Source organism: Megalops cyprinoides, chromosome 23 (genome assembly GCF_013368585.1).
Source record: "Megalops cyprinoides isolate fMegCyp1 chromosome 23, fMegCyp1.pri, whole genome shotgun sequence".
Classification (NCBI taxonomy): domain Eukaryota; kingdom Metazoa; phylum Chordata; class Actinopteri; order Elopiformes; family Megalopidae; genus Megalops; species Megalops cyprinoides.
This window is the reverse complement of record NC_050605.1, coordinates 18961533-19105711: the sequence shown is the minus strand read 5'-3', so window position 1 is coordinate 19105711 and position 144179 is coordinate 18961533. Positions and strand designations below refer to the sequence as shown.

At 46.3% G+C, this 144179-nt stretch overlaps 3 protein-coding genes across 3 annotated transcripts in view; all 3 read left to right on the top strand.

The window, feature by feature from the left end:
• ipo8 (importin 8) overlaps window positions 1-13056 on the top strand; it is a 21609-nt gene extending 8553 nt beyond the window's left edge. Inside the window, exons 15-25 of the mRNA XM_036518220.1 lie at window positions 225-385; window positions 2723-2848; window positions 3321-3387; window positions 4269-4394; window positions 5541-5638; window positions 5724-5819; window positions 6427-6647; window positions 8800-9005; window positions 10675-10896; window positions 11766-11895; window positions 12824-13056. Coding sequence (XP_036374113.1) covers window positions 225-385; window positions 2723-2848; window positions 3321-3387; window positions 4269-4394; window positions 5541-5638; window positions 5724-5819; window positions 6427-6647; window positions 8800-9005; window positions 10675-10896; window positions 11766-11895; window position 12824 — 1454 coding nt within the window. The 3' untranslated portion in view covers window positions 12825-13056. The remainder of the gene's footprint in view (window positions 1-224; window positions 386-2722; window positions 2849-3320; window positions 3388-4268; window positions 4395-5540; window positions 5639-5723; window positions 5820-6426; window positions 6648-8799; window positions 9006-10674; window positions 10897-11765; window positions 11896-12823) is intronic.
• Window positions 13057-25684: 12628 nt separating this feature from the next.
• Window positions 25685-120586, top strand: LOC118770503 (protein O-mannosyl-transferase TMTC1-like). The gene is made up of 19 exons (XM_036518221.1): window positions 25685-25988; window positions 32912-33089; window positions 38676-38749; window positions 39285-39461; window positions 69570-69651; window positions 71648-71751; window positions 78380-78569; window positions 85472-85593; window positions 103028-103195; window positions 105328-105441; window positions 110604-110747; window positions 112805-112913; window positions 114527-114629; window positions 115244-115379; window positions 115777-115921; window positions 116692-116829; window positions 118503-118625; window positions 119936-120013; window positions 120269-120586. The coding sequence occupies exons 1-19, from the start codon at window positions 25696-25698 to the stop codon at window positions 120389-120391; spliced, it is 2601 nt and encodes an 866-aa protein (XP_036374114.1). The 5' UTR covers window positions 25685-25695; the 3' UTR covers window positions 120392-120586.
• A 3026-nt stretch (window positions 120587-123612) lies between these two features.
• LOC118770732 (antigen WC1.1-like) overlaps window positions 123613-144179 on the top strand; it is a 21964-nt gene continuing 1397 nt past the window's right edge. The window contains exons 1-15 of the mRNA XM_036518497.1: window positions 123613-123798; window positions 124321-124426; window positions 124646-124744; window positions 125395-125466; window positions 125864-125941; window positions 136474-136788; window positions 137548-137555; window positions 137844-138147; window positions 139015-139329; window positions 140154-140468; window positions 141363-141641; window positions 141979-142290; window positions 142558-142644; window positions 142864-142962; window positions 143884-143955. Of these exons, the coding sequence (XP_036374390.1) occupies window positions 123613-123798; window positions 124321-124426; window positions 124646-124744; window positions 125395-125466; window positions 125864-125941; window positions 136474-136788; window positions 137548-137555; window positions 137844-138147; window positions 139015-139329; window positions 140154-140468; window positions 141363-141641; window positions 141979-142290; window positions 142558-142644; window positions 142864-142962; window positions 143884-143955 (2647 nt within the window). The remainder of the gene's footprint in view (window positions 123799-124320; window positions 124427-124645; window positions 124745-125394; window positions 125467-125863; window positions 125942-136473; window positions 136789-137547; window positions 137556-137843; window positions 138148-139014; window positions 139330-140153; window positions 140469-141362; window positions 141642-141978; window positions 142291-142557; window positions 142645-142863; window positions 142963-143883; window positions 143956-144179) is intronic.

Here is a 144179-nt window from a genome sequence, read left to right as displayed (position 1 = left end):
CAGCTACATAGAACTACACCTGCTTACAACCACACCTGAACCTGCACCTAAAATTATACCTATGTGCCTGTCAGTCGTACACATGCACGCATATACACACACGCACACACACTGCACCTCACTGGGATTCAGTGAGAAGATGCAGAGGTCTCTGTGCTTTGTCCCACTCTGAGACGAGCGCATGGGTAACCTGCCTGCCTGTGTCTGTCTGCGTGTGCCTCCAGCCAAGGGCTACATCAGGCCCCACATTCGCCCCGTGATGCAGGAGCTGCTCCACGTCGTCAAGGAGACCGAGAACGACGACCTCACCAGCGTCATTCAGAAGATGATCTGCGAGTACAACGAGGAGGTGGCCGTCATCGCCATCGACATGACGAGGAACCTGGTATGACTCAGTGGCCTCAGACGGCCCTCTCCTTCTCCCCTAAGAGACCTGAGCGCAGTATAGGATGTGTCTGCAATGCGCAGTGCCATTGACACTTATGACAGTGACTTCATTATAGTCTCAAGGTTGCCCTGTACGAGCAGGTGGCAGGAGTGCACCAGACAGCCGACCTGAAAATGTCAGCATTAAGCTTTGTACCAGCTTACGTTACAAACATCTGGAATGTAACACAATTATTTTATTAATAATATAATAATGTGTAGTAATTTAATAACTATTAATTAGGGCTTCTACTCTATTTCAGCAGAAAGGTTCTGATCGTGATAGCAGCTCACATACCCCATTATCTGATTGAGTATTACTGTGTCATATTGTGTGTATCTTTAGTGTCTGTTCAGGAGAGGTGTTAGTGATGCCAGAGCATGCTGTGGAGGTTGGACACCTGTTGCTGTGTCCTCCTGTGCCTCCCTAGCCGCCCGTGAGATTGGACACAGTAGGGAGTAATCATTTAACACAGGGGGGAAGGGGGGAGAGGAAGCCAGCTGGAATCCAGCCCGAGAAATAGTGATACTCTTTGCTGGAATGTAGCATTTACTTTGAACAGTGTGCTGAGCCCAAGGGACCAATTTGTACTGTATGTAGCTGTAACAGCAGTGTGGCTAACGGCCCCCCCCACGCCCCTCCCTTCCCCCCGCCTCAGGCTTCAGTCCCAGTGATTGGAGTTGCTGTGCTGCTTGTTATGTGCCCAGGGTAATCGGGATGAATTGCTCGCTCTGTCGGTGAACCCCTGATTGGTTTAAATGTGTCTCCACTCTGTGATCTACTGCTCGCTCAATTGATGAAGACTTCACAAACCCAGCACTTAATTACAGTCTTTTTGTTTAATGCCCAGGTTAGTTTGGGCTTGGATCATGAATGTGTGTGTGTGTGTGTGTGTGTGTGTGTGTGTGTGTGTGTGTGTGTGTGTGGCTATCTCCACTGAGACAGGGGTACACCTTCTCTAGGGGGATGAGGACTTGGGTCTGTTAAGAGGTCAAAGGTCAGTCCTTTCCCCTGCCCAACCTCTCTCATGCTGGTAAACAGCTTGCAGCAGTAATCTGTTGATTTTGCCATGGATAGTGGCAACAAGAATGGAGTTTGGAAAAATTTATGAATAGAGTTTATTGTGAGCAAACATATGTAGTGAAATTAAAAGAGTTTAAATTATCCAAGCAAAGTCAGTCACTGCAAAGGCCGTGAACTCGTCTCTAGCTGGCTGGAAGTTTTCATTGTTTGCCTGTTCACTGTTTCACTGTTTGAATTCCAGGCTACTTCTTCCTTCCTCATCTGACTGGGACACAGTAATGGCAGTGTAGCCGTTAGAGATAATGGCAAAGAGGGTAAAGGGACTATGTGACTGGTTTGGTCTGACAGATGGGCTTTATAGCGGTCAAAACAGTGCCCTTGCGACTGTCGTGAAAAACTTCTCCTTCAAAGCAGAGATCTGAGTTCTGTGTATGTTTCTTGTGTTTTTTCAGAGAATTAATTTTTATGCAGTTTCTGGGGAAACGCAGAATTTCGCCTTTGAAAATAATGGGAACAGATGCCAAAGCTGATTTGTGATTAAAAGAATAGAGTCACTTTTCATGAGTAAATATATTCAGTTTCATCTGTGGATTAGAATGGGACAGATCTAATGAAAATAAGCCTTTCTTGTCTAGTCTTCCTCTCAAGGCTATTTACATATAAACATTTTTTTCATGTTGTAGATATGAAAGTTTCAGAACGAAAGATCAGAAGAAGAGTGATTAATGTCCATTTCATCCTTTGAGAACAAAGAAACTGTTTTGCTTTTGAGATTGAGAATAGACAGCACGGGTGTTTCAGATCAGCAATTGATTTGTCATGTAGACTGAGGAGGTGTCCTGATACAGTTAGAGTTAATGGCGAAGTACACTGCAAAGTTAGGGTTAATGGACACGGTTGACCTTTCAGTCAGGGTCAATGGGTGGAGCTTGCATTACAGTCAGGGTTAATGGGTGGCATTCACCCCCCCCACAGTAAGGGTTAATGGGTACTCTGAAGTGAGGGTCTGGGGGGGACCTTCTCTTCTAGGCGTTTCTACTATGAAGCTTCAAAGCCTCTTCTCTGATGGCAGAGCGTTCCACCCTGCTGAAGCCTTCTGAGACTCAAGATCATGCTTGTCATCCCAATGTCAATTGGTCACGAAGTCAAATAATTTATACTGGAGCTAGACAGTAAAAACATGACCCTGGGAGTTAACTGGAAGTGTGTCAGCCTGTGTTGTGTAGAGTGTAACAGGCAGTGTGAAACCCTGTGGGCCCTTCCTCCCTGCAGGCGGAGATCTTCAGTAAGGTCCTGCAGAGCGAGGAGTACGAGGAGAGCGAGGACAAAACCGTGATGGCTCTGGGCATCCTCAGCACCATCGACACCATCCTCACCGTCATGGAGGACCACAAAGAGGTGTGGCGTCCGCATGGCTCTCCCTGACCTCACACACACACACACACACACGCTCCGGAGTTCAGTCCTCCTCAGCCCCACAACTCTCTCCTCCTCACTGATGACATCATCATCGTGTGTCTGTACCTGTGCTGTGTCTGTGCTGTGTCGGCAGTGTAGCATAGTGGTAATGAGCAAGGCTCATAACCAAAAGGTTGCCCGTTCGATTCCCAGCTGGGCACTGCTGTTATACACAGAACTGCCTCAGTGAATATCCAGCTGTGTAAATGGATAACATGTAGAACTTGTGACCTTTGAAAGTCACTCTGGATAAGAGCGTTTGCTAAATGTCAGTAATGTAATGCAATGTCTGTGTGTATGTACTTTGTGTGTGTGTGTGTATGCGTGTGTGTGTGTGTTTGCAGTGTTGATGTGCTCGCTGTGCTCTGTGTGTTTGGGTGGGTCATATGATTCTCCTCTCTCTTGTCCTCAGATTACTCAGCAGCTGGAGGGAATCTGTCTCCAGGTGATTGGCTTGGTTCTGCAAAAACCTATCACAGGTACTGGTGCTGTGTGTGCGTGCGTGTGTGTGTGCGTGCCTGCGTGTGTGTGCATGCAGTGTTTAATGGCCAGGTTCAGCCACGGTAGCGACAGCCGTGCTGACAGCACAGAGATGTGCTCACTGACAGTCTGTGAGCAGCTCCTTTTACCCCCCATGAGCAGTGGATTCAGTGCTCCCGGGGTGTGGTGCAGAAGCACGTTTTTAATGAACGCTGCGCGTCAGTCCATCCCCAACGCTCTGCTCACACGTGAACGGAGATGTGTGAAGTGCCGCCTATAACATGACCCTTTCCCTGCAGATGCTCTTTCTGGTTTTCAGAACTTTGCCCCTGCGAAACAGTGAATTTTCCATCCTAGTCTCCTGATTTTTAGAGGTGTGAAAGCTTATGTGTGTGTGCACTTGTCTGTGTGTTAAGATGTGCTTTTTGTTGAGTCTCTGTATAATGATTTTTTAAAAAACCCTTCTCTTTCACTTGTATACATCAGTAGAATTTTTGTTCATTCTGTTCTTAGAACATAAGAACATAAGAACATATTATGACAAGAACAGGCCATTCGGCCCAACTAAGCTCGCCATTTCTTAATTAAAGAGTATCCAAAACTTCTTGTCCAGACGAAGTTAATCTTTGCATTAAATAAAGGATTAGTGTGATGATTTACATGCTGGGTTTAGCAGCTTTATCAGGTTGAGAAGAAGGAATCAGAGTTTCAGTTCATGAGGGGAAAATTCGGGCACCCTTTCCAGTGGCCCCAGCTGATGCTCCCAGAGCTGTCCCAGAGCCCACTTCAGCATGGCTCTGTCTGTAACGGGTGTCTTCGGCCACGTGGATGGCTCGGGTCAGGCGGAGGGCTGTTCTCACCTGTCTGTCTCTGTCCCCAGAGTTCTACGAGGAGATCCTGTCCCTGGCCTTTGGACTCACCTGCCAGACCATATCTCCCCAGATGTGGCAGCTCCTGGGGGTTCTGTATGACGTCTTCCAGCACGACTGCTTTGATTACTTCACAGGTGCTTGAGAGTCGCACCTGTAACAGGTTACAATAGTACTGCCTTATGGGTATCCAGGTTTTACACATGTGTACAGGCTACAGTGAAATTACCTCATGGGTATCCAGATTGTACACACCTGTAGAGGCTACAGTAAAAATACCTCATGGGTGTTGGATTTTGTTCTAATTTTAAAAGTAAACGAACCGGACCAAAAGCGCGCTTGGAGAAAAAGCTTTATTCGGCGATGGAATCCGGCAGCATCTCTGCCTGCGAAGCTTTAACTCAGAGAACTGTTACCGTGATCGGCCTTTTATACCATGAGACAAATGGCAACAAACAATAGGTTTTACACTGTTGCAGCATCAACCTGTGTTCCCAATGCAAAGCGGGATCCTTTGATGCTGACCGCGTCTTTGTGTGGTGATGGTTGCCAATTGCCCACTCCCGGTTGTATGCTAGACTTGATGGCTGCTGCCTGCCTTAATCGATTGCTCTTGGCTCCAACTGTAGCATGGCACCAAGGTGTGGAGCTTCCTTTGTAACTATGATAATAAGGCCATCAGGTTAACAGTTCTCTGATTCTGAACCACGTCTGGTCAGAAGTTAGAAGCACTATAATCTTACATGGGTATCCAGGTTGTACACACCTAGGCAGTGTATAGTGCAATTACCTCACAGGTGTGCTGGTTTTGCACACCTGTACGGACCACAGTAGTATTAACTTATAGGTATATCGGTTTTACACAATTGTACAGGGTTATGAGGCATGTGAAAGAAGAAGAAATGTGTGTAATTGTAGTCTAGCAACAGGCAGTTTGCATTGTGTGAAACATTCCTACTGACACAAAGCTGCTGCAGTATTCAAAGAGCTGTAGCCAATGGCTGACATTTACTTCAAAGGAATGCAGTCACAAGGAGGAGGAAAAAAGTGTTTGATTAGAATATGGAGCAGCCCAGAATCCAAAGGAGAAGAAAACAAAACCAATCAAAAAAATAAATAAAATGCAAATTTTGCTTTTCATCTTTATTTAGCAACATGGTAACAAGTTCCCATGGCTGCACAAACGATCAATGAAATATCATTCTGGGCCTTTTTGGTGAAGCGGCAGAGGAGTTTCAGAATGTAAGAGATGATGACAGCGGTGGTCATCTTCCTCCTTGCAGACATGATGCCTCTTTTGCACAACTACGTGACGGTGGACACAGACACCCTGCTCTCCAACCCCAAGCACCTGGAGGTCATTTACACCATGTGTAAGAAGGTGAGTCATCGTGGCGATCGGCGTAATGACTCGGTCGCCTGCCCCTTGACCCCTGACCCCTGACCTCGGTGCCCGGACCCTGCAGGTCCTGACCAGTGACGCGGGTGAGGACGCGGAGTGCCACGCTGCCAAGCTGCTGGAGGTGATCATCCTTCAGTGCAGAGGGCGGGGCATTGACCAGGTATGAGCAGAGGATGCTGGGAAGTGTTGGTGCAGTGATGCTTGTTGCAGTTTAATAACTCCAGTTATTAAGTCCGTTGCTTCTTCCGACCACTGTTTTCTTACTAGCCTTAGCCTTCTCCTCCTGTAGTATGAACTTATTTTGAAGGCAGCCTTAGAAAGATGCATACTTTGCACTGCAGAATGCAGTAGAGGTAAAGAGATTGTACCTCTAGTATCTTGTGAAATGATCACTTTTTTCCAGTCAGAGTGGTTGCAGTTCTCCCAGACTGACTGTTTGCTTTATCTTTGTAGTGGTCAGTGAATCAGTGACATCAGTAAGGATAGAAAGGATGAGCATGGTTCTCCCTTACAGGCAGTGTGCTCTTCCCTTGTTTGTCTCAGTAAGGGTGATCACGGTTCTCTCTCTTTGCTGGGGTCAGTGATCTCAGTAAGGGTGATCACGGTTCTCTCTCTTTGTTGGGGTCAGTAGTCTCAGTAAGGGTGATCACGGTTCTCTCTTTGTTGCGGTCAGTGATCTCAGTAAGGGTGATCACGGTTCTCTCTCTTTGTTGTGGTCAGTGATCTCAGTAAGGGTGATCACGGTTCTCTCTCTCTGTTGCGGTCAGTGCATCCCGCTGTTTGTGGAGGCGGTTCTGGAGCGGTTGACGCGGGGCGTGAAGTCGAGCGAGCTGAGGACCATGTGCCTGCAGGTGGCCATCGCCGCCCTGTACTACAGCCCCTCCCTGCTGCTCCACACCCTGGAGAGCATCCGTTTCCCCCAGAGCCCTGAGCCAATCACAGCGCAGTTCATCAACCAGTGGATGAACGACACCGAGTTCTTCCTGGGGTAGGTCACTGTCGGCACTTCGCTTTCCTGCTCCTGTATTCCATCCCCTGCACCAAACACTTTGCTACCCAGCTCATCTGGTTTGGATCACACAGAGTTCTTTCAGGGGTAGGTCGTCCTCTTCGGGCCTTCTCACAAATGACATTCAGTAGAGCCAAATCCAGAGGCATATCCAGTTAACAGCTGTATAAACCCAAAGGAACTGAGAGCTGAGCTCTCGTAAAAACCAGCATGCGAAGTCAATCCCCAGGACTGATGTCCCATGGGGTGGCAGTGTAGCACAGTGGTTAAGGAACAGAACTCGTACTCGAAAGGTGGCTGATTTGATTACCCACTGGAGCACTGCTGCTGTACCCTTGGGCAAGGTCCTTAACTCACAATTGCCTCAGTAAATATCCAGCTATATAAATGGATAACATTGTAAAAAACTGTAATTGTAATTGATGCATTGATGCCCTGGATAAGTGCATCTGCTAAGTGGCAATAAATTAGTAATGTAATAATGGTAAACAACTCGCCAGGATTTACACGTACAGGCCCCCATACAGGGAGTTGCAGTGAGAGAGTGGCAGGGACCCTGACGTACAGGAAATGAGGCCCTTCAGTGTGTTATGAGCAGTGAGCAGACAGTACTGACTACTGCCCCTCTGAGGGACACCCGTTGGAGGTTTTCTCTATTGGGGATGCTGGTACAGCTTTATACAGATTGTAAAAAGGGCCATGTGTGCAACTGTGGTTCTTACTCATTTAATGCACTTATTTACTGTTTCCAATTATTTATGATTTGTATATGTCAAAGTTCATTATTGAGCCTGTGTTGGATAAATATTGAAGAAATACTCATTGTATCATGGGAAATGAAAGCTGCAGCAGTAATATACTAATTGGACTGATTAAACAGGGGGAATTGGCTGGTATAAGAACTAGCATGCGTACAAGCCTCTGGGACTGGAGTCTGATAACACGGTTTAAGCACATCAGTCTTCAGTAACAGTTCGCTATTTATTCACAGTCACTGCTGAGTTTCAAATGTCATATCACTTACTACCTGCGGCGGCCAATTAAAGGAAGCACTTGTATCGTGCCAGTGTTTTATGCCAACTAATTAGACTCACCCCAAGCACCGTGGCAGTCCAGCACTCACTGTCTTCAGCAGAGTAGAGGTAAAAAAAAAAAAAACCCGCTCTTAGACATAGATTTTATCAGACCTGTTTTTGGTGCAACAAATTCTTCTGGTTTAATTGGTCTGATCACTTTCCTTGTACACATGTACATCTATACATTTCCTAAATGCATTTCCCATGTCCTGTCAGAAGATGTCGTACAGGGTACGGGGCATAAAAATTAGCCTAAAAATGAACATGCGCTCTTTACCAAAACCGAAAATTGATTGGGCTTGTAAAGCGATCATGCACACAGCTGCCCTACAGTGAGATGACCTGAAATAGAAAGCAGAGAGTAATGAGAGAGGCAGCAAATATTGGTCATTACAGATACGGAAAGATCCCATCCAGACTCGGAGGTCCATTGAGACACGCATCCAGCAGCACCACAAGCTCAGCCAAGTGCAGTAAGCCTCCTAATGGCACTGCCTACCAGCAGCACTCAGGAGATCTTGTTAGGAGCTCCAGTGTTTCCCTCGTTCTTCTCCGTCTCCCTGACGAAGGCTGCGGTCCACGGCCCCTCTGTGTTTTCAGTCAATAAAAAGCTTCCGAGCCTTCCTAACAATGTCCCCTGGGAGCCGCTGGACTTACTTGGTAGGCGGCATTTGGGGGGGTGGGGGGTGGGGTCAGCTCTCCAAACGCAAGTGACATGTTCAGTGGCATGCCCGCTTTTGCAGCTAGGGGGAGCTGTAGCTCAGAGACAATAGGGCCAAATGTGAGGGTTGAGAAGGGGAGATGAGATCTCTCACCCAATGTGAGAATATTTACGCACGGTACCATAAATGATTAACTCAGCCCACTGAATGAGATCTGTCCTGAGGACAGACTGAAGACCTGTCTTAATGTGTCAGGAATTTTCTTGTGACAGTGCTGTGCTCTGTTAACCTGTGACCTCTGAGTGCTGCTCTCTCTCCATCAGTCTTGTGCTGTGATTGGGTCTCTCTGTCAATGATGACCTTCCGTGTGAACGCTCTTCTCTCTCCCTGCAGGCTTCATGACCGGAAGATGTGCATCATTGGGCTGAGCGTGCTGATGGAGCTGCCCAGCCGGCCGGCTGCTGTGGAGGGCGTGGCGGCCCAGATCGTGCCCTCCATCCTGCTCCTTTTCCTGGGCCTCAAGCACGTCTATGCCTGCCGGGTCCTGAACAAGCCGGACATCCTGGCCAAGAGGCCCGTCTCTGAGGAGGAGGAGAATGGTGAGGGGGACTGTGTCACTTCGCTTTTCCTCAAACTGAGAATAAAGTCTGAGAATGAAGTGCGCGCAGGCATTGATAATCAAGGGTGAAACAACCCCCCCCCAACCACCCACCCCGGGTGGTCCCTGCAAAGGTTGAAGTAGGATATTTTGCAGTTACAGAAAATGTTCTAACCCATAACACCACTAAGCTGTTCTGTGCCCCACACCCCAGTCACTCCATAAACATGGACAGAGGAGCCTCACATCTGAGTTTCGGTTATTCTCATGTGTAGCTTCCTGCTGGGAGACACTCTCCATGTGGAAATTGAAGGGGATTTAGTCTTCAGTTATAGGGTCAATCAGCAGCGATTAACCGTGCAAAACCCACTATATTTCAATGGCAAGTAATTACTAAAATTCAAACTGTCAGGAGGGAATTGAATGTGACGCACAGCCTGTAGCGTGAGATGCATTATTTCGCTCAACTCTGGCCTACATTTCGGGAGTGATGTGGGAGGAAACCGAACGCATCACTGAACCGAGAACCTATACAAAGATGTGTTTTTAATCTCCGTCTTTCCTCTACTGACTTTGACTGTTTCGGGGGAAAACCTATTGCAGGTAAAGGGAATTTAATTCGATCACACGCTAGACTGGGCTTCGCTGGAAGCCGCAGAACCGGGCTGCGGAGGAGCATGAACGCTGTGTCTTCTGCCGTAAAGAAAGCGTCGTCTCGTCTGCAGTGAATCGATTCCGGGACGTCACTCTGGCTCAGGGGGGTGCGGGAGGCTCCGATCGCCCCTCACGAGGGAAGCCTTCGGACCACGCCTCCCGCTGCTGGAATTAGCGCTTGGTTTCCTCTCTGGCATGCGGGAAGCACTGAGGCTTGAGAGAGCGATTTCCCTAGCGGCATGGCGTGCCGGTGGTCAGGAAGTGAAGGCCGGGTTATTTTGGTCCGTGGCGCGCGCCCATCCGGGTTCTGGTGTGTCTGAACTGACCTCCAGATGGCTCCAAGCTTTAAGAGTGAGGCTTTCTGTATCCGCAGCAACCTGACAATTGGCGGAGTGTCTGAGTTTCTTAATGGATGGAAACCGAGGGTATAAACGGAGCTTTAAAGAAGGCTTGATCTGTCTGTAATGTGCAGCAACCGCACACACTGGAGAAGCACTTAAGGCTGGCACTGTTGTAACAGAAAGTGTTTCGGTGGTGTGATCTTGATGCTGAAGCCTAGGTTTGCTGAGGGGCCTCCGCTGAGTTCTTCTAGCCTCGTAAAACCAGAGCTTCCTAAAACCACAGCCAGTGAATGAGCAACAGTGTCAGATTAGTCTGACAGCAGTTCCAGACCAGTGAGTGTGAGCATAACACTGTTCAAGCCCTACCACAGGTTAACCTGTGCAACCTCACCAGACAAGGGAAGCCAAGTATACTACCATACCATATAGTCACTCGATCACAGAATCCAAAACACATTGTGGTACTACATGTAACCCCCATTTATCGCAGCAGATGTGGATGAGGAAAGCATAAACCAGTGGAAATAAACTTTCTTCAGATACGAGCTCCAAAAGTGGCCATAATGTGGTTTGAGGTGGTCGCTGTAGGCCCTTAGTAAGGATGGAAGAAGTGGCCTTATGTAACGGAAAGTGACAGCTGTTTGAGTGTGAGCCTGCCGTGTCTCTCCCCCACAGAGGAGATCCCCAGCGAGGAAGACGAGGTGAACGAGAACCAGCATGCCATGCAGGAGACGCCCAGCGTGCCGGGGGGGCAGGACGAGGAGGGCGACGACGAGGACGACGAAGACTACTGGGACGAGGAAGGTCTGGAGGGGACCCCGCTGGAGGAGTACAGCACCCCACTGGACTATGACAATGGGGAGGACGAGTACCAGTTCTTCACTTCTGCCCTGCTGAGTATGTTTCACTCTCAGTCCATTCGCTTCGCAGGCCAGCCCAGACCCGAACACACCGGAACCGACCAGAATTTAACTGCAGCAGTGCTTAGGGTGGCTCACTGCTACACTCACAAATCCACCTTTCAGTGGAAGAAAAAAGTGGAAACATTACATTATTGTCATTTAGTAGACACTTTTATTCAGAGAGACTGACATAGGTTACAGTTTTTACATGTTTTCCATTTATACAACTGGAAATTTACAGAGACAATTCTGGGTTAAATACCTTGTCCAAAGCACAATCAGCAGTGCCCCAGCGGGGAATTGAACCAGCAGCCTTCTGGTTACGAGCCCTGCTCTTCACCTCTGTGTTACACTGCTGCCCTGAGGATGTGATTACTGGAGCACCCGAATCAGTGTTTTGATTGGCTCTAGTCATAATGCCTCAGGCTATGTATTTGTTGGTAATTTCTTCATACTCTTTGATTGGATTTTTAAAAAATTTTGTTTGTTGGTAGTCTCTGGTTGTTCTCTACACATGCAGTGTGCTGTGGAGGGGTGGGGAGACGGTGGCTGCTTGTTAGGGTTGTAGCAGAGGCTCCGCAGAGAGACATCAGGTGGTGTTGGATTAAGCCTGCATTAACACACCCCAAATCACAGTGTTTAGGCTGAGAGGTGTCTGTCCCCCTGCCCTGAGGGGCCCACAGCTCTCTCACTGAGCGGATGTGCTTCTGTGGCGGGGGGGCGCAACCTTTCGGTCACAAGACCTGCTCCTTACCACTACATCATGCTGCTGCCCTGCATGTGAGCATGTAGACTGCAGTGTAGTGCAGGCTGATTGGTTGAGTGAGAGGTTCTGATTGACGTTTAGTGCTGTCGTATCTTCAGGGGTCCAGAACACAGACATGGCGTGGTACCAGACGCTCACCGCGCCCCTCAGCGAAGACCAGAAGAAACAGCTGCAGGAGATCTACAACCTGGCCCAGCAGAGGAGGAGCACGGGGGTCAAAGGTCAATGGTGAGCAGATGGCGACAGCAAAGATACTCTATATCATGACCCCGATATTCAGCCCCCGCGTTCCCTCTGTCCTCCAGACCTCCTCCTCTAGTAGGTTGCAGATGGTAACAGGAGTTTTCTAGTGCTGTTTGCGTCGCTCTGCTAGCTGCTGGGTGTTCTGGTTTAGCCCTCGGCTGTTCCAGAACCTTCTTATCGAGCGAGTGGGTCAGAATGCTCACAGCCTTAGCGACGGCAGACGGAGCTGTCAGTGTGAAGCACTGGGGAGGCGAATAGCGGGTGCGTGTGCAGAATATCCGTGCTGATGCAGAGGGTGAAACGTGAGAGGGGTCAAAGGGCAAAGGTGAGTGGACTGTCAGGGAGATGGTGGGGTGTGAGAGGGGTCAAAGGGCAAAGGTGAGTGGACTGTCAGGAGATGGTGGGGTGTGAGAGGGGTCAAAGGGAAAATGTGAGTGGGCTCTCATCGAGATGGTGGGGTATGAGAGGGGTCAAAGGGCAAAGATGAGTGGACTGTCAGGGAAATGGTGGGCTGTGAGGGGGGTCAAAGGTGGAGTGGGTAATCGAATGGAGGGGATGCCACTGAAAACATCATCATGTCAAATATCACGTGGACAGCTGTGGCTGTGGTGTGGTGTGTGTCAGGTGCTGGGCTGATGTATGGGGCGGAGATCAGGACTCCTGGCTTGTGGCCTCACGGTTGAAGTGAGGCTATGCGTTGGCGGGAGGTATTTTGCAATATTCCCCAGATAAAATACGCTGTTCATGTTTTTTTCATAACCTGCTTTGGAGAAAAGCACCTCCCCAGGTTACACTGTCATCTTTAAAAATACCCCACAAAGAAAAAAAAAAAAAAAACACAAGTTTCAATATGAAAATCGGGCTGGTGTGCTGAACGAAGTGAACCGACCCATTTTTCCCCTTTTCGTTTCAGAACGGCGGCGGGCCAGAGCGGCACCGGCAAGCTGGCCTGGAACTGTAGCACGAGTCCCGCTGAAATGTGAGCGGATTTAATCCTGGGACTGACCACCTGTAGGAAGCCATCGCGGACTGGTCCTCCATGACACTCCGTACAAGTCTAGAGCCGCTGCCCCCTGGTGGGGGGCAGGGGTTGTTCTGTGTCTCTTGATCAATGACCAGCTGATAAATCTACCTGTGCGTGTGTGTGTGGGTACGTGTGTGTGTGTATGTTGGGTGTGTTTGTGCTGGGTGTGTTTGTGCTGTGTGTGTGTGTGTGTGTGTGTGTGTGTGTGTGTGTGTGTGTGTGTGTGTGTGTGTGTGGGTGTGTGGGTGTGTGTGTGTGTGTGTGTGTGTGTGTGTGTGTTCTCTGTTCTCCCTCTTCATTTTTCCTTTGTAAGAACTAACATATCGTACAGACTGATTCAGTGTCCTGTGGCTCACAGCGCCATGCAGAAGTAGCTGTCTGTCTGTCTGTCAGGGATCTGTCCTGCTGTATGCGGGGCCCTTTAGAGCGGTGTGGGAGAGCACCCTCAACTCCCTCCCCTGACTTCAAAATGAGAAGCGAGCAGGACAGTGCTGGAGGATTTGTGTTTTTTTGGTAACTGGTTCCAAGATTAACTGCAGAAACAGAGAAACTGTCACTAAACATCCCGCTGTTAATTCCAGTAGATCTAGCATTGTTCAAGTCTGTGTGTGTGTGTGTGTGTGTGGGGATGTGTGAAGTATGTATGTATGTCCAAGTGCTTTTTTTGTTTTGTTTTGTTTCATTCACATCTTACTTGATAATGGAAAATGTGATTTCTCTGCTGGAGACGTCTGTTGAAAATGGATCTGGAGGGAGGGAGACGCAGTTATGGCAGATGCTGAAATTGTGTGTATTTTATGAGCAGAGACAACTACTACCGTTTTCATAACACCCACTGAGCAACTGTTCATTCATGTCAGTTCCCATGGAAACCCATTCGCCCGACCTGAGCTCCAAAAGCTCTTTTATGAATGAAATGCACGGTACGCAGTGTCGTATCTTTTACGGGAACCTGACTGCTCGGGCAGAGGTGGATGCTTTGGAAAGTCATTTCAGGGGAGGTTTCATTAAGGTAAATGCAGCGAATGTTCGGCCCGTGGAATTCCTGTGGGATGCTATGTCTTACCAACAAGCTAATGCTAGCACTAACGCTGTGATTGACAGTGTCTCTGAGGGGCTAGCCTCAAGCATTGAGCTTTATGGAGAGTCAGGAGGTTGTACTGCCACTGACCCCATGTCCCACAGTCAGAGAAATGGCAGAGGGCGTTTTTTTTTTTTTTTGCTCTGATGGTAGGTGAACTCTGTAAAAGTAAGGGGGAAGATAATGCTGAATATCAGACAGTTGGATAAGAACAACATCTTCCTTCGCTGGCTCTACTCTTCCCCTCACCGAGAGCCAGATGGAGCTGTTCTTGGAGGCTTACGCAGTGCGCGAGGAGAGGATCCCCACGGCACATGTGCACGCAGTGCACTCCAAGTCATTATGTGTTAGCTCTCATTGTGCTAAACTGTACTGCTTGGTTAATTGCTCCTGTAATGTAGATCATGAGGCTAAACTGCCATGATGGATAATGTGCTGTCTGTATTTGCTGGTGTTTCATTTAAGCTGCCTCCCCCCCCTCCTCTGAACACACTAATAACAGCCCTGATCTGTGGGGTCAAGGCAGAGCCCTGTGAGATTATGACTATAGCTTTCCCCCCCCCCCATCACAATCACAACCTTGGTAGGAAATCTTGATACGCCTCAACATGCCTTCATTCATCGTTTGGTCTGGTCTGAAGTGACACGTGACCTCCTGAGTGGCGGACCCTCTGATTGGCCTTGTCTGAAGCGTGTGATTGGCTGGACTGTCTCTCAGCAGTGGTAGGGTGTGGCGCCCCCCCCCCACCCCCACCCAAAATAGGCATGCGCTGCGGAGCACCCACACCCTGTTACCAAGGCCTCCGAGGGGACGTAACTGTTCTGTTACTTTGTATGAAAATGTCATCGAGGGGTGTGCAGTATCATCCAGGTGTCCTCTCTGCAAAGTTTCCTCAAGAAGCGCTTCACCATGGTAAAATCAAAGGTACCAATGTTGTTGTTGTTGTTTTTTTTTTCTTTTTCTTTTCAAGGCCTACTGTGGTCACTTAGAGCAAAGAGCAAGTTACCAACTTTGTGGCCCTATAGTGTTTGGTATTGTTGCTTATGGGAATTTTTAATATTAAACTCAAAATCCCACAAAATGGATTATAGTGGGAAGGTAACATCTGATGTTTGCTTGAAAGAGCTGCAGTAGCCCTTGTGGAGTTATTCTTGCTTATCTCTAATGGTATCTGAGTTCTTTTTTTGACTTTTACAACTGTTTTAGTTCAGGTTTGATGTGTGAATAAATTGCTGAAGTTGGCAGTTTCAAACTTTAATCTCACTACCTCATTCAGTGAATCACTTCCAGGTCTAAGTTCATACTTACTGTGTTCTGTCTGTGTGGTTGAAACAAACAAACAAAAAAAAACCTACCACGGTCTACATCACGAGGTGGATTGGAATCACATTGCAGTTCTGTGCTTTAAAAGCATTAGAGTTTTTTTGTTGTTTCCCTCTCCTGAGAACAGTTCTGTGGCAGAGTTTGTCTTCTTTTGGCTGGCTGAAGAGTATGAACACCAGAATGGTTCTTCAAGATCAACTGACAATCACCTGGATGAAGGAAAGAGAACACACATATATTACATTCCATTACGTTACATTATTGTCGCTTAGTAGATGCTCTTATCCAGAGCGACCTACATACATACAGCAGGTTACGATTTCATCCATTTATAGAGCTGGATATTTTCTGAGGTATTTCTGTGTTAAGTACCTTGTCCAAGGGTACAACAGCAGCGCTCTAGTGGGGAAAGGACGCAGCAGTTTTGATTACGAGCCCTGCTGCTTACCACTACACCACTGCTGTCCCAAGCAGGCTGGCTTACACATACACATTCACTCACTCGCTGGATGGAGGGATGGATGGATGGATGGATGGATGGATGGATGGGTGAATGAATCCCGGACCTTGCCTCGGTATCCATACGCTGGCACTCCATTACAGACTGCTGAATAATGCACGAAAGTGTGAACACAACCACATCATCCATGCATCTGCTAACCTAACAGACCCCGAAGTCTATTGGTGCAAGTCAAACCAAGGCTGATGCAAGACAAGGGCGTCAGTGAAATCCACTCACGTGTTTGCAGTGAGATTAGAAAATTGCACATTTGGCTCAAACCTCATCTGTTCTTCCTTCTGTGTCCATGGGAGCACACTAAATTGGGTTCTTATTTTTCACTAAGAACTTTGTATCTTTGTGTGTTACTTTGTAAATTAAGTTCTTAGTTCTCTAAAATATGGGTTTTACAATATGCGTTGTATGATAAATTACGTGCTGCAATTCCACAGAAAGCAGTTCAGTTCAGAGTGTTGATGGAAAGATCACATCTAGCTTTGTAGAGCTCTGTAACAGAAAGGAACATCAGCTCTTGGTTGGCACCAGTGACTTAGCAATGGGGGTTGGTTGACTTTTAACTAGTCTCACAGCTGTCTCCAAAGTTAGCTGGTCTGTGTTCCCCTGATGTCTCTCCTTCTGAAAAATCCAAATGTTTGTGGCATAGGACCCAGAGGGCTCAGATCCTCAGGGGCTTTTCTGTGTGCTTGACTTAACACTCATAACGAAGAAGGTTATTTTGACAGGCTTCCTATTTAATTGCCCGATGAAAATCGCTCAAGTCCTCAGACGGTTTCCTCTTGTTTGAGAAAAAAAAGAGGAGCATTTCAAATAACAAACATTTAAAGAGAAAACCTGTCCTCTGTCGCAAAGTGCAGCATTCTGTCTAATGGTTCCTGACAGATCCAGGCCATGTGACAGTCTCGATCTAATGATCTGTAATGCCAGGCATGTAAAGGGATGTGGGGAGAGGGAGGGAGGAACAGAAAGATCTCAAACCCACCAAGTCCTCAGCGGTCCTCAGTATCGCACTGGCCCCTCTCTCTCCCTGCCTGCGCTTACCTCCACATGTCACATCGTCACCCGCCAACCACAGCCTGCGTGCGTGCAAACATAACTGCTGATACAATGTGTCAGCAATGTTAATTCTTAAGCAGGAGCTGTGGAAATTTGCGTTCCCTGGTACCTGCGCCTTCTGATTTTTCCCAACAGCAGTCATCATAAATGAGGATAGTAAACAGAATCAGTGACAGAATAAATTATGGGGTACGAAAACTTTAATTAGGTTTCAGATAAAATGATGCTTATGGTCTATTTTTCCTGCTTACAGCTGAGCTGATTCCAACACTCAGGAGTTTCTGTGTTAAAATGTGTAAATGTGTCTGGGGAAAGACCTTTTGCATTTTGAAAATGGTGTCAATCCCCTGTATTCTCACATTTAACATCAGCCTGGACATGCACAACCAATACAATACATCTGTGCCGTGTACTTAATAACCACAGTATTCAGGATGCTTAACCCTTTCGCACATGACTTATTTTATGCTACATAGTGCCTGTGTTATGTTACATGGTTCATTATGTTTTCATTAGCGTTATTAAGCTTCTCATAGTTTTCACCAACGCATTTGCTATACTTTGTAACGTTAAATCACTGTTTCCTCCAAGCTAACGTTAGCTAGAATTTTTCCAATCTAGCATTCTACTCACACTGGTTTGGCCGTACGTGTGAAATGGCTAATCACACTACACTGGTTTGCATGAAAGGGTCAATTATCATTTTAAAGACCGAAAGATTCTGCTAATGCAGACTTCAGTTTCCTAGCAGAGCAACTGAAGTACATTTTATCCCCATCCAGGGGCTACTTTGTGCAGACTCTCTGACCTGTTTCCACAGCTGTATTCGTGCCAGAGTTTCAGTTCAAAAACAGCACTTTCCTTGCTCCAGGGCACAGCCGCACAGCGACCCACCTAGGATTTGAGACTGCAACCCCTCTGGCCATTCCGGGCTCCTGAGTATTACTGCTGCTTCCCCGGGTTCACAATGCATGACTGATCTGTGAGTCACTGTTGCCGCACCAGTGCCGTTTTGGCCAATCAGAGTGCTTATTTTTACATTGCTGACTGATTTCACAGCCTGATCTAAATTTGCAGCAATTTCCTCTAGCCAGCAAACAATTGCATGCTTTTTTAAAATAACTCTTAGTTGATTTTTTTTTTTTTGTTTATTTAGATTCCATGAAATTGTGATGGATTAGACTGTTAGCATGGCTGTGGTATAGTATATGTCAGGAGAAAATCTTAGATGTTCTGTCTTCTGTAATGTTAATTGGGGGGGGGGGGGGGGGGGCTTTTTTGGACCTGCAAGTGAGGAGCTGAAAACAGAGAGGACCTACATATGAGTGATACCTGAACATAGCGGAGAAGAGGCAGGTCCATGTAATCAACAGTACGATGTTTCACACTTTTTCTGAAGATTGTGTTTACTCCAGTATGCACAGCGAGTCCGTCTTTGCGTGTCGTGATTTAATTATGGGACTGTTCGTGTGAACAAGTCCTGTCCTTGAGGGGATGGTGATCCTGTGAGCAGGAAATGAAGTCTGAAGTGTGCTGCTGAGTGGCTTATCCTTAGAGGGACAGAAACATCTCCCCACACTCTCTATAGCCCCCACCCCCAAGTTTTTGTGTGTGTGTGGGCGGAGGCTGGGGCTGTGTTCTGTGACAGTGCCTCACCAGCTCGTTGGTCTGTTCTTCCTCCCTCCCCACACTGCTGAGTGCTGACCTCAGTACAGTCGCACCGGCCCTCTCCCCCTGTGATCGGCCCTGCTTCAGTGAAACCGGCTGACACCAGGACAGGTGCTGCTGTGCGCAGTGAGGGCCCTGCCTGCATCTCAAGCAGTTCCACACACCCCTGCCCCCCCCCTCCCCCCCCCCCCCCCCCCCCCCGTGGGGGGCGGGGGTGGATCACGGATCACAGCCTGCGGGCCGGAAAGCGCAGAGAGACGGCCATGTTTAGCCTCACCGCCTGCATCTGCGGCCTGTGTGTGTGTGTCCTTCCACATGTCTGTCTGTCTGTCTGTCTGTTTGTTGTGGTGCAGCTCATGGCCACTGGGTTCTCCTCTCCTGTAAGCTGAAGACATGTTCTTGAGTGTTTCTCCCAAACCTGGCCCCCCCTGGCCCCCCTCCAACCCACTCGTGCCTTGCCATTCTTGAGGAAAGCTCGGGTTAAAGGTCTTCATTTAAGCTGATTGGCCTCTCATTCAATGCTGCATGTGAAATTCAATATTCTATTCTTACTGTGGCGGTCGCAGTGGTCTTTACGGGCCAGAAATTTATGCCAGTCACTTATTATGTAGCTGTAATTAATTCAATCGAGGCTATTCTGGAAAGCCCACGTTTGCTCGGAAAGGGCCCGTGTCACGGGCGGGGGCGGTGGCAGCTTGTCAGTTTGGGTAGAATCGGGGACCGGGGGATGAAAGTGACGCGTTCGCTCGGATTGTAATCGGCAGACAAAAGATGAAGCTGACATGTCAGCCCCCTCTGACTCGGGTTCTCTTTAAACCCCGGACTTAAATACGCACGCACACTCCCCAGCGCCCGACCAGCGCACCAAGTTAATTAAAGCATTTACACATCGTACGTGAACTGTAAGCGGTATTCGTGGTGCTTGCAACAAACTTCTCCTCTGAATTTAATAAGATGGAAAGTGAGATTAATATGCATAGAAACTGTGGTTTTGATCTATATTTAATGAATGTATATGAGAGACAGATAGGTGAAGAATACTTTCTTATGGTTGGAACACAGTATGCGTTGAATGCCACAGCCGGACCCTGTGGCGTTGGGGGGGGGGGGGGGGGGGGGGGCGTGTGTGTGTGTGGGGTACTCATTTGTGTGTGCGTACCATGTCAACCTCAGCCCCCAGTCTCAGCCTTAAAAATGACTCATGTGACAGATGCTGTCGGCGCCTGAGTGCCGGAGATGCATCATGAAGTGAGGCTGTGTAACATCATTGGCTGGTGCCTCACCCTCACGCTCACACAGGCCTGTGGCGTGAGGCCTGGGGCATCTGTGACTAACCCGGCACCTGGGTTTCCAAGGGGCAGCGCTGTGGCCGGGGTGATGTCATCCGAGGGGACGGCGGGTGAGGGCAGTGCGCTCCGGCTCTGAGAAAAGCACTTCCTGTTGAAACGTGAGGGACCTGTGCTGCGGGTGGCCAAACAGGAATGAGCACTGAGGGGTGAAGGTCCAGGCGGGGTGACGAACATGTCAGTGACCGCTCTGCGTGGAAGGAGCACTGGTCTGCAGCTCAGGGCTACCCCCCCCAGAGAGTGGTAGGGGAAGTCTCAGGATCTGGTTAGAAAAGAGAAGAGGGTATGGTGGAGGTGCCTTTTTTGGGGCAAGATTACTTTAAAAGCAGTTGTGACCAGAGGAAGTTTGTTAGCAGGTAGTTCAAAGGCATTTGTAGCTTCAAGGCTGAATGCGAAATGCAGTAGTTATTCAGCTTAACACTAATGTAGTCCCAAAATTATAACAATCTGTAGTTGGTCTGCCCCCAGGACCTCTGTATACCAGCGGCAGATGTGAATCTCATTTCGAACGTTTGTGTTTCTCCGCTTGTTGTGTTCAGTAGTGCCATCCCCACTACGCGTTGTGCTGTTTCAGGGAAGGAAAGTCAAAGAGCGGCCAAGGACTGCATTCTGTCTCTGAGAGACCAAACCCAAAGGGCAGACAGAGCCGTAATGCACGCTCCATTCCATGCCATCGCCAAATGGCAGCAATGCGTCTTAGTCTACCAGCAGCAGCAGAGACCACCTCACCCCCCTTCCTCATGTGCCATTAATTGGGCTAGTCCTTGAGAGGGATGGCGGAGGTGGGTCTGGAGCTACATTAGAGTGCTGATGCTGTCTGGGGGTAGGCCGTGGCCATCAATCACTGCCTGCATTTGCCTGCGTTCATCCCCTGCTGCGATGTGAAACAGGCCTTACCTCCGCAAACGCACCGCTGAATGAAATGGGGGAAAAAAACTGCACTAAGACATCTGCCTTGGTCTCGGTGAAAGATGAAGAGGCTAAACCAGGAAAATAGCATCCGTGTGGTTTTTTTTCCTCTCCTTGTGATAAATACAGTGCAATTGCCTTTTGTCAGCCGGTGATACATTCGTAATGGCCTGGCATCCCGGACAAGGCTAGGCGGGGGAGCAGCAGGTGTGAAATCTGGACTATTCCCACCTGTAGCCATTCCTCTGCATCGTACATTGCGAGGGGTCCATATGGATGTGTTTTTCTGCGTGACCCATTAAATGTAGAAATGGCAGAATTCATTACCACGGGGCCTCGCAGCAGGGTGTTTCTGAAACAGTGCTGGAATTAGATCGCTCTATCAGAAACTGAGATGCATTTCTTTCGGTGTGCATTCATGATTTGGTGTTTGGGGTTTTGCGCCTACACCTGTGTCGGAGACCTTGGTTTATTTTATAGCTGAATTGGGTGGAAAAAGCCTGCTGTCAAGGTCATTGCAAGTGTGCTAACATTGCAGAGGTCAGTCTGCAATGACTTCAGTGAGTCTGAGTTTGAGATTATTGTATAAAAGTTCAGTGCAGTCTCATAGTTCAACCATTGTGCGCACACAAATTGAGTTAAAACTTTGGGCTCTTTTCAACGGAAAGTGGCGAGAGCGGACGACTTTGCGCTCGTCTGACCTCCCTCAGTACCGGGACACGCCCGGGGGCTTCCTGGGGGAAGCAGCGGGGTGAACAGAGGGCAGGATCACAGCATCGCCCCCTCTAGCAGCACACACCCCGACACACACTTTCTCTGCTCTGAGAAGGAAATGGAGCAGAAAGCAGCCTGTTATCAGAGCCTGAGAACTCTACACTGGCTCGCCTGCCTGCATTACTGATCACTGGTGTCGGATGGATACACATGCAAGTCTAATGGTGAGAGCCATGGATTTTTTTTTTGCTTATGCATGTACCCTTATATGTTTACCACTTCATAGTGATGAAGTTTACAGGAGCGTAAAACACAGTGATTTGCAACGAATTTCTTTCTTTGTCTTTCCAAGTCTCTGCAATGAACTCAAGTGCACTTACCTGTCCCTGGGCTCGGTGTTGCATTTGGTGAAAAATAATTCCAACCTTGGCGCTGTTTGTCAAGGTTATGGAACTAAACTCAGGCACTCAGGGGAAAAGAGACCTGATTCTTTACCCTTCATTTTGGGCGTCAGGAGGAATCCGTCTGAAGACAAACTAAATTTAGTTGTCAGACCTCTGCTGATGGACTCACTGATAAAGGTATGCAGGATATTCAGGCTAACAGAATCCCTGTTATCTTACTCTGTTCTTAACCCTTCATGTAATGTACATACCTCCATGTAAGGTATTTGATCATTTACCTGTTATGTGGAATATCTTTACATGAGACATAGTCAGTAGTGTCTGTAATAATAACAACTCTGAGGTGGTTGTTGTTCTGAGAGAAGCCTGCTAACACATGATGTCACAATGCTAATCTGACTCATCTGTTGTTGCAGTTTCACGGTGGCATTGAAAAGGTGTATGTGTGCATTATGGGTAGGAGAGTAGCTGTGCCTGTATGAAGTGCTATCAGATATCACCTTGAGGAAATGAGATCAGTTGCTCTAGGCTTCACAGTCAGACCTGGGGCTGGAGCCGACCCTTGCCAGGTGTAAGCAATAAACCTTACCAGTGTAGGCTTCTCTCTCCACGGATGTGGCTCTGATGCTACAGGGTTTGGATCTGTTTCAGCATGGCAGGTGGGTCAAACGTAGCCATCAGCAAGTAGGAGAGGGGAAAAGGGGTGCAGATACATCTATCGGGAACTGGCCTGCAAGAGGGCGAGGAAAAGGCAGGCGTGTCGCAGCAGGACTGGACCCAAACACCAATGTGGAGCTGTGGTGACACAGACAGAGGGGGCGGATCTGCTTTCTTACAAAATTTCATCAACTTGTTGAGCACTGACAGCCTGGGAGAATGGGAGGAGTTTAGCATATGACCACTGCACGGTCAATTACATGATTTAACACTCAAGTCATCAAACATTAAAGAAGGCCGATTGTGATGGAAACCATGGCAACACGCTCTCTCTCCGGTTTGCATTCGGCTGCCTGGGGAGACGGGGCGTGTCTGTAAGATGTGAGAACCCCCGAGTCGGAATCGAAAGCACTGAGGAGTATGAGATGTGAGTCAATCGTATCAAACCCTTCCCAGTCTCTGTACAGAAGGTAATGAGAGCTGTGGGGAGGCAACCCTGGAAAAGCTTTCATTTTCTGCAGAAGCAGGAGTCAGAAACAAATCTGACCGTTCTTTTCCAAATTTAATCATACTGCGTGTGCTCCCCAAAAAAGCAGCTTCTTCGGACCTGGGTCAGGATTTAATGCCATTGCTCAGTCTCAGGCAATGTGACTGGGCCAGAAGGAGCATGCTGAGTGTAATTTGCCATTATTCCTTAATTTAGAAATGATCCTGGCATGGCCTGCAGGTGGTACTGTTGAAATAATCAGGGTTCATACTGAAAGGTAAGCCTGCGTTCGACAGCACAGATGGGGTCTGTACTTGCTATGTGTTTTTGTGACCACAAGGGGGGCACAAAAATTTTGACATGTTTGGAGTGAGGCTTTCCATGTTAAAATGATGACATGCCCAACACTAATGCACACTGTTATGTCTTTTTATGAAGAAGGCAGCAGTGTCGCATAGTGGTTAAGGAGTAGGTCTCATAACCGAAAGGTTGCCGGTTCAATCCCCACTGGGACACTGCTGCTGTACCCTTGGGCAAGGTACTTAACCCACAATTGCCTCAGTAAATATCCAGCTGTACAAATAGATAACATTGTAAAGAACTGTAACCTATGTAAGTCGCTTTGGATAAAAAGCATCTGCTAAACGAAAAAAGCGTCTGCTAAATGAATAAATGTAAATATGTTTACTTTTATATTTAATATATTACCACCATAGCACAAAGTAGATAAAGTCTTATATCTTATATAAGACTTTATCTTATATCTTATATATCTATATATCTTATATAAGATATACGACTTTATCTACTTTGTGCTATGGTGGTAATGCAGTGACTGGATCTATGAAGCCTGTAGAGAGTTTGTTCTGCTCCATATCTAGACCTGCACAGGCTGTTCTCGCTGTCATCTTCAGGTGGCGTGAACTGGTGCTATCTGAACCTATGTGAGCAGATTGGAGTTGAGGACCCAGCCTCCCTTTGCATCTCTGTAAGTGTTTTTTTTTTTTTTTTTTTTTTTGCAACATCAAGACAAATTTTTGTTATAGAGTCAGTGAGTCTGTTTGGGAGCTGAGAACGTAGAACAGCAGCAAAGACGTCAACTAAAAGGGTTTTAAAACTGCGTTTTGGGCTTGTTTTGTAGAAGGGTCTGTTTGGGGGCATTGATCAGGGCCAAGATGTTTGTACCCCTACCTGTTTATGTGCTTGAATTCATATAGAGCGAGCCATTTTGTGTGGACCCAGTTGGATATCTGTGCTCTTAACTAATGCAGTAAATTAATACGACATAATACCTCGCCTGCGCAGGGCCGTGTCCGTTTGCTTTGCTATTGGTTGGCTCCAGCAACCTTGAAAAGCGTAATTGCCCTGTACCAATTATAATCAGAGAAACAGCGCCCGTTGGCCGCCCTCCTGCCATCAATATAAATATGAATAATGAATAACCATAATGATGATAAATGCTTAGTAGATAAATGCCGCACCACGCTAAAAACGATTAAAATTTCAATATAGTAGATTGCTGCTTGAAAAGCAAAGATATCCGTTGGACATCGTAGATTGTCGCGAAACATTAGAGGACTGTAGTCATTACTCATTTGATTCAGCGGTCGTAACCTTTTAAACGCGAGGAATTTCGTATTCTTGCTTTTATCTAGGCTATGTTACGTTTCTCAGGGCAAACTGTGTAGCTTTTATTGATAATCGTCTGTTTTATTGTTCTATCATGTACAAAAATATAAAGTTGCCTAGCAATCGAGTATGGATATGTCATCTTCATTGATTATCATTATTACTTCCTAAAATCCGAATCTAAATAGTATAACATTTATCATTTAAAGCTTTAATCTGTTCCTCTGTTGATGCTTGACAGTGTTTCATACACGCTGTCGTCATTTAGTGATGTTTGGAATGAGTCAAGAAACCGCCTAACCTACAGCTTTTCTTGCAGTACCATCAGACCCATTTTACCATTGACATTGCATAAATGTATGTCAACTGTAACTGTAAGTATTGTTGATGGCTTTTGAGAAAACACTTGGTTCTCTTGTAATTTTATTCATAATGATAATTAATTATTGCCATACATTCGCCTACTGTTGGCATGTTAGTAACTGATTAATGCAAGCCCGTTCGTTTTCGTATTTCTTCTCCCCACGCCTCTCATTTGCTGGGGATTATCATACTGAACTGTCACTCAGGAGGTCAATCAAAATCCAGTTCCCCTCCCTTCATTCACTATACCAATTACTTCACAATTTCGCTAACTACAGCGCGACTTCTGTGTCCGTGTGCAACTATAATAACTCTTGATTAGGTGCGTTTATTGTTTGTTCCGTCTTAAAATAAACATCCGCGCCACTACAGCTGAACATCTGCTCAATTAACCTTCGGGTTTATTAGTTTTTCTAGTTCAGGTGGAGGTGATGAAAATATCGCTGCAGCCAAGGCGCATGCGCAGGGAGGCGGTTGCATGGCTAGTTCTGTTGCTGCTTTGCTGTGTTTCTCGTAGTCGCCTGCCTGCGAGTCTGGTGGAGACATGGTATTCCACGCATCTGGGATTTTTAATAAATGCAACCAGCATGCGAGCCAAGGGGCAACATGACAGCGCACAGTCGAGAGAAGATATCCTCGCCGTTGTGTCTCTCCGTCCTCGTCGGTCCGGGGAGAAGAGTTTTTTGCTACGTTGTCTTGGTTCTGGTCTGCACGCTGTGCTACAGTAACTCTCTACGTGGGGAGTTCGTGCACGATGATGTGTGGGCTATCCTTAACAACCCAGATGTCAGACCAGGCTCCAGCTTGCAAAACATCTTTTTCAATGATTTCTGGGGGAAAAGGATGGCGGATAACACAAGCCATAAGTCCTACAGACCGCTTTGCATCCTCACGTTCAAGTAAGTCCGCTCGGTTTTTTAACTAACTGCTTGCGAGACGCAGAGTTGCCTAGCGCTGTTCTCTAGTATCTGCAATTTAATCGTGCGCATCTGGATTGCTGCGAACGAGATGAGCGGTGTGGTGAAGTGCTGTGAATATCTAGATGCTGTAGTTCCCTGTCGACTCCAGATAATTATGTATTCTATTTAATCATATACATCTAACGTTAGACTAACTGCGCTGCTGGCGAATAGACTTTCCATGAGACGTGAAATCAGAAAAGTTAACTCGATACCTTCACCTGTAACTTGTAAAAACATAGGAAAAGAATGGCTCGCGGTATATTCGAGTATTGCAGTTGAGAAAAATGGAAAATTACATAGAAGATGGATGAGAATAGCCGTGAAAAGGGTTTGGAAAAGCCTTCGCTTATTTAGCGCTTGCTTGTTTTCAGTTTGGAAAGCGCTGATTGATGTGGACTAGATGGAGTTCTTTTGGAGTTTTCTTTACCTTTCCCAGGTGAAGAATCTGCTTTGAAGGCAAATGAAAGATGTTTACATGCATATCAATGATTTTACGATGATCATATTACAACCATTAGGTATCGGAAAAGCGTTTATTTGCAAGTGTGAGGCGAGCGCTGCCTTACCAGTATGCGCGATTCATCGATCCGACGGCTTTCTCTCAATGAATAAAACTTTCACATTTGAAGTAACAGCTACTAAAAATATAAAACAAGTTTCATCCAAAGGTCAAGTGCTTACAGCTCATATGACCCAAATGATTTATCGATTTTGTATGCGAATTATTCCTAATTTAAAAAATTTTAACAGCGTCTGCTCCTGCCAAGGAAGTTTATATACCTGTACACAGTACACCTCCTTGCTTTTATAGATAGTCGAAATTTGTCAGGGGAATATTAGTTCTTGCGATGTCAAACGAGTAATTGCAAAAATACATGGTTGTTGATTCTGAAATGGTGATAATTACTGTGAAGTCTCAGACGTAATGGACGTTGCAATTCTGCATGACAGTCGATTTCAGGGGATGACAGTAGACCGGTTTGGAGTATTGTGCGACGTTCGTGTGTCCGGCTTGGGTCCATTATTATTACACGCACATTATTATTACTTTTGATACGCCTTCGACACTCGGTGGTGCGCGCCTGCTGTGCCGCGCGCACGGAGCGGTAGTTCTGAGCGCTATGTACACTGTATATGTTTGTGATATAGCCTACAGTAGCTTACATTTATAACTGTGACCATTTTCAAAGCAAGTACTGCTCTAGCACGGGTAGAGGTTAAAAAAAAGATTTAAAAGCGCAATTAACAGTCAATTTGTGTAGAGCTCCACTGGTTGACAAGTGCTATGAGTCATGCCCTTAGACATAATGTAATGACGTGCTCAGTGTAGAAAACCTTGAGTTTTTTTATGCAATAATCAGCTGAGAACTACTGTCTCATTGTGGAACTGTACACATCCTGTCCCCGTAGTGTCGCTATACTTACTGTATGCACTTTTGTACGTTGCTTTGGATAAAAGCGTCTGCTAAATAAATGAATGTAAATGTAAATATAAATGTAAATGCAACAATATGTACAGAGAGTGTTGGCGAACCGAGGCAGCTGTTCCGTAAGGCAGTATTTTACAAAGAGATTGCGGACGCATCTCTGTGAGCACGTGGGTCAGGTGTCCTTGCTCGGTCAAGCTCAATCGTTAACTGTTAGGCTCCTCTTCCACCCGTCTAATTAAGAAATTGGTCGGTGACTGATGTGGTAAAAACACTTTGAGCCCCGTGGCAAGATTTATCGGTGCTTTCATTCTGGACGTATTAAAACGGTTTGGCTGTCGCTCCGAAAACTAGACGGAGAGACTGAGAGATGCAGTCCGTTCCAGAGCAGGCAGAGGAGGAATTCTAACGAAATGCCGTTACATTTTTTCATCGCCGAGATGAAGAGCGATGTCTGTGTTGTGTAGGTCTGTGTCCAGACATTGACATTAAGAAACATGACAAGCCGGCTATGTCAAGGTAGGGCTTGTCAGCTGCAGAAGAAAATGATTTTGAACCGTATCAAGGAAGAAAGTAAGAACTTGTACCGTTTTCTTCTCCCGTGTCAGTGTTGGCACACCTCATACATGTAGTTCCCATATCTGTAAATGTCATGTTGTTGAAATGGCCTCGAAGAAGATGATAGGTATTCCACTAGATCCTTCTCTTCTCTCGCTTTCTTTCACTGTCTTTTTTCCTATTATACACACACACACACACACACACACACACACGCACACACACAACTCTCTCTGTTTCTCTTGCTGACAGACACACACTCCCCCTCTATCCCTTTTCCTTGCATACACTTGTCCTTATGCACACACACACTTCCCCTCTATTTATGATTCACACACACACACACACACACACACACCTCTTCCTCGAGCAGAGGCAAGCGAACTGCTGCCATTAGCCCAGATCAGTCAGCTGGAGAGTGAGTCACTGAGGTGTGACTGACACGTCTCACCTCGGTAGACTATAAATGGTTTTTTACCGACACGCTCTAATATTGCACATCACATTATACATAGTTGGTACAGGAAGCTAACACAGGGCCAGCTGGTATTTGAATGCACATTTTCCTCTGTAAGTTATTCACATAAAAGTGCCCTTTGACCTCTAGCAAGTCAGTCTATGCTCCACTGCAGTTTTTTTTTTTTTTTTTGAATTTTTAAAAAAAATTAAAAAATTACAAAATTATTTTGAAACAATATTCCCAGACAAATAATGCTGATAGGAAAACAAAACATAATATGATTTAACAAGTTTTCTTATTATTTTTTTTATCAAACCCTTCGCCATGGCAATCTTCATGATGTACTATGAGTTTGAGTGTCATATCTATTTCATAAGAAGAGAGACTGATATTAACAAGTTGTATTGATTACATGAAACCACCAATGAAAGTAATGCCTACTGCCTAGCTTGTTGGGATACTTATAATAACTGTCCTAACATCATCTAAATGGTGCTGCAGGATTTGCTAGCTGGCCAATGAACGAGCTAGCTAACAAGCTGGGTTTTGAGGCTATTGACATCACACAGTAGAGTTTGGTTGCTGGCTTTCTGTAAAAACAACTTACTTCTTGAAAGTGATGGTAAACGTTTCCATCTTTGGTGCTTTAATGTTGCTCTTAGCGGAATGGATTATTCACAACGTTTATTTTCTTCACTGCTCAATGGTATTAAAACCATGTACAAAAACTCCATTTACCGTGGTATATTGTTGAAAACTGTCACAACTGTCAACTTTGTCACGCAAGCTGATCAATAGGAACAATACATTGGAACAATACATTGGAACTAACTGTTGCTCGTGAAGCTCTGTGTGAGAAGTCAGGGTTGGTGTGCAGAGAGGATCATGACACAGCTAGGCATTCCCAGCCAGATTCAGACCCGCTGTTCTTCAGAGGCACAGGCAGGACAGTCAGTCCTGGAGCAAAAAGGCCAGTATGGGGGAGCCTATTACAGTGGCTTGAGTGTGGGACTCCTGTAAGGGGCCGAGCAGGAGACCTGCCCCTCTCTTGAGCTGGTCCACAGAAGGTGGAATTAGTGGCTACCTGATTAAATAATGTCCCTGTTTGGCTGGACACAAGAGTGAAACAGCAGTGAAACGGCAGTTTCGGCAAAGTTGTTTTTTGTACAGTTCTCCAACTTGTTCAACCAGTTTGTAGCATCAGCTTGATGGATTACTTTAAAAGTAGTTTATGTTAAAATGTTGACTCTCATCTGTGCTCAGGAGTCTTTCCCTGTTGCATTGCTGTGGTTGAGATTGTCTGTCTGTTAGTGGCAGTTGATATTGGAGTCACTGGTGCTAACCTTGGTGTGTCTCTGACTGAAACTCCCTCAGGGTGAGAGGACACACGCAGCCCCTGCAGTGCTGTACCCTCCACAGCAGCGCTGAGGAGATTTACAGCAGAGCAGAGAAACTGACATTACTGAGAGAGAGGAGGAAAGGAAGAAAGAGAGAGAGAATGAGAGGCGAGAAAGCGGCGTGGTGGGGCTTTGTGAAGAGAAAGAGAATGAGTGAGAGAGAGAGAGAAGCACAGCATATTGCCACTTGATACAATCTATGAGGTAATTAGTGATACAAGACATTAACAATGAATGCCTATTTTATTAATGGGCTGTGGGTACTTCATTTTATCATTATTATTTATTAAATATTCATTTATTTTAATTTAATAGTCCACTTTCACCACGTGCTTTCGCAATACAGCCTAGTTGTATACTCGTCTTGCCAATAAAGCCAATTGAATTAAATAGTGAGAAAGACAGAGAGATAGAGAAAGAGAGAGAGAGAGAGATCACTTCATCAGGTCGAAAGGGCTTATCGCTGAAGTAGACAATCAGAGAAAACACCAGGACACTGCGTTGCCATCACTGCACATTCCTGTGACATCGTCCCCTTAACCCACATCTTAAAAAAGGCCACCCACCGAGCAGGTTGGCTCGCTGTGTATGGGAACACGGGCCCTGCACCCCTACACAAGAGGGACACACAGTGGGAGGGGCTAACCTTGGACCCTGTGTTAGATGGAGATGTATATTCCTGGTGGGAATAGATGCATGGCCCCTAATCTCCAGATCTCACAAGCACACATTTCCTGTGGTTAATATCCTTTCAGAGGGAGCGCTCTGAACCATCACTCATAGAAATATGTTGGTTGGGAACCATTGACCTTGAATTTAAAACTGGACTCGGGGATTTCTTCCGGTGCAGTTCATGGACTGAATTCCAGTGTGAAAGTGATCAATGCGTATAAAAGGCCTCTGTGTGTATCGTTCTTGTATGCCTCTGAAAAAAGACTGCTCATTACCTGTCATAATTAATATTGCATTGCAAAATTTCTCAATATCAGGCGGATCAATTCTCATGCCTGGCAGCTGGTTTGGGAAAAGGAAAAAAAAACATGCCCCTTTGAAATAGACTCTTTAATTAAATGCATCATTAAAATATGTTCAATATTTCATGATAGTGAAAAACACTAGGTCATTACAGAATCTGTTTATGCGGCCAGGCATTTCTTCCAAACTCAGCTGTGATTCAGAGCCTCAGGGCCTGTTTGAGTTCACCCTTCGTATCCATTTGAGCAGCACCTTATCTGAAAAGACCCCCAAATTGCAGAAGCCAGATGTAAAATGCTTTAATTCTGTCTCAGGCATTAAGCATTCGGGAGAAACACGCTGACACACTAGGCGGTTTGGACTTAGTTAGGCCCAATTTTCCGCGTGTTTGCGCTTCTCCTTACTCGAGCGTTGCTCTGTTTGCTCGTTCTGTGTTTTTCCAGCTCTCGCCGGGCTAAGGGAACCCTGTGATGTAACGACCGTTAGCGAGAGAATCAGCTTAGCTGGCCAACGCTGAAGGCTTCAGAATCGAGTGCTGCAGCTGTAGGCTGCGGTCCCGTCCAGCCACACTGTGGGTCTGGGTCATAAATAAGTGAGTTATTCTGGTCCTCCCCGCCGGTGCTGTTTACTCCCGTTATAAACTCTAAAGTGCGTCTGAGCGCCTGCCGCTTCCTCTCTGCCTTGCCCCCCTCCCTGCTGTTCTACTGCGGGCGCCCATACGTCGGGAGAGACGGGGTGAGGACACATTAGACATGGTGCTGTAACTTGGTGTGGAGACCTGGAAAGGAACAGGAGTGGGAGGGTGGGGGGGGGGGGGGGGGTGGTATGAGAGTGGAGGGAGCAGACGTTACGTCGCGGTGAGCTCGTCTGAGAAAAGCCCATGGAAGGGCCTCCACCCAGCTCTGGTGAGTTCCGGAGCCCAGCCAAACAGGCATTTCCTGCCAGGCACTCAGAGGCTCCTGCAATCTGAACAGTGTCTGTCTATTCAGTTGTATGGTGTTGGGAGCTGAGAGTGTCAGTCAGTAATGATTTTGTTACCCTTACCCTGTTAGCCAATCAAAGTGATCTGAATGTAATTCGGCAGTGTGGCATAGTGGTAAGGAGCAGGGCTCATAACTGAGAGGCACAACCCTCGGGCAAGATACTTAACTTACAATTACCTCAGTAAATATCCAGCTGTATAAATGTGTAACATGGTTAAAAAAACTGTAACCTGTGTGAGTCACTCTGGGTGAGAGCATCTGCTAAATGCCAATAATGTAATGTGATTCATCTTGGAGCAATAGCATCTGTGTACTGAAGCCCCCTGGAATTTCAAATGTTAAATTGATATGTGAAATAACATGCGAAGATTGCAAGCCCAGATACTGTATGTTCCAGGTAAATGTATGTGATTGCATTCTCCACCATCACTTGAACTCAAAGCATTTTACTCTTCTCAGCCTAAGTGGTGCTTTGTTCTTTTTGTAATATCCTTAACAGAAGGTATCAGAATGAACCGTCCTACCCCTGTAATAAGTTCCCTTTCAGCCTCAATCTCTTTAATGAGGTCCCTCTGCTCAGCATATTGGCTCATGTGACCAGTCGAATAGAACAGCGCTTCTAACGGTAATGTTAATAACGACACATTCAGTGACCGTAGATGATTAAAACAGGTTCCTTCTGTTTCTTTCTTCCCAATCTCTCTCCCCTGTTATCTTCTATCTCTTCCCTCTCTCCCTCTTTTTCTCTTTTTCCTCTGTCTCTGTCTCTCCCTCTGTACTTTTCTCCCCCTCTCTCCCTCTCTCTCTCCCCTTCCCTCTCTCTTTCTCCCTCTCTCTCCCTTTCCCTCTCTCCCTCTTCATCCCCCTCTCTCTCTCTCTTTCCCTCTATCCTTCTCTCTCTCCCTTTCCCTCTTTCTCTCTCTCTCTCCTTCCCTCTCTCTTCTTCCCTCTCTCTCTCCCTTTCCCTCTCTCCCTCTTCATCTCCCTCTCTCTCTCCCTTTCCCTCTCTCTCTCTCTCTCTCCTTCCCTCTCTCCTCTCTCCCCCCCTCTCTCCCATCAGGTTGAACATTTTGCTGGGTGGGATGACGCCGCTGTACTTCCACATGGTGAACGTGTGCCTGCACTGTGCTGTGACGTCCCTGCTCATGTACACCTGTGAGAGGGCCGTGTTCGAGGACAGCCGGCTGGCCTTCCTCTCGGCGCTGCTCTTCGCCGTCCACCCCATCCACACAGAGGCGGTGAGTTCAGAGTGCAGCAGTCGGGCGTGGCTCGCAACCGAAAGGTTGCTGCTTCGATTCCCTGCTAGGGTGCTGCAGCTGCACCCTTGGGCAAGGTTTGTAACCCACAGTTGCCTCGGTAGATATCCAGCTCTTGATGAGAGCATCTGCTAAATGACAGTAATGTAAAATGCATATGTCAGGCTACATTACTGCAGATAACCTCTACCAGGGAAGCTCCAAACGCACACAGTACATTGTATACATTAAGAAACATCCATTTATTTAATTATTTGTTTACCTTAAATCAATTAGTGGCTAAATGGAGGCTTATTTATCAGAATCATGATTATTTCAGAACACCATACACACTGATGTAAGCAATATAGATATATATATATATACACACTGGTATAAGCCAGTGTGTTTACCCCTGGCTCATTTGTGTTCTTAATGAAGTAATTCCCCCCCAACACACACACACACACACGCACACACACACACACACACACACACACACACCTCAGAACTGCTGCCTGGCTATGGCCTATGACCCTGGCCCTACCCTAATGGAAACACAGTTTGGGGAGAGAGAGGGAAGGAACATCAGTTTACACAGACAGCCCATCCTCCCACCATCTGACTCACTCCTGCCCTCAGGCTAACTGTGTTAGTTGTGCGCTTCTATAGCGTCAGGAGTAAGCAATGAATGCCCCCCCCCCCCCCCCACCATCTGCACAGCGCACAGTTAGGCTGTGAGGAAAGGTGGCACCTGAGCTGTCTCTGTTCTGTCCCCGTGCCAGCATGTGACACCTCAGAGTGAGCAGGTGACATCATCACCATGCCACCAGAGTGCGGAACCAGCTGGCCAGGTGGCCGGGTTAGAGACACTTAGAGCAGGCATCTCTCCCAGGCTCCTACTGACACACTGCCAGACGCACCAGGACAGGGGTCTGTGGTACCGTCTGTGTGCAGCTTTTCAGAGGGTTTCAGTCATTTCTTACATTAAGCTTTTCAGCTTTACTTTCTGCTCTTTCACAGTGTGTGTCTGTGTGCGTTTGTATCTGTGTGTATGTGTACTCAAGTGTGTGTACATTTGTGTGTGTGTGTGTTTTTATGTTGTTATGCATATGTGTGTCTGTGTCCTTGTCCATATATGTGTGTTTATGTTGTATGTGTGTTTTTGCAGTGGCGTGTTTGTGTATGTACATTCTTGCATTGGAGTGTGTGTGTATGTGTGTTTTTGTAGTGGTGCGTGTATGCATTGGTGTTTGTTTGTGTGTGTGTGTGTGTGTGTGTGTGGCTATAATTAGCCCCCAGGGTTTGTGTAAGACGTCTGACAGCAGTCTGAAGTGGAGTAGAGTGTGACAGCAGGCTGTGCAGTGGGAGATTTACTGATTATCAGATTTAACCGAAAACACTGCAATTACGGAGCGCGTCTCCACGGCAGGCAGGCCTGTTTACAGATGTTCCTGAAGCTGGCTTTGAGACCGTATGCAGAATGAGGTGCTCATGGATGGGATGATGTGTAACACTCTGTGCGGGTTTGAATGCGTCCTCCATCAGCGTTTCGGCACGTACCTCACGCCCCAGGAGAGGGGACAGGGCATCGGGTTTGGGGTATCGGTGGCCAAATGAGTGACATCAGAGGATAGGCGGGCAGAGAGATCGAGCTCGTAGACTCTGACAGGTCTGCCGCTCCTTTCCTGCCTCTGCGGGGTTTTAGGGGTTGCCAGGGGAGGCTGTAGCTGTCTGCTGGTGACGGAGAGCGCTCAGCATTGTAGGCCACGTCGCCTTGGCTGCTCCTTCGGGAGTCTGCTTCCCCTGACGGGGACAGGCTGTTCGACCTGGTGATGTGACGGAATGTGACGCCGTCCCTTTTGTCCAAGTGATGGACGGTGTCACGGGTTCCTCTGTCCCAGGTAATTGCATCATTACAGGAAATTGGAAACGCATCAGTGGCACAGAGCTGTAATTCAAAGAGACAGGGCTCCAGTGGAGGCCATGCAATCGGTATTGTGTTGGTTGCTGGTTTGATTCCCCCCAGAGCACTGCTGTTGAACAGTCAGGCAAGGTACTTAACCCACAATTGCCAGTTGCTCTGGATAAGAGTGTCTACTAAATGTCAGTAATGTAAAGTAATGGATAATGAGCACTAGCAAGGCAGGGCAGGTTTTGGATCTGAATTGACGTATATACAGCTTTCACCATCCGCCCCTCCCCCTGTCTGGGTGTGAGGAGTGTCCTGTGCTTATTAACTGTGTGCCAGCCAGATGGAGAGCAGTGTCACCTGACCATTCCTATGAGGGTGAGAGACTGCTTGCATCAGAGCAGTTCCCTCGCTATTATGGCAGCACAGTCAGCGCTGCGGGCAGAATTTGGGGGTGGTGCTGTGGGCAGCGTTGTCCCCTTAGCTTCACATGGACTCAGTTCTGTTGCTGGTGCCCTGGAAACTGTCTGTTTCCGTCGCCTTAATGAAGGGCCGTGTTGATGTCAGTCTGACAGCATTTACATTTACATTACATTCATTTATTTGGCGGAGCACTTTTATCCAATGCGACTTGCACCACTTTTTTTTTTACGGTGAGCGGTTTGGGCTCGGAGTGTTAGAGAGGTTAGGGTGACTGAGATCACATCCTTCCAGTGCTGGGGGAGCCCTCTGATTGGATGGCAGAAATGGGCGTGCCGTCTGTGTGTGGTCTCCACGCTCTGCTGTTTGCTGAGCTCTGCTGTATTTATTTCTGACAGTTTGGCCTCTGCGCCCCGGGGCACGGGGAATGGCCGTGATGTCTCCGGGATTCCTGGAGGATGATGTCATGGCATTCCCAAAAGAGAGAACCCTCTGCATCCCTTTCGTTTGAACAGTACAGTATGTTAGAGTGGAGGAGCCCCGGGGGGTGGGGGGGGGGGGGGGCTTAATGTATAATAATTGGGCAGCAGTGTAGCACAGTGGTTAAGGAGCAGGACTTGTAACCGAGAGCTGGTTCGATTCCCCACTGGGGTGCTGCTGCTGTACCCTTGAGCAAGGTACTTAACCCACAATTGCCTCAGTAAATATCCAGCTGTATAAATGGATAACATTGTAAAAAACTGTAACCGATGTAAGCCGCTCTGGGTAAGAGCGTCTGCTAAATAACAATAATGTAAAATAGTGTAATTACACTGCTGGCAGAGAACAAAACCAGTCTGCGTAATATTCAGCACACATCGGAGCCAGGGGGTTCCAGAGTGCGTCCGATCCTGAGCAGCGTTGCTGTGGAAGACCTGGAGCAGGCGGTGCTCAGAACGTGGGGGAGGGGGGGGGGGTGTGTCCCCCTAAGGGAGAGGCAGGAGGTGAGGCGAGGAGTTCCCGAAATCTCCAGAGAGAGGTGCAGCGCTCCACCCTGCCGCCCCTGTCCCCCTCTGTGCCCCCTCCACAAACAGCCCACAGCAGGCTGGAATGTCAGTAATGACAAAGCGGCGCAGGGGTGAAAGAGATGTAGAAAGTGGGGCGTGTTTTCAGGCACCTTCTATTAGAAGCAGCTGCCCTGCCGAGCCCCTGGAGGGGGAACCGAGAGGGCTGGGGGAGGGGAGGAAGGAGGGCCGGGGGGTGTTCGGCTGGGTGTAACCCTTTCAGCACCTCTGTGTGTATGTGTGTGTGCGCGCGTGTGTGTGCATATATATGTGTTCTTACAGCCCCTTGTGTATTGTATTGCAGTATCAGGTGTCAAGAGTTGGAGATTGCTGACATCTGTGTGCACATGCGTGTGTGTATGTGTATGTATGTGTGTGTCTACACGTGTGTATCCATATGTATGTGCACATGTGTGTGTGTGTGTTTGTGTGCATATGTGTGTTCCTTCTGCTCCTTGTGTATTATGTGTAGTGTCAGGCATTAAGAGTTTGGGATCTGACATCTGTCTATGTTTGTATCCGTGTGTGTGTGTGTGAGGAGAGAAGGAAAGAGGTGATGTAGTGAAGGAGAGAAGTAGGGATGAAGTGGAGAGAGTGGAAGAGGAGAGGAGAGGGGGAAAGGAGAGATGAAAGGATGGGAGAATGAGAGTGAAGAGAAGAGAGGAGAGAAGAGAGGGAGAGGAAATAAAGGAGAGGACGCGATGAAGGATCTTTTCCACTGCCTCATGAATAAAATATCCCCCTGAACTGCTCTCGCTTACTGTGGCAGCACCCTGCACGGCTGACAAATTACTTTTCTCACCATCCTTTCTCTGCGGAAAAACAAAGGCTGAGATGCTAAAGTTGTGATGGCTTTTCATCGCACACACTTTCCTTTAGGATTATTAATAATTCCTTTGAATCTTACAGCGCATCAGCCTGACTTACAGGATGCTATGGTAACAGATGTAGAGGTGGAGGAGCTGCGTTGTGGGAACCTCTCTCTTATGTAGACAGACCAGCTGAAAGGCACTCTGCTGTCTTCCCTCTCATAAGGAAGGTGTGCCACATTGACCCAGGCCGCTCACTCCGCCTGGCTCCAGCCTCACTGCCTGACCGAGGACACTCACTCAGCCTGGCTCCTCCTCACTGCCTGAAGAAGGGCACTCACTCAAGCTGACTTGACCTCACTGCCTTGTAAATGGCGGGTCTCACGGGGTTGTCCGTTTTACCACTTTCATAGAGAACCAGAAAGTAGAAATAGAGAGGTCATCGAGTCGAGGTCAGCTGCTCTAATGGAGTGCTGATAATAACCAGGACAGCTCTGCCCGTCAGAGACTGACTCTCCCTACCCCCCCCACATTACATTATTGTCATTCATCAAACGATCTTACACAGATTTCAGTTTTTACATGATACCCATTTATGCAGCTTGATATTTACTGAGGCAATTGTGGGTTACGCACCTTGCCCAAGGGTGCAGCAGCAGTGCCCCAATGGGGAATCAAACCGGCAACCTTTTGTTTACGAGCCCTGCTCCTTACCACTTCAGCACACTGCCTCCCCACACATACTGAGGGACAGCGTGGACGTCAGAGCCACCTTTGTCACAAGCCTCTCGGGTCCAGGGGCATGAGGATGATGACTGTCATCACCGCCCGGGATTTATGGCCTGGAGGAGCGACAGAGATCTCAAATTTATACCGGCCCTGTGGCCCAGACTCTCATTCCCTCACTCTCCCGTTGCAGTATATCCCCGCCTCTGTCAGGGAAGTGACATGTTTACCACCCTGCTGTCAGTCTAAGTCCCCTTGCTGAATTACTGCCCACGTCCTGCACATCCTGAGTCTCCTGCCCCCAACACAGTCCCTTCCAGACAGACCCGTAACAGCCCTGAGACTTCCGGAACTTTCTGTCTCCACCTATGGGGTGGCAGCGTAGCATAGTGGTTAAGGAGCAGGGCTTGTAACCAAGAGGTTGCCGTTTCGATTCTCCACTGGGGCACTGCTGCTGTACCCTTGGGCAAGGTACTTTACCCACAATTGCTTCAGTAAATATCCAGCTGTGTAAATGGACAACATGTAGAAATTTTCTCATATGTAAGTCACTCTGGATATGACCGTCTGCTAAAGGACAGTAATGTAATGTAATGCACCTGAAGCACAGTGCCCTCCGAGCTGTACGCACTGCTGTGAACGCGTGTCCGAGGCTGTCGTGTGCTCTTGTGTTCGACAGGTGTCGGGGATCGTGGGCCGAGCAGACGTCCTGGCCTGCATGTTGTTCCTCCTGACGTTTCTCTCCTATATTAGGTAAGTGCTCGCCCGTTCCCCTGTCCCCCCCGGCTCCGCTGCGTGGGACGTGATGTCCCCTCTGAACGGTCACATCGCTGCTCGCCTGGATGAGTCTCCACCGCTCTGCCTCTACTGCCTTTGTGTAACAGGATTACAGAGAACATTTTCATGCGGATACACTGTATATAAACAGAGACACAAGTAGGATAATAATGGCACTCTGTCCGTTTGTTAAATGCGGGAGGCAGTTATAGCGGTGGTGCTGGTGCGTTCAGAACAAAAGCAGAATGAGAGGTTGACTTTGCTCTGTCTCTGAGCCAGTGTTATTTCCTTATTTCCCGCTGCAGCACTTGGCACGGTGAACAACCACACTGGACTGTTTTACTCTGCTGTGTGTGTGTGCGTGTGTGTGTATGTGTGTGTTGGGGGGTTGATTTTATGTTAGTGTTTGTTTAGTTTGGCTCTCTCCAGTTTAATACAAGGGTGTATATGGGAGTTTGTTACAGAAGTGTAATTGAGAAAGTGTGTTACTCTGATGCCCTCTGTGTTACAGGAGTGTAGACAGGAGCTGCTCAGGGGACAGCGCCCCCCCCACAGGGTCACCCTGCTCCCTGCTGCTCAGCCTCTCCCTGGGGACCTGTGCCATGCTGGTGAAGGAGACCGGAGTCACCGTCTTCGGGGTCTGCGTGGTGTACGATGGCCTGGTGCTGTGCCACAAGCCGCTTACCTCGTAAGTGATGTGTGTCTGTGTGTGTGTGTGTGTCTGTGGGTGAGTGTGCTGGTGTAGAACAGCCCATCTCTCACCCAAGCCTTTTCATTCTCTTTGTAAGATAATATTTCTGGTCATAGTCATGCAGAAGAGTGCTTTGTAAACCTGAAATAATTTCAAAATATCAGCCTATTTAAGATCTTCAAAGCCTCAAGGACACGTGGACATCAAAGATACAGTACATTTTCACTACACTGTCTTTCCCGAGATGTGTTTGCTTTGGTGCTGTAAGAGGCAGATTAGAGACAGGTGAGAGCACAGCCCTGTGCAGGGACACAGGATTGTACTGGCAGTTCACAGGGAAGGGGCATCTCCAGCAGGAACAGCTCTGTGTGTGTGTGTGTGTGTGTGTGTGTATGTGTGTCTGTATGTGTATGTGTGTGTGTGAGTCTGTGTGTGTGTGTGTCTGTGAGAGAGAGAGAGAGAGAGAGAGAGAGAGAGAGAGAGAGAGAGAGAGAGAGAGAGAGAGATCTGCACATACGGTTCTCTCTGATTCCCCTCTACCAGGGACATAGTCTTTGAAGAAGCTGTTAGTGTACATTTGAATGGTGTGAAAATAAGTCTTCAAAGCCTTCAACCTGCTTTGATTACACTGGATCTCAGACAGCATCAAAGTGTAACCTTTATACTGTAAATTACATACTGAATAAGCACAGGATATTAGCAGCACAGGAAGGCCTAGCTGACAGCATTTAAAACTAGGACGTTTTAGGCAAAAAGGCTGTTGTTTATGGTCTGTTGTCTTGTTTTAGTATTGGAACCAACCTTTTCCTGCATCAGACTAGATGAGAATCAGATTTTCCACAGTTGATTGTGGTCTGGGAAGTGATCTGGGAGCAGCCTTTGGCCAGTTTCTGCTTTGGGCAGGCTGCCTGCATGTTCAGAGACAAAATGGGGGACTGATGTCTTCTGAGCTTTTAAAATGCACAAAAAACACCTTCTGTTAATGGTGACCCCCTCCCCCACACACACTGCTTCCTCGGTGACTTTCGCAACTAAGTTATTTTTGGAGTAAATCTTTGCTGTCTTCTACCAAAAAAAGCAATTGTGCATTTTAATATTGGCTTTTTCTTTGAGCCTTGTTTGGTTATTTACTCCCCCAGTCCCTGGAAGGGCATGCCGCTCAGACAGGAGACGATCACCCTGGAAAGTTCCTTCATTCATTGTGTTTTCACGGTGGAGTTTTCTCACTCAGGAAGGGTTCAGCTGTCTGTGTGTGTATGTCATTGTGTCTGTGTGTCTGTGTGTGCATATGAGTGTGTGTGTGTCTATGAGTGTGTTTTCATGGTGGAGTTTTCTCACACAGAAAGGGTTCAGCTGTTCCCTGCACTCTGTCTCTGTAACTTCAGCCCGCTTCCAAATGCCAAAGATGCTGCATTCCGTTCACAGCTGAAATGTCTTCTGTACTTATGTAAAAAAAAAACCCACAACAACAGCTTTATCCCCCAACAGGAAAGCGGTGGTATTGTGTTATTGTGCTGACTCATATGTAACAGTAGCCTTGCGTTGGAGGGCGCTGGTAGATTCCTGCAATTACGGTGGACGGTGTGTGCGCATGCCGTGGCTCTGTGAGGAAGTCGGAGCTGTCGGCCTTTCTGTGTCTGAGAGGATAACAGCATCCAGCTTGCGGATTGCAGCGCGGTTCGGGGGTCGATAGAGGTTGTTTGCTGAAGCGTGTGTTTTGTATGTTAGTGCTAAAACGTTCCCATGTGGGATGGGTGTAGCGTGTTCCCCTCTGAGTGGGATGGAGGGAAAACTCGAGAAACCCAGTTAATCTGAGCTGAACTGATGTGAAAATAGCCAAGCTTGTCTCAATCGGGGCATTGCGTTACCTTGGTAATTGACCGCAGACCTCCCCCCCTTATCTAGATGTGGGGGCAGTGAAGGAAATACCTAAATGTTATAAAAGTGGAACAAATTGGATAATCAGGGAAAACAGTTTCTTAAAGAATCTGGTCCTGTCCAGGGGACTTTCTTGGTATGCCAGCTATTTCTTGAAACTAGGTGCTCTATGAACTCAAAGCCTCTGCCGTCTTTTTGAAGGCCAGCTCCCGTGTGAAAGGGTCACTGAAGTCTGTGCTGTAGCACTGCGCTTCCGTTGAGCTGCTGTGTGGGAGTCACACGCCCTGTGTGGTCCTCAGCAACTCATACGGGTCAGCCTCAGTGCTACGCTCAGTTTTAGCGGTGGATCGGATACAGTGTTGCCCTCAGCCTCAGTGCTACGCTCAGTTTTAGCGGTGGATCGGATACAGTGTTGCCCTCAGCCTCAGTGCTACGCTCAGTTTTAGCGGTGGATCGGATACAGTGTTGCCCTCAGCCTCAGTGCTACGCTCAGTTTTAGCGGTGGATCGGATACAGTGTTGCCCTCAGCCTCAGCACTACGCTCAGTTTTAGTGGTGGATCGGATACAGTGTTGCCCTCAGCCTCAGTGCTACGCTCAGTTTTAGCGGTGGATCAGTTGCAGTGTTGCCCTCAGCCTCAGTGCTACGCTCAGTTTTAGCGGTGGATCGGATACAGTGTTGCCCTCAGCCTCAGTGCTACGCTCAGTTTTAGCGGTGGATCAGTTGCAGTGTTGCCCTCAGCCTCAGTGCTACGCTCAGTTTTAGCGGTGGATCGGATACAGTGTTGCCCTCAGCCTCAGTGCTACGCTCAGTTTTAGCGGTGGATCAGTTACAGTTGTTTGCCCTCAGTTTCAGCAGTGGGTCAGATTCACTGGCAGGTCAGTTTCAGCAGTGGGTCAGATTCACTGGCAGGTCAGTTTCAGCAGTGGGCTATTTACAGTGTTGCCTTCGGTTTCAGTGCTGTTACTGCTTCCCAGTGGGTCGCTTCCTTCAGTCCGGTTGTCTCCATGGCCGGTTGGTATGAGGTCACTCCAGTTCGTGGCAGCACGGGGGCCCAGATGTTGGCTTGGATTTTGACACAGCAGGCCTGAGGGCCTGCAGCCATGTGGGCCAGGCTGGCATTTTCTGTAAGGCGGCTCTTTGCGGGAAAGGCTCTTTTGATCATTGATTTTAGAAGAGTAATAAAGCAGGGATTTGTCTTAGGTAATTGCCTGTGCAGTCTGCCATGGCATAAGGCGTTGGATCATTTTACAGTATTATTTAAAGCTTTGGGGGGGGGTTATGGGGGTGTTCTGTACCCTCCCACGCCCACCCCGGGGTTTGATGGCTGGAATGTAGAATGCTACAAAATCTTGAGCCTAACAGTGTTTGAGGTTGAGTGTGTGTGCGTATGTGTACATGCATTAGCTTGTGTGTTTGTTTGTGTACACATGCTTTCAAATTTGTGTGGAGGTGTGTGTGAGTGTGTGTGAGTCTTTATGTGTGTGCATATGCATGTCCATCTGTCTTTCAGGTGCTTTGGGGTATCCGTGTGTCTTTGAGGTGCTTTGGGTTGTCCATGTGTCTATGAGGTGTTTTGGGGTGTCTGTGTGGCTGTGAGGTGTTTTGGGGTGTCTGTGTGGCTGTGAGGTGTTTTGGGGTGTCTGTGAGGTGTTTTGGGGTGTCTGTGTGGCTGTGAGGCGTTTTGGGGTGTCTGTGAGGTGTTTTGGGGTGTCTGTGTGGCTGTGAGGCGTTTTGGGGTGTCTGTGTGGCTGTGAGTTGTTTTTGGGGTGTCTGTGTGGCTGTGAGGTGTTTTGGGGAGTCTGTGTGTTTGTGAGGTGTTTTGGGGTGTCTGTGTGGCTGTGAGTTGTTTTTGGGGTGTCTGTGTGGCTGTGAGGTGTTTTGAGGAGTCTGTGTGTTTGTGAGGTGTTTTTGGGGTGTCTGTGTGGCTGTGAGTTGTTTTTGGGGTGTCTGTGTGTTTGTGAGGTGTTTTTGGGTGTTTGTGAGGTGTTTTTGGGGTGTTTGTGAGGTGTTTTTGGGTGTTTGTGAGGTGTTTTTGGGGTGCCTCGGAGTGGTATGAGAACTGGCTGCTCCTCAGCACCATTCATTCCACTTCATTTGAGCAGAAACCTGGAGTCAGACTTTCCCTTCTGCCCTTCCTGTGCTGTGTACAGCAAGTCAAGAGGAAAGATTGGATTGATCTGTATGCACAAGTGTGTGTGTGTGTGTGTGTGTGTGTGTGTGTGTGTGTGTGTGTGTGTGTGTGTGTGTGCATGTGTGTGTGTATGTGTGTGTGTGTATGTGTGCGTGCTCGAAAAAGTGATATCCAGGAGTGTTTGGGGGTGGCATTCCACCTGAGCCGAGTGTGTGATCACCTGCAGTTGTCAGGCCACAGTTATAAGCCCATTCGCTAGGCCCTAGCCTCGGCTCCCTGGCGTAAGGCTGTTGGTGTGGTAACCGTGGCGATGCTGGGCTCACCCCTCGCCGTGCGCCTCCCTCCCCCGGCGTGCCGCTCCGCACAGCTGTGCGGGCCGAGTTCCAGCGCTCTCTGCTTGTTTACAGGCCACTGCAACACGTCCCAACCTCGTCAGCAATAAAACACCCATCGCCCGAGCAACTGCACAGATGACGGAAATTTACACAGCGCTGAGGGTCCTAAATTACACCCTGGCACGTTGCTCGTGCTGCACGGGCCCGCCCTGTCCCCTCTCATCCATGGGGCTCCTAAGCAGGATGGCCATCTGTCACACACAGAGCGGGTACCTGCTTTTCCTCCCTCACTAACATACGGTAATGACATTCCAGCATGCCTGTGACGGTGTCTGAGAGAGAGAGAGACAGAGAGAGAGACAGAGAAAGAGAGAGACAGAGAAAGAGAGAGACAGAGAGAGAGAGAAAGAGAGAGAGAGTGAGAGAGAGAGAGAGAGAGAAAGAGAGAGAGAGAGTGAGAGACAGAGAAAGAGAGGGAGAGAGAGGGAGAGACAGACAGAGACAGACAGAGAGAGAGTGAGAGAAAGAGAAAGAAAGAGAGATGGCAAGAGAGAAGACAGTGGGAGAGAGAGGCATAGTTAGTGAGAGAGGGAGAGAAAGTGAGAAAGAGAGTGAGCAAGCGATCTTCACTGATGGGGGTACCATGAGGTAGAGTGCAGAGTGGTGACACAGTGACAGATTCTCACAGGTACACAGGGGGGAAAGAGGGAGACAGAGAAGGTTTTCCAAACTCTGTACCCCTGAGGGAGAGAGGAGGTGAGAGAGGGAGAAGGTTTACCAAACTCTGTACCCCAGAGGGAGAGACGGGGTGAGAGAGGGAGAAGGTTTTCCAAACTCTGTACCCCTGAGGGAGAGAGGAGGCGAGAGAGGGAGAAGGTTTTCCAAACTCTGTACCCCTGAGGGAGAGAGGAGGTGAGAGAGGGAGAAGGAAGTTTACTGCAGCATGAATGCAGAGAGGAGCTGTGTGTTGTTGAGGGTGTTTAGGCAGGACTAGCCTAGAGCACCATTTTGGGCTTGAAGTTTGATGACAGTTCCCTAAAGTGAATATGCTGATCACTGTGGGACTGCTTGGGTCACGTGACCAACACGTGGTGGTGAGGATTCACGCTTCGTCAAATCCAGCAGAAAAACTCCCACAGTGCTTTAGTGCGGATCGGGGGGTTGTCCGTTCTCCCAGCTCTGGGAGGCCTGGAGGTAGAGTGGGTTTACACTCTCAGCTTTATTTTGGCTGGGAAAAGCGGGCAGAAAGAATCCTCTTTACGGCAGCTCAGTGGTGCTGCGTAATGCGATTACAGTTATTAACTTCATGGAGGTTTCGCCGCTGCGGTTTTCGGTGGAGGCTTGGGGCTGGAAGCGCGTGGCGTCTCGTAGTGTTGATGTAGAATGGTCAAGCTGTGCCTCTGTACATTCAGGTGGAACCTCCTGGGTGCCAGTGTCCCTCTGAGTCCCAGCACTGTCTGCAATAAGCTCCTACACTGAACTTTACAGTGTAAAGCACACAGCTTGGGAGGCAAGTACCACATGTATTAAGAGATAAACTGTTGGTATCTGTGTGGTTGTGGCCTGAGGGAGATTTAAAGACTCTAAAACCAGACTCATTGGAGTGTGGACTGGTGGGACTGTTCGATTGAGCTGTGGATTCTGATATAAGACCGCTGTAAACCTGAGCAGAGAGCTGGGTCTGAACTAGCCCAGAGATTAAATCAGGAAGCATAAAATGTGTAGGATCTGAAAATGTAAGCACTACGAGTTGTTCAGAATAAAAACATCTGGCTGGGCCCTCCTAACCCTCTGTGGTCTGCTGGTGTGTGTGGGTCGGCCTGGTTCCCAGGCCCGGTCTTGGCAGCCTGTGCTTTGTGACTTCATCACTGGCGGAAGCCTATGAGCTGTATTACTGTTGTCAGGAGCCCGCAGCATTGTAACTGAACTGCTCCCTGAGCTCCACTTCTCCGCGTTACAGCTGCGGGCTACAGAGCTCTCTGATTCTCTGCAGGAAGGCGGACAGTCTCCACAGAGAGGAGAGGTGCTGGTGTCTGCTCCTCTGCAAGGAGGTGGTAATGCTGCTCCACTACAGGGAGATGCTGATATCTCTGCTCCTCCCCAGGCAGATTGGAGACACTAGTATCTCTACTCCTCAGCTGGGGAGTGCTGGTATCTCTGCTCCCCTGCAGGGACATGCTGATACCTTTGCCCCCCACAGGGAGGTGCTGGTATCTCTATTCTTCTATAAGGAGATACTAATACTGTTCCTCTAGAGGGAGGTACTAATATCTCTGCTCCTTCCCAAGCAGGTACTAATATCTTCTACTCGATATGGAGGTGCTGGTATTTCTGCTCCTCTACAAGGAAGTGCTGATATCTCTGCTCCTGTATAGGGAGGTGCTGGTATCTCTGCTACTCTGTAGGTGTGGGTGCTGATATCTCTGCTCTGCTACAAGAAGGTGGTAATATCTCAGTTCCTGCATGGGGAGCAACTGTTGTCTCTTGTCCTCTACAAGGAGTGGTTTATATTTTTGCTTCCCCACAAGGAGGGTATTTGTTTATAGATGATTTCATCACAGCGGCCTGTTTTCTTAGCAGAAGGAATCCCTGATATGAGTTCAGTGTAGAATGCATTTCCCTACTGGAGACCTGAAATTTGAAGTTGCCAGGTTGAAGGTTGCCAAAGTTAAGACCTTCTGAACAAATAAAAACCGGAACAGAAGCGAGCAGGACGTTGCTAAGCTGGCAGCGCCTGTGTGGGTGGTTACTGCTGCTGTGGCTATCGTCTGTGACCCCTGATGGCTTTGCCTGTGTGTGCAGGCCATCTGGGGGAAAGTGGGTGTTGGAATATAGCACACACTAGAGTGCAGAATGTCTGCTATTCTGGCCTCTTAACCCCCCCCCCCTCCCCCCACACACACACACACACACTCCATCTAGTTGCGCTGATCACAGTCAGAGTCCTGCAGTTGTGTGTTCAGGACCTTTCATTTCATTTTTAATAGACCTGGGTTTTCCCTTTTTGTTTGGTTTCTCTTTCTTTCTTTCTTTTTTTCCCCCTCTCCTGATCAATCATCCCTGTATCCCTAACCGGTTGGACAGACATCTCCTGAGCCTCATGCTTCTGGCTCTTTGATGGAAGGAGAACATGTAATTGTTGCTGATTTAATTCAGGTGTAAATGAAATACCTACATCTGGCGGGCGTTCAGAAGCTTTGGCTTGGATCCTGGCGGGGTCGGGACGATTGTTTGCAAACAGACCCCAGCTTGGCTGCGGCGGAGAGGGGGTCCTGTGCTGGGATCCGTCCCCTGATTCGCCCCACAGGTCCCCCTCCCTGGGTAATCAGACTTCATACGCGCCAATTGTGGAAAGCGTGTCTGAGTCGGCCTGTCTGGTAGAGCAATTAAGCAATTGAGCCGGACAAAAGCGAGGGGCTGTCCCTCATCCAGAGGTCACTCCACCCGCCAGCATGGAATCTCACTCGTTTAGAGTGCCTGAATGACTTTCAATGCCATGTTAGCGTTATTGTCACTCACACACACACACACACACACACACACACACACACACACATTTTCACTTTTTTTCCTCACGTGCTGCATTATTGTCACACAACAAGAAGAAGTCCCTTGAACAGAGCTGGAACGCAACAGGAAGCTGACTGGCGGAGTCGCAGCAAAGGCTAATGCTGGGAACGATTTACATTTAAATGCATTCATTTGGCAGATGCTTTTATCCAAAGTGGCTCACAAGTGAGGTAGAGTACAACACAAGCCCAAAACCATAAGGATCAGATCCTGGGAGGTTTCGGTGTGGTGTACATGCTCATGCACAGTTCGACCACTTGAGGGCTCATAGTCCATTTGCCCTGCTATGGTCCAAGGAGCAATTGATATCTATTTCCAGTGGTGCTGCCGTTGTATCAGAGTCTGCGCGGTCTGTGCTGTCTGCGTAGTGGTCAGGGTGAAGGGTAGCAGCCGTGCTCATTTCGCTGCGCATTCACTGTGTGTATGTGCAGGTGGGTGCAGTCGAACCCTTGAGAGCGCAGCTTAGAGCCGGGGGACACAGGTAGGGGTCCACCGGGGGAATGGAGAGGAAGACCACCCTCTCCCTTCCACTCCACTGGCTCTCTCACACGCCCTCTGCGTAGTCCTGAGGGGAGGGGTGTGGCCTCAGGGGTCCTGTAAGCCCTCTCTGGAAGAGTGACCCGCTCTGAGCACGAACCGCGGCCCGGTCAAGCTGTTTTCTTCGGGCCGCTGGGAGCTCTTTCGGTCCCTGAGTCAGGGCAGGTAGAGCGGGGGCCTTTGCAGTCTCTTTCAAGCAGCTTGAGAACTCACATTCCCGCTCCTACTGATGCCTACTTCTGATGGCTGTTTGCGAACGAAGACCCCCGGAGGCCGGTGTGAATAATTCCTGCTGTGGAGTGATAACCCTTCAGATTTGCCCTGAGTGGTTGGTATTAGCGGCGGGGGAGAGTGCTGTACTGCGGCAGGCTGCCGGGGCTCGGCTCTCTTTGTGGGTTTTAATGACAGCGCCGTGCCTCTGGGGGAGGCGGGTCTGAGCCATGCTTGGCGGAGCAGTGGCAGATGCATTGGTGGCAGCAGTGGGGATTAACTCCCCTGCTGAGATGAGGAATTCAGCGCTATCTCCCCTCCACCCCTCCAAGCAAGCCCCGAACGCCGTTCCTGGACACGTTTCATTAAACAGCGCGACTCCCAGAGTAACTCTCCTGTTCTGATTCTCTGGATCACACCCTGCCCCCTAATGCCTGCTACTTGCACTACTTGCTGTTTCTTTTATGTGTACTATTGTGATGCGTTTTGGATTCTGTGATCTAGTGACTGATGTATGGTAGTACACTTAGTTTCCCTTGTCTCATCAGGTTGCACAAGTTAAGTTGTGGTAGGGCTTGACTATTGTTATGCTCACACTCACTGGTCTGTGAGTGCTGTTAGCCTGGTCTGACAGTATTGCTCATTCACCTTGAATGGATATACTTCCGTTCTCTTGTGCTGGAAGCTGCTCTGGATAAAAGCATATGCCAAATGAATGTAATGCAATGTAAATGTAATGCCATCATCATTTGAATGCAATGTAATGACTCCTTGGTTTATTTTTACACACTGACTGTGTGGGTGACTCGTACTGTCCGTGACTCCCTCGGGTGGAATTAAAACTGAGACAGTCTGGGTTTACCTTTTTGTGTAGCTCCAGTGGGGTTCAGAGTCCTTGTATAGTCAAGCTTCACCTAACCACAGACTAAAAATGCACTGGTTGAGGGCAGAAACAAATGGGATGATTGATACCAGGAGTCGTTTTTCTTTATTCACCTGTAGTGCCTGCCAGTCCGATGGATTTATCCCTGTGTTTTTAATGGCCGTCAATTATTTCATCTGGTGGAAGTGTATTGATTTGTGGGGATGACATTTTTCAATTCACTCCCTTCAATTCAGGAGAGGATTGAAAGCATATGTGTGACCTCTGGTTCTGACCCTGGGTACATTTTAAAGCCTCTGCTTCTGTGCACAACAGGCCTCTGTGGTGGTAACTGAGGCTGAAGCAGTAGGGATATTACATTAGGAGTGGGAAGGCTAAGGGAATGGGAGGTGGTTGGGTGGTGAAAAGTATGTGTTGAGTTCCTAGTGAATTATACATAGTAATTCATTGGATTGCCTTCTGTTTCGTACATGTTATTGTGGCGTAAATCGTCCGACTGTTAAGACCGTCGTACTTGTTTGCTTTAATCTATCGCCTTTGAATTTAAAGGAGGTCTGTTGTCTGACATCATAAGGAAAGCCGTTTATCAACAACTCAGTTCAGACTTTAGAAACATAACTTGCCCCAGTCAGGAGTTATTGGGCTAAATTTCTTTATTGAGTTTGGGATTTCTAATAGAGGCCCGGCTTGTTTCTCGGTTTGAGCAGAAGCAGAGGCCTCGTCCCCTGGGCTTGTATGGGAGGGACACGGTTGCTCTTTTGTAAGCGAAAGCCTGATCTGCCAGCTCTCTGAGAGTGGCTTAACAAGCGATGCCATCGTTCTGCCTTCATTTCCAATTAGACAAGCGCGCTCATTGACAGCAAAGCCCGCAAAGCACTGTTATGTCACTGCTGCTGGCCCGCTCTCAGGCGCCCAGGCTTCCGATCCAACTTTGAAGTCTGTACGCAGCTTGTTTACCTCCAGGGCGGTTGTCTGTGTCCCCATGGGAATGCCGTGATTAGACAGAACGCTGCAAGCGCAGCGAAGGTTCTGTTTCCCCAAGCGGAACGCTGTGAAGATTGGCCATAATGAAACAGAATGCTCAACATTCTATGTGTTGAGATGCAACTGTGAAGGTTTTTTTTTTTTTTTTTTTTTTTTTACTGTGTAGAAATGGAACATAAACAGGGTAATACCTGTTGAAAAGGAACATTGCAGAGAGCTGCTCTAATGTTTTCTCTTCTAGTTTGCTGGGAGATGCAGGCAGTGTGATTAAAACAGTCAGGTGTTCCCATAAGGCAGGAGCTCAGGGAAAAAACTAGGGTTCGTCCTTATATTTCAATATCTGTGCCTCTTTGGCAGAGTCTAAAATAAAGCGACACCTTTCCCTGCCCTCGGTGAGTGTAGGAACTGCTTTTCCTATCTGTACCCATGGGCAAGGTACTTAACCCACAATTGCCTCAATAAATGTTAGGCTGTGTAAAAATGTTTAATGTAAAAATTGTAATCTATGTAACTCGCTCTGGATAAGAGTGTCTGCTAAATGACAGTAATGTAATGTCTGTCATCCAGTTCTGCCTCCAGTCCTGATCTAAGGATAAAAGTCCGCTGAGCTCTGTTGAAATCAGATTTCTGTATTAACCTAAGTTTTTCAAATGGAGCTGGTTTGATGACATTAAGTCTCATAGGCAGGGGAGGCCGCTGTGCTGTGAGTGAAACGAAGCGGAACAGGGCTCTCGGTGGGACAGCGTGAGTGTCCTGCGATTTCCATCCTCTCTGCAGGACAGCGAGGGCATCTGGTGCCTCACACCGCTCCTGTTGGAAATATGCACGGGTGACTTTCCTGGCTAAATATAGGCAGAGGACAGCCAGAGTGTCTCTCTCTCCCTGTGTGTGTGTGTGTGTGTGAGAGAAGATATACCACTTCAACAGAGGAATTTCAGACAGCTCCCTCGCCATCTCTCAGAACACACAAACGTCCCTCAGGTCGGGTCCTTCAGCACATCAGATCAGTGTGTTTGCTGGCATCAACATCACGTTGTGTGGTCATTGTAAAGGACTTGTTTAGTATTTTAGTACACGATAAGTATATTTTTCTCTGTTGTTACACAAACGAATTGACTTTCGGACTGCCCTGTCGTCTTAATCCAGCAGGGTATCCTGATGTGAAGGCATAATAAGTGAGGTATTTTCTGTTCCTTACGAAGGCAGCTTTGGCTGATCCCTTTAATGCTTTTACAAATGGAACCGAAGAGCTGACCCAGTCGCATCAGAAACAAAGACTGACAGCTGAAGAGCACAGCGGTAGTTTAATCCTCATCGTTCTGGTGGTATGGAATTACACTGATTGCTTTATGCCAGCTGTATTTACCTCTACCCTTTGTGTGTGGGGTGCGTCAGTTGCTTTCTCAGGCTGGTGAGATTTTGATGGGTCTTATGTTGGTTGGAATGAAGCGTGTTGATTTTGTGGATTGAGGAGGGCAGGGCTGAGTAGTGTGTAGAATGAGAGCAGGGTGTAGAATGTGAGTGTAGGCAGCAGGGTGTAGAGTGTGGATTGTAGTATGTCGTGTATCGTACTAGTTGCCCTTTAGGCTGTAATTGTACAAATCTGATAGTACTGCGTCCTCAAACAGACCTTGCTCTCAGCTGAGAACTGTCTCATTGTGGAACTGTACACATCCTGTCCCCGTACTGTCGCTGTACCTACTGTATGCACTTTTGTAAGTCGCTTTGGATAAAAGCGTCTGCTAAATAAATAAATGTAAATGTAAATGTAGGCAGCAGTGTGTGGACTGTAACACGTTCTGTGGAGGACTGGGAATAATAATAATCAGCGCTGCCATACCATTGCCATCATTCCAGGCATACACACTTCCTCACTGAAAGCCTGTCTCATTTTCACGCCAGTGTCTGTTGGTTGAGAGCACCGCTCACGCCGGCTCATTCCCGGACCGAGAATGCAGATGCCTGCAGAGAGCCCATCTGCAGGTGACTGTGCAATGTGCTCACGCCACGCTGTTTTCCCGGACTGCCTGTCAGAGGTCGGTGAGCCGCACAGGGAGACGTTTTGAGTGACACTTTGCTGAGTTGTTTAGGGGAGACATTTTGACTCGGTAATAAATATTAAGCTCTGTTACACGGTAACCTGCTGCACGCTGCTGTCTGTGTCACACGATGATGGTGCGCAGTTCGGTAGTGACAACAGCAGGCTGCAGGCTCCCTGGAGGCTTCCCGTGTGAGGGGTATTGATACGACGTCAGTGCAGGATAGCCCCTCTCCCTTCCCTGTCTGTCTGCAATGAAAAGACACTTCAGTTCAGTCCCCCCCCCCCCCACCCCTCCCCCGGTGACAGACATCTCTGTCCTTCCAAAAAGGAGGCTCGCCCGGCTGTCAGCGTGCAGTGTGCTGGAGAGTGACTGTGAGGATAACGAGCTTTGAACACGTTTCGATTTTTGCAAAGCGTTCATTAGCGGGAGCACAATGACCCTGTCCTCTCCGCGCCTGTCCGCATTTTGGTTCTGAGCGGGAGAGCGTGAGCGGGGTGATGTGCAGAGCCATTGTGCCAAGTGGCTCACTCCCTCTCTCCCAGACATGAGCGGGGCGATTGTGATCTAATGACTGGGATGCATGGTAGTATACTTGGTTTCCCTTGTCTAGTCAGGTTGCACAAGTGGTAGGACTTGAATTGTGTTATGCTCACGCTCACCGGTCTGGGAGTGTTGTTAGCCTGGTCTGACACTGTTGCTCATTCAGCCTTCTGCTCTTTTGTGATGGAAGTCATTCTGGATAAGTGTGTCTGCTAAATGTTATGTAATATAATGTAATGTGGCATTCCCACAATGCACTGCAGTACTGGGAGGAAGCAGGAAGCTGCCGGGCTGTGCCAAGTGGGCAGGCCCTATGGCCTCCTCCCATCTGGAAGGCTGGCTGTGGTGGCTGTGGTGGCTGTGGTGGATGGCTGTGGTTAGAGAGTGGCGATTCCTGTCTGTGTGCTCAGAGCAGGGAGAGCAGTGATGTAACTGCATGGAGCGGCTCTCCTGGGAAATAAAGTGTGTTTTTCAAGGGCCATTTAAACAACGAGATCATTCTCTCTGGGGGGGTGAGCCTGTTTTTGAGTGTGTGTAAATGTCTGTGCTGTGTGTGTGCGTGCGCACGCCTGCACTGTCTGTGTGTGTGTGCACTGTGTTCTGTGTCTGCTGTGTGTGTGTGTGTGTGTGTGTGTGTGTGTGTGTGAGAGAGATAGAGAGAGATAGACAGAGTGAGCGAGAGAGAGAGAGAAAAGCAAGAGAATGAGAGAGTGAGAGAGAGAATGAGAGGGAGAGAGCGAGTGTCTGTGGCCTGTATGTTGCTCTGTAACATGGAGCGCTCAGTGAAAATGCATTCATTTCCATGTGTGCTATCTGTCCACTCTGCCTCTGGTTCACAGTACCCTGACCCTGTGTAATTAATGGGAATAAGGCATTAATGAATAAAGCTAATGATAAATTAATGAAGGCTGATAAGTCATTCTGAGAGAAGCAGTAGTGTGCTGTAGTATCCTTTAGACTGCATTAATATTGGATGTCTCTTCTGGTGGTCTCACAGTCCAGGTCTGTTCATACCTAGCACAGTTTTAACAGCTTTAAATGTTAGTTTAAATGTTTAAATGTTAAACGGGCAGGTGGGTGACTCAGACGCCCGAAATGCTCTGCATAAGAATGTAATTTTGGACTGTGTAGTTTCTGTCTTGCCAGGTGCAGTTTGTTCAGGATCTTAATAAATTCATGTTATTACCTTGATAACACATTGATAATGCCTAATTAGAGATTTCGTATTCCCTCAGTTGATTGTTCTGCTCAGGATTTTGTCTTTGTAATCAGTAGCTGCATCTGAAGATCCTTTCCTTTATAACCAAAACTTGATTTCATTTAGCTCTTATCTCAGTTTTTCTTTTTTTCCCACACATTTCCTTCCACACACGCCCTTTCTGAGGGCAAACAGCTCAGACTCTGGGTGCTCCTGACCTGGAGTTAAGAGGAAGGGTGAGTTTATGGATCTTTATCCAGGACCTTCACACGGGGATTGTGTCTGTGGTTATTAATGACCACAAACCTGTGGGTCTGAAAGAGTCGTCGGCATTGAACATCTGGCCATGTGTCAGCAGTGTTGACTTCCCTGCGCTGTAGTCTTGAGTCTGCTGTGTTAAGGCTCCTGCAGTGTTGAGTCTTCTACTGTGTTGAGTTATTACACTGCTGAGTCTGCAACGTCGGTGTCCATTATTGTCTGCTGCAGTGCTGGGTCTGTCCTGTATGAGTGACTAACCAGCTATCCTAGAAGTCGGTTTCCTGTGTGTGTGTGTGTGTGTGTCTGTGTGTAAGGTTGAGACTGGCTTAGTGTGGCAGAGGTGCTTTCTGTACTCCCCTGCACTGGAAGTCTTTCCTGGGCTCTTAGAGCATCTGCTTCATAAATCTCAGAGACACATCTAATTAGCAGCCAGGGAGTGGATGTGTGCACACCGCTGGAGGACGTATAAATCTCTTCTCTGTCCTTGTGCCCAGTCATCATCGTTCCTCAGCTATTACACATCCTGTTTGACTGTTTGACTGGTCTTTAGGATAGACCAGCTCTTATTGGGCCCAATGCAGCCCTGCATTGAAAATTCAATCCGGCCCTGTAAAATCTCTATAAAAACCTGTTGTGTTTGCATGGCGGTGGGTGTTTATTGATTTTTGATGGAGGCTAATTGTTCTGTGAGGAAGGCAATAATAACATCATAATGTTGCTGTTGATTTAGGCTGACTGAATGTCTGAACCTGTTGAAGCAAACTGAGTGCTTTATAAGTAGAGCAGTATTGATAGAGACTTACACTGAGAGTAAAGGTTAATGTTTATTGATTAGCATATGTGTACTGCATTGGAGGTGTACTGTTTATTGCCAGTGACATATAAAATCAAGGTGTAAAGTTTTAGATGGGGGAGACAGCTGCCAGATGGACAGTCCCAGAAGGAAACACCTCTGACAGAATACCTCACGTCTGACAGTGTACCTTTCGATTCAGAACGCGGGTTTCTTTTCAGTTGGTAAGTGGAATAAGTTGCAGCCAGTGTGAGCAAGGCAGCTCACTGTAGGAGCAGGTCACATTCCATCAGTCTGAGCTGTTTGCCCTCAGAATGGGTTTGTGTGTGTGTGTGTGTGTGTGTGTGTGTGTGTGTGTATTTTGAGAGCATGTAACCCTTCTGAGTGTATGTTTGAGACTGAGAGATATTTGGCAGGGCATGCTGGCTGTGTGCAAGTGTGTAAGCGTGTTTGCATGTACTGCACATGGGTGTGTGCATATTTGTGTGCATGTGTGTGGTGGATTCTGGCTGTGTGTTAATGTGTGGTGGTTTCTTTGTGTGCTGTTGCTTGCTGGTACGCTCCCAGATATGGGATGCAGCTGCTGTCTTTGCAGGCTGACAGGACTTGTCTCAGGACGCATTTTGGGAGGTTTGTTCCCTGGCATCTCTCTGCCTCTTTCATATCAAATCTGCTGAAGAACTGGCTGAAAATACTAGTCGGAGACCCAGGACTTACAGGGAGCCCCTCTCTGGCTCGCACACCCCAGCTCTCCAGTGCAAAGCTGGGGTAGTGTTGACCTGTAGGCAGCTTTCAGCTGTGTCTCTTCAATCTCTCACACTGTGGGCAGTGAGTGGGTGTACCTGTGAGAATCTGTCACTGTGTCCCCACTCTGCACTCTACCTCATGGTACCCCCATCAGTGAAGATCGCTTGCTCACTCTCTGTCTCTCTCTGTCTCTCTGTCTCTCTGTCTCTCTCTCTCTCTCTCCCTATGTCTCTCTCTCTCTCTCTCTGTATCTCTGTCTCTCTCTCTCCATCTCTCTCTCTCTCTCTCTCTCCCTATGTCTCTCTCTCTCTGTGCCCATGTCTCTGTATTGCTTTCTCTCTCCCTATTTTCTGTCTATTTCTCTCTGCCCTTTTCTCTCTGCCTCTTTGATCATTGCTGTCATTGCGGTGCACTTTCCAGCTGTGATCTGGATCCCGTATCTCTGCGCTGTAACAGGTCATTTAAGGAAGGCATCTTTGTGTGTTCGCAGTGCGTGGGAGGGGCAGATGTCCCCTGTGGGGCTTAGTCCTAGAATCAACGTCGGAAAAATCTAAAACAAATGCTTTTGCTTTTTAATTCGTTTTCTCAGGCTTTTTTTAATTTTCTGCTGCAGCTGTAGCCAGAGAGAGGTGTTTGATGGGCTCGCTGTTGAGCGTTAGCTGGTCCTTAGGGGATTGAGTGCTGCTAATGGCCTGATGTTCTAGCGGTAGAGAAGACTGAGAATTGCTCATCAGGACCAGAAATAGCCTGTTTATCTTTCCACATCTATCATCATTTAATGTAGATCCTGACCGTTCCGAAAAGCTCCTTTACTGTTATGATCATGACTGTAATAATGGTAGACCGTGGCCTGTCCAACAATGGCTGGATGAGAGAAGATTCCCCCAAGGAAGGGGGATAATCTGTGTGTGTTCCTGCAGTGAGCAGCGGGGTGAGAGTATCCATGTGATCTCGGCCTCCAGCTCAATAAGATGTGGAGGGGGAAGGGAGGACTTCTCAGAGGTCAAAGGTCAGTATACAGCTGTGTGAATGGATGACGAGACCATGCGATTTCCCTTGGATAGTTGCGAGCGTTTGGCAACTAGCGTAACAATATGAATAATGTACTGTAATGAGAGGCGCTCCCCAGGCTGATCAGACCGGACCTCTGCAGACAGCAGCGGTCAGCTTAGGAGTGCCTCATTTCGGGAATTACACCCTGCGAGAGAGGAAAGAGCCATACCTCTTTCACTGCCACAAGTTTTCTCCTTTCGGTTCATACACAGTGCTAAACATGTACTGGCAGTCTCTATAACCGGCTTTCTGTGTCTGATTCCTTTTTTAAAGGAAGATCTGTTAAAAGATCTGTTCTTTGCTTTCCCTGCCAGAACAAGGTGTTTAAAGAAGAGGAGGAAAGTAAGGCCATTTCACCCACACATCTACATACTGTTTTAAATCCCAGAATGCCGTGGGCTGTGTGGGTAAACTATGACTACACTTAATCCCTTCCACTCCCTGTGTGCCGTCAGTGCTGTATCTGGAGATGTCTTGACATTACGCTTGCGTTGCCATTGTGGTGTCATCAGTGTGATGTCATAGGTTAATTGGAACTTTGCTACGATAGGAGGGTTTCCGGGTGATAGTCTCAAAATTCCTCAAGCTGTCCATGTTGGGCAGAAAAAGAACCCTGCTTAGACTCTGTGCAACCTCACAGGATATAAATATTTACCCCTGGGCTTAGCCAGAAGCTAATAAAATCACTAGGACTCAGAACCGAAGGGTGAAACACATGCTCAGAACCTAAAAAAAAACAACCCTCTAATAACAACATCAACATGCGTCTTCCTGAAGCTTTAAAGTGAAGGATTTCTCTGTCGTCTTGGCAGCGATTTGAAATGAGCTTCTTTGTCGAGTGACAGGCTGTAACTGGAGTTAATTTCAGTTAATCAGGACAGGCTTGAATGTGTTCTGATTACTCATAACAGAGAGGATTAGCCCGAGAGCTCTGCTGTGCGCAGCGGAATTGGGCGTATCAGAGGTAATTTTCTATGAAATCTCAGTATTCATTTCTCACCCTGCATTGCACACAATTGCATCTGTGAAACAAAAAAAAAAAAAAACATGTCCTTATCAACAAACAAACGCCAGTCCCCCCCCCCTCCCTTTGAAGTGGTGTTGTTTTAATCAGGGTGAGGAATACCAGCTCCCTCTCCGGGGCTGCTGGGAGATAACGGGGGCTAACGGGCTTTGAGTTCGCTCATTATTTATCTGGAGGACAGGAGAGGCTGGAAAAACACTGATTGGGGGGGGGGGGGGGGTGGGTAAGCCCGTTAGCATGCAGACGTGTCCTCTGGGTTTCTCGCACAGGCAGAGGCGCCCTCCTCTCCTCTCCTCTCCTCTCCTCTCTGCGGAGGAGCTAAATTCAAACAGATACGGGCGGCGTGGAAAGAGAGCGGGCAAATTAATCTGGATCTGCTCCTCACAAAAAGGCCCTTCATGTCTCAGTACCATCTGCGCGGTGACTACCACACTGCTTCATCGCTCGCCTCCGTCCTCTCTCTCACATGCCAATGATGGCCGCGTGCTGGGTCAGGGGCCTTGGCACAGTATGGGGATGGGGGGGCTGTGAGAGGTCAAAGTGCACGTGACCTTAGAAGATCACAGTGAGGAGGGTAGAGCTGTCAGGGGCGGGGTAGGACGAAGAGGTACCGCACTTCTCCAAAGGGGCCAGGTTTACTAGCCAACAGGAGCATGGGGTGAAAATTGCCCCCCATCCCATGCCTGTCTCTGATTGGCCGAAGACAACACGGTCTTCACAGGTGTCGGTCCTGCCATTTTTATGTCCTGTTGGTTTGATGAGTGTCTCCCATAGGAAGGAGCTAGGGGGTGGTTTCAGCATGGAGGGGATGTGATCAAATTAGCCAGACTGTGGAATACCTGCAGTACCTACAGGAGGTGACATCACAGAGTGCCATATACTTCAAGCAAGGCAGTGTATAAATGTCATGTAATTCTTATGATTACTGATGTTGTTGTTGTTGTAAGTGCATTTGACCAACATTTGTTTATTGCAGCTAATTCCTTTCCAAAAGCAGAAAAAACTGAATCCCCTTCACTACCTGTGAGCTGTCAGTGTTGTCTCTGCTAGTTTATGGACGACATACTGCTACATCCTGCAAACAAATGACATCCTCGCAGTGTTGCTTTGGAAATATGAATTCTCCAGACATTTACACAGTGACATTTACAAGTGATTCATTTAAGATTAAATGAGCTCAATTGTTTGTGAAATACATTGATACGAGGAAACTCTCACTCCATGTTGGTTCAAACTGCTTTGGTTGTGCCGGAGACCGTTGGCACTGTGCCAGTGCTATAAAAATGCAGTTTCTCTCCGGTCCCTGTAGATGGCTGGACCTCCATGTCCACCCTGCTGTAAGTGCCCATCCTCCTCTCACACCCAGCAGCTCAGTTGAAGAGATCGGGCACACATGTGTAATGAGAAACAGAAGCCAGTCTGAACCTTCCTCTCCATCTCAGCAAAGCGTGTAATTGAAATTTCTCTGTATGCGCAGGGGGTGGAAGGGGGTTGGTGTTCACCCCGGGAAGGGGTCAGATGTCCTGGATTGGAATTGATAAGTTGCTCCTGAAACTCAGCTTGCCAGAGAGAGAGTGTGTGTTTATGTGTGTGTGTGTGTGTGTGTGTGTGTGTGTGAGAGAAAGTGGATTTTGAATTGGAGTGTGAGCAAGAGTTGAGTGAAGTGACTGTTTGAATGGAGATTAAGATAAGCATTCAATTAATGTAATTGAATTGTCAGTAGAGCAGTAGAAGGTGATAACTTTGTGTCCATCTGTGTTTGTCCGTGTGTGTGTGTGTGTGTGTGTGTGTGTGTGTGTGTTTGTGTTTGTATATGTCTATTGTCTATTGTCTGGAGCCAGCTCTGAAACTCCCATCTCAGGCTGGAAGATTTTAAAGCAAGACCCCATAATCCTTGATTAATTAAAGTGGGTCTGTGTTATGGACGTGTCCGAGGAGACAGCTACAGGGGTGCAGCTGAGATCTGTGAAAGTGTAGCCAGTGATGTACCTGGTGGTCTGTTTGGGGTGTGGATGTTGCATCAGGTGTGCGCTGTCTGTGGCAACCAAGATGGGAGGTGTGGTCAAGAGTCCTGCAAACGGAGCATGAACAGGGGGCGTAGGCCCATGAATCCTCAGTACTCAGACTAGACCAGTAGGGGCTACTAGTTCCACTGGCTGATCATCACAGCTGTTTCAGCACAAAATACAGTCATAAGCGCAAATGACAGCCCTTCAATGGGCAGCGAGATCAGCAATTTTGATGTGATGATTGTTGCACTCCTAGTGACAGTGTGGGGGGTTGCTTGTGTAATGACCTCAAGCAACAGAGGAGCTTTGATGTGCCATGGCAATTTACTGCGGCTTCTTTGTGTTATTCAACCATATATCCCATTATTACATTATTGGCATTTAGCTGACGCTCTTACCCAGAGCGACTTACATAGGTTACAATTTCAACATGTTATTCATTTATACGGGTGGAGATTTACTGAGGCAATTCTCTGCCTCACCTAAAGGTGCGACAGCAGTGCCCCAGCAGGGAATTGAACCAACGACCTTTTGGTTGTGACTCCTGCTCCTTACCACCATGCTACACTGCTGCCCCCACGTCAGTAGCTGGTTGCAGATGGGCACAATAGGTCAGAGCCCTCAGTGACTGGAAATGGACGTGCCTTGTTTCTGTGCCTGGTACCCTCCCTTAACGCGGTTTATCACCTGCCCCACCCAAGATCGGGTCAGAACCATGGCAGCTGCACAGCTCGGCTCTGGGCTCTGCCAGCTTTAGGACGCTGGTCCCGCAGTGCTCCTGTGGCTCACCCTCGGGGGAAGCAGCGCTGCCCTGCTGTTTCCCTCCAAACGCCGTATCAAATGCCATCCGCAGCTGGCTGACCGCGCCATCGGGACACTTAATAATTCCCCCTGCCTGAGTGGAAGCCGGCTAGCTCCTCGCAGTCGTCATTGGCTAATTCACTGGAAAATTATCTCTAAATAAACAGTGGCAGATTCAAATGAGGACCTGCGTTTTTATTTTTTTTTCAGCTCACAGAGCTCCGGACCTTCTCCTGGGGCCGGCACTGGCTCCAGCCAGCTACTCCCTGTTTCTCCCGCTCAGACGCCCGTAGGCAGAGATTAATGTTAAAACAAAATTCACCCTGAGTCACTGAGCATCCCCCCTTCACCCTCCCAGCCCGCCCACCCTTAACTCAACCCCTCCTGTCAGTCGAGCAGGTTTGCCTGGGTGCCAAATCTGAGCAGTTTCTGCCACCGTCTTGTCACAAGAGGAGTGAATTCACTGATCCTGTGAGCAGAAGCATTGCACTTTATCAAAGCTGGCGTGCAGGGATACTGACCTTTCTAACGGAATCATTCTCCACATCCCTGTAATGTTATGAAGATGACGACGATGATGATGACGACATTATATTTACATTACATTACATTCATTTGGCATATGCTTTTATCCAGAGTGGCTTCCAGCACAAGAGAACGGAAGTATCTCCATTCAAGTTGAATGAGCAGGAGTGTCATATCAGGCTAACAGCACTCCCAGACCAGTGAGTGTGAGCATAACGCTATTCAAGCCCAATGATGATGATGATGATGATGATTACAATGGTGATGCTGATGCTGATATAAAACTCCTGACATCAGGGTGCACTTAATTGACTTCAGTACAGTAGCAGCCTCACCTACTCTCCTCACAAGTCCAGTGGAGGTCTCTTCTCTGTCCTCCTCACTGAGGCATGGTTAGGACCCAGGTTAGTTGAGAGCACGGAACCACAACAGCAGTCAGTGTTGGACCAAAGGTGACGCTCACATGTATCATAATGCTCCAGTCAATAAAGTAACAATGTCACTGATCTGTCGACATGATCGCCTCTTGTAAGTTTTTGCAGTTTTATCATTTCGCGTCAGTGGGAATGGGAAGAGTCCCATTGTTAATATACTAGCCAGCACTGCAAGAATATCGAATTGATATTACAAACTCAAACAGCAAGTTGAAGGCCGCTGAACTTTTGCTGCACGGCTGCCTAATCTTATTTTCTCTTTGAACGTGGGTCTAATGGAGCGAACCAGTCATCTTTTATTTATACAGGACCGACAACACTACTGGCAATGCTGATTTATCATGACTGAACTGGATCCATTTCTGTCAGTGGATGCAGTTGGCCGGAATTCGGAACGAGCAGGAGCCTTTGTTTAAAACTCTTTAAGTACTGCGGGAAGCTGAGTTCTGAGTATACAGATGCCTGACAGGAATTTGCCGGACCGGTGGACTCCGGTGGACGTGGGAACCGGTTCGGCGCAGGGTGCCGATGTGCTGTGACCGTGCTGAGTTTCTCTGCTCTGCCGATGTGTCTTTTGTTACTCGCAGACGGGGTTTCTGGTGTGTGCGCCGTGGCGGTGGCTGGTGTGTGGAGAGACCCTGAGTGCAGGGGTTCTTTGCGGGGCTTTTTGAGGGCCTTGGAGCAGATTTGGGGGGGCGCCTTTGTGGGAGCCACTGATGGGAGAGGGGGGGATTAACCTTGGAGCTTTCACACCAAATTAGACAGGGACAAAGCTGTGCCCCCCACCCCAGCACCCCCCCTTTCTCACATTCGAGGAGCACTCAGCGTCCCTCTTCATCGTCTAGTCGCCCCTGCTTTAATGTCCCGGAGAAAAAAGGGGGCTTGCTCTGCGCCACCTGGCCCTGGGCATGCTGCCCAGTGATTGAAGCTCCCGCCGAGCGGGCCTTGCCCTGCAGCCCGGCGCGGGGATCACGTTACCTCCAGCCAATCCGGCATCAGCCGGCGACCCAACAGGTGCGGCGGGAGACAGGTGTCCCATTCATCCTCACGCCCCCTTCGCTGGAGCCGAGAGCTTCTCACTGATGACAAAGGGTCGTAATGTGCACGACTTTACTGCTGCTGTTGTAGGGGCAGGATGCGAGAGGTGGAAGAGCTGTAAGCATTGTATATGACCCATGGGTGTCTCTCAGCAAAATTGTTAAGCATCCGAGATAACGTAATGTAATGTCAATGTCTCATAAGTGCATCTGCTGGCGTTGATTTTATTTTTAAGTAGTATTTTGGAGCATCGCTGCTTGATGCAGAAATTCAATTTCCTGGGTATGACTGTACTTTATTATATGGTATTGGAACAGTCACGGTACATTTGTAGCAAAAGCGCGCTGCTGGCTGAGCGAGCTTCATTCAGAGGAACTCACCGTTGTTTCAGCTCTTGCTTGTGCTGCTCCTGCTTTGGAAACTATATAAAATCAACAAGGATCTCATAAAAATGAACTCGCCCACAGAGACCCTAAAACTGAGTTTGGCGTCAAGTTCGTTGGTTTTGCTGCTCCCAGCGGGGGTGTGTTTTCTGTGTGTGTGTGTGTGTGTGTGTGCGTGTGTGCGTGCGTGTGTGTGTGTGTGTGTGTGAGAGAAAGAAGGCCATGACTCACATACCACATATCAGTACCAATAAGCTGTTGGGTCTGAAAGGGTCACCAAGGAATGTAGTGTGGCCTGGTCGTCCAGAACTCCACCCACTCAAGCCCAGAACAGGCACAGGAAAGACCTAAATATCCCCACTTCCGGAAGCACCACCCCAGACCGCATGCCACCATCTTTAACCACGGGAGGGACCGTCAGTTCAGACTCAGACATGAAGTGTCTCAGCAGCAGCTGGAGCAGCAAGTGCCCCGCAGCTCAGAGCCGGGAGCTGTGTGTGACTCGGGCGGGGGTGCAGACAGTTCCCCTGGGCCCACACTCGGGTAGGGGAGTGATGAAACACCTTTTGGTGCCAGCGTGCTCTCGGCTTGTCAGCCTCTGCCTTCAGACTATGTGTTGAATTTTATCTTAACGAGCTGAAGGTGGAGCAAAAGGTGCCACTGTAACCTGTAGCGTGCTGTCCCACGTATTTCAGTGTAAAGAGCAGCTCGCTCACGCTGAAGGTTGTGAGTTTGCCTTGGTGGGCGTATGTGCGATGTGTTTGTGCCTGTGTGTGTATGTGCTTGTACGTGTGTGTATGGAAGTGTGGGTGCGTGTTTTGTGTTTGTATGCGTACATGTGTACGTGTGTTATGTGTGTTTGTGTATTTGTGGGTATTCTTATGTGTGTGTTATGTGTGTTTGTGTATTTGTGAGTATTCTTATGTGTGTGTTTCATGTGTTTTTTTGTATGTTTGTGTGTGCTCGTGTCTTGTTGTGTTGTGCATGCATGTGTATGTGTGTTTTACGCGTGTTTGTGGGGACGCAGGTCTGTGAGTCACTGATCTGCAGTATATAATGATGTTGCAGACAGCTGCTCTTCCTGGCATTACCACCTGCCCGGCGTGCAGGGCTGGGAGGAAGGGCGTGCAGCTCGCGTCGTTAAGCAGTGGGCGGAAGGTGACACCTTGCTTTTTCTAACGGATCAATCAGGGAGAGGCCCCTGAATGGTGAAGTCCCGGGCAGACCTCCCCTCTCTCAGTCGTCTCCTCTGAATCCGTGGTCACAGCTGTCATGGTGAATTGATACCTCTGGTCAGACTGCATGCTGGTGTTTCTTCAGATGGACGAGCTATGCACCCTTTATCAGCTGGGCCTTCTCTGAGAACAGGAGGAAAAAAAAAAACAATAATGGCTGTCTGCTAATGAGCATCTACATTAGCTAGGTCTACTCTGGTGCAGCTAATTCGCTGTGAAAAGCCTCATTAATACCTGTCTGTGAGAGGGGGATTGTGGCCTGATGTGTTTGCAGTGGGATGCCACAGTGTGTCATTTAATATCTCGCAGATGAATTGTGGTGAAAGATCTTTATTCCTTGTTGATTAAGTAGAGACATTTCTATAGTGTGAATTTTACACGGCCGGAGTTAAGCTCTTTCCCTCTGTTGTTTCTGGTCGAGGCTTCAGATCCTGAGGGGATGTATCCGGGTGCGTAGGTCCCAGTGAAGTCCAGACATGTTTGTAGTGTCAACGTCCTGAAAATACAAATTATGGATGTACTGTGGATCCTCATACATTCAGTATTCTTAGTGGACTGCAGTGTTAGTTTGAGACCACATCAATGTATGTTTCTTAAGCACTTACATGATGACATTTGGTATTACTGAGGATGTCCCACAGCATGCGCTCTGTGTGATGTATGAACAATGCTTGAGCCCCAGATATAGAGGGATGCATAGCAGAAGTCCTGTGTTCCCACTCCATCAGAGTCACAATACAGCCTTCTAATGCAGGTACATAATGTTCTCATAACGGTACTGTGGCATTGTAACCTTGCTCCCAGCATGCCTTTGTGTTGTCACCACTGCTTGGCATTCCATTACGTTTCACTGGTAACCCAGGCAGGTTAGAACAATAGCAGTGTTTCAGAATAGATCCATTGTGTGTTGGAGAGTGCTATGCTATTATTCAGGCCCTGAAGCGCAGGATTCCACTAAGACCAGGGGCTGAACGGAGGCCTGGGGCGAGGGACTAAATTCTTGCCTACACACAAATAAGATTCCTTCAAGATCAGGGAGTCTGGCGCTCCTCTGGCATATAATTGTCCTCTTGGGCCAGGGACTAAATTTAAGTCTGTAGATAAATATGAATCATTCAGGACCAGTGAATAAATTCAGGCTTAAAGACAATTATGAATCATCTAGGGCCAAGGATTAAGTTCAGGCCTAGACACATATTGTTTAAGGACCAGGGACTAAATTCAAGGCTACAGGCAAATATAAACTGTCCAGGGCCAGGGACTAAATTCGGGTCCAATGATGCATGACATTCCTCCAGAACCAGAGCTGTGAGCCACCAGTGGTGGGGGGCGGGGCTCTCTCATTGGACAAATCACAAGGTCCTTTTCTGCAAGGCAACATTACATTCACATAAACCCCTTTTGCGCCTGCTGTTGCAGCCATACTGTAATTTTACTCTAATGTGATTTGGACGACTTTGAACATCTGGACAGCCGTTTGGGAAGTGTGGGAGCGCAACATTAGCGCACGTCCCGACAACAGGGCTCCATAAGTGCTGTGCCCTGCAGGCCTGTCTCTCACTAAAGGGATTTCTCAGCTCTCTGTTGTGTACTTTTAAACCTTGTCTGCTGTGCGTAATGCGAGGAGAAACGCTTTATGAACTTTGAATATTCATTTGTGGAAAAAAATACAGACGTAAATAATCATGTCTTACTGGCTGTGTGATGGATTGAAGTACATAAACGTTAGTCTAAGCATGTGTTTGTATATACTGCATATGATCCTTTGTCAGTGAGGGAAGTGGGTGCGTAATAAGTGTGTAGGTTAAAGGAATAGGAAGTAGTCATAATGAAACTGTACATTCTGTTGGTCATAGAGCTGTGCAGTTCTTGAGCTGTGTTTGTTGGGCTTTTCATTCAGGTCACCTGGACAAGAGAAGAGAATGTGTTTCCATAGTAATACCTGGCTAATTTTCGGATAGAGACTTGTGTATGGAAGACTTCAGCTCTCCAAAGCTTCCTCTCCTTTGTATAACTGGAGGGATTTGTCTACCTTTAGGGTATTTCATATTGTAGTCTCCTCTCAGATTGTGTGTGTGTGTGTGTGTGTGTGTGTGTGTCTGTGTCTGTGTATGTATGTGTGTATGTGTGTGTATGTGTGCATATGTCACTGTGAAATCTGTCCTTTCAGTAGGGGTTGCTGTGGTGAATCTCTGAAGTTCATCCCATTTCCCCTTATACTGTTCGCCAGATTCTGTAGAGTCATTTCCACAGTCAACAGCCTCTGACTGCCTCCATCAGCGATGATGACTGAAAAGAATAATAAATCTCTCTTTTTATTTTTAGTTTCATTTAGCATTCATCTGGCTTGTGAACAGTTGATCTTAAATGTTTGCCTGTGTGATGTTGTATGAGTGAAACAGATCTCAAGTACTGTTCCTTACCACTATGCTACGCTGCCACCCATTTGATTGATTGATTGATTGATTGTGTTTGTGTTATGTGTGTGTTATACTGATCAAACCTGTCGCACCTCTTCCCAGACCAGCCTACAGGACTCTATGAGCTCATGGCAATGAGAGAAAGGGGCTTCAACCCCTAAGCTTTGAGCTGCGTTTTGAAATATATGATATTAAGTGGAAAAGTCTAATGGTGTTTGCATATTATTGCTTATGTCACCAGGCAAACGCACTTATCCAGGGTGCTTTGAATTTACAGAACAATTAGAAACAATACAATAAAAATAATGCAAAGCACAGCTTCAGAAAAAGTCAAACATGAAATACTACATTTGACTGAACTTGGTCGACTGAAATAAGATTGCTACAGCAGGATCGCAAACAATGAGAAACAATTATGTGTGAAAGCAGAGTCCATCACACTGTAACCATGACACCATGTCCTACATGCGAAGGCTAATATATTCAATAACAAGCCCTCACCCAGCATCAAAATCTGCTGGGTTTATAAGAGTGAGCTTAAGTAGGGGATGATGAAGGAGTTTTTTTTTCTTCTACATATTTGCAGTGTGTGATTTTTCTCTCTGCTACAATAATGACATGCAGTCATTTCGTTCCCTATTACAGTGAGAGCCCCCTGATAAGGAGGGCTGATTTTAAGGGCTTGGTTTATGCGTGGCAAGATGTCACACTTCCATCGCTTTTATGGTTAGTGTGAGATGAGTCTTTGAGGGAAGGGTTTTGATTGGGTCTGGAGGTAATGTTAATGTTCAGATGTTCTGATTGGCTGCCGGCAGTCATAAAAACCATACCAAACCAATCGTGGGGTAATTATTAATTAGCCTCACATATAGGTAAGCTACATATAACAGTGATTGGCTGTGGTTGACGAGTGTATGGAGTGTTCCAAGAAATCTTGGGCATTCTTATGTCCTGTATGTATGTTTGGGGTGGGCTTGGAGTGAGGTTGTGGTAATTTGAAGAATTTTGCCACAGTTGCCCTTGTTAAGTTTATGTAATCACAGCAGCCCAAATACTGTTCCTTGAGGAACTCCACTCTGGTACACCCTTTTCAGATCATTCTCATTATTAAATAGACCAGTATAGGCGGTAGTGTAGCATAGTGGTAAGGACCAGGGCTTTTAACTGAAAGGGTGCTGGTTCATTTCCTTGCTGGGGCACTGCCGCTGTACCCTTGGGCAAGATACTTAACACAGAACTACCTCAGTAAATATCTGTGTAAATGGGTAACATGTAAAAATTGTAACCTATGAAAGTTTCTCTGGCTAAGAGCATCTGCTAAATGACAATAATGTACCACTAATGTTATGTTACCACTACATATTAGTGCATGTGAGTGGGTCACAATCTGCTGGCAGAGAACCCAGCATGGAGTCTGAGCAGAGTTTAAATGTGTGCACTGACTCTGTATCCCATCATCCTTAGAGAACAGTTGTGATATTGCAGAGGTTTAGTATCACTGCTATTTTATCTACTCTCATTCTGCGGTTGAATTGTCCCTGAATGTGTCTGTGTTATATGCGGAGGGTGACACCTCTCTCATTGTGAGATGGAACATGCATTATTCAGACTGTCTGTGCGTGTGGAGAAGCATCCATCCCCGACAGGCTTGCTTGAAAGAAACATTTCAAAGTCATTTGAATTTGAATATGGCTCTCAGCAGCGGTACATATTCAATCATGTTTGCGTGTATTGATGAGGTAATTGTGGTGTTGTAGGTATAATGTGAGTTATCTCCTGTTTGCTTTTTTTTCTGAATGGCTTCCCTGAAAAGCCAGAGGTTTTTTTTCTGTGCACAGTGCTGAAACTGCACCGTGATTTTTCTTTGATTTCGTCTGCACCAGGAGGTTTTTTTTTGTCTTACTTTTGCCCTTGTGTGAATAAGGCTTCCCTCTCTGTAGCTCTCTGAGTTATGTAAGCGGCTTCATTGTGTGCTGTTCTGAAACCCACCCCTCACAACTCAAAGTTTCCCCTCTTTTTTTTTTTTTGGCAGCGTTAACACTCCACTCTGTGGTTTCAAAGGCCGGAGGGATTCAAGTTTCCTGTTGCCGGTCCACCCTTACAAAGCCACGGATTAGGTCTTTATTTCAAACAGAGTTTTTAATACCTACTCCTGAAGGAGAAGAGCAGCATTGTGTATGTTTCGAATGGGAACCAGTCATGTGATATACTCTTTTTTTAAAATGCATTATCTAAATCTCTGGTTTGTTTGATCGTTGGATTAATATCTCATCATGGTTTGTGAACTGATTACTGGAAAAAAGAAAATGGAAATCAAGTGTTCACATGGATTTGGCAACCTACCCATTTGTCAGGGAAGGATTTCAAAAGGCAGACCAGCCCAGCTCTGAAAAAGTTACTCATGAGGTATGAATTATACAGAGTAACTGCACATGCTCCTGTGTCTGTGTGCAGGCATATTGCTTCTTACGTTTGGTACCCAATGCAGTGTGTGTTCCTTTCACGCATCATAGAAAATGTTTTCATTTTGGATTCGCTTTGGAATCTCATAATTCACGTTCTTTCAGAGGGTGTTTTCGTATGATCCCGTAAATGCCTAAAATAGGGGTTTTATGTGCTTTTTCTCATTTTTCCACCCATTTTTCCATTTTTTTTTATATTGTCCACAAGAGCACGTTTGGCTTGTCTCGCTGCACCAGCCACTGTGCGTGGGGAACCCGGTTGACTTACCCACCTCTATCCCTGGTGGAACGAAGCCAGGAAGCTCTGCCTGCTCTTGGAAAAAGTGCCTTTTCCCATTCATATTGATTCTTAAGTGTGTAAGCGATGTGGTGTAGTAGTAAGGAATAGGGCTAGTAACTGAGAGGTTGCTGGTTCTATTGAACTTGAACTTGTTGTGTTTGGTTTGGTTGAGTCCTGTGTGCGCTGGATCAAAGTGTATTCTTCATTACAGCTGCCAGTGGGAAGGACCAGTGGCCCCACACTGCAACTGCCCCAGGTGTGCCTTTGAGTTTGAGCCTCTCTGCTCAGCCCTCCTCTAACACAGACCTGTTCTCCCGCTGCTGTGTATTTCAGGTACCTGCCCTGCGCCAGGTTTAGGGACCTCCTGAGAGTCTCTGGGCCATTCGTCAGACGTGCCTGTGTGGTCTCCCTGCACGTAGGTATACCGAGGAGCAGGCTAACGGCAATGCTATTCAGCACAGCCCATCTGGCACATTAGCACATTATCACACAATGCAGACAATGCAGTAGATACACAATGGGTGTTTCCTACATTAGGTATGGGGTGACAGTGTAGAGTAGTGGTTAGGATAAAATTGTAACAATTGGACAAGAGTGTCTGGTGAATGACAATAATGTTAAGTTATGTAATTTTGGGTCATGCACTCCACAAAGCCAGATGTACTTTGTTTAGATGTGAACGGCCTTGGGAAAAGACCTTAGGTCATGCATTCACCCCCCCAGAGGTACTTTTACTGTTGTGGAAGTTATTTTAGAGCCACCAAGCCTTAGACTGCAAAACAGTCTCTGAGAATTGTTGAGTTGCGTTTCTCCCATTGGAAGCCATAATAACCCAGCTCAAATCAAACCTGTGGCGACTGAATTAGGAACCAGAGACTTTCTCAGTGTCTATTATTGTCCTGGAATGTTTTGTTCTATCGCTGGCCAGCATACATTACATTATAAACTCATTCTTATGTGAGCGTAATCCTGTCAGTGAGTTTAATCCCTCTGACAGGGTGTGACAGTGTATGTCGGTCCGGTGGGGGGGTGGGGGTGGGGGGGGGGGGGGGTGACTGTGTGTCTCAGTGGAGCCTGCACAAGGAATGTTCACATTCTTAACATGTTATTTTCCCTCTTTCAAAAGTTGCAGTGATTAGCAGAAACTTTGTGATGCTTATAATAGCCAATCATAACTGGATAAAAGCTGTGGCATTTATTCTTGTAGACATAGATCACAAAATCAGATTTTGAGGTTTTGTTTAGATTTGCTGTCGTTTCGCACACAGTGAATACAAATCTAAATCTGTCACAGTGAACTGACCTAAATGCATGTGAAGTCTTGGGCGATGCCATTACGCTGCCATGCTTTGTTCTCTGAGCATGCTCTGTTGTTAAGGTAAACTCCGTATTTGATTTCAGATTATGCAGGAGTGTATGTATGTGTGTGTGTGTGTGTGTGTGTGTGTGTGTGTATGTGTGTGTGTGTGTGTGTGTGTGTGTCGGAAATGTTATGCTGTACTTGGTGGTCCCTTGATTATCTGGGTCTTCTTTCAGCTTTCAGACTTCTGAGCAAGCATACCCACAAGAAGGAATTTTATTAAAATTTCTTTTGCATATTTTGTGTGTCTGTGTGTGTGTGTGAGTTTTCAGCCATGCATTATAGTGTGTCTGTGTGTGTCCGTGCATGTGTGTGTGTGTGTCAGTTGGCACAAATGGATGTTCGTGTGTGTGCATATTATGTACCCATTTTTTCTCTATGCACATCACATTGCACATCATGTGTGTGGGTAGTGCATACTGTGAACTCACCACAGAAAAAGATCAAATTTGCATATATGTAAGGTCCAGGAAGAGAAGATATGCAGGCTCAATAATCTTTCTTTACTCTCAATAACGTTTCTCTGACCTATTCCCGCATCTACCCTGATAACGTCTCTGTGGAGGGCAGTTTAAAAGGAGAACACACAGAATAGTATCATCTTATCATGTCCATGAATGTAATGAACTAATTAGGAGCTGGGTTTAGCAGCAGAGTTTTACGCTGTCTTTTTTTTTTTCCATTTCAGGTTTTTTTTTTTTTTACTTATCCGATGTGTGTACATGCCTTTAATTTCCCCAAGATCAAAAGCACAGCTGTCAGGCTTTTCATACCTTTCATATCAAAGCATGTATTGTATTGCTATGATGAGACTGAATTGATTACTCAAGGTGTAGTCAGTTGGAACTTGCATTGCATTGCTGAAGTTGTTAATTCTGGATTATTCCATCTTGAGAGGCATTAGGTGGTGTAATACTGTCCATTTAAAGACAACAGAATCTCCTTGTTGTTTGTGTTATTTTCTAATTCTGTCTTTACTGCAAAAAAAAGAAGAACCTTCCGGAACCTTCCAACACGCTGTGACCCTGCTGGTCTCTTGTCCCTTCTGAAGGTGGCGGTCATCATGTCCTTTCGCCTGTGGGTCATGGGCGGCTCAATGCCCCTCTTCTCCGAGCAAGACAATCCAGCCTCCTTCTCCCCTCACCTCCTCACCAGGTATGACCTTTAACCCTGTCCTCAAGCCACCTCAGTTATCCCCACCCAGCCATGTCAGCTCCTCCTCAGGCGCAAGCAGCTGCCCTTTCCACAGCCCCACAGGGTCGCACCTGGGTCGTGCACTTTCGGATACCCACACAAACAGCAGAATGAGCTCTCCCGCTCAGCAGCTGTGGTCTTGGAAGCAGATAATCCTTCATTAGCCTCGAAGGCTCCGGACGCGGTGAAATATTGCAGTGTTCCTGGATGGCCACCAGGGAAATTTACTCTCGGAATTTTCCCTTCCTCTCCCCCTCTGTCTGATTACTCTAATGCACTGTCTCAAAGATGGCCTACAGTCCTTACCAGCGTTGTGTCTCTGGTACTCACACCAGCTGGGCGGAGAGTCCTGAACCCCTGTTCATCTGGAAAGTCCCCACTGCTTACCTCCCGTCCAGGCAATTCAACAAATCAAATCAAATCAAATCAAATTGTGCCTCTTTTTAGACCTACCATATATGATAACTGATACTGCTGGAAGTAAATGAAGCATAACAAATTATTTATGTTCATTATTCAAATCTTTGCAGTTTTTCTTTTGAAGCAATGCATATAAGACAACTCGAATTCAAAGTGAATTGTTTCAATTACTAGAAGAAAAATTAACTGTAAAAAAAAATCAACAGTTGGTGAAATGTGTTAGTATTTATCTCCACTGGAGTCCGTGTGTGCAGTGAGAGATAGCTGGGATGTAAATGAAATATAACAGATGGCTGGCACTGTTCTCTGACTTTAATAGAAACATATTCACCGCGAGACACTCTCTGTACCCAGTTACATAACGAGAACAGTGCAAGGCTGCCAACACATTCTGACATCTTGACTTCTGAAAAGATTTTAGCTGAATTAATTTTTGTTCCAAAAGCTTTTCTGGTTGTTTGGCTGTCCATTTCCTCTGTATGTCTCTCTCGCGCACTCGTCTGTTACCAAGGACAAACAGTACAGAAGACTGCAGCTAACACACCACTACATTATTTCTAACAGTGTCAGTGAGAGAGAGAGAGAGAGAGTTCTCAGGAATGTGCACTGAATTCTTCAGCCTTGCAGAAACATGCGGATGTTCCCCCTTCAGTCTGAGGGAATCCAGGCTGCTGTCCAGGTCTGCATGTGGTCTGCTCTGTTCGGCAGCCAGCTCAGCCTCGATGGCATCTCTCCTCCAAAGGCATACTGATGCAAGGCACTCCTCACCAGCTCTGCGGTCTCTCTCTCTCTCTCTCTCCCTCTCCCCCTCCGACTCGCTTTAATGAATTCAGCCCTATGGCACATGACTCGCGCCTTATTGGATTAATTTCAGCGTGGGCGTTGCCCCATATCCACACAGATGTTAAGGATTCAGGCAATTATACAGCACGGACTAATTGAATGTTGAAAGGATTTTTCTTTCCACAAGATATTTGTGGATTTATGTATTTATTTAGCCGAGGTGCTGTTCAGGAAATTTGATACATGCGTTAGCAGGCCCTTTGGATCCAGAAGAACAGATTAGGGTTGATTTTATCTTTAAGGGCAAGGGCAGTAGGTGTCATTTCTGTCGATACAGGAAGGGTCCTTTTAACCTTGGAGCAGTGCACAGAGTGACAATCACAAGAGGCTGAGAGTGGAGGATATGGAGGTAATGCTTCCAACATGGCACTAAGTATAATATACCCTTTATCCAGGTGGCAGCTCAGTGAAAAACAGACTTTAACATAGATCTTTACACACATACACACATACACACACACAGACACACACACACACACACACACACTCACACACAGAGCACGGTCTGACTTTCTCCATTTCTCCGGACTGTCATTTTTGTAGAACTCACTTTCTTACTACACCTGTGATGAAGGCCAGGTTACAGGTGTAACAAACCTTAACATTAGAGTTCACCTGATCACTGTGGTGACTCCATGGCTCATTGATAGTCTGAGAAGGATCAGACCTGTGACCATATTTTTAGAATGTCATTCTCTGGTCTGACCTTTAGACACCAGGGCCTCGGGTTACTGTTACCATGGCTTTTGTCATGTTTGAATAATGTCCCCCTGGAAAGTGCAGTCTCCAGAATTCACGTCGGATACAGGAAACCCTGTCTGTAACGACAGAGATCAATGGGTAGGACACTGCAGCAGCATGTGGTTTTATTTAGCCAGCCTGGTGTCGTAGCACGCTTCAGCGGTCTAACAGGCAACTAGTACAATCAGTTTGAAGTGCTGTGAATGACCTTATCGGATTGCAGGTGTTTATTAGAGAGGTACATTGCTGAGAGCAGAGCTACATTAACCCCATATTGCAGTGTCAAACTTCGTCATATGTCCGCTCTAACATTCTACTGCCCTCTTAGTGCTTTTTCACTGACGTCTCACTACCTTCTCGCTGCCATCTCATTGCCTTCTCACTGGTGTCTCACTGGAATCCCGCTGTTGCCCCGCTGATTATCGCACAGTAAGAATTTCATCCCAGGACACTGGGTCTATCTGCTGTCCAGTTCAGACCAGCTGCAACACTGCGGGATGCAGCGATGGAAGGAAAGTGAGCGATACGGAGAAAAGGAAAAGCCGAAAACGGAGAGGGTCAGCTGGGGATATGGAGAGTGAAAGTCTGCAGTAACGAGGGAAAGTGGAATTGCGAGGGATGTTAGGCAAATCGCACAGAAAGTTAGGGAGAAACAGAAGGTCAGGGGTACAGAGAGGGAAAAAAGGACATTATGTCAGTATGTCATGGGGTGACAGTGTAGCACAGTGGTAGGAAGTTGTAATCCGTAGTATGCTTCCCTGCTTCTGTCTGTAAGTCAATAACAAACACTACAATCACACTACAATCCTTTGTAACAGTACAGTAACTCTTGTTGGCTGTCGCTGTTTGATCCCCCTAGGCTGTGAGCTGTTGGTGTGTCAGTGAGGAGATGCTGTTGATTTTGAGTAAAAGCCGTCTGAAATATTTCTCACACTATGTAGCCTGGGAGCTGTGCATGTGAGATTTATCTACAGAATCTGTGTTGCCACACACTGGTAAGTGTTTTCTTTTCAGATTATTCCTCTGGTGCATATATGTATTGTCCCAAATAACGCATTATTCTGATGGCACTGCTGTAATGCTTTACAGAAATGTTACTGAATTGTTGTGACAATGACACCGTGTTGGCTCGGTTAGAAACCCTGTCTGTCCTACATTACATGCTTTTTACTGGCTTTTTGTTTGCGGACAGAAAGGGGGTTTTGTGTTCACACAGAAGGGAAGTGTCCATCACCTCTCCTGATAGCGGTAATGCACTCCACATAATCGCGGTGAATTTAGCATTCAGCATAGCTCTCAGCTCTGACACCTGAATCCGCTACCTGTGATCGGAAAAGAATAGGATTTCAAAGCGAACGGCAACAAAGACTTGGCTTCAAACCCGCGGATCATCATTTCATCACCTGCTTTGCATCTTTCCCCTCTGCCTCGCTGCTCCGTGTCGGCCGGGAGCGCTGCCTAAGCCCCCTGTTCGAGGCTGATCTGAAGGCCTGTGCGCATTCCCCTGCATGCGGAATGCCCTCACGCTGAGCGCTGGCTGCCACACAGCCGAGAGGAACAGGCTTTTCACCGCATGGCGGACCCGTGGGGCAGCTGCCATTCTGCACAGCCTGCTGTGAGAGCTCTCTGACTGCTGCAGCACTCCTGTGAGATCATAGAGAGCTCTCTGAGTACTGCAGCACTCCTGTGAGATCATAGAGAGCTCTCTGAGTACTGCAGCACTCCTGTGAGATTACAGAGCTCTGGGAGTACTGCAGCACTCCTGTGAGGTCACACAGAGCTCTGGGAGTACTGTGGCACTCCTGTGAGGTCACACAGAGCTCTCGGAGTACTGCAGCACTGCTGTGAAGTCACACAGAGCTCTCTGAGTACTGCAGCAGTATTGGTGAGTACATACCTAATAATTAGGACAGCAGACCCTTCTTGGTGCAGGGGCTGTTGTAACTTAAAACCCAAACACCTGCATCCTCCATAGACACACAGTGACTCTGATAACCACAACTGCTTTAACTGTGCTGTGAGCGCCGAACATCATGCACACCTACAGCTTCTCAGTGCAGAAACCGGGAGCTCTGAAGGCTCCACACGCCCACAGTGTGTCAGTGCAGAAGCCACGGCCAGTTACACACTCGGTGTGCAGTGCTCAGGTATTGCCATAGAGAAAAGCACGGCAGGAGGACAATCACAGAGGTAGCAGCATTGCAGAGCACTGACATGTAGTGGTTGCTACCGCCAATAAGTGAATATAGGCTTATAACCTGAAGGCTGTGTGGTCTAATCCAAGGAGGGACATTGCTGTTATATAACCTTGAGCAGTGCACCTTAACCTAAGTTCTAACCCTGTAAACTGCATGTGGGTAATGAAACTAATGAAATGAACCCTTTAATATTGACCTCTCAGTAATAAATATTCAGCTGACATTTAGTTGAAAAGATAGCTGACGTGCCTTTAGCTCTTTGAACCGGCAGCTACATCTGAGCTGTCGATAAAGCAATTCATATCATGTGTCGGCCAATGATATTTCTGTATGAATCGATAAAGTATCTGTCGCAAGTATTTATGATATCCCCTGGAAGAATCAATACCTAATCCTGCCCCATCTGCGGTAAGCCCTATGGAAATCAATCTGTCTTTCTGTCTCTATCTACTCTGTTGAACCCGCATTTTCCAAATCAATACAGTATATCTACCTCTGCCTTCGCAGTGGTGTTTCTGCTGTGCAGGCATTGTTCTGCAGATTGTGTCTGCATGAAGGAGCATCATCTCTGAGGCACCACTCTAATGCATGTTCAGGTCAATTCTCATTATCACTCTGCCCCTTACAGAGCACAAAGCCTATTATGGGGTGGTGTGTGACTGAGATTCTGAGTCAGGACAACCTTGCTGCAGTGTTGTATGACTTTGTGACAAAACTCTGGAGTGGGGTCGTGTCTTCTTCTCCCAAAGTATGAAAAACACAGCTTGGCCTACCCACAGAAGTTTCGAGGGACGAGGCTTTGATCTCGAGGCTTTCATAGGGTGTCCTGGCATTGATGTCTCTCGTACTATTGGGTATGTTCTGACTGTAGATTTTCCCAGTTAAAAGGTTGTTTTTTTCCCTCAAATCTGAGTGTGTCTCATTTGACAAGCCCTGGGGCGTAGTCTTGACTTATCACAGAACCTCTAGCTTTGTTGGATGGCAGACCCTTTGAACAAATGTGAATGTACTGGTAAGACACAATCTTAAGTGTAAAGGGTTCTGAAGTGCGCTTCTTTACAGAAAATTCAGTGTTCCATATTCAATGTTCTTTTGTGTTGGTCAAAAATTATGCTAGTCTCAGGGTGCTTGCCAAGAGAGGGAAGTCTGAACCTTCATTCAAATATTAAAACCTTGAATCTTAACAGCAATCACCCATGCATGCTGACCGCATTTTGTGAGGATTGTAGAAATGATGTAACTTTGCTAAAATGTGATTATTCACACACCATGTGGATATAACAAACAATGTCCCTTTGGACTTGGTGTCTGTTTAGATTATTGAAGCATACTGTTGAGATACATTAGGATAATGGATCGTTTTCATCTTTTTAAGTGCGCAGATTATTGTGTATTTCCTTTTGTGAACATTAGCACTTTGATGTCCCTGGATCACTCAAGTCTACATCATTAGAGTGTAGAAAGACTGCACGAATGCACATCTTAGATTTATATTTGCACACGTGTCCTTTTCCATCAAGCGGCTCACAGCTTTAGTTAATGTTAATGAATCTGCAATGTTAACGGCTTAACGAGAAGACATCCAATTTCCTCTCCCAGTGAAAATAAGCCGACCGAATCCCCAGTGGCCCTCACACGCCTGAGCAAGATCAATCATTGTTAGTGACTCTGACCTCAGAAGTAACGCTCGTCATGCCAGACGGCATCAGCGTTATTGGCTGGAATGAGAGGGCCCTGAGTTTGAGACTCACTCAGCAGGTACATGAACATGATGTTGGTAATGGACCCTACCTGACGATCCAGGACACGGTATGTGACTGTTTTAAGGTTAAAGGTTAAATTCCCAGGTGTAGGCCCCACTGATGTTCCCGTGAGCAAGGTGCTTAGCCTGAGTTGAGCAGCAGCAATTGATGCTTTGGAATTTAGACCAGAGTTACAGACTCAAATCTTCACTGGCAGACGGGTGTTGTACCCTGGAGCAAGGGGTTGAACATTCATTTCCTCTGGAAAAAAAAATACAAACAATTAAACAATTAAACTGTCTGTAATTGTTTACACCCTTAAGTTATGTTAAGGATGAGCTTCATAAGGAATGGTAAGTGAATACTAAGGGCGGCAGTGTGGCGTAGTGGTAAGGAGCAGGGATCATTACCAAAAGATAGCTGGTTCAATTCCCCACTGGGGCACTGCTGCTGTACCCTTGGACAAGGTACTTAATACAGAATACCCAGCTGTTTAAATAGATAATATGTAAAACTGTAACCTATGCAAGACGCTCTGGATAACAGCGCTGGCTAAATGACTGTAATGTAGTGTAATGTAATGTGTAATGTAAGGTGCTGAGGTGACTGCAGCCCTGATTTACGCCACCTCTGTGCCCCCCTCAGGTTCCTCACCTACTGCTACCTGCTGGTGTTTAACACCTGGCTGCTGCTGGCCCCCATCGTGCTCTGCTACGACTGGCAGGTGGGCAGCATCCCGCTGGTGGAGTCCCTTTGGGACGTGCGCAACGTCGCCGCCCTGCTGCTGGGAGTGGTCATGCTCTGCCTTTTCCTGAACTGCCTTACATCACTACAGGTGAGTGAGTCCTGTTTGCTGGCCCCTGCGCTCACACAGCTGACCTCACGCTATCTCAGCCGGTTATTTACAAACTCATTCCACCCACACATTCACTTATTATGCTTCAGATAAACCCCACCCACCCCCTCTGCCATATTTAAATACGGGTAAGCTCCACTCCCTCCATCTGCCTTATTTAAATACAAGTAGCTCCACCCCTCTTTCTGGCATATTTAATTACAATTAAGCTCCGCCCCTTCCTCTGTCAGCATTAGATACATAATCCCCTATGCCGGTTGTTCATTTCCACAGGACGGACAGCTGTACTGTATGCGTATACCTGTGTCTCTTCACTTTGCTTCAACCACGTCTCCTCTTTCCATGAAAGTCTGTCAGTGTTCAGAGCTTCCTGCTGGAGAAAGAGGACTGTTTGTCCTCTGTCTGATACCTTTTGCTCACCTCTCTTCTCTGTAACTCTGAAAGTTTGAAGACACTTTTTGCTCATTTCCGCATCAGTTCTCAAAGATGCATCTTTCCCCTTGTGGATTTACCATTTTTCTTTCTTCCTGGAAGAAAAACAGAAAAGTCTGCCATCGCCTTGGCCCGCTCAGATCTCTCTCATATCTGACTGTGTGGCAAAGCAGTCTCTGCCCACTGCCTGTTCCTCCCAAGACCAGCACAGCAGGCTGCCTCGTCCGACGTCCTTGGACAGAGAGGGCAGACTTTTCCACTGTCTTCTGATTTTCTCCCTCTTTATCTCCATGTGAAACAGACAAACTGTCCTCTTTCTCCAGCAGGGAGCTCTGAGCACCAGAGAGTCCCAGAACGAGTGGGTGAGGAGCGGAAAGTCTTTATACACACACATCTTAACACATATCTTAAAGAGAAGTGGAAGTGAGTCTTTACTTTGGTCCGATCCGCCAACGGTGTGGAGCTGCATGAGCACATGTCCTCTAGAGAGACTCTTCACCGCTGTTGAGCTAATCTTCAAAAGCCTCTCCCACTGAAGCTGTTGGTTTTTGTTCCGGGCTATGCATTCCATTACCCACACATGGTCTGAAAGCAGGGTGTGCACAGTGATAGGAGAAGTTCCCCTGGTTTACCCAGCAGCCCATAGAAGACAGTCTGGAGAATCTCAGTGTTTTGTGGTGTTCTGTTTTTTTTACTGGAACCAAGTAATCTCAGGGCAATCACTGCTGCTTCTCTTGTGAATTTCTCTTTCTTTGTGGTGTTGCTCTCACACCAGGCCTTGCCAGCAATACCGATCCTCTTCCAGCTGAAAGTGAATACATGTGCACTGTGCACTGACTGGGTTGGAGATGAGCTTTTAGCCAATTTAATCCTGTGGAACTCTCTTAACCTCTCTCCTAAATCTCCTAGTCATTTGAGACTGCTGGCCTGATGCAAACAGAAGAAACTCATATCTAAACGAGTAAAGAATCCAGAATCCTTGGTTTTTAGCCTCTGTGCTCTATTTTCGCTTAGTACATTCTTAGCTGTGTACTCTGTGTTCTGAACTCCGTGCCCCCAGCCAGTAACCCTGAGTTTCTGTGCTCTGTACTTTGAGCAGCGTGTACAGATCATTGTGTCCCTGGTGCTATGGTCTCAGGTGCATGGTGATTGTGTTGCAGATGTGTTAAAAAGCGTAGATCCGTCAGACTGTAGATCCATCACACTGACAAACTGCCCCAGTACAGGAGCAGAGGGGCGTGGCTCCCCTCCCAGATGAGCTTTGTCACACAATGGCTGAATGCATAATTTACAGCACGCAGCCTGGAGAGGGCTGACACAGTAATGTGACAAGCAAACAGCAGCACCACTGGAGGATCACACGAAGAGTGAGCAGGATTTGCATGTGAGATATTCTGATGTCTAGGGGTGTGGTTTATAAAGAGGTATGGAGACAGTTTACTTACGATTACATACTATTTTGTTTTATAGACCAATAGCATTCGTTTCATAATCCACAACGCTGTATCGTTCAGTTATTGATCTGCGTCGCAGTGTTAGTGTTCCAGTGACCAAACTTCAAGGAATTTGACTACTTAAATAAAGGGTATTTCCCTTATTTCTGACACAATGCAACAAGACCAAGACTAATGCACTTAAATGGGCCTATGTCCTAAACAGATTGACTTTGAGTGAAGTCTGTAAAGAGAGCGCTCTGTGACAGAAACAAAGGGTCTTTTTTAATGGTCTGACCATCAGCGTATCTGTCCAGTCAAACGTATTCAGGTATCATAGACTGTGTATTCGATATGGACGGCATGCTTTTTCAGTGAGCGCTTTGTCCTGTGCGGGTCTGCGGGGGTGTTGTCTGTTACTTTGCGCCATGCCCCAGAGTGTGACATGTGCCAGAGTCTCGTGCTGCGCTTTTGAACTCGAGCCGCGTGTGTGGGTGTGCAGGCAGTACACCCCAGCAGTCTCGCTTCCAACCGGTAACGATGTCACTGCATTCAAATTTCAGTACACATGCTCTCTTTGGTTGAAGCGTGTTGTTCGCTGGGAATTAACCCTGTAAACTTTTCTTTATACCGGATGCTTTTCTTGGCTTAAGTAAAAGAGGAAAGTGATATTTCAATATACTTTACCTTGACAGGCAATTAAATTAAGCAGAAGATGTCATCACCGCGCAGTAATTACAGGCTGTAATTGCACATGCTTCATTTTCTGGCTAAGTGCGATCTCTTGGCTGCTGTTTGCGACAAAATGCAGAGTGTGAAGATAAAAGACACCAAATCAAATCTTAAGTACTTAATGTGCTGCAGTGTGAACGTGTTACGCGCTGAAAATTCAACTTTGATGAGACCATCGGCAAACTGTGATGAATGGCAGTTAAAGAGAGCATTTAAAACTGTGGAAGAGCACTATTGAGTGATATGAATGTTTGATTTAATATAGAAGTTATTATCCTCTGGCCACCTGTATGATATTCATCTGTATCTGCCTTCTGAAACGTTTAACTCTGTAACCGGAATGCCTAAATTTGAGAAATGTTTTAACTGTATTTAGTCCAGAAACAGTTTTTTGGATACAGTACACCCTTCAGTCTCTGTTGCTGGACCTCGTTCAAGTCAACCTCAGCCTCTTACATCATAGTCTCATATCCAAGCAGTTTTGTATCATGCCTTTTCATTCATTTTGCCAAGCTGGGGAGGAGGGTTTTTTCATCATGGTTTTTTTTGCTTGTTAACCCCTGCAGTAGCCTTCCCCCAGGGCCTGTTTAAGCCCTCTGTGCTGTAGCTCTCAGACAGAGACGTTAGGCAGGGAGAGGGGAAGGGACAGTGATTTTTCAGCCGGAAGGAGGGAGTGTGAAGCCCTTTGATGGATGTAGAGGTGATTAATAGTGCTGTAGCCGGGTGCAGAGCGGGCGGCGTTTGTGCTCTAATCTGCTGAGAGCAGGGATTGGGACACTGGAGCGTGACAGAGCTCCGTCCCTCTGGGGGCTACGCGGCCTGCGTCTCGGTGACACGTTATCCGGCCAGAGCCGTTGCCGTGGCACTCCGCCGTCGCCGGGAGCGAGGTCATCGATTATGGATGAGTGTGTCGTCCCGCTCACCCTGGGCCCCGCGGGGACCTTGTTCATGCCGCCCTCTCGTTCTTCGTGACAGTGAGGCAAAATCCATCTGAGACCTTGACACGGGGTCAAAGGTCATGTGTTGAACTCCTCTGTCTGCAGTGAGGCAATTGCAGATGAGTCTCATGAGTTTGAAGGGCAGACATTGACCATGAAAGGATGCTCGGTATCTGTGCTGGCAGCATCCCAGGTTCCCAGCATTTGATGCAGAACAGAGCGTGGATATGCAGGACATGTGAGGTCTTCATCAGTGTTAGCCTGTGCAGGATTTGATGGTGATTGGTTGGGTGACTGGCCGGTGGGCGTGTCCTTAGCACTGTGTGAACCCTGAATAGCAACCCCACACTGAAAATTCATCACATGCTTGAACGATACACTCTCCTCCAGAGACATCAGTCTGAGAAAGGTCACAGCGAGCTGCTGCCGTCTTGCTGAAAAGGTCCATTGATCAGCCATTGTTTTGAGGAGGCTTTTTCGAGCGGTCTGATTCCCCTCTGTGAAATACCTGAGGAGCACCTCAGCATTCCCAGACTCCAGCCCCACCTTTACCCCGTTGCTCCATCTGCCAGCTTGTACAGCCATGTGACTGCGGAGGGTGATGTCATCTGTCACCGTACCAACTACAGAAGGCTGGCCCGACTCGGAGAGAGCCTTTACCTCAGACCTCCCCTCTCTGTCGGTTATGGCCAGCAGGTGTGGCTGCCAAGGGGTATTCATCCGTACTGCTGCTCTGGCGCTCAAATGAGAGGCCGACGTGAAAGCTAGCATGTCTGTGCGCGAGCAGAGCAAAGGGGAAGAGGAGCCTTTGCACCAGGGAGGAGTGCATGAGAGCTGGCAGCAAGCCTGTGGACGCATGGATGTGTTACAAAGCGAGAAGCGCATGCACAGCCAGGAAAAGGCCTGCTTGCAAACACTAAACTAATTAGCACATGATGTGGGGCAACGGTGGAGTGTAGTGGTAAGAACAGGGCTCATAACCAAAAGGTTGCAGGTTTGATTCCCCGCTGGGGCACTGCTGCTGTACCCCTGGTCAAGGTACTTAACCCACAATTTCCTCAGTAAAAATCCAGCTGTATGTGTATATATATACACAATTTGTAACCTACATGTATGTAAGTGGCTCTGGATAAGAGCGTCTGCTTATATTACATTACAATAATGTAATATAATGACGTGCACATCACAATCCAAACACTGAGACCTGGCCATGACCTAAACACCACTGTTAGGGGGCAACAGTCCAAACTGCACTGTGACTGGGGCATGAGCTAAGCCTTTTAGAGGAACACAGCCCAAACCTTGCTCAGGCGAGGTCACAACTTAAATATCACTCTTAGGGGGGGTCACAATCCAAACCCCATTGTGATGTAAATGCCACTGTGACAAGTTACAGACAGCCTTGGTGTGATAAGTTCAGAACGGGGAGTATGGCAGGACTGGTGATCAGAGGAGGGCAGGTTACACAGCAGGGGCAAACGCGGACCAGCCCCAGCTGGCGGGATGCTGCTCATCGATCCGAGTCCGGGACAAACGGCGGGCCCGTCCGCCCGTATCGACTCGGCTGCGGGGACACGGAGGAGCGAGCGGCTCTTCTAGACGGAGCTGAAACCGGGCCAACGCCAGCAGCCACATTCGACACACCCCAGCAAACGAACCCCTCTGATCCTGCAGTAATAGCCCGCTGGAGTGAGCGTGATTGTACACGCTCGGGAACGGCTGCGGGGTGCACCTTGCCAGAGCTGAGAGAATTAAGAGGCATGCGAGGTTTGTTTCATCAACACCGCGTTGTAATGCGGCGCTCATTAACCCACTGCGCAAATCGGTGGAATTATTGCCGACAGATTCATTAAACGAATTAGACCTTGCTTGTCGCAATAGATGTTAAGTGTGTTTGCATTAAGGAAAGAGCCAAGGTCGCTAATTAAAAATGAATGGCTCAGATATTTAGTTTATGCAAAATAAATTAACTGAGAGTTGTTTATTTTTTTTGCTAATGTCTTAATGAATTCGCAGGCTGAGTTCGATTTCGTAGTTGCACACATTAATCAGTTGTTCACAGAGTAAAGAAGAATAAAGTGCCGACAGCAGGTGTATGAACCAACTGATGACAAACACATGAAAGTGATCTTAAAACTTTTTTTAAACTTTAAACTATAATTACCTTTAAATAATTCAAAACGGTAAACATGCTGCCTGAAGTGTCGTTAGGTGTAGGCGTATGTAGCACATTTTATCAGGTTGATTAATTGTGTTTTCCAGCATCTCTTAAGAAAGCTGTGGGCTCATGTAGGAACCCTACAGAGCTGTGTAATATCTGAAAATCAGTTACAGTAAAAATCATTTTTTAACGCGTGTGAAAATCTCAGAGCCTTTTTATCTCCAGCCTCCGAAGTGTTTGTTTGCACTGATGTGCTGTCGATGCAAACAAGCAGTAATCTGATGAACTGCACAAACCCTTCATTGTGACCATTATTACCAGGTCACAAAGTGTCAGGGCAGGCTTGTGTTTGAGTGTACTGTGCTGTGTTAGAGGCAGATGTGTGTTTGGATGTGCTGTGTCACAGGCAGCTGTGTGTTTGGATGTGCTGTGTTAGAGGCAGCTGTGTGTTTGGATGTGCTGTGTCACAGGTAGCTGTGTGTTTGGATGTGCTATGTCAGGGGCAGCTGTGTGTTTGGATGTGCTATGTCAGAGGCAGCTGTGTGTTTGGATGTGCTGTGTCACAGGCAGCTGTGTGTTTGGATGTGCTGTGTCACAGGCAGCTGTGTGTTTGGATGTGCTGTGTCAGGGGCAGCTGTGTGTGGATGTGCTGTGTCAGGGGCAGCTGTGTGTTTGGATGTGCTGTGTCAGGGGCAGCTGTGTTTGGATGTGCTGTGTCAGGGGCAGCTGTGTGTGGATGTGCTGTGTCAGGGGCAGCTGTGTGTTTGGATGTGCTGTGTCAGGGGCAGCTGTGTGTTTGCATGTGCTGTGTCAGGGGCAGCTGTGTGTTTGGATGTTCTGTGTTAGGGGCAGCTGTGTGTTTGGGTGTGCTGTGTTGGGGCATGTGTGTATGTGGATACATGCAGTGGGGTGGGGATTGTCGCCTGGGTAAGTGGGCTGGTTCTCCATGTGATGCTCCCTGTGTGACGCTCCCTGTGTGACGCTCTATGTGTGACGCTCCCTGTGTGACGCTCTATGTGTGACGCTCTCTGTGTGACGCTCCCTGTGTGACGCTCTCTGTGTGACGCTCCCTGTGCGACGCTCCCTGTGTGATGCTCTCTGTGTGACGCTCTCTGTGTGACGCTCCCTGTGTGACGCTCTCTGTGTGACACTCCCTGTGTGACGCTGCCCTCCTCTCTCCTGTAGAGACTGGAGAAGCGGGAGGTGCTGGTGGGGCTCCTGTTCCTGGTGTTCCCCTTCATCCCTGCCAGCAACCTGTTCTTCCGTGTGGGCTTCGTGGTGGCCGAGCGTGTCCTCTACATGCCCAGGTGAGTGATCCTGGAACAGGTGTGTAAGGTGTGTGTGCCGAGTGTGTGAGGTGAGCCTGGCCTAGGTGTCTGAGGTGTGTGTGCCGAGTATGTGAGGTGAGCCTGGAACAGGTGTGTAAGGTGTGTATGCTGAGTGTGTGAGGTGAGCCTGGAACAGGTGTGTAAGGTGCGTATGCTGAGTGTGTGAGGTGTATTTAGGTATGTCAGTAGGAGGGGGGTGGAGGGGTCCAGGTAGAGGCTGGTGGGTGAGTGCGAACCAGCTCACTGGTTTTTAATGAAAGGACTTCTCTGACCATCCTCCTCTGAGGCTGTTCTGGATGCTTCTGTGTGCTTTGGGTTCTGCAGAGATTCAGCCAAAACGCTTTATTCTTTATTACCACATGGCCGACCAGTGCTGCCTAGGCTTCACCGCTTTGGTATGTTGCTAGTTCTTCTTATATGTGTAGGGAGCAGGAGGGGGGGAGGTGTATTTAGGGTATTGTTATGAGGTGGACGAGCAGCTCTAGTACTGTGGTCTATTATTTATATGTACCTTCAGGGGGTTTTGCCTGTAGGTAATTGAGAGCTGGATTCTGCTCCTATGGAGATGTTGGTCCCTGCTGGTCTATCTCTTGTTACCTGTGCATTCAAAAGCAAGCATCTGAGGCTTGCTGGTGTAAAAGAGCATTACAGATAGTGTTCTGTGGCTCCAGACAGAGGTTTCATTACTTCATTAGAAAGCTCCCGACTGGGACAGAGCCTGGAGCAAGGCTGTGTGCGCGTGTCTGCACCCAGGGAGGCGCGTAGCCTTGCTAAGCACAAATGAAGAATCTCTCTCTCCCCCTCTTGTCTTCTTTTCTCTCTCTCTCTCTCTCTCTTAAGCCCTCTCTCTCGCTCTCCTCTCACTCTGTCTCTCTCTGTCCCTCCTCGCATTCCCTCTCCCCCTCTCTTTCTTCTCATGCCTTTTCTCTCTCCTTTTTTCTCATTCTTTCTGTTCCCTCTCTCTCTCTCTCTCTATCCTCTTGTTCTTTCTCTCTCCTCCCTACTCATTCCCTGTCTCCCTCTCTCTCTTCTTGTTCCTGCTGTCTCTCTTCTCTTGTTTCCTCCATCTTCTCATTCCTTCTCTCTCTCCTCTCTCGCTCTCGTTCCCTCTCTCTATGTTCTTGTTCTTTCTCTCGCTCCTCTCTTCTTCTGTCTCTCTCTCGTCTTGTTCCCTCTCTCTCTCTTCTCTTGTTCCCTCTCTGTCTTCTCATTCCTATCTGTCCGTCTTGTCATTCCTTTTCTCTCTCTCTCTGTCTCTCATCCCCCCTTCGTAATCCTCATCCCGTAGCAGCCTCCCTGCAGCAGAGCTCATGAATGATTCATCAGAGGGGCATACCCTGCTGCGCCGCTCTGTGAATAGAGAGCGATGTCGTCTCTCAACAGGTGATCGCGTATCGGTCACTGTGATACAGCGAGCTGGGCTGGGGGGTCACAGGGGGAGGCGTGGGGGGTGCCCCAGGTGCCTGTGTGTGCACGGTGTGTGGGTGTTTGGTGCAGCCGGGGGGGTGGTTCGGGTGCTGAGCCCATGACCCACATTCAGTGCATAGAACCCTGGGAGCTACTGTGAGCACTCCGGTACAAATGCAGCTGTTTCACTGAGTTCTACTTAAAATATGTGCAATCAAAGATGTAAGGAATTAAATAATAGAGGGAATTCAGACAGACAGAGAGGAGACTTGAGCTACTGACAAATTATGGCACATTTTATCATCACACTCTGTGTTTCCTCTGTCTGTCTGCTATCCCTCTGTCTGTGTTCCCTTAATCTCTCTGTCTGTTAACCCCTTTGTCTGTCTGTCTGCATTCCCTCTGTCTGTCTGTCTGTCTGCATTCCCTCTGTCTGTCTGTCTGTGTTCCCCCTGTCTGTCTGTCTGTCTGTCTGTCTGTGTTTCCTTTGTCTGTCTGTCTGGTTTCCATCTGTCTGTGTGGCTTCCCTCGGTATGTCTGTCTCTTCCCTCCAGCTTTGAGGGTGTGCGGCTACAATAGTTGTCACTAAATTTGTTTCCCACAGTGGTGGAGTGGATGGCAACTCTTTTCTGCATTTTGCATGAATGAATGGAGAGCAGTGCTCAAGTGGCTCTTCTTGTATCTGGTGCTTAGGGAAACACTCTTGTTTGTCTACAGTCCTTTTCTCTGAATGCTCTTATTTCTCCTTCTGCTGTCAACAGTCTCTACTTTCTCTTTTTTGCTGCCTGAGGAAAACTGTGGGTAGAAACTCATTTCAGTGCAGCTTGCTGAGTGTATGCATACGAGCCAGTGTTCTATGAGCTACTGTAGCCCAGCGTCACCCTCAGCTGATTAAAATCTTGCTAATATCGAGGTTTGCTCACTTGCTTTCTTTGATTTTGTCTTGTTTTGTTTGTTTTGTTTCCCGTGAGGCCTGTTGCCTCCTGGCTGTGTGTGTGTCTCAGGCAAGTCTGTTCTGAGTGTAAGTGAAATTTCACAGTAGGAGAAATTTCACAGTAGGGACTGATAGTCTGTCTCCAGCAAAACACGTCAGCGGGAGGCGCTGTAGACTGCAATCACTCCCGCCACCACTTCCTTCCCCTCAGTTCCCTTTCTCCCTCCATCCCTCTCCTCTCTTTGCTGACAGCAGAGGGGTTAGCGCATAATTCTGTCCTGTGTGTGTGTGTGTGTGTGTGTGTGTGTGTGTGCACGCACGTGTATCTGTGTGTGTGTGTGTTTGTGTGCACGCACGTGCGCATGTACGTGCATGTGTGCATATGTGTGCGTGCGTGTATGCATCTGTGTGTGTGTGTGTGTGTGTGTGTGTATGTTTGTGGTTATTGGTTCTGCTAAATGAATCCCTGCCTCAGTGAGAGGAATCATCAGCTTCCAGTGGCTGTGTGATCTCTGGATTCAGTACTGAGGGGGAACTGGGGCCTTCTGCTCTGGAGGCATTACATTCACGCATCTTAATACCTCTCAAGTCAGGGATGTTTGCTTTTAGGGCGCCTTGGCCTGATATCTGAAAAATTGTCAGTCCTTGACTTTAGTGTTAATGTTTGCCTTTAATTGAATAGATGTGCTGCAGCTTGGTATTTGCTCTCTCAACGTCACATTAAGTGTTTGAATAATCAGTCCCTGAGATGGATTCCCTGGGTGGGAAGTACATAGCAAGAAGATACCCTTTCAAGCCTGTTTGATGGCTGTCCAGTCAAACTCCAGATTCCTCTCTTTCAGAGAGAAATGCTTGGTGTGGGTCTAACAGCATCAGCTCTGAGCAGGTTTTAATTACGGGAACTGTGGATGGTTCCCCAGACCTGACTCTGAAACACAGCACCCAGCACCTTCGCACCTGTCCTCCCGCAGGTGAGAGGGAGCGAGTAGGTACCTCCTTCTGTTCCACGGTCACCTCAGCTGTCTTCATCAAGGCCACCACTGCCTTCTCCTGCTCCTGGCAGCCAAGCTGCAGTTTTCTCTCGCGTTGCTTCATGGGTCCGTGGCTCCCTGGTGGAAAATAATGGACGGTAGAGCTGTGGAGCCCAGCGGCAGGCCTCTTTTGAATGACCGCCCGTGTTTCTCTGACACAGAGATGTGCGAGAGGCTGCTCTCTCTGAGATGCTTCTGAACAGTGCAGGCCTATGGGCAAGAAACAGGGGCGAGAGAAGAACTGAGAGTGTCCTGTACCTGCTTCGGATTCATGCGGATCAAAAGAGATTGAGGAGAGGTTCTGGAGGCTTCACGTGAAGCGCACAAAGGTCACGCTGTCGCAGATGCAACGAGTGAAACAGAACTGACTGCTAACGGCCCAGAGCAGGCGGAGGATAGGTATCTAATGAATATAATCTCTCCCCCTGCCCTATCTGAAGATGCCCGGTCACTGCTGCTCCTCTCTGAAAGGAGGAGCCAAACCCCTCTCTCTCACATCACACGGGATCACACTAAGCATACCAGCTCCCCATTGGGTCAGCCCATCTATCAGACCCCCTCATCCACTGCCACATACAGCACACAGCTCACACACATACACAACATGAATACTGATGCAGATCAGAGTACAGTAATGGGAAGAGTAGCAGTTATTTATATGTAAATAATGAATATGCAATTATACAATACATTTCATGCTCATAAAGTAAAACGTGCTGCAGTCTTAAAATGTAACGCTGAGGGACCCGCTGAGGGACTGCGTCAGATGTACATCTCCTAGGTTTATTGCTTATTTATGCAACATTAAACAAACTCCAGCCCCTCCAGGTTGCTTTTATTATTTACCGGATTACCTATATGAGCAGTGGATTGCGGTTCATGCTATAGGAGCAGCACAAGTCCATTTTTGTTTTGCTCAGCAACAAAAGCTCATTTATTTATCTGAGAGTGGAGTACTGTGGGCTGAACGAAGGAGGGTTCGGTTTGAATGAGGCGTTGTTAGATTTGAGCCTGGGTGAAAGGATTAGTCTTTGGTTTTAGAGGTCAATTGGTGTTTTAAATTTCTGTACTTCCCCACCTTGAACATCTGCTAGTGTAATTGAGTTACCTTTCCCAGCGTACTGTGTCATGATGTGTGTACAGTACATGTAAGCTGATAAACCCATCCCCCCCACACACTTTTGCTTGTATGTACTCTCTCCCCTGCCAGTGCACAGTATCTGAGCATAAATCTCAGGGAATCAAAGAAACGTGTCAGGTGTGCGGAAATGCTGTGTAATTTCACTGCCTGGATCTGAAACACACGTGTGTGAGATTAAAGCGGCATCCCTGGTGAGCTGAACTGAGCGTATGCACTGTGTTTATCAGACAGAAATCCAATTCTGTGATTAAACCCACATGTAGGGTGTTCTCCCTCTTTCTGTCTCTCTCTGTCTTTCTCTTTCTTTTTCTCTCCCTCTCTCCTTCTCCCCCTCTCTCTCCCTTTCTCTCTCATCCTTCTCTCCCTCTCTCTTTCCCTCTCTCTCTCTCTTTACTTCCAGCTCAGGTCAGACTCGCTCACTGTGAGATTACTGGCACATTCTGAATGTTAATGAGAGGTGTAATGTGTAAATGGCATGGCGTGTAAGAACCGCTCTTGCTCACTCTATCTCAGAGCACAGCACAGATTTGACACCCTCATTAAATGTAACCACACACAGTACTTCAGGACCTAATCCCTTCCTGCTGTGCTACACCGGGAATGTATCTTTGTACCCATGGGAAATGATTCCCTGATTTTTCTCCATTCACTTGTCTGAAATTAGATATTTTTTCTGTATTGTTTGCAATACACATCATGAGCGTGAGCAGGCTGTTAACCTTTTGAAATGGAATTTCAGGGAATGTTGCAGTTCAAGGGAGGGTAATTATTTTTGTAAATGCTGCAAGATCGGAGAGCCTAACTCTGACAGTAGTGTTTTGTGTAGCCATAGTTACCCTCCTTGGTTGTGCAGCATTGCAATTTCGACTATACAGTTAGTATTTATCATTAGTTGGATTGATTTGGTGTACGTTGTTTGTCCTCTCAAATTGACTAGGCGTGATCATTATCTTTCATTCTCTTTATCTTTGGTTGTGTGTAATGTGTAAAGAGGCACATGCTCACAAGATGCCCTGTTCAACCTCTTTAATGACCTGAATGACCTTAAATGACCTACAGCCAAACACTGGCTTCCAGTCTTTTTCGTAACAGGTATGGTAGTGTGAGTGTGTGCTCTACACAGGTTGCAATTAATGTGAATTTTCTTGGCATAGCCTATACTGTGTACATTAGTGTGACGTTTAATGTGAGGGTTTTGGCTTCTGCCACAGTACTGCTGAAGGGCCATTCTTCGACTGCCCTGAGCTCTGTGTGTGCCAGAATCCCAGTGCATGATGGGACTTTACTGAAGGTGATGAGATCATAATAATATATTGTTTACTTTATCACCTGCTGAGAGGAGCTATAAGAAGAGCAGTCAGGTGAGAAATTGGAGTGAGACGTTTGAAGGTCTTTGAAAGCTCTAGTTTTCTGTTTTGTCTCTGCAGCAAGGACGGGGGATTTGGGGGGGCAGGGTGGGGTTGTAGGGGAAGAGAGAAAGAGAGAGAAAACTGGCTCTGAGGCTTACAGAAGAACAGAGACACACATTCAACCTCAGACCAAACCGCTGATGATAAAAATCCACAAGCAAAAAATATTTATTTGACCTTGAAAACTGATACATTGAAAATGAGATAAAATTGAAGAATAATTAAGTATGCATGCTGTTCCCCTACGGCTAGAAGCCTTATATTGCCTTGGACTGCCTTAAGGTTAAAAAGAAAGACAATTCTTAAAGCGCAGCCTTTATGACCTCAGCCTAGCAATGCAAACATGCACATAAGGAAACATCCGTTGCCTCATTTATCAACACGCACTTAGAGACATAAGTAACCTCTCATGCATAAAAAGCAGCAGTTGCATATGTATAAGAAACACACACACACACACACACACACATTTAGGTCATATTCTAAATGCTTTCGTAGGTGTGTGTTTGATTTTGCATAAAACCTCTGCTCTCCTCCCACCTCTCCACATACGGTAATCTGGGACTGGGATTCATTTTAATATCAGAGGTTGAGTTAAGAAGCAAAATGGGCTTTTTTTTTTTTTTGGTTTTCCAACTCTCTGAGCCAGTGTGTCAAACTGTCATCAAAAGCAGAAGGCTGACAATGCTGTGGATGCAGCATTGACTGAACAGGTGACATGACAACTGAGCTTGGGGGGGATTCGCAGGCTTAGTGCAAGTGAATGACATGGTGCAGGCCTTTGTAAATAGTTAAATACGCCTCACAGAAAAATAAAAAGGCTGAGTTGGCACTATGTCGCGTTTCATCTCATTCAGAAGTTACTAGAAGTGTGAACTATAGACATGTGATTAGTATCGTGCAGTTCTGTGTGAGAGGAGAATGGGGGGTGGGGGGGTGGGGGGGGGGGGGGGTGGGGGGCGGAATCCAGCATGATATTGGGCACAGTGACCAATTATGTCACGTTTCATCTCCTTCAGAAGTTACGTGTGAACTGTAGACATGTGATTAGTATCGTGCAGTTCTGTGTGAGAGGAGAATGGGGGGTGGGGGGGTGGGGGGGGGGGGGGTGGGGGGCGGAATCCAGCATGATATTGGGCACAGTGACCTATTATGTCATTCAGAAGCATTGCAGGTGACTGGCTTCTCCCCTAATGCTCTCAGGTCTCATAAGGATCAGATGTTTCTGGGAGGGAGCAAGAGACAGAAGGACGGGGGAGAGAGATAGGCAGAGGCGAGGGAGAAAGACGGGAGAGAAAGAGAGAGAGAGAGAGACAGGAAGAGTGTGAGAAAGAAAGAGAGAGAGACAGGAAGAGTGTGAGAAAGAAAGAGACAGACAGAGAGAGAGTGAGAGCGCTTCCACTCCATGGTTCTCAGCCGTACCTGTGGCCCCTTGCGGTCAGACTTCCTGCCTCACCCCACAGGATTTATGACCACACACAACCTGCTCTATGTGTTTATATCTGCAGTATTTCAGAGGTCAGAGGTCAGTGCAGGAAGGGAATGTGATCAATACGGCGCAGTCTGGGGGAAACCTCCCTGAGCAGGCAAACATGGTCTGCAGGATCATAACAAGACTGCAGTGAGCAGAGGATGGTTGACTGAAGTGCCTCTATGTTTGGAAAGGTGCTCTGTGCATAGCGTGTTGTGCAAGGAGCATGAAGCGATGGAGAGAGTATTGATTCCCACATACAAGCACCTGGGCTTAACACCAGCTGGGCCAGAGGTACAAGAAACAAGTTCAAAGAGGATGAACATCAGAGTGAAATATCTAAAGCAGTTTGAAAAGACGGTGAACACCATTGCTGTCTTACCATCTGCTGGTTACAGAAGGAGGTTTACTGAAGGAGGCCTTGCAGTGCTGATGGGAACTTCACCTGTGCTCTATGTTTGGACCCTAAAACACACATGGACACACCTCTTCTGGAACCCAGAGCCCTGAATGGCTATCTTGGCCATGCAGTGCGCAGAGGTAATTATAGACTCTGAACTGTGGCTTGGCTTTCACCCCGAATACACAGTGCACAAGAGAGCCGGTCCATTGGTTGCAGTCGGAACTGATGCTTTTATCCCGGGGACAGCAGATCCAGTCAGACAGCAGCGGTCAGCATTACTGTCCTCCCAACCTTTCAGCCCATCATTTATTCCCTGCTCCGGCTCCCACAGTCACCCAGCCAACCAGTTAATGGGGATGGATTTCTCATTAAGGGGGCCGGAGGGTTTTTTCACAGTGCAGGCAGCGTGTCTCCCTGAGACACAGACACAAGGCCCCGTCATGAACGCCCCCCCTCCCCCCCCCCCCACCCCCGTCACATCATCCCCACCCCGCCCCCATCCCCCCACCACAACCATGACACTCGAGTCTCACTGATCTCCTGTCACTTTTGTGGCCTGAGGGAGCAGCAGATACGTCTGCTTGTCTGCTGGTGTGGGGATGAGCAAGTCCAGCATACTGCCTGTGGGGAGAGCGGAAAACTATGTGTCTGGCAGAATGGTACTTTAGTACTTTATCCGTTAGCTCTGCAGGCACTCTGACTAAATGGGCAGTGGGGTAATACTGCATATTCAAAGGGGCAGAAAGCACCCTGGACATGATCTCCTCATGGTCTCTGAGTCTGTTAATGCTCAGCATGGCTGGAGTCTACAGCGTGGCTCTCTCTCCCTCTCTCCTGAAGATACATCACATCTGTTACAGACCTCGTTCTGCTGAGTTAGATGAGAGGCTGAACACACAGCGTGTGTGTGTGTGTACAGTGTGAGAGAAGTTTTAGCTGGAATTATCCGGATAGTGTGGGAGGTAGGATTTCATCTCCTGGGGAGATCAGTGTGCGTTTGGGGGAGAGGATGGTGGTGGGCCTGGATCATCCTGCATTTTGCAGTTCAAAAGCTTGTTTAGCAGAGCTCACACTTACTGTACACAAACGCGGCTGGCTGAGATGCGCATGATGGTGGAGACAGGTAGCTGTGTGAGGGGTGTTGTTACAAAATGCAGTAACACTTTCAGTGCCACAGATGGACATATGTGCGCGCGCACTCACACACACACACACACACACACACACACACACACACACACACACACACACACACACACGCACGCACACACACACACAATATCTCAGCTGCTCTCATTGGTTTTTGAAATGAGGATGCTCTATTCACCATAGCACTGGAGCTTGCTTGTTCAGTGCAGACGTTTGATGACAAGATCAGAAAAAAAAACAGGAATTTATTTTTTTTCTCTCTTTTTTTTCCCCCCTCATTCAGTCTCAGTCTCAGTGTGTCTGTTAAGGGTTCGTTCAGGAAATCTTTTCCTCCTTCCTCTCTCCTGCGGAATCTCGTTCTCACAGAGCCATCTGCAATGCGAAGCCCGGGATTTGCATTCATTTCCATGCTGGCTGGCTCTCGCACTCCTGGCTTCTGTATACTGCCTATGAAATGAATTCCTCAAGTGTCGAGGGGCGGGGGGCAGGGGGTGGGGGGGGGGCATGGAAGTGTTGTCACACTGCACTGTTTGTTGATGGGGACCCATGTGTTCTGCACGCCTGGGGGCCAGGCCTGTGTCAAGGGGGCGGTGCAGCTCCTCAGAGGGGAGTGGCTTCCCCTTGCTGCATGTGAAGTTAAATCTGCAGAGAAACGATCAGCGGAGCCGTTTAAACCGGCAGCACTCTGGTTAATTGATATTTAATTGCGCACATTTTCCTTGGGTTTTCTTTTCCAAGCCTTTTTTTTTCGTGTTGTGTTTAACTGTTAATGCAGGATTGGAACTCCTGCTGTGTCCCCTGAGAGGGAGGGAGAGAGAGAGAGAGGGAGGGAGAGAGAGAGAGAGAGAGAGAGAGAGAGAGAGAGAGAGAGAGAGAGATGAGTATACCAAGGGTTCAGAGAAGCTTCTGCAGCCCTGCAAGCTCACGCGCACACACACACACAGCCACACATATACACACAGCCACAAACACACACGCACATTTATACACATCTACACACACACAGATACATACACACATGCATACAGCAACACACACAAATGCGCATACGCACATACTGTACACACACACACACACATGCATATATCTACACATACACATACACACACATACACACCAACAAACACACACACATACACATATTGTACACACATACACACAAGCACATACACACACCTACAAATGGACATAGACATGTAAATATACACACACGCACATACACTTGCTGAGAAATACGCGCGCACACACACACACACACACACACACACACACACGCACACGCACTGCTCATTCTGCAGCAGACAAAGCCATTCAGTCCTCACCAGCATTCCTGGTTTTTTTAAACTGAGAATCATATGCAAGGAATGTCATTCGCTGTTTTATCACGCAGAAAACTTGGGCTTTGTAAACCCACAGAGTTCAAATTCTCAGAAGGTGTCTTTGTTGTGTTCCCATACACAAACATTTGAACAGGCAGACGAAACTCATAAAGTTAAGTGTGAAAGAAAAGGGTTTTTTAAGTTTTACCTTCTCAGCTGTTAGTATAATTTATGATTAGAACTACCTACTCTACACTAATCTAAGAGAGAAGGTGTGTCTCATGGTGACAGCAGGAATCAATTTACACACTGACCCATCTCAGCAAACCGCTGAAATCCGTTTTATTCAGTCACTGATTCTGAAATAATGCTTCATATTACTATAGCCTTGTACCTATGTAATTACGTATTTAGTACACCTTAATACACAATACCTACTGTCTGGAAAATTCTCAACATTTAATATAACACATCTGTGCTTCCTTACATGTTGAGTCATACAGTTGCAAGGCCACTGTAAGATAAGCGGTTGTAATCCCACTGTAGATAAAGCAGGTTATCAGTCTCTTTACGGTCAGCCGCTATGGTCAGCCGCTATGGCAGTCAGATCTCCAGCCTCTTAGGCACGATCAGAGATGCTGAGCTAATCTAATCAGGAAACTGATATATTTAATTAGCTAATTAGAATTTCACAGCTAACCATATTGGAAATCTTCCAGCGTGCAAAGGACTCTGGCTGATGCACTCTCCTGTACCTGAGTAAACCTGGGCTACATTCTGGAGCTGGTGGTATAAGCAGGTTACAGGTGAAACAGGTGAGCTGACATCCCAGCTGAGCCGATGTAGTTTTTTAGTATTATAGTATTATTTATATTTATCCAGAAGGATAACAAACCAATACCAATTGCACATTCAAAAGCAAGGAGAATGCAATCAGGAAAAAGGGAGCGTGCTGATGGCTGACTTATAACCGGGACTGTGACAGATATAATGTGGAATCGTTAACATCGGGAGTGGAACCTCTACAAGCAAATGCCAGGATGGGATTCTCAATTGACCTTTAAAACCCATTGGCCATTAGCGGGCTATTCCGTGCGTGATTGATTTTCACAGCTGAAGGACGGCCTAACGGCCCACTTAGGATGGCATTTACAGCGTGCTGATTTGGGTGTTTTAGTGCGGCGGGTTGTGATTGGGTCCCCGAGAGGCAGGGTAAATATTTGCGCGAGCGCGGCAGTTAGTGCTGACAGTGGAACCGGTCGGCTGAGGAGTGATGGCGGGCAGGCTGTCTGCTGCTCCAGCTCACGCGCACAGGCAATAATATAAATCAGCGGGTTTTAAACAGACGCCTCTTCCTCCCTCCCTCTCTGCCCCCCCCCGGCATACCCCACTGTCACGCGTTGACGGAGCTGCAAGGGTGTCGGGTGGAAATCGGCCGGTCCGCGTTCTTTCCCGGCACTCTGTATTTTGTCTGCTGCCTTTCGGACTGGGAAAAGCCCCAGGGCGGGGCATTAGGCTCAGAAACATGTCACTGTTTCTAAAGCGGTGTCAAAGGTTGTGGGTGCGTGAAGAGGTATTTGAATTCGTTCCCCGTATGCTCTGAAAGCAGTGTGTGTGTGTGTGTGTGTGTGTGTGAGCACCTGGTTGGATGGTTCTGCTGCTGAAGCCGGAGTGGAAAGTGTTGGGTGGTGTGGAAGGAATGAAGAAGCTGTGTTTACATTCAGTACTGCAGAGGCTGAAACTGGGCAGATGGGTGTGATATAGCAGGAGCAGTATGTATGGTTCAGAGCCCAGCTGAGCTGAAAGTGAAACTTTCGGGAGTTTTACAGAGCTGGCTGAGATGGTGCACCCTGCTGGCCTAACCTCCTCATTGATACTACAGCTTTCCACACACTGGTAACCCTCTGTGTGTGTGTGTGTGTGTGTCTGTGTACGCGTGTGTGTCTATGCGTGTGTGTATGTATGTATGTATGTGTGTGCTCGTGTTTGTCTGTGTGTGAGTCTGAGTGTGTATATAGCATCCACACACAAAACATACAGATAGACAGACAGACAGACAGACAGACACTCTCCCACACTGCTCCATCTCTGTCAGGCTGTGTATATAACTACAGCACAGCGTACCCTCTCATTCAACTCATCACAGCCTGCTGGTTTCCTCTAAGTATGAGTATGGATCTGAACAGTGTATCTGTAGCCTGTCCGTGTTTGTGAAGCTGAGACTATCATTTACACCCTCCTTAACTCTACAGCACTCTCCCTCTCAGGATAAATGGAGTGGCCTTGTGAAATTCTCCATTAGGTCAGCAGAACTCTTCATCTCTCCCCTGTGTGGGTATAACTGATATAAAAGTGCAGTCAAATAGCAATAAAACCCCACTAAATTCACCATCTGCTGTAAAAGAAACATCATGGATTGCACAAATTGCTCGTTAATTGTAACACTCTTTTCTCTCTCTCTATCCCAAATGGAGTAACTTAGGATAGCTGGAGGGTATTGATCTGAATTACGGTGCGGTGTAAGTGCTTATTTGGTTACTGTTGAAGACCATTTCCCACCTGTGCAAGGGCAGTCAGAGGAAATCAGGCCCCTGTTTAAAAACTCAAACAATTCATAAACCGCACAAGTTAACCACACAATTTATTCCAGATGAGAAAGTGTTGATCGAATGTAGTGTGAGAAATGAGAGACCCCATCCACCGCATTATGACAGAAACGACGATCTGGTGGATGGGGGTATTGTGGCTTGGCCATAGACGGCCAGTTCAGTCCTGCCAGTGATAGATAAGACATGTGTTACCATGAGGCAATGGGCATTTGAGGGAAATTTAAAACTGGTTAGTGATTAGCAGAGGATCAAACGTCAACCAGGTCTCTGATTACTGTACTCAAGATAAAAGGATGTGGTGACGACTGAATATTGACCAGGTCTCTGATTACTCAAGCTAAGTGGGAGATCTGAGGATTGCGCATCGACCAGGACTTTGATTGCTTTTCTCAGGTTTCATAAAGGGTGAATTGACTGAAAATCTGATAGGAGACAGGCATGGCCTGGTTAACATCCACAACATGTAGGAGTTTTTTTCCCATCTCTTTCCATTTGGTTTTAATCCAGATACTGATCATTACTTACATGTAATGAGGCCTCAGATCTTTTGAATCCCAAATGGAAATTGCTCTGAGATAAACAAGAAGTGTCAAAGGAGTGGGTGAGAAGTGGATTATTAACACACTGCTTCTTGAAATAGTTCCCTTGTTGGAATACATCAGGTGTGGGCCCGTGTAGGAAACACACAACAAACTGGATTGGTTTTCTGACTCCAAGGACAGGCTTGTTGAGGCACTGTTTCCTCTCTATTAAACTATTACTGAATGTTAGAGGGTTCTCGATCTGATCTCCAGTGAAAGCCAGATCACTCAGTGTTTAAAAACACAATCACAGTGTCATAAGATTGGAGTAATCCTGGGGTCAGTAAAGTAAAGCCACATTCTGACCCATGGATAGCTAATGGCACGTTCTTCATGGCCCTGAACTTACTGGGCCATGGTGAGACCGCTTGTTTGTTGTATTGGTGGTCTCTGTGGTCTTGTTTTCAGTGCGAATGACTCTGAAAGACTAAAGCTGGTTACTGTAAGGGGAGCCAACAGCATGAAGTGAACACATGCTGTCAAAATGTGTGTGTATACAAACACAGCAGACGGGGAAGGTTGTGTGTATGTAGCCTCAGATGGCTTCAGGTGACCCTGTGCTGCTAATGCTAATTAGCACATCGGAGGCGTTGAGACTGAGCAGGGCAGAGAGAGAGAGAGAGAGAGATGTTTACCTCACTCTGGCTGGCGAGTGGGGCAGCGGTCTGTGAAAATAGTTTGCCTGTGTCAACATTTATAGTCTATCAAAATGACTTTGATTTGCATTAAAACGCTGGCAAAGTGAAAGGACAGAAATCTTTATAAATGCAAATGTGTGAATGGTGATAACCCACATTTCACTTCAAAGCGCTGCTTCAATTAGTCTTTGGAGAGGGTGTTTCTACATCATATTGGAGATTGAATTGGTGGCTGTATGTTGTTAGTATCTGTGATGTTTTTTGATCATCAGGTTGAATGTTCGAGCTAACGTGGCATCCCTTGAATGTCTTAAGAATGGGATCTACTGGTTAGAGGTTGCCTCGGTTCTCGGAAAAATGCGCAGCCAGCTAGCTCATAACATTATTGACACATTTTTGTATACACCAGTAAGGCAATAACATTGCTGCAATGTTGCTTTAATGTAGGTGTGTTGCGGCTCAGCTGGGGTCTGCCCTGCCTCTCATTTGTCCTGACAGCAGGCTTCTCATCTCCTCCTGCTCTGCTCTATCCTGAAGCTTTGGGCAGCCTTCTGCCACTCGGCCCCCTGGGAGAATCAGACAAGCGAGCCGGGGGCACTGTCACTGTTTCTCCAGAACAGCACCGCCATTCTGCCTCATGGTATACGCATCATAGCCATAACACCCTCCGAACACAAAACGGCCTTCTGGCAGCCAGCACCTGGTGGCCTCCAGGCCCTTAAAGGTATTTCAGTAAGGGCACATGCATTTACAGAAGGGTCAGGGTGGTGTACTTCTGCACAGGGTTTTCAGTAGTGCCATAGGATGTGTGGAGGAGGCCTGGGCGTCAGCCCCTGTGGGGAAGACAAGCTCTCTCTCAGCTCTTCTTACAATGAGAATGTGGCCAAAAATGGTCCGAGCAGAACTACTGTGAGTAATCTGGATATTTTCACTAGCCTTCCAGTGGGATACGGTTCCCATGAATAAACCCTTTGGTAAAGAAGGCTATTTGTGCTTTGTTATTTTGCATTGCTGTGGGAAACCTTATGAAATGGAGGAGAGACACAGAATAAGCATTTGACAGCTGTCATTCCTTGCAACGCAGCTATGGAATAAAAGAAGCAACTCTCCGGCTGGGTGGGTATATAATCTCCCCTGAAGCCAACTGCATTTGCACAGGTGGAAGTGCTGATTTAAGCAGCTAGTCTGTCCATGTGCAGAATCTGCTTTTTCAGCACAGGGGGAAACACAGAGGTGGAGACACCCGGTGCAGTGGAGAACTGACCAGGCACAGGGCGCAGAGTGAATTCTCACATGGTCCGGGAAACCTCGTTCATTGACACAGTATTGAATGGATGAGACAAGTATTGATGTGGCTAATTGCCCTAATGCGAAACCCTTGATTTCCTCAAATTAGCAGATTTAAACACATTTCTAGTAATCTTATTACTGTGGAGCTGCAATCGATGGCCAAGTATGTGTAATTTCACTTGCCTCCAACTTGACCAAAACAAACCAGCTGACTGGATCTTCAATTCAAGTGTAGCAGGAGTAGGAGTAAGTGGATGCCAAAACAATGTGGAGGAGTTATAACTTTGTCTGCTTCCGTTTCCATTTTTGATAACCTGAAAACTCTTTTGCTCAGCCCAAACAACAGACATTTACAAAAAAAAATTAATTCACGGGGACTTCTTGGTTGGACTGTATTAGCAACTGCCATTTAGGGAAGGAACCAGGGGCAGGTGACCTTTGACACCGATGGAAGGATTAGGGCGGGGTATAGCTGGAAATTCAGTAAAAACACTTTGAAAGCTTCCCATTCAAGCACACCCAACCCATAGCCTTACAGCTCAAAGCTATCCAGAGGTGCTGTGAAGTGCATTGACCTCTTCTCCCCAGCAATGAGGATGGCTGAGGGAGATGGCCACTCACCATTAAAACAGTTACTGTTTACTTTTACAGTTTACAGTATTGTTTATAGTTAGAGTTACAGTTTATTGTATTGCCTCAGACAACAGCCAGTGTTTATCCATCCACGTTGATAAATCTACCTCTGTGTGTGTGTGTGTGTGTGTGCACACATGCATGTGTGTGTGTATGTGTGTGTGTGTGTGTGTGTGTGTGTGTGCACGCATGCGTGTGTGTGTGTTTGTGTGCGTGTGTGTGTGTGTGTGTGTGTGTGTGTGTGTGTGTGTGCACGCATGCGTGTGTGTGTGTGTGCTGGAGGTAATTAGGACAGAGCAAGCACAGAGCTTTTATGTGTTTTTCTCTTTTGTAATCTGTGGAATCTCCAGCTTGTTCATTACAAGCCTCACAGCAAACCTTCGGTTTTCACAGAGGGGAAGTTGCTCTAAGATGTTGGGATGCCTAATTTTTCTTGTGGAAAATAAGCAGCACCTGTGTGCCAGAGTTACTGTATTTTCTCTTACGATTCATCTTCTTTAATGACCATCGCCTCAATAAAGAGAGTATCTTATTACCAGGAGGGAACAGTGAAGGTTAATTGAAAACATGTTTCCCCGGGGGCCCTCTGGGGACATATGTTTGTGCCCTGTTATTGGTTGCACGTCACTGTGGTTCATGCCCGGCTCATGAACATGTGAGGACACCTCTAAGAGACAGAGCACCATTCGGCTGCCCTCTGCCTGACGCCACATCAGATAACGAAAGGGCAGGGAAAAGGATGTGCAATTAGCTGAGAGATCCCTGCAGTCGGCTTAGCGTGGGAGGCCCAGGATATGCAGGGGAGAGGGACCAGTCCTGCCTGCAAGCGGTGTACCATTGTCTGAGGTATTAAAGTGAGGATTGTGGGAAGGCCAGGGCTGCAGGGATGGTGGGGTTGTTGGTTCTGGTGGATCATGTCCTTGCTGCTGCCCCAGAGGCTTATGGGAGCAGAAGGGATATAAAGTTCTCGTTGCTGTAAAAAGTCTCTCCCTGTCTCATACAGCCTTCCTCAGTGCTGCACACTATAAATGCACATGAATCACGGCTCCCGCCCAGTACTGCAGTTTTAGGTACTGGGCCTGGCTCTTAGTCGTACAGTCAATGAGGTGCTCATTTTAAAACTCTCCAGGACAGAATATTAAGAGACCACTCGTTCATATCAGCTCTGGGGCAGCACAGTATCAAGCAGAAGCTGACTGTGGTGGTGTAACTGTTTTCTCTTAACCACCACTCTAATCCACCCAGTCCAAATGTAAATGTTTCCACCCCCCTACCCCCCCCCCCCCCCCCCCCCCGTGCTCTTTTACTATGGATTACCGCATTCTGGCAGCGCGCACGTTGATACTGTACTCCAGTGTGCTGGTAGTAATCATTACTCTACCGCCCCCTGTCTTTCAGCATGGGGTACTGCATCCTGGTGGTCCACGGGCTGAACAGGCTGTGCTCTCTGGTGGGGAGGTGGGGGGCCACGGCCCTCACTGTCTCCATGCTGCTGCTGCTGCTGCTCTTCTCCTGGAAGACCGTCCAGCAGAACGAGATCTGGCTCTCCCGTGAGGTCCTCTTTAGGTGAGAGCATGTGTGTGCGCGTGCGCTTGTGCGTGCGTGTGTATATGTGTGTGTATTTGCATGTATGTGTGTGTGAGTTTATGTGTGTTCATATGTGCATGTGTATGAGTGTGTGTGTGTGTGTGTGTGTGTGTGTAAGTGTCTGACAGTGAGGGAAGGAGAGATGTGAGGTAATGTACCCTCTGTGCGTGTGTGTGTGTGTGTGCGTGCAAAGACCTGATTTATGGAATATCAGGGGGTCTTTATCACCCACGTAGAGCTATTTTAAAAAGGCCTTCTCAGGCAGTGCTTTCCCCCTCACTGCTCATTATTCCTCCAGAGTTTGGCAAAGAGTTTCCTTCATGCACTTTTTTCAGACTGGATTATTACCCTGCTTGAATTTCAATGTCGGGAGCAAAAACTTGGCTATTATTCTGAATGGTGGCATTACTCATAACAGCCATGCAGGAGATGGTATCGCCGTCTGCGTCTGCACCGCACACCATCTATCGATCTATTTATCCCTCCATCTCCGGAGCAGATAAGCACACAGCATCGCAGTCCTGCGGAGGATCTGAGGCTTCATACAACCCAGTGCAATGTGCATGACTTCCCCTGTGCCTGCTTCATTTTCTTTGTATTGTCTTTTCACTTTCATTGATTGTATTGTATAGAACACTCTTCATAGACTAAATCTTATATGAATGAATATAATTTTAATTATATTTCCATGGTAATATTTACATTTATTCATTTGGCAGACGCTTTTATCCAACACGACTTACATAGGTTACAGTTATTTACAATGTTATCCATTTATACAGCTGGATATTTACTGAGGCAATTGTCAGTTAAGCACCTTGCCCAAGGGTATAGCAGCAGTGGCCCAGCGGGGATCGAACTAGCAACCTTTCGGTTACGAGTCCTGCTCCTTAACCACTATGCAAACCAAGTTCAGATTTTCGTTACAGTGTTCATGAGTGTATACTAATTTCAATTCTGGCCAATAAAAGGATGCGAGTGGTTATACAGCCATGTAAATGTGCCACAGTATTTTACTTTAGCATGAACATATTCAGCCCTTGTACAGGTGGTTTTAGTGCCTAGTGATTTTTGTTGCTTGTAGGAACCAGTTGATGAGATACATTTGGAATCACATGCTTTGGCACTCATTAACATACAGAAATCGTTCAAATATCTGATACCTTTCTGAGAAGATAACACCATCTGCAGTGTATTATATTCCCTTTTTATACACCTGAGATGTATGTGACAAGCATTTTAGCAATCAGTGGTTGCTTTTGATGTGGTAATTTCTGATTGTGCGTATGGATTCTTCAGGAGATAAGAGTTTGCAAACTGAGCAGTGTAAAAAGACGTCAACAAAGGGAGATGTATATGTGACACATGCTGATGGCTTATTCACAATGATGGCAAATAACTAGCTTCAAATACAATACAATCAAATACATTCAGCCTTCATATACAAAGATATTGGGCTGTTGGAAATATTCTGGAAATATTCACCTCAGTATGATCTAATGCAGTAAACCCATAACCAATAAACATTTATAAAGCTGTAATATTTTAATGAGTCGCCCAGGCAAAATGAGAATTCTCTTTCCTGGATATTTATTAGGCTGAAAGAATGTTTGAATTCTTGTAGTGAATTCTTCAGTAGTGAATGGCTGTTAGCTTAAGTGAACACATATGCATTGCTGTATGTGCTGAACAGCCTTGTCAATACCTGGGTCAAGTACAGCGCTGTAATGTTTTTCTCTGAATTTCCATCTTTTTCTCGCTTTCTGTGACAACTTTTTTTTGCTGTTTAAAATTCAAGGTTAGCAAGAAGGCAACTTGGTTGCATGTACTTCTGTCTTTTATTATTTTTTCCTCTCTCTCTTTGTGTGCTTTGGCTAAGTCATAGACGAGGCGGTCTGTGTGTACATTTGAGTGTGTGTGCCTGAGTGTGTGTATGTTTTTATGTGCGAGTGTATGTGTGCATGTACGTGTGTGTGCGTGTACATGTGTATTTGTGTGTGTGCCAGTGAGTGTGTGTATATGCTGGTGTGTGTGGGTGTTTGTTTGTATACGTGTGTGTGTACATGTATGATTATTCCTTCTGAACATGTCACTCTTCCCTTCTGTCCCAGATCTGGCATCCAGACCGTGCCTCACAATGCCAAGGTACACTACAACTACGCCAACTTCCTGAAAGATCAGGGACGCAACCAGGAAGCCATTTATCATTACAAAACTGCTCTGAGGCGAGTCTCGACACTCATGTATTTGAACATTTATATGCTGCCTCTCATAGCACTTACTGACCGCTGTTGATGTGTTGGCACTTTGGGATTGGCCTGTGTTGCATTCTGCTGCGGGTCTCTGGGAGGGTTTTAGATAGGCCTTCAGCCCTGCGGTTGGTAGTGTCAGAGACTTCAGGGCAGAATTTATCACCCCTTGTGTTGCTTTTTTTTCCTCTGGACAAACTTTTTTCCTCCCGTGCTGGCTGGTGGGGTGCGGAGAATTTGGACGGTAAGCCTCATTCCAGAGCTGGGCAGCCAACTGGGTGGCATGGTGCAGTCCTGCCCAGGTTTCCATGGCAACATCCTCACCAGCAAAGTGCATTCTGATGGAGCTGGCCACTGTGATTATTGCCAGGATCACAATACCCCTGACAGCTGCAGCCAGTTTGTGTGTGTGTGTGTGTGTGTTTGTGTCAGGGGAGTGTATTAGAATCACATGGTGTTACTAAGCCTGCTGAGACCATTGACACAGACATTGGCAGAGGAGGCCATCCCTCTGGACCTCTCTGCAAAACACAAATCATTAACTTCACTCTCTCCCTTTATCTCTCTCTCTGTCTCTCTGGCTTTCCATCTTGTTGTGCAAGCGTAAACGTTTCATGAAGTTGTGAAAATCTCTCTGTTGGCTGGGTTCAAGTGATGATCACAGACCATTCATAAAACAGTCCAAATCTCTCTCTGTGTACCGGGTGCAGACCACAAGCAAAAAACTATTCATGAAACAGTCAGGATGTCTCCCAGGGCCCATGAGCCATCTGGCTCTGTCAGTACTTGTACTCATTTGTGTGGGTTTGAATAGAGAATACTTTATGTCCATTTCTTTTAAAGGGAAGCAAGCACTGATTAAAGCTGGAGTCTTTATGTTAGTGCTGGCCACAATAATGACGCATTTTATACATTCTCAATTCAGTTCAGAAAGGATCGCAGACAGCATAACTTTCCCTCAGAAACATTGAGTTTAGTTTCTGTAAAATAAAATTTCTAAAAGTATAATTTAAGTAAAATGAATTGGGTGCAACTTGTAGACTGCGAAACTATGCAATGTATATCTAATTAGTCAAGGTGGCGATTTCTTTCTCAACATGTTTTCTTTCCCTGTTTTCCTTTTGGAATAAATAGATTACTCACTTAAGACAGAATTTTAAAAAGTCTATTGTTTTAAACAAGAGGACACACCAAATATTTTTAAAAGATAGTTCAGTAAAGCAATAAAAATGCAAATAGTATTTTTTTACTACATATGCCAGGGTGCTGAGTATTAAAGCTTATAAAGAGTCAAGAGAGCTTTTATAATTAGCCCATCAATATACAAGTATACACCAGGGTTGAAATAACATTTCCCTGGGACCATGGTGCTACATTCAGACAGTGAAAGACAAAGACAACGTAAGGTGCATTGCATAAAATCCATAAATAACACAACTTCCTTTACCTTCCTTTCTTTACCTTCTATTGTACTTATTGTCTTGTTAATATTATCTGAAGGCAGTGCATATGTGTCAATATATTTCTACTGTATCAAGTTCTGGGCATCAGCTATGAGGCTTTGAAAAGAAGTACAGAGAAGAGCAACAAGACTGGTTTCAGATAGCAAACATAAATAAGTTACAAAGGGAGACTTGAGACAAGTTCTTGGGCCCCCTGGAGGGGGGGGCGGGCACCCTTGGAGACACCCTTTGCTGGGGCTGAATTGAGTTTTTGAAATGAAAAAATGCATTAATTTTCACTTAGACCTTCCAGCAAGAAATAAAATCTGAAGTCCATTTTATTAAAGGTAAATTTCACACTTACACCAGGAATTATGTTTTATTCATGCAGTATTAATGCGTGGGATTGCTCACCAGTGCTGGTATTGGAAGCAGAGACCCTAGGCCAGGCTTCACACTGTGCTCCATACACTCAAAAGTAAAATGACAGGTGTAGATGGGCAGAATGGCCTCTTCTTCTCATTAGACTTCTTATATCTCCCTGAAGCTGTGATGTATCTGCCTGTTTCCCGGTGATATATCGAAATGGCTGGTACAGTATATGCGCCTGTCTGCTCCTCTGAAAGCGAGCTGATGGATGTTTGTTATGCAGCAGCAGGGGGCTGAGGCACATGAAAGCCTCCGTAGTGCAGGCTCCCAATTGGTCCTCATTACCCATGTGACCAGCCAGCTCCCTGGAGCAGGTTTAACCTTCACACGCTGCACTGATGGTGTGACAGGCCGTGATCTGTTTGACAAGCAGGGACACAAACACACACACACATACACACATATACACACACACACACACACACACACACACAAAGTGCACGCCTGCGCACGCACATGTAGGAGGTAAAACCACCCAGCTGTCTGATGAGTGACCTGGCATGCAGTGTGAGGACAGATGCATGCTGGGACAGCAGATACGATACACTGGTGCTACCTACAGGACACACAAACACACGCATACAGGGAGCCCAGAGGAACACGGAGAACATGATAAGCAACCACAACCACAAACCTCCGGAAGCTTCTCTATAGCGCCTGCTGCATTAGGCTGCCCTCATACATCACAGGTCCGGCTTAAATCTGCCACTCCTTCCCATTAGCCATTTCAAAAGCATCCGTCCTGCGGATGGCGGTGAGGAGAAACCCCGCAGTGCGGGACTCCCGGGACTCTGTCTTCCGCTGCGCTGATGGAGAGAGGGAGCTCTGTTCTGTCTCTCACCGCTCAGGCAAACGCATGCGGGGATTAATGTCCAGCGGCCCGGCACACAGCAGAAGAGGAAGAGGACAGTGTGCACAAAACAAATGCCAGCCAGCGGAGTGCCGTCTGTTTCAGATAAATGCGCTCCACCTTTAACGGTGGCTGAGCTCGCTCCATTTTTACTTTCTGTTGATTTTGCTACCTTATTTTGGATCAGTAGGTTTTGAACGCGCTGTGTTTTTTTATTTTTATGATGGTGTGCACTGCCTGTGAGACTGTTTGAGGGGGGACATTTGTGTGAGTTGATTTTTACATACTTTTGAAGTCAGTAGGTTATTGGTTTTTAGTCTTACAGGCAGTGGACATCATACTGTTACAGAAAGACATCTGTGTGCGTGACTCAGTTGATTTTTATTCACTGTTGAAATCAGTAGATTTTGAATGCTCTGTGTGTTCAGCCCAGGCAGCAGTGCATTCAGGCCCGGGCCCACACAGCAGTATGCTCAGAGCAGCTGTCCGTAGCTTGTCACTCACAGAAACTGTGAGGTTTCCTTAAGCAGGGGCTGAAATCAATACTGGACAAGAGGCCGAAGGGGAATACTCCTGACTGAGCCCTGAGGTCAGTGATGAGGGCCTTCATGGCCCTGAACTGAACAATCACATCTCTTCCACTGGCCAGTAGCCAGGGGGATTGAAGGTCAAAGGCATCCCCCAAGAGTGCGATGGCCTACTGTGACCTTGCTTAAAATAGACAGACTTGGATGCTATTGATGTATTTGGCTTGCCATGATAGCATTTCAGGGCAGTTCTATACATATTTATTGATGGTGGCTGTGAGAGATGAGGTACTTAACCCAAATCGCTCCCATGAACACCCAGCCCCATAAAAGGCTACTGTATGATGGGATGACTGTATGCGTATTCATGAGGGGTCACCCTCAGGGGGAGTCCTGACCGCCATGTCTGAACATCAGCGTTCAGGGTGACCTCTCCCCCTCCCTGCTCTGCACTGGAGAGCCCCCTGCTCTCAGACAGGCTGTCAAGTTGTTATTTAGTGATACCGCTGGAAAATGGATGGCCAGTTAAAGTGAACAGTCAGGAGCATAACGCCCCTCTAGCTCCTTGACCTGCACTCGTTCCATTAATCTCAGGGATGGCTTTTTCAGGAGGTTCGGGGCGCCGTTTTTAAATGGAGGCAGGGATCCATTTGTTCTGCCCGTTTTTGGCATCTTCTTCCGGTAGCATGTGATTGCAGCCGTGTCTCCGCCGGAGGGTGACCTCCCTTTCCTGACAGTGTAATTAATGGGTTTATGGGGCGCAGTGTGTTGCTGTGAGAGCATGTGCTGATATTTCACGCATGCGCACACACATACACACACACACACACACACACACGCACACACACAGCGGACCGGGTGGCTCTTCGGCTTGGTCACTCTGAGCCCAGAGAGGGACCTGACCCACAGTGTGTGTGTGTGTGTGTGTGTGTGTGTGTGTGTATGTGTAAGCCTCATCATGTTCCAAACGCACACACTCACACACACATGCGCACAGTCACTTTGGAGGTATCTGTGATGTCATCTAGTCGGAGGAGCTGGCTGAGGCGTAGCACGCTAACACCTCTGCTTAACTGAGAGGTTTTACGAGGGACTGCCGAGGGCTTTATGTCCCATTTCATCCCTTTTACTGCTGTTATTTCCCACGTCCCCCTTCTCTTCAGGCGGCGATGCTCTTGAGATGTTGTAAAGGTTGCTTCTCTAATTGCTTAACTGGAATGAGCTCATTTGAAATTCTAGTCAGAGTTGTGGTGAGTTACACTACAGAGCGGGAATGGGGTTGAGAGGAACATTTCAGACAGGTATTTGTGTGTCACAGTGGCAGGGTAAAATATGTTGCCAGCAGCCATACAGCGCAGGACAATACATTACCTCCAGTAATCCATCGCTGTCCTTGTGCCAGGAAAATAAATCAGCCTCCCTTTTATCTCAGTCTAAACTGCGTTTGCTTTGAGAGCAATTGCCTGCTTGTGAGGAGTTTAGTTTTTCATTTTTCGGAAGTTTATCACAAATTAAATCAGCATTTTGTTAAACTTGTAATGGATGAGGTTTAGTGAATGTACAGCACCATTTACCGCTGAGACATCAGGGCTAGAAAATGCTGGCAGATCAATGCTAATTGCATTAGGTACTTTTCTTCAGAGACATTGCGGTTCAGGGGGACCCTGATAGGTATTGAAGGGGGAAGTGGGCACCTCTAGATGGCTATGGGCTGGGTTCATAAGCACATGGTGATGACAGAGATGAGTCAGGGAGGAGTTGCCATGGAGACAATGGATGCTGCCTTTTGGGGAGCAGCTCAGTCACCGTGTGCCTTCACTCTTTCCTCACTCATTCTCTCTACTCCTCTCCTCCCGCCCCCCCCCCCCCCCCCCCCCCCCTTTCCTGCAGGTTGTACCCTCGGCACGCCAGTGCCATGAATAACCTGGGCACCCTGACGCATAACCCAGAGGAGGCTGAGCTCCACTACAGGACGGCCCTGGAGATCAACCCCCAGCACAACAGAGCGCTCTTTAACCTGGGGAATCTGCTCAAGTGAGTGTATACTTTCACTGCACACTGCACACAGCAAGGCACACACAATACACACATACAGTATACACACACACACACACACTGACATCTGCACACTGGAGGGATTGCACACACATACACTACACACAAAACTGTGCTTACGAGCATATGCACACACTCACATATACTGACTCCGATACACCCTGCACTCATGCATAAATGCACATACATATACATGCACAAAATGTTTCCATACGCACACACACACACACCTGCATGCACACAAAACTACACTTACACACACAACAGGACTCACAACCTCGCAGCCTTACTCACAGTAATAAATTGCTCCGAGCATGCTGCACCACAGCCAGCTGCTGGTCAGTCGACTCCTGCAGCTCAGAACAGACAGAGCTCCAGCCAGGAAGCACCAAGTCTGTGCAGGTCAGTGTGAATCCCCCCCTCTGGGGGGGGGGGGGGTTTAGAGCCTCGGATTGGACTGCTGTTGTAGCACGGTCCCTTCACCAGGAGCTTCACCTCTGAGGGGAAGACAACATCACACATTTTAACATCTTGATCGTGATGCGAACTGATTCAGCGGGCAGAAATAGCTTAGTCTGGATATGCATCGCCACAAGGGTTATTCACACTGCCGTGGCTGAAGATCTGAAATATCGCCTGCTCAGCTTGTTCTTCAGCCAGGGCACAATTGCATTAGTTAGTTTGTCGGCCGTCTAGCGTGAACATCAGTGAAGTGGAGTGCACGCGTGGTCCAGTGTTAATTAAAATCCTCTCAAAGTGGATTTCACCCCTGCAAGAGGCTGACAGAGGCATGCTAAAAAATAAAAAAAACAAGGGGGATTACTTATTTTTGACAGCAGAAATGTAAAGACAGACATTTAAAAGCTTTACTTAGCTTCCTGCATGCTTTGGCCTCCAGCAGTGTGCTCCAAATTAGTTTTCTGTTTCCTTTGTCTCTTTCTTTGTAGATCAACAAAGAGAAGCACAGCATTTGTATCAGTACATCAGACTTTACAAAGCCCTTATCTCCTGACCTGTCACACCTACACAGCTAATGATTAGGATCTGCATAAACTGTATTCAGATCAGTCAGCAGGGAAAGAAACAAATAATCCTACACCACACAAGCTTCAGTCAGGTGTAGGAATGGTGTGTGTGTGTGTGTGCGCATATGTGTGTATGTGTGTATGCGCATGCGTGCGAATGTGTATGTGTGTGCGTCTGTGTCCGCATACCTGTGAATATGTGTGCGTGTATATGTGTGTGTATGTGTGTGTGTGTGTGTGTGTGTGTGTGTGTGTGCGTGCGCGCGTGTGTGTGTCTGTGTGTCGCTCCTCACTGTGCTAATGAGAGGGATCACACTCCTCCGCATACAGCACACCTCTGGTGCTTCCTGTACTCTGAGCTCCTTCTCTAATCAGGCAGCCGCAACACTGACAGATGTGTTCCTTAGCTACCGCGCTCACTCTCCTGGTCCCCTGGTCCTCAGGTGTCAGCAGGCTATGCTGCAGGTGCAGAACGGCTCAGAGAGAACATCAAACGGAGTCTCGATCGTTTGTACTCCTTCCTATGCAGCTGAGGAATCAGAGAGTTTCCCACACACCAGGCTGTCATATCTGATCAAGCTGGCGTTGAATGTCCTGATCACACACACATACACACAAACATATGCACACACAGGCGTTGAATATTCTGATCAGCTTTGTACACAAAGTGAATACTGTTTACTGTATTGCAAAGATTCAGAAGATATTGGCATTTGGAAGAAATATTCCATATTTTATCTCTACACATTCATGTGTTTTCAAGCACAAGTTTCATAATACACATTAATCATACGCCTCTATATGCTGTGTATATGTGTATATGCTGTGTGTTAGGATTTCATGTTATCATTGCTGTGTTAATACATTCCTACATGAGTGCTGAGTGTTAGTATATCCGGGTGATGAATCGCTCCTGTGGTCTGGGATTGCTTGGTAGTGTGTTTGTGGGAGGAGACACGCGATCCCTGCGTCCAGGTGATGTCTCTAACACGGCTCCCTGCGGTGCTGCAGGTCTCAGGGGAAGGAGGAGGAGGCGGAGCAGCTGCTGAAAGACTCCATCCTGTACGGGCCGCACTTTGCCGACGCCTACTCCAGCCTGGCCTCCCTGTACGCCGAGCAGGTAACCAACGCACCTCCTGTCCCACAGAGGACGGCTTCATGTGCAGAGTTCAGCAGTAGTCACAGGTACGGGTCTCGGGTGAGGTTTTACAGCCCCATTTAGGTCCTGCACTCCCCACCAGCTGTGTGGGGATAGTGCAAAGGTGCGTCTGCCACCCGACATCCAGATGGAGGTTATTTGCTTTGGGCGGAGAGGTGTAATGTATACACATGTGCATACACATACACACACCAACACTCACACATATGCAAACCTAAACACACACACACACACACACACACACATACACACACACACAAGCATGCTCACACACACCAACACTCACATATATGCATACATTAACACACACACAAACACACACACACACACACACAAGCTCCCCTCCCCTGATCTTTAACTCGGCGTCTCGGGGAGAGGAGCTCGGTGGCTGTCAGAGGCTCCGCTGCGGCTCAGCCACAGTCGCGAAATTAAATTAAAAAGAGCGGATTAGATTGTTAATCCTGCCTCTGGGAGTGACAGCGCCTTTGTCTGGGGTTGCTCACTGTAATGCAGTCCAGCCACACTGCCTGCCGTTATCCCACATTATCCCAGAAACAATTTCACAGATTACATCTGTCCACAGGCTCCTGGTTATCTATTTATTTGTTTGGTTGCAATCACTCGTAAATCATAATGCTGTATTAACAGCGCAACGTCGACACGTGGGTTTTTTGGTGGAGCATGTTGAAAGGTTTTACTTCCAATAGAACCGCTGTAGTGTTTCAGCCTGTGCTGTTTGCAGTCATTACATTGGAAACATACAATAGGACACCAATTACAGGAAGGCCTGGTATTGCCTTTTCCATTACATACAAAAATAAATGAATGAATGTAGTTTTATAACAGGAAAAAAATCAGCACTCTGAGGATGTAGTGCTTTTTTGACCATGTTTTTATCTATGGCAGCCAATTATTTTTCATTGGAGTTTCGCATCCTTCACTGGCAGGACCTTTTCAGTGGACTGATAAGAAAAGTCTCTTTGCTTTTTACCTTTGCAGTATTACTGCAAGAAACATCTTTTAAAAAAACTGCTCTCAGTGTTCTTCTTAACTTGTCAGCTGTCTATGTGATAAAATCATTTTTGGACCCTGACCTTTGACAAGTAATGAATGTTATATTGAAGAGTACTGGGACTCTTCATCATGATAACTCACTGGGCTCCTTACAACTCAACGTCAGTAAAAAAGAAAACCCTGCTGGTCTACCCACAGCCACAACCTCGACCCATAGCCAGTAGCTCCACCCACGTTTAGAAGCTCTTCCCATAACACTCATGTTGGCTTTCAGTGGTAACTGTGTTGGGACAGTGTACATTTAATTTAATTGGTCTGGTTTAGTTTGGCTGGACTGGTGAAGTGCTACATCAGCGGTCCTGCAGACATTGTTAGCACAGACATTTAGGCTGTGACTGATTTGGAATCAGTCTACCATGTTTCTTTTGTGTGCATTCTGAAATGAGAGTTTCACGGCTGTGAGTTTCAGCCTGTTGTTCAGAGTAAACCTACAACAAGTGGTTGCCTGTGTGGTAATTATTTCCTCTTTTCTGTTGTGTATTGTTGTTTTGTTCACACAGAAGCGGTTTGCTGAAGCCAATGAGATCTATTTGCAAGGTATCGAAAGCTGTCCAGACAGCTCAGATCTGCACAATAACTATGGGGTTTTCCTGGTGGACACAGGTGAGCCCAGCTCCGGACAAGGTATACTGAGAACATGTTTCATACTGGTGCAAAATGGCCTTGCTCAGACATAACCCTTATGAAAGCACCCTCCTGTCCTCTCATTAAGAGACAGTAAGCCAAAAAAACTCAATGTGCCTGGTGTAGGCTCTTTATATGAAGCAGGTTTGATTGTGGCTCGCTCTTTCTCCTGCACTGGAAGAAATTTAGAGTGCTGTATTCATAGTTGCTCACAAATACTGCAGAAAACCTGGAAACCCCACAACTATCAGACCGACCCAGAGCCCCTTGCTGTAGCAAAGACCTGGGAACCAATGCTACCCTTATTATAGTATGAGTAAATGGTGACATTGTAGCTAATGCTGTTGCTTTGTTGCTACCCGAGTAAAATCTGTTTCTGTCAGTTTCTATGTCATCCCTTGACATGAGTTTTTTCATTCCAAAAATGTATCAGACAAATTAGAGACAGACACAGCTTAGGTAATTAGTGTCCCTGTGTCTGTTTGTGTGTGTGTGCACTAGTGGTGTGAACACTAGTGAGTGTGCTTCTGGTTTGCTTCCTGATATCTGGAGGTACACGTATTAATGCATAGTTTCTGACTTTGTCTATACAGGTGACGGAGAAAGAGCAGCCATCCACTACCAGCATGCTGTGCGGCTCAAACCCACGCACTACGTTGCCATGGTGAACCTTGGCCGGCTCCTGCGGTCCTCCACTGACAACAAGGAAGCAGAGGCCTGGTACAAGAGGTGAGCAGTGAGATGGCATCACGCACACTGCGGGCTGTTCTGATTGGGCAGCTGGCACAGCTCCTGAGAGGCCAGTACGGAACACAGCACGGAGGGAAAGCACGGACCGCTTCCAGATACACACTCTAAACATCTCTGACAGACCAATTTACACAGAATTTTGTGGATGTAGCCAATGTACTGTTGGCTTTTCAAGGGGTGGGAGTTGGGGGGGGGGGGGGGGGATAAATATTGATTCTGTGAGGGCAAACCAGCCACCCAAGTAATAAACCCGTTGTTCTGTGTGTAATTGGTCAAGGTTTTGATTCTGAATTAAATGAAAATTTTGCTAGGAAAAAAAAAGAGAAAAAGATAACCATGTTTAACCTTATCCTGACCTGTGACCTGTGTGTCCCAGGGCCCTGCAGGTCACGCGGAAGGTGGAGATCCTGACGCCTCTGGGAGCGCTGTACTACAACACAGGGCGCTATGAGGAGGCCCTGCAGGTGTACCGCGAAGCCGCTGACCTCCAGCCTGAGAGTGCCGACATCTGGCTGGCTCTGGTGAGAGACATTACATTACCTTATTGGTATTTATTAGATGTTCTTGTGCAGAGAAACCTGCATAAGTTATAATTTTTACTGTTGTTTTCCATTTATATAGGAGCAGTGCACCAGCAGGGAATCAAACCAGCAACCTCTTGGTTACAAGCTGTGCTCCTTACCACTATGCTATACTAGACCTGGCTTTATAGTTCTACTAAGCTTGCGGTTAAAGACTACACTACCCAGAACTCCCCAGGCAGGCTTGCATTCTCCCACCAAATATGAGAAGGTTGACGTTGTGCAAGTAACATTAACGGATGCTATGCTCTAGCCTGGACGGCTCAAAAGACAGGTGCTGGTGTCTTTGACACAAAACTTATGTGCTAATCTTTCCCAGTTCAGGACAGCAGCACACTACAGCCAGTCTAGTGTGGCACCCTAATCCAGTGGCTAGAATGGAGGCAGCATCTACCATGAATGTGCAGGCCACTAAACCAGAACAGTAGTGCAGATTCAAACGGGGCACAGCTGAGGTCAAAACTGCAAGGCTGTGCCGGTGGAGGGAGGCCGATTACAGTACCTTTTATCTCTCAATTTCCTCATTCATGCCTTATCTCCCGGCTGAGTGTTTTTACTGGGCAGCAGAATCAGTTCAGGCGGACGCACACAGACAGGCAGGCAGGTCTGTGGGTCCCCTTGGCCAACAATGTCTGTCTGCAGAGGCTCTGATATAATAAAGATCCCCCACCTCCCCCTCCCTAAGCGCAAGCCGGTTTTCCCCCCCGCAGGGCCAAGTCCTCGCCATGGCAGGCCGGACCAAAGAGGCGGAGAAGATGACCTTCGGGATCATATCGAGGAACGCGGGCTGCGTGGAGTGCTACCGCCTGCTCTCCGCCATTTACAGCAAGCGGGGGAGCCATGGCGAGGTATGGGGGCGGAGTTTGGGCAGCGCGCTGGTGGCACCCTACAGCTGGTGTGCCCCCCTGCAGCTGTGCTAGCTTTACTGATACATCTGTCTATGTAGAAATGCAAAAATATTTTATTCTGCTCTTTGATGGTACAGTACCATGAATCAGTAACCCCTGCAAACCTGCTCACCCCTGTTCCCAGTGGAGCAGAGCCGGCATGTTCCACGGCTGTGTCCAGGCCTGGTCATCATCAGCCAATGACATGGCTGGGATTGAGCCCAGGCTGTAGAGAAGAACAAGTGCCCTCAGGAGTTACTCAGGAACCTCAGCCTGGCTCTCTCTCACCGATGATGTCTGCTCTTCTGTCTTTGTCTCTCTCTCTCTCTCTGTCTCTCTGTCTCTCTCTGTCTCTCTGTCTCTCTGTCTCTCTCTCTCTCTCTCTCTCTCTATCTCTGTCTCTCTCTGTCTCTCTCTCTATCTCTCTGTCTCTCTCTCTCTCTCTCTCTCTCTCTCTCTCTCTCTCTCTCTCTCTCTCTCTCTCTCCCTCTCCCTCTCCCTCTCCCTCTCCCTCTCTGTCTCTCTCTGTCTCTCTCTCACCGTGGCAGTCTGTTCTGCTGTCTGTCTCTCACTGTGGTAGTCTGCTCTCATCAACGTCCCGTTTTCTCCAGCTGTGTGTCTCTTGAGCAGGTACAGGACAGCAGGATCAGGATAGCTTTCAGTGACTTTCTGCTTTATTGAGAAAACCAGAAGCTGCTATAACGAGCCACATGCAGACCGGCTAGAGTCCCTTTAGCAGAGAGGTCCAGACTGTGTATTACGGCAGACTATGCTGTCTTTTTAATGTCCTGTATTTTAATTCTCACTCAGGCGTCACTGCTGTGGGAGCAGTTAAGCAGAATCTCAGCATTTTCCCTAATGCAGCTTACAGTAGCTACAATAAGTCTTCTTATTCAGCGTGCTGTAAATTACAGCGATTGATTACTCTTCTGTCTGGCCGATGCTTAAAAATGAATCACTTCGCGTGTTCACGGGATCGGCTCTCCCAGCTCAGTCCCAGGTCCTGCTGTTCCCCGAGTCAATGGGGCAAACAAATGAGGCCGTAAAAAATTTTTGGGAGCCTGATATTTTAATGTTGAGATTCAGATTCATACTAAATCAGCAGGGGGCTGTGCGGAGAGCCAGGAAGATGTTGATGAAGCAGCAAATATCCTCACTCTCTGTGAGGTTAAAGACTCGTGGTGAAGGTGAGGGTTAGCTCACTGTTTTGGGAGCGAGACGACCTGGGAGGAGGATAGAGGTGGTCGAGCATGGCTGCTCTCACAAGTGCCCCCCTGGAGCCATCCACAGTTTGGTGCAGAGTTTTTTGGTTCACGGTAGCACTTGGTTGTCTGTGAACACAGAACACAGCACAGATGCGTGCCTCAGCTACAAGAGCAGTGCTAGGGGTTGTTCCAGAGTCAGCCCTCACTATGACGGGAAGTACACGAGCATAACTCACTGGGAACTGTGATTGTATCGTGATAAAAAAAAAAACAGTAAATGACTAGGGGGGTTTTGTGTGTGTGTGTGCGTGTGTGTGTGTCCGCGTGTATGTGCATGTGTGTGTGTGTGTCCGTATGTGTGTGTGTGTGTGTGTGTGTGTGTGTGTGTGTGTGTGTGTGTGTGTGCGCGTACGCGCGCTTGTTTCTCAGGCTCTCGATGCCCTGGAGAAGGCTCTGCAGCAGAACCCTGCAGACCCCATGGTGATGGCCGAGCTGCACTTCTCCAAGGGGAATCAGCTGAGAGAAATGAACCTGCTGGACCAAGCCTTTGAGGTGGGGACTGTGTTTATCTCCTTCCCCCTCACCCTCTGTCTCGCTCTCTCTCTCTCTCACTCCAGCTCCATCAGTCTTTCCTGAATGATAACACTCCCTCTGTTCCACCTCTCCTACCTCTCTCCCCATTACTGTATAAACGGTCACTCAAAGATATCTGATTCCATTTGAAATATGCACACATTATAGGTCACCTATCTCCCAAAAACTCTGTGTGTAATATTGATGGAAAAAACCTCTCTCCTTCTTAGGTCTTGCAAGCCACTCTAATAGATCAGGGAGTTGAGCACCTACAGTATTACACTCTCACTTTCATTCGCGGGTCTGGTCACAACCCCCACACAGGTCCAATTTAGTTTTTAAGACGTGTGAGATACTTACATGATAAGATACTTGAAAACAGAAAGCTTGCATTGTGTGTTAGAACAAGTGAAACATCTTCTAAAAACATTTTATTTGTATCCAACTGAATGCACACTATGTAACAAAGAGCTTGAATACATACCAGCAGGAACCAGGAACCAGGCCAAAGGGACTATCACCACTGATCATTCAAGAGAATAAACACAACCATTCATTTTGAAAACCTCAATAGGAGCAACTGCTACTACCTGCCTAACACAGCCTATAGCCTAGTGGGACACATACCGAGGGAAGGAAGGTTTTTATGTTTTTCTACACAGAGATCAGAAGTGACACATCTATGGTGTAATTATTTTGTCATACAAATAACAAATCTCCAAACCACTTTTTTTTAGCTGTAGAAAGTCTGTTCTCATGACTAGACAGAGCAGAATTATTAAAACTTCCTGCTCCATTTTCCAGTCAAGAGGAAGAGTACATTGTACTATAGTCTGCAAGTTTATCCTACAAGTTTCCTTCAGCAGTAAATCTAGCATTGTCTTCTGCAGGGGCTGTGGCCTAGTGCCAGTGTTCCTGTTCTTGTGTTGGAGTTGTCCTTCTTCCAAAGCGTTGGTGCAAAAAGTCATCTTCGACCACGCAGGGTTGATTTGGGGAAACTGTGTCATAAAGGTTTTAGGTGCCATCTAGTGGTAGAGTTGGTAACTGCACCGAGTAAACCGCACCGCAGTGCCTCCCCGTGTTTCAGGATGTGTCTTTATGACTATTGTAATGCTTTACTCTCTGGCTGCACCAACTCAAAGGATCTCCAGCTAGCCTAGGACACAGCACTTCTTAGTTCTTGTAAGAAGTCTAGAGACTATCATATCAGCCCTGTACTAGCTTCTTTACATTGGTTACCTGGTTTTCATTTTGACAGAATTATTATTCCATCCTTTAATCTTACACAGAGCTACCGGCTGGCAGTGGAGCTAAATCCTGACCAATCACAGGCCTGGATGAATATGGGTGGAATACAGCATATCCAAGTGAGTCTTTGATACGAATTCACTGTCAAACTCAGTCATTGTTTTCCAGAAATGTGTGTACAGGAGTGTGTGATCCAACAGTTTAACCCCACAGTCATGGTCTTCACTGAATCTCATCACCTGACTGGATCGTCGATTCTGTTCCAAAGCCCTATACCTTAATCACGCAGCCTGCTAAGGTTGTGGTTCTGGCTCTACCTTTTTTTAACCACTTTGGTACTGATGGGGTTTGTGGTTCTTGGCCTGCGTTTCCAGGGAGACTACACCTTGGCACGGTTGTACTACCAGAAGGCCCTGCAGCTGTCGCCAGGCTCCAAGCTCCTGAAGGAGAACCTGGCCAAGCTGGACCGGCTGGAGAAGAGGCAGAACGGGGCGTAGGCAGAGACCGGGTTTCGGGCCCGGAGTCTGGGGAGTGTGGAGGTGCAGTGTGGGCCCAGTGCAGCGTGGTCCTGAGGTCAGGCATCATGAGGGATTAGCTTCACCCACAGGACCCACAATAAACCAGGGAGGTCTTCCTCCTGCAGCCTGAATAAGCTTTAAACAGACTTTTTGCTTTTTGATGTCTTTTTTTTTTTTTTTTTTTAAATCCTCACCCACCTCAATGCTGCACTAAAGTGGAGACACTGTTTTTTTCTTACTCCATCTCATCTGTGTTGAATTTACAGCAGGACAACGGTGGAAAATGCACACTTTCGTTAAAAATGAAACATGCATCTGAAGTATCACTTGACATGGGAAAAAGTCAAATGAAACATGAGGGAGAGCACGGCTCTGTCCTGGTGGCGTGTTTTGGACAGTATAAAGGATGGCACTTCTCTGACCACTCAGAGTTCAGAAGGAACTGTTTGTTTTCACTTCCTGCAAGTGAAGTGGTTTTCCTCTGGTAGATTTCATCTCAGAGTCCTTTCTGACATCTAACAGTCATTAGATATGACAGAATACAGCAAAAGAGTTTACTATTTAAATAACACAAATCCCATCAAAGTTTTTCCAATTCAATATGCAAACTGGATTCTCCAAATGAAAATTGTGATTGAAAAGGAATGTAAAACAGAATCCAGAAAGTACCAGTGCAATGATTGTAAAATTTACTTTGTTTTAATTGTTAGTGTGGCATATTCTTGTTTCTGTCAGGACTCTGAGTATGAGCATTCCAAACCAACTGCTGCATTTATAAATGCTAGGCTAGAAAACCTGGAGAAAATGGCTATTTTCTTGTAATTTTACAAATACATTGTCCTTGCAAAAATACTAGCTGTGAGAAAATCAGGCTAACAGTGTCATTGTCAGCTGTGTTCCAGCTCTGCAACCCCTTCAGATAGATGGAATCAGCCAGGTAGATGTCTTTCAGGTACTCCTAGTTGCTTCGATATCTCAAAATAATCTGTCACTCACACAGTACGTAACCCCTGGTTTGAGAGACCAGCTTTATCATAAACATACTTAGCTGACATCTGATCGTGAATATACACTGTGGGAACACTTTATAATGTGGAAGATCACCTTTCTGATTCTCTCATCAGAAATCTGCAAAAGAGATCATTCTCAGGATCAGATGGGGTTATCACCCCCCCCCCAGGACATCTATCATTTTATCAATAAATTTACAGTTCACAAGAGTCCCTGAGAACAGCGTAAATATCAGGAGTTACAGAACTGTTTGCCATCATCTGAAATGGAAAATGTTTCATATCTACAGTGTTCAGTAATGCTTTGAATGTCCTAATGAAATTGTGATATTTCTGCTCATGAAAATCCTGTTGGTGTAAATATTTTATCATCATAATTTATGGATAAAGTTATATTTTTATTTGTTTTTGAATTATTTTGTATGAGCATGAAATTTTGATGAATTACTTTGAAGAATGGCGGTTCAGACATGTAATCAGATTTTATTTATTTTATGCAAACGAACGGTTGATTTGTAACCAGAGTGCATCTATGTTTACATATGAAATTATTCATGTGTCACTTCAGATTTGGCCAAAGTACTGAAATAAAACTTCAGTATTTTTCCTTTTTATCTCAAATGCCAAATTATATTTATTCAGTGTAATGAGAGTTGCTTTTTTCATTAAACTAAATATTGTGGGGAAACAGCATGACTGCATATCAGATTCTGTTTAGGATTATCAAAATTTGTCTCAAAATAAAAGTATCTGGTCTCATTAACACATCATAGAAGAGAATTGCATTTTACTACATTGTAAAGAAGAAACATGTATCAATTAGTGTCTTTACTTTTTCTAGTATAAAAATATATTTTATCAATATCATTTGCAGTTATGTTTATACATTTGTGTATTTAAACCGGTTCATCTTGGAATTATATGCTTTAACAAAAATTATAACTTGTTATTTCTATGGTTCCAGGCTTTGATTTTCTCTGAAACATTTTAATACAGGCTACAAAAAAATGTGTCCACACCTCAGAGACCAGGGGGTAGAACCATTTCAGCTGGTTGGTCAAAACTGAATGAATCAGTGGGCTTTGATTGGAGCCCCACCTTCCCATTGCATTTGTACTGCTAATTGTGCCATTATTTTGGTAGTAGATGTCTTTAAACTGGTCTATGAAATAGACAATTATTTTCATTTGGCAGCGGGGTACTTTGTCTCTCTTTTCCATTGTTTATGTCCTTTTCTGATGTTTTCCAGGAGTTTCTTGGCTGCCTTTTCCTGGGTCAGGGAATCGTTTCTATTTATTCTTTCCGGAAAAAAAAACTAGCCCAACTAGAGAAAATGTTCTTGGTCTAGTATTTCACTAACAAATATGTTTTGATTTTTTTCCCAACATCAATCAAAGAAGAAGTCATCTGACTTTAAGACTATACATGTTCGTATTTCTTGTAAGTGTACCCCGTTTCTTGACTTCATTAAGGGGTTGGGTTTAAGGTTCAGGTAAGTGATATCAGTTTCCTAGCAACTGCCTATATCCCTGAGATATGTAGCGCCCTCATGAATTTTTCATTTTTAATATTGAGCTCGAAGAGGTAATGCTTCTTTATGATTCAGATTTATACAGCAGTGCATAAACCATAACATTCTGTGACTGAAAAAGAAACAACTGAAACGAGTAAAAGGAACAGAAGATCATGAAGTATAGTGATGAACAGGCAGGAGACAATTTTTATTCAGTACTTTGTGCTACGGTCATCTTTGACTGCCTCAGAACAAGCAGGGACCGGGGAGCAGAGCGTTGACCAGGAGGGCGGTCCGGGCTACCAGCGCTCCCCAGAAATGTTTGTGTCTCCGGTGGGGGACTTCTAGGGGTCGGAGGAGGCTGTGGCGATGCTGACCTTGGCAGTGCTTTTGTTGCAGGAATGCGGTTTGAGTTTCGATGTGTCGTTCACCACCCAGGCCCTCTGGTGGACCTTTGGCCTGTCAGTGTGGTCAGGCGGCAACAACACCTGTAGTTCGGGGGTGGTGGTTCTGTTTAAGTCTTTTGATTTTGTGGTGGTGGTGGGTAAGGAGGAGGCAGTGCCGGGCCGCCTTCTCGCAGTGGATGTGGAGTGGCAGGGGGCGGGCATATGCGTGGTTAATGTGTACGCTTCACTGAGGAGGGAGGAGAGGGGGGAGCTGTCCCTCTGTTTTTGGCCATGGGCGGGGGAACGAACTGCTCCCTCGCCGGTGGGAAGCCCTTGTGGCGCGACTGGTGGGAAGACACCAAGGCCCTCATCCAGAAGTTTCCAGAAGTGGACTTCTTTGCCGCCCGGCCAAGAACGGGGTTGAATGTTGAACCTCAGTTTCAGTGTCATCTGTATCCTCACCAGTGTCTTCAGACTGTGAGACTGCTGTCCTCCCCCTGAACCACAGTGCCTGCTCTCACAAGGAGGACGCAGGGGTTACCTGTGCAGGTGAGACAGCAAAAGTACAAACACACTGGAAGAACACTCACCCACTTTTACAGGCGGTTAAATTGAAGGGTCAGGGGAGCTGGGCATTCTGTCAGTTCACTATGTCAGTTATCAGCTGTGTTCTGGTCAGCCAGGGTACAACTGCACTACAAAATTCTCCCAGAGTACATGTTCCATGAAGGAAGGTGCCATTTTTTGACTTCTTACATGTAATTGATAAACTCCAACATGACACTTGTCTGTGTTGGGAGTGGCTGAATCACGTCACACTTTAATTTCGAGATTATGATTTTTTACTATTAAATTATAACTACTTTAGCTTTCCTTCAATGAGCCAAACAGAAAATGGAGTCCTAGCCAGCGTATGAACTTACAACCATAACTGGCTTCCATTGGCACCTTCTAGTTTCTCCTCTCCCAGATGAGACGGCACCCACTCCTGCTCCCCAGCCTCTGTCCATCCCTGCAGTGGCCTTGCTGGTGCTGGGGACGCTGTTCTTCCTGCTGCTGGCGGTGCTGGTTGTACTGCTGTTCCAGAACAGAGCTCTGAAGAAGGGTAGGAATGGGCCCAGAGAGAATAGTGATCACAGTTATTTTCAGTAAAGAAGCCCCGTAATGAACTCTGAATAAATCAAAAGGTTTTGATGAAGCAAGAAGGTATTCTGTTAGATTTGCACTTTCTGAATACCATTGTGTGTTTGTTCATTGTATGAGTAGAAATCTGGTCTCTCTGAGGTGACTGCTTGAGTCTGCCTCTCTGTGTTCTCTCCCACAGCCCTGTCTGTGAGGGACCACGCCCCTCTGCGTGATGCTGTCTATGTGAAGATTGAGTATAAACCGGCCAAAGGAGGAGCCTACAGCACCCCGCCGATGGGTGAGGAGATCTTATTGATCCTCGACACACTCAGGACAACACCCCTTCTAAACACCCCTCCCAGTTTCCCCCCCGTCTACACGCATTATCAAAGAGCACCTAACACAATGTCACACAGCTTCTCACTACAAGAAGTCACATACACACAGATGTAAACATGCGGACACATACACGTGCGAATACACACACACACACACACACACACATACACACACACACTTATATTTCTGGTGCGCACACAGAGGAAGCCAGCTGCTACTGCTGTTGGCATATCACACACTGGGCGCAGCACAACCAATAAAAACCATGCACCAAGTATCTGAGTATCTCCTGCAGATGAGACTAACGGCACCCTGCCTAATAAGCGTCCTGCTGTGTGCATGTTATTACAGCACAGAAACCACATGAGCGTTTTTTCAGCTACAGCTCTGTAAACCACTCAGGAAGGGGAGACTGAAACACGGCTGTGCCGTAGAGTAGAAGATGATGTATATGATAACAAATAACAGCTTCTTGCTGTTTGCACGTGTTTGGGCATAAGTGCATAAACTAAACTCCTCCTGTCCTCTCTGACTCTGAGAGACATCAGCAGAGGAAAACTCATGTGTGCTGTGAGCAGGGACAGGACTGACCTTCTCTCCTGTTCACAGGGAGTGTCCTTTCTGAGGACCTGCCGTCTGGGTACGAAGATGTGGGGGGCAGCGAGGGACACTCCCTCTCGGGCAAGTGGGTGGGAGGGTGGGTGTGGCTAGTGGGGTGGAATTGAGTGACGTGGCCTGAGCTGTCAGTGGATGTCGGGGGTGGTGCTGTGGTTAAATGGTGGCCTGATTTTGGGTAGGGTGGAATTCCCTTTGAGTGCTCCTCTGTGACACAATGATGTGTTTTGCTCATATCTGGGATGTGAGATGTGTTTTTTATTTATTAATCAGCCGCTATATCATAACAGAAGTAACAGAAGTTCTAAGAGCGTATAGGGAGGAGAGTACAGATGTTCTGTCCAGTGTTGGGAAATTTGTATCTTTTATGTAAATTATGCAAAGAATCATCTTTTTTCACAAAAAAGATTGGGAAGTACAATCTTTACCCTGAAGTCTCCTTGCTTTTCTGTGTCTGGTACAGGGGTCCTGGTGACAGATAACACACTGGAGGACTATGATGATGTCATCACTGTAGATCCAAGTACAGGCAGTGCGGCAGGTGAGAGTCTTTTGATTGGCTGCTGGGAGAGTGGGTCACTGTTTTCAAAGGTTGAGCCAATCATGCATTACCTAGCCTAGGACTGTTGTTTTCCATTCATTTATATTCCCCTTGATCAGAACTGTGTTTCCATCAGAATCCCAGAATCCTGTGCAAACTCTGCAGTTTATCTATCCTACTTAAAGTATGCGAAAGAGGAGTGATGGGCCCTAAATACATTTGTAGGTCCTGATAAAATGTGCCAGTACCCTCAACTAGGATGACTCTGCTATTGAGTTTGTACTTTGATTTTTGAGAGATGAGATCAGAGATCTACTGCAAAAAAAAAAAAAAAACTTGTTTTCTCCTGTTTGTATGTTTTCTGCTTTTTCAGAATATTTTCATTACAATTTTTATTACACAAAATGTCTTATTACTGCCATCAAAATTTAGGTTTGTACTGATATAGAATTTTAAGATTTCATAGTTAAGACATTTAACATTTTTAAAATGTTCTCAGAGCATTTTTTAGCTTTGCTTTGTTTTATGTTTAAGATAGGAAAATTTCTTTTGGATCCACAGATGTATTTAGTTTCCTTTTTAAATGTTTAATATGTGCTCCATATATTTTTTAAATAAATTCAAGTTTGACCAAACATAACGTTTTTTTATGAAGTATTTCCATTGAGTGTGTGCACAATATACATCCAGAGCTTTGAAAAAAGATGGAAGTGTACTGGTTAAATCATTTTCAGAGAATACTGGACCTACATACCGATTTAAATGAAGTCTGCATGGAGGTTATAATGTTGATTATGTGTTGTTAATATGTAGAATAACACTACAGGGTTGGTCATTACACACTACATTGTCTGTATTCTCTTCCCTATAGCCTATACCACATCCATATCTGTCTCACCTACCAAATAAAGGTCTCTGGTTCAAGTGAGAGCATCCTTTAATTTGAACAGGTGAAAAATCATTGTAGTAAATATTTTTTACTTAAGGAGCAACATGTAGCTAATTGTGGATTTATTATATGTGCTATAGCTGTGTTTTCAGCCATGTACTTTTCATGCATTTGCAACCTGAAATCGAAATTCATTACCTAAATAAAAAAAAATAGAACATAACGCTAGACATAGCATTTTTTCTAGAAATAACATTTCATTTCCTGATTAACATTTAATGTCAGATAAATTGAAAAAAAAATGCAGTAATGTGTCCTATTTGGCCTGTTATCCCAGAACCTGACTAAACCTGCTCACTGTTAAGTGTGTCATACCGTTCTGCTGCTGCCATATCCTGTAGGGCCTTCCTGCCAGCTAGATCTCTGCCATCTAACTGACTTCCTGTGTCTGATGGTATGTGAGTGTCACACTCACAGGGAGCAGTCTGGAATCATGTCCCACTGACACACTGTGGCGGAGAGAGATGTAGCTGCAGCTGTTAGAGTCAGCGTCAGTCTGGACTCCAGAAGTGACCGCTGTCCATTCAGCACCATCCACTTCCTGAGGGACGCCTCACCACCAAAAGCCATCAGGACCAGAGACAGTGGCTGTATTCCACAGGCTGCTCGCAGCTGCAGCAAGTGCCTAAAAACAGACAGGCCAGGCAGTCAGAGACGAGGCTTTGAAATGGCAAACTTTACAGGTGTTTACAAGATTTGGCAGGGTTTACGTGAGGGCTTGCCGTTTATGATTTCACAAGCAGCACTGAATGGGACCACCTTCACTCACTTTACCCATAAGGCTTACAAGCGATGTTTCGCCCCTTGAGTTACAGGGGGAGGGATAACCTTTACGCTCCGTCTCTTAACAAACGGTAAAACTTCCTTAATTTTCATTTCAGTGTAGATACAATTGATGGCACTATTATTCAAGCGAATTTGTCTATGATAACGACAACACAATATTTACACATCATTTTAATCGTTTGCAACGCTATTACAAATGCAACGAAAGAGCTCTATGGGTGAATTTTAAAACATTCAACAACAACAATACGGGTTTAGATTATCACACCTCTCTAGTATAGAATTTACTAGAAATGCACGGATTCCTTGAATATACAATAAGCATCGCTGCCAGGGCCATTGGGCGCAGCCTTGCGAATTCATGCGGTTATTGAAGAACTTCCTGCAAAGCGCCAAAGTTTTGGAAACGCTGGCGGCAGAAGCTTCTGTTAATGTCGCCCAATCACAGACGAGCCCGTATTCAAATTGCTGTCAGTGTCAAAACTCTTAGCCAATCAGAGCCCATCAGTATTTCTTTCGTCATCAGACCGTTCTACCAAGTCGCGGCGCCATATCAGACGTCATTGCAGTTAGATTGTTGCAGTTGAAGTTTTCTCCAGTTAAATCGGGTAAGTTTTGATAAGTAACTTTTTTTTCCTCATCAGTGCATTGGCCGTCACATGGTTTACATAATAACTCATTGTATAAGCGCTTTAAAATGTGGTCCCTTCGATCATGAAGTGGCTTGTCGGATTGTTTGCGTTTTTCTTGGTACGAGGGCTTTGTCGTTACCTAACAAGAATGTAGTCCATATCTCTAGTTCTTCCTCCAGGTTTGTTTTGCACGTTAGGTATATTGTTTTATTGCTGGCGTGTTTTCAGTATTGTTTAGTTGTGTAGTTACCTCGCTTGTGAGCATTTTTTGCGGGCAGAGCGACCATTCGATTGCAACCCAGCTAGGTGACCTGTTTTCCGTTTACAGTTAGTTAACGTTAACTCAGCATTTTGTTACTTGGCAGATTCTCTCATCCAGAACGACTGACAAAACGTACAAAGCAATTGCGCCTCTACTTCCTGCATTTCATTTTAGTTTCATTTAATTCCATTCAATTTAATTGCACTTTGCGTAAGCAATAAGTGCTAAATCATTATTTCCAGCGGTCTCAAATCTGAATGAAAACTAGCCCGTCTTTTGAGGCGCATAGCGTCAAAAACCACATGGGTTCACTTGGTTCAGTAATTTAGAGCATGTTCAAATGTCAAATGATGATATGTGTTCCATTAAAGTTAATCCTAAGAGAGCTCAGCTGGAATGAGTACGTGTGTGAATTTTGTTCTCATTGTCGTTCTTTGTAAGAATCAAGTGAAATCTGTTGAGGGAAATCATTTTCTACTGTCTTATTGGGTGTTTTCTCGTTCGGGCAGAATACTGCAAAACGCCAGATACCCCAGGCAGGGCTGCTGATGAGGAACACCTGAATGTGGAGTGTCAGGGCTTTGAGGATGTGGAGGATGGGGTGGATTCTACAGTCGGTCTCCTCACTTCACCATCAGTCAGAGCTCTGTCTCCTGTCTGATTAGCAGCCCAGTCAGGTACCATTAACACACCCATGTCTGAGCCTTCCCATTCAGCCACTCTGAGGTCTGTCCCCAGTTCCCCACCTAACAGACTCCTCCCTGGGGCACTGCTCCACCTGCTGCCCTGAAAGATGCTGGTGTATGACTTCACTGTTGAGATATGTGACTGACTTTTATTTGTTGAACAACCAGAACCTCTACATTAAAGGAAACTGACATTTCACAATTAAAAAGTATCAAGAAGCAGACGTCCAGCTTGGCTACTGGAGCATAGTGAGGTTGTGCAGCGTTGACTGGAGGCACTAGAATGCAGGTGAGGTCATCAGGCTGTGGACTGTTCTGTCAGACGGAGAGAAGTTACGCTTCAACTGTCCCTCTCGTCACCAGGACAGGCTGATGGAGAGGCATCTCCAGACGACCAAAGACACAACCTACTTTATCCTGAAAACAGAGGACATTTTTGGTGGTGTGTCTGACAATGTGTGTAAGACATGTATGTCTACTATGTCCTTTTTGACATACGTTATCACATTATAATGGACAACCTTGTTACCATGCTAACACGTGTAAGGGAAAATCATCAAATCTACTAAATGCATATTGTTGTACATTGTCAAGTATAATAACTGCGAATGCTCACAAGAAGACTGAACATTTTGACTTTGTTGTAGTTTAATGGCCCTCATTTACATTTTGGAAGGTAATTGTTCCCAGTCTATCTGTGTAAACTATATAACAACCTTCCAACGATGTAGACTGAACATTTTTTTCTCCCATATTTAGTCACGGTTGCATTGCTGTTGCCTCTTTGGTCTGGTTGCTGTGCAACTTTCTTGTGTGCATATTTTTTATATAAACCCTCTTAAAAATAGAATTTGTCAGTATTGCCCAATGATTCAATGTCAGTCACTTGTCATGTTATGTTGTCATTTATTTATTAGTTTACATTATAAATGTATCATTTAAATATTATTTTCAATAACATGATGTTTTCCACTCAGTACCAAAGAATCAGTCATGTACATCTAAAGTATGACTTTAATGTATATTTACATAAAGTATGTAAAATACTAATGCAGGGAGCATAAAAATAACATACAGTAATTGTGAACATTCCCATATTGAAATGAAATATATTGTAATATACTGAGAAATCTTGTTCAGCCCAAGAATCTACTGAAATATGTTAAAATATATTAATATTAATCAGAAATATGTTGCAGTGTACCAAAACGGTAATAATGTACATATTTTTAATGTGTTTATCGAGCTTAAATGAGTTAATAACAATGACAGTGTGGAATGGTGTCACAAGTTTGCAGTTCTAGTATTAATATATTGAGATGGTGGGGATGATGGTGGCAGTTCACTCTGTAAGTCTGAGAATACGCAGGTAGTTGTTGTGTATTTACATGTATTTGCAGTGGTGTCCCATGGACAGGTTTTGGAGCGGCACCATTGTTTATGCCTGACTTTTCATTTCTGCCTCAGGTGGTAGTTGGGATTAACTACATACATGAGGTTTCAAGCAAAGAAATATACATATATGTGTAAATGACCAGTTTTGTACACAGCACCACCGAGCAGCTGTGGGCCGCACTCTCCCCACCAGCCCCTTTTACCCCCACAGAGAGGACTGCACTCTTTTCTACAGTGCTGTCTGTGTGAGATGAACTTCCCGTTTCATAACTGTCGCCTTGGTCAGCAGTTGTCTAATAGCTGACATTCAAATAAGAGTCTGATCTCATCAGAAGAAAGCATGAGATACTCCTCTGCAAACATTTCACTATAGAATATATTGTAGCCTCTTTTATTTTTCAACAACAAATTTTTGAAAACCTTTCAAAATGAAATTATATATTGAGATGAATTGTATTTAATCATGGGTTATATGATAATTTGTCCATTTGGGTAGTCAGTTTAGATGTTAATGCTTGTTGACAGACCCTATCATTGTACGAAAAGTGCTTCTCTCATGCACAGCCTGTCAGGGGTGCTGTTTGCCACCTGGGTGGGGTCTTCTGTCGGCAGGAGGAGTCCTGACAGACAACACCGACGCAATATCGGAATATATGGAGAAAATGTAAATAATGTCCTCTGATTTGGTACAGCGCTTGTTTGAAGTTTTCCTGCACTCTCTCTAATAAGGCAGCAGTGAGTGTGATTGGTGGGTGGGGTGAGCTCTCTCTCTCTCTGAGGGGGGTGGAATGATGCACAGGGGCTCAGTTGCTCTGAGGGCTCAGAGGGGAAGGTTTGAGTCTCTGCTCTGCTCCACTCCACTCTGAGGAGGGCTCTTCTGTACTGCTGAAGATGGATAGCTGTCTTTTCTTCCTCTCTCTTTCCTCCATGCTGTTGTTCTCCACAGCCAGTAAGTACCGTGTTCATCCTCTCCAGCTAGACACTGTCCAGGGACTGGGTAAAATCTGCGGATCCAGTGTTGAATGAGTGCCATTCTGACAGGGTATTCAGTATTGGAATGATGTGATGAAGGGGAATAGCTTTACTTAATTATCTCTCTGTGTTTAAAGGTGCAGGTGGTTACACTGATGGAGCACTTTAACAAAAACCCATGATAACAAATATTTTATTAAAACAAACAATTATTAGAGGGTTAATGGCTAATTAATGCTCCTGTAGAGTACAATTACTTCATTACATTTGGTGGAGTTAGGGTAATATTTGTTAATATCAGTTGGAGAGGCATGTCTGTGTTTTGATATGTTTTTGTCAGTTAATGTCTGGCTTGCTGTATAGCTGCATTTATCTTGCGCTTTAGATCAGAAGAGCATTTATATTTATTCCATTCCGGTGTTCAGCCGCGACACCTGCGTCGACCTCAGCCCCAAGCGCAGGGCTGAGCCGCTCACATCCAGAGCCAGACTTCCTGTGTAAATCTTTTTTAAAAAATTATACTCAGTATGTGTTTATAGATAAGAGCCTCTGGTGACACCAGCCAAAATGAAATATTCTTTTATTGGAAAACAGCTGTGAGGTGACACTATTGATAAGTTTTTCACAAGTATTATCAGTGTATAATGTATTATATGTGTGTGTGTGCGTATATATATATATATATATATATATATATATATTAGTGTGTGTGTGTACTGTATAATGTATTGCCAAGTGCGTATGCAGCGCATTCCATTCTTAGCGTGTTTTTACAACAGTATGGACTGTAGAGAGGAACAAATGTCTTCTGAATCAATGAATCAAATGACCTCTGTATCATATTATCTTTTCTGTACTTACAGCAGTATATGTTTATGTTAAGATGACCTTTTTGAGAGTTACCTTTACATGATAGAAGTCTATATCCAGAGAGGAAGACAACATCTAGCTTGAGAGAGCAAATGGCATTTAATTTCTCCATCTATACAATCTTTGGGAATGATTTCTTCCTGCTCCACATTTTAGAGATGATCAGAGTGAGCGTATTGACAACGCTGTTTATGTGAAATATTAAAATATATAACATTTTATTCAAAAATTGAGTCGATGGATTTTGTATGGTTTTGTCTGACCCCATCGGTAGGCTATATTTACTACAGAGGAACTGTGTGATGTCTGATACACATACTAAGTGAATGGCTGTCCAGATACACACGGTGACGTGAGGCTGGTAGATGGTGGCAGTCCCTGTGCCGCTGCTACCGCCGAAACGTGTCGATCAGTGCGAAATTTCTACAGCTGACCCTCGTTTTCATGAGGATTTATTGGAGTTTCACTCGTCCTTAGATGCACTCCTATTGCACATCTGTTCACTCGATTTCTAAATCGATGTTTGGACGAACTTTATACCCAGGGGATCGCCACTGCTCGAGGGGCATATGTTAAGATCACAGCTAATGGATAAACGCGCGAATATTGTGCTGTACGTGCTAAGAAATAAACACAAAGGGAAATATAATAAACCATACTACCATGTGTATTCACGTAATAATGCAATACAGGCATACCTGGGTCAACAAAGATCATTTCTAACTGAAATAACATTTTTAAAAATTATTATTTTTACATTTTATTTTTTATCTCCAGAAATTGTAGGCAGCAATTAAAAATAATACAGATAATACAAACGTTGATGTTGCATACTAATTTAGATCAGAAGCAAAGGAAGCGATTAGAGCTTTGGATTCATCGTTGTTAATATAAATTAATGCACCTTCAGGCATATTTGCAGTGGACTCTGTTCATAGTCAATGCTCATATAAGAATAAGAAGCATTTAATGATCAAAAGCCATGGGGAAGAATAATTTATATGCATACCCCGTTTATAAAAAAAAATGAAATGAATTTGAGTCCATTTAAAGCATGTAAAATGGTTCTCGTCGGAGCGCAATGGCGCATAATTTAATCAACTAAAACTGAAAAAAATAAAGAATAAAATGGAGGGGAGAGCTTCTTAAAAATTTAACCATAGTAACCAAAATAGGAGGTGCTCTTGTAATAGCGGGGTTGACAACCCCGGGTTGTATAAATGAAAACAACACAAGAACCAAGTCGCTCAGCTGAAGTGAAAAAGTTGTCATGCTTTCATTACATGGCAGGTTCTACACGAGCATATCAAGAACTTCCGACTCACTTCAGCATCATGCCTTTATCAGGGAGTTAAAAAAACGACGTGAACCAAGAGCTGCTTATAGGTAGCAGAGAATAAATAAATAGATAAATAGATAAATAAATATAGTAAAAGTAAAAACCATGTGTAACAAATTAGAATTCACAGCAAAGTGTCAACTGCGTAACTACGACAACTGCTTTGTTAGTCACAACTCTAAATGCTGCCGACTTTTATAAGTCCCTTTAATGTGGAGTAAATACCAACAGGAGGAAATATTAGAGTAGTATAGAAAACAGTGGGTATTCACAGTAAAATGTTAAAAGGAAATAAAGAAAAAGAAAGAAAATCAGTAAAAAACAGGAAAACATAAAAAGATTACGCGAACGAAAGGAAATATAACAACCATAGACCTATACTATATAAGGTATTGGAATCTACAAAGAGCGATGGCGGGGCTGGAAATATCAACTCTGCGGAAAAGTCATCAGATGAAGATTCTCATAACGCCCAAGATAGTAAATACCTCTCAGTGTGAAAATTAATTAGTTATTTTGCCTCAACGTGAAAATGTATCCAAGGCTCTGTTGACAATATTTGATTGTTCAAAAAACCTTTATTATTATGGATATGGAATACCAAAAGATGACACAAATGTAAGAGTAAAGGTATACTTCACGTTGTTCGATGAATCTTTAAGACAAAGACTGCCGGGTGTGTGTTTATAGACAACTGACCAATTAACAATAGGATGTAACAATAATAGATATAACGAACAAGATTAGGCAGAGGCAGCAACGCGGTCTTGTGATTGGTTCATTAATACATTATACAAATATTGCGAATTTTTTTTGTCAAAGCAACGGCAGCAAATATGAGAGCACAAAATTTTCATTAGAAATGAACGTACAGTCATATAGGACAATATTTGACGTTAATGACAGTTAATTTGTCGCACACCCCAATCCATTTAAACTGTTAATGATCGGGAATAGTTACACAAGCATCGGTCATTATGATTGACAAATCGTACGGTTAATTTCAGTTCCATCAATTAATCCAGGATTCTTTATAGCTTTGAATTTTTGTATTCAGGTCTCTCTAATGTGTCGTGATTTCCGCCCACAATATGTTTGTAATATGATATACGAAAAATAATATAGCTACCGAAATACCACATTCTTGATTGCTTTGATAATAATAATAATAATAATAATAATAATAATAATACCTTCTACCTTAAAATTCTTGTTACCGCCTTTACTCTGGCACTCATTGCCCTGTTTGAATTCAGATCTTGTTAGCTGCCCTATACCCTGTAGCTGTATAAATTAGCTAGTTCTGCATCCTCAGGCTCTCAGCTGAGAACTGTCTCATTGTGGAACTGTACACATCCTGTCCCCGTACTGTCGCTATACTTACTGTATGCACTTTTGTACGTCGCTTTGGATATAGCGTCTGCCAAATAAATAAATGTAAATATAATAATGATAATTTATTATTATTATTATTATTATTAACAAATCTGAACTTAGACATAATGTTTCAAAGATTTATTTCATGCATGACGGAATGTATTTTTGGTAAATTAGTAGAATGCATGCAATTATGAAACAGATTTTTTAGATTGGATAGTATGATACTTTCTTCATTAAAGATAAAACTGCATTTTAGACATTTGTGTATTTTTAGCACACTGCCTGTCGAAAACACAGATAGCACGGTTAAGTGAAGCATACACGCATATGGGACATTTTCTGCTTTCTTTGTCAACTGTTGACGATGGCATCCACAAAAAACAATCTGTTTCTGACTGGCGTGCCATTGCATTGGTCAGCAAGGACATTGCTTTAAGCAGGTGGGAAATTGAGAACATTTAATTATCAGGCGTATGGGAATATGACCGTGATTTCCCGATATGGAGCTAGGAAGATAATTGATAGTTTTAAAAATTAAAATGCGTGACAACGTCTAGACCATATTGCTTATTTCACAATGTAATGGCATTGCCCACGCCGCGAAAACAATTTCCTTACCAAGTCAGCAATCCCGCTTTGTTACTTAGACATTGTTATCGATATTGATGTTATTAATTATTCACCGTTGCATAAAGTCTCCATTACGTTGAATGGATTATTGACATCAGCCAGAGGACTTGTTTTAATGCATTGCTTATTTTTGAAGTGATGGAAAATAAAAACTTTGATGACTAGACCCTGAGCACAAAAAAATGGAGAAAACGTGCTCTAATTTTGTCTGCAAATGCCCGAAATCCCACGACCACCCCAAAGTAGAACTGGAATCGGCATTAAAACGCTAAGAGCAGGAATATTTGTGTCGACGGTCGGCAGACACCTTTAATGCTCACTGGTCAACATTATCGCTCCTGCAGTTGTCAGGCATAAAACGGCGTCCTTTCCTGACCACAGCAGACATGTATACATATAAACAGGGTGGTCTTCATGAGAATGACAAAAGTCTCACTGCCAGAGGAGCAAATCTGATACTCACCCATTGGCACCTACCCATTGGCAAGTGGATGAGTATTTTTGCTGATTTTCCATAATTTATATGTGATATTATTTAAATCTGATCCGCTAATCTACTATGAAAGAATTGTATGAGAGTCTGTGGGAAATGTCTCTAATAAAATGTCCTCTCTCTCTTTTGTGTCTCCAGGCAGTGATGATGTGAGGCTGGTGAATGGAGGCAGCCCCTGTGCTGGGAGAGTGGAGGTTTATCATGAGGGAGAGTGGGGGACAGTGTGTAGCGATGACTGGGATGAGACAGATGCTGAGGTGGTGTGTAGACAGCTGGGCTGTGGGGCTGCTGTGGAAGCACCGAGTGGAGCTCACTTTGGAGCCGGGTCAGGGAGAATCTGGATGGATGATGTGTCCTGCAACGGGGCAGAGTCCACACTGAAGAACTGTGATTCAGGAGGATGGGATAACCATAACTGTGGTCATGCAGAGGATGCTGGAGTGATCTGTTCAGGTAGGAGACAACTCAGTTATTCAGCTATTATCCATGCTCTTACAGCAACTCAGCTTATTGTTAACTACTTACAATAAATTAAAATTGTAGTAATAAACTGCTTCTAAAATGTGTATGTTGTAACCATTTGGATTATTAATCCAGAATATAAACAATCACAGCAATATATTTCAATACAAATTATCTTCTTGAATATTTTGTCCAAATTAATTGTGCTTTTTCATATAATTATGCATTATCCCATGTGTCATAGTTGTACAGATTTATATTCACGTAATTCCATTAAAACGGGTTATCTTATGGCACTTTCACAGCTACTACATTTGTCATTAGACACTCTTTGTCTCAGATGTTAGTGTTTGTTAAAGGGTTATATGTGAAACATACAGACACATAATCGTACCAAGACACAAGTTAAAACAAATAAAGATCACTACAGAGGGGTGGTTGTGGATCATTTGGAACTGACCTGTTTTGGTCCATCAAAGATTTTTAAAGTTTGTAAGCAAACACATTCCAATTTAACTGGAAATGTACTGTATATTAAATCAGCACCAAACTGAAAGTATGATTTTGCTTCTACTGCAGCTGCCTGGCTTGTGTGTCATTCACACCCAAAGGGAAACTTACTTTAGATAGACACAATGCTTTTCATCACTATTTAATGGTGAAAGCATTTTATAATACATGGAAAAAGATTGCTTAAGATTGCTTAAGATGCCTGTATTCTCGATTGTACCTGTATATACCCCAGAGAAGACCAAATGGTAAAAACCAAGTGAATTAAATGTCAGTTACAATTTGAAACTGGTAGAATACTGTTCTTTATGAAACAGCAGAGAACTAAATAAATGAAAAAGAAACTTTTTTTTTTTTAACATATGAGCTCATGTATTTTCCTTTGAAACTATAAGCAAACCTAAATTGAAAAAGAAAATATTGCTTGAAACTGAACCCAGGTTTTATTACTTGTGAGTGAACTTGGTTTAGTAGTGCTGTTAGTGGTTGCTGCTTTATCACTGTTTATTCCATGTTGGTCTCCAGCCCATCGAAAGGTCAGGCTGGTGGGAGGAACTCACCTGTGTTCTGGGAGAGTAGAGGTGCATGATGGGAACGCCTGGGGCACGGTGTGTGATGCTGACTTCGACCAGCAGGATGCAGAGGTTGTGTGTCGGGAGCTGGGCTGTGGGGTTCCTGCAAGGCTCCTGGGGGCAGCTGGGTTTGGCAAAGGGGAGGGCCAGGTGTGGTCAGAGAAGCTTCAGTGTAGGGGAAAAGAATCTCACATTTGCTTCTGTCCGACATCACGCACCCAGGAACAGAACTGCAACCGTGAGAACTATGTGGGACTGGTGTGCTCTGGTAAGAGTCTTGTTCTGTTGTTTGAGTTTCAGTGAGATCAATGAAACATTTGTCTGATTTCCTTTCTAATTGTCACTGAATTCTTCTGATAACATTATAATATTGTAGTGCATGTAACAGCTTTAGGTATAATCAGCGTTTCTCAAACCTCTCCTGGAGGACCCCTTGTCCTGCATGTTTTAGATCTGATTTAAATGATTAGTTTGTTATTAAGCAGCTTCAGTAGTTCATAATGATTTGATCATTTAAATCAGCTGTGTTGGAGCAGGGAGAGATCTAAAACATGCAGGACAAGGGGTCCTCCAGGAGAGGTCTGAGAAACGTGGAGTATAATGAAACGTTTGTCACAGCGGTTTTTCATTGGGAACAGTGGATTTAATAGTCTATTGCCATGGATCAGGTAATCCTCACATAGCACACTATAGACACATATGAGAAGGATGGATACAGATATACAGTATCAGGAATTCACCCTGGGGGAGTTCTGGGCAGACAGCATGGAGCAGCAGTAGGTGGTAATGTCACTTCATAGTTCTTAGATGCTGCATTCAAATCTCTGAGGCTTGCATGTTGTGTATCCAGATTTGTGCTGTCTATGTGTTTCTAAGTTTACTGAGCACCTGAGTGTGATGGACTGGTGTCCCATCCTGGGTGTGGTATTGTTCTGTCCCCTGCACCTGCACCTGCTATATTAAATACAGTTCCCCACTGTTCTCTTGATGATAATGCAGTTATTGCAAACAAATAAAATTATGATGACTTTGTCTATTCCAGTTTACTTTATATCATTATGATATTCAAGCTAAGGTGGGAAGGTGGTTGTATTTCAGATTTGGTCATAAGCTAACTCCATTGTCCTGTCTATAGGTTACACAGAGTCCAGACTGGTTAATGGTTCTGACAGATGCTCTGGTCGAGTGGAGCTGAAGTACCTCAGTGCCTGGAGCACAGTGTGTGATGCATGCTGGGATATGAGAGCCTCCAATGTCCTCTGTCAGCAGCTGAGTTGTGGGAGAGCAGTGGCAGTGCTGGGGCAGGCCTGGTTTGGGGAGGGGAATGGCTCAATTTGGGCTGATGTGTTTGAGTGCCAGGGGAATGAGACACATGTCTCCCAGTGTGCTGTTTCTGCTTGGAGTCGTGCTGCATGCTCACATGGACAGGATGCTGGAGTCATCTGTTCTGGTGAGGACTGATATCATTTGGGTATTCTCTCCATACTGTAAACATGTTATTTGGTATGTGTTAGCTCCGTTGTGGGGGTGTGATCTCTCCTCCAGGTTTGCCTCTCCTCCAGGTGTCAGATGTCTTTTGCAACATTTGAGGCTGCAAAAAGTTGTACTTTGAACAAATTAGCTGCCTGAGGGGTTTAGGAAGCTCTGTGAATATCTTTTCCACACACTGCAAATACATGCAAAGTGATGGATTATTTAAATACATTTACTTTTTATGGCTATAGAAAGTGTCAGAACAACAGCATGTAAATCCATAGCTGTAAATAGGATGTCCATAGTCAGTGTCACTAAACCTTGGGTTTTGAAAATGAGCACTGATAGCCTGCTTAGACGCATGTCAGTACGAAACTGAGTGGATGTTTATGACATCTGCAGGTTCTTCCCACTCTGCTCCTGATGGGATGGTGCAGCTGTCTGGACAGAGTGAGTGTGACTGACTTTATTGGTAAAAGAGTATGAGAAATGCCTCCATGCAAAGTTTAGGTCTTTTCTCACTTCCTGCCTGTTGCTTTACTGTTTCATATACCACCTACAGCAGTTTCTGAATAATATCATATGTTCATGGAACTGTAATCCAAATGAAATTGCATTAACCCAAATATGAACAATACTTTTGTATTTTAATGTTCTCATTATCTCCTCCTCTCGTTCTCTTTCTCTCTCTCTCTCTCTCTCTCTCTCTCTCTCTCTCTCGCTCTCTCGCCCCCCCCCCCCCTTCCCTCCCCCTTCCCTCCCCCTTCCCTCTCCTCCCCCTTCCCCCCCACCCAATCTCAGACCACAGGTCCCTCAGGCTGGTGGGGGGAGGGGGGGACTGTGCAGGAAGGCTGGAGGTGTTCCACAGGGGCTCCTGGGGGACGGTGTGTGATGACTCCTGGGACCTGCAGGATGCTCAGGTGGTGTGCAGGCAGCTCCAGTGTGGGACGGCCCTCAGTGTACTGCAGACCTCCACATTCGGACCTGGAACTGGACCCATCTGGCTGGATGAGGTGGACTGTGTAGGGAACGAGACGTCCCTGTGGGAGTGTCCCAAAGCAGAGTGGGGACAAACGGACTGTAGACACAAGGAGGACGTGGGGATCATGTGTTCAGGTACAGAAAACTTTGCTCAGTGTCACTCCCTGAGAATGAGTGGCAAACAGACAACATCAGAACAGTGAAGCTGTTAGCAGGTCTCACTTTCCAAAGAGTTAGACAGCAGGTACATTGTACAGTAGCTGTACAGTAAATAGTATAGTATACTTTGTGAAAATTAATTTCTTTTACAGTTCAGTAATTACAGTGATGTCTGACATTGATAAATCATTACTACATGAATTATAACCTTTCCTGATCAGAAATGATCTCACTTTTGTTGAGATGTGATGAAGGGAATCAACATAGAGAACAGATATGACACCAAGCCTGCATGCACTTGAAATACAAAGGGAAATATATATATATATATATATATATATATATATATATATATATATATATATATATATGAAATGTTTTACTAACAGGATTTCAATATTGAAACATGTTATTAACAAGACACAACTTATTACAGCAACATTTTTAGTGCATAACATCAGAACATTAATGGGTAAATTGCTGAGTACTTATTATTTTAAGTCCCAATTTAGAGTTGGAATTTTTTATCATAATTTTAGTAAAACCCCATGTAATCTGTTTCTTTTCTTTTTTTCTTTGTTTTAGTATGACAGTTTTATTAATATTAAAAACATCAGACCAGAACAGAGATTTGATGATTTCAACTAAATGTATGAAAACTGACATACATGTTTACACAGATTCCAGGCACTTTAAACATTTTTCTTGACTACTCTCCATATCTCCATTTGGAAGGAATTAGTGTTACTCACACGGCCTTTCATCCCTATTCAGTTACTCTTTACCATTGAAGAAGTTTCCACTCCAGCTGTATTACAGAAACTGGTCAGGCTGAATTTCCTCAAACTGTTTCCTGTGTGTGTGTGACAGAGTTCAAACAGCTGAGACTGAGAATGGGGACAGACACCAAAATCTGCTCAGGACTGGCAGAGGTTTTCTACAATGGCACCTGGGGGAGTGTGTGTGATAATGGCATGACGGAAGACACCGCCACCGTGATCTGCCGCCAGTTAGGCTGTGGGGACGGAGGGACGTTCAGTACAGGAACCACCTCTGTTGGAGTTCGTCAGTGGATCGCCAACATTATGTGCAGACGCCATGATGAGTCCCTATGGCAGTGTCCCTCCTCTGCATGGGGTGACAACGACTGTACGTTCACAGAGGCTGCTCTTATCAGCTGTAAAGGTAAAGACCTCTAAACTCTATTAAATACCTTACCAAACACATACATCTTTTCCCCAACAAAGTAAAGTACAATAAAAAAGTAAATTACAATAACAAATGGCGTTTTGACAAAAAATAGCACCCATGAACACGATTGGTTTGTTTTGGAAGGTCAGAGCAAGGAAGTTGCCCCAAATGATTCATCACCTCAGCAGGAGACGACACAGGTGCAGCAGTGCCCAGGTAAGTGTAGTGTCTCAGCTCTGTAGTATCATAGAAACCAAGGAGAATCTTTGACCACCACTAACATGTTCTCTTCCAGTGCCCCCGGAGTTGCGGCTGGTCGGCCCCAATAAGTGCTCTGGGAGGGTGGAGGTGCGGATTGAGGGTTCCTGGGGGACTGTCTGTGATGACTCCTGGGACATGAGGGAGGCCCAGGTGGTCTGCAGACAGGTGGGCTGTGGGGAGGCCGTGAGGGCAGAGGTCAATGCCACATTTGGGAGGGGAAGTAGCACCATCTGGCTTGATGAGGTGAACTGCACAGGAGACGAGCTCCACCTGTGGGACTGCTGTCGTTCCCCACTGAACCAGAGTGACTGCTCTCACAAGGAGGACGCAGGGGTTACCTGTGCAGGTGAGACAATGAATGTACACAGACTGGTAGAGCACTGAGAACAATGTAATTTGACTGTTAAATTGTAAAAGTGTAGAGTCTCCTAATGTTCACCTATGGATGAGACTATCATTTTGGCCCAAGACACAATATGGCAGTTAGGCAACAGGGCTGAACAAATGTCTGCCACTCAAACGAATGCTAACCACTCACTGCTTCCAGCTGCCCCTCCTCCCCCGGTTGAGAAGACACCTCCCCTTCCACCTCAGCCTCTGTCCATCCCTGCAGTGGCCTTCCTGGTGCTGGGGGCGCTGTTCTTCCTGCTGCTGGCAGTGGTGGTGGTCCTGCTGTTCCGAAATAGAGACCTGAAGAAGGGTAGGGATGAACAACAAGAAAGTCATGATTACATGGTTATGATAACCGATTGAAGCCCCATGATTGACTTAATGTATTAATCAGGAACCCTGGATGGAATTGAAAGCTAATACATCTGATTCACTCTGTGAATACTATTGTGTGGTTTGTTCATCATGCAAGTATAAATCTGGACTCTGAGAGGTGACTCTGTGACTCTCTGTGTCTCCAATCCCACAGCCCTGTATCAAGGAGACCATGTCCCTCAGTATGAGGCTGTCTATGAGGAGATTGAGTATAAACTGGCAGGAGAAAGAACCTACGGCGCCCCCCGAAGGGGTGAGTGGACTCGATTGTTCCTCCACATGTTCAGAGCACCCCGTTAAGCCACCCTGTAGTTTCACACCCCTCCTACACACTCTCTCACGCTGCCTCAGAACACAGCGTCACACAGCACCTCACACAAATACTCTACACTGTCAAACACATAGTCACAATCCCTGCTGTGCTACAGAGAGTTTGTGCAAACATGAGGCATGGCTTCCCACACACACACACATACACACACACACACACACACACACACACACACACACACACACACACACACACACACACACACACACACACACACACACACACACGTGCACCCACACATTCCACAGACAGAGAAAAAGGTTGCCGGTTCGATCCCCGCTGGGACACTGCTGCTGTACCCTTGGGCAAGGTACTTAACCCACAATTGCCTCAGTCAATATCCAGCTGTATAAATGGATAACATTGTAAAGAACTGTAACCTATGTAAGTTGCTTTGGATAAAAGCTTCTGCTAAATGAATAAATGTAAATGTAAATGTAAAAAGACACAATGCAATGCTGTTTACATATCACACACTCAGCAGAACCAGTCAGAACCATGTACCAAGTATCAGAGTTTCTCCTGCAGATGAGTATAATGGCACTCTGCACTAATAAGCATCCTGCATGTGATCACAGCATAGAAACCACATGTGTCATTCAGCTACAGCACTGTAAACCACTCAGAGAGAGGAGAGAGAAACATGGCCGTGCAGTGCAGTGGAAGATGTACACGATAAGCAGTTACAGCTTCTTGCTTTGTGTGAGTGTGTTTGTGTTCATGCGTGTAAGCGTGCGCTCCTAAACTGCGCTCCTCTTGCCCTCTCTGACTCTGAGAGACAACAGAGGACAACTCATGTGTGCTGTGAGCAGAGACAGGACTGACCTTCTCTCCTGTTCACAGGGAGTGTCCTTTCTGAGGACCTGCCCCCTGGGTATGATGACGTGGGGGATGGCGAGAGACAATCGCACTTGGGTAAGTGTGGGTGTTGGGAAGAAGAAGTTGCTGTGGTTAGTGTGATTTTGGAGGGGGCAGAACTCCTTTCGAGTGGTCCTCTGCTCCTCTGTGTCATAGTGAGTTATGTCCTTTGATCTTATTTGAGGGTGTTATCGAACACAATAATAGCCCTTCTAATAATAAGGCATATAGGAAGTCCACTCTTTCTATGGGATTGTATCTGTTGTATCTGTGCCACAGTA

Coding starts and splice junctions, on each gene's coding strand:
- LOC118770503 (XM_036518221.1), top strand. CDS start 25,696: ATGACAGCGCACAGTCGAGAGAAGATATCCTCGCCGTTGTGTCTCTCC. Junction 33,090..38,675: donor ACCCCATCCACACAGAGGCG/GTGAGTTCAGAG, acceptor TGTGTTCGACAG/GTGTCGGGGATCGTGGGCCG. Junction 115,380..115,776: donor GCAGAGGCCTGGTACAAGAG/GTGAGCAGTGAG, acceptor TGTGTGTCCCAG/GGCCCTGCAGGTCACGCGGA.